The sequence below is a fragment of the Martes martes genome (assembly GCF_963455335.1).
Source record: "Martes martes genome assembly, chromosome: 1".
Classification (NCBI taxonomy): domain Eukaryota; kingdom Metazoa; phylum Chordata; class Mammalia; order Carnivora; family Mustelidae; genus Martes; species Martes martes.
In genome coordinates, this window is record NC_137888.1 from 190,487,401 (window position 1) to 190,596,540 (window position 109,140).

At 47.2% G+C, this 109,140-nt stretch overlaps 3 protein-coding genes across 15 annotated transcripts; 2 read left to right on the plus strand and 1 right to left on the minus strand.

The window, feature by feature from the left end:
• The first annotated feature begins 9,645 nt into the window (after positions 1–9,645).
• On the plus strand, positions 9,646–29,418 carry FAM107A (family with sequence similarity 107 member A). Of its 4 annotated transcripts, XR_013968316.1 has the most exons (5): positions 9,646–9,708; positions 24,919–25,093; positions 26,819–26,975; positions 27,475–27,705; positions 27,944–28,701. XR_013968316.1 is itself a non-coding variant. In XM_080828653.1 (4 exons), the coding sequence occupies exons 1-4, from the start codon at positions 9,687–9,689 to the stop codon at positions 27,580–27,582; spliced, it is 462 nt and encodes a 153-aa protein (XP_080684779.1). In that variant the 5' UTR covers positions 9,646–9,686; the 3' UTR covers positions 27,583–28,734. The 4 variants fall into 4 exon arrangements, 3 of the variants coding, with proteins under 3 accessions (XP_080684779.1, XP_080684778.1, XP_080684780.1); XM_080828653.1 differs by having other exon boundaries at positions 27,475–28,734; XM_080828652.1 differs by lacking the exon at positions 9,646–9,708 and adding an exon at positions 9,911–10,106 and having other exon boundaries at positions 27,475–28,776.
• Positions 29,419–37,839: 8,421 nt separating this feature from the next.
• Positions 37,840–69,710, plus strand: ACOX2 (acyl-CoA oxidase 2). 9 transcript variants are annotated; one of them, XM_080811657.1, is made up of 16 exons: positions 37,840–38,164; positions 40,082–40,316; positions 40,738–40,900; positions 41,117–41,268; positions 41,672–41,779; positions 44,006–44,125; positions 44,452–44,567; positions 45,229–45,401; positions 47,723–47,885; positions 49,035–49,225; positions 50,571–50,747; positions 52,967–53,072; positions 57,392–57,609; positions 65,109–65,241; positions 68,405–68,508; positions 69,548–69,710. In XM_080811657.1, the coding sequence occupies exons 2-15, from the start codon at positions 40,157–40,159 to the stop codon at positions 68,465–68,467; spliced, it is 2,043 nt and encodes a 680-aa protein (XP_080667783.1). In that variant the 5' UTR covers positions 37,840–38,164; positions 40,082–40,156; the 3' UTR covers positions 68,468–68,508; positions 69,548–69,710. The 9 variants fall into 9 exon arrangements, with proteins under 9 accessions (XP_080667783.1, XP_080667779.1, XP_080667782.1 ...); XM_080811653.1 differs by having other exon boundaries at positions 37,851–38,155; positions 68,405–68,516; positions 69,545–69,710; XM_080811656.1 differs by having other exon boundaries at positions 37,851–38,155; positions 69,545–69,710.
• Positions 69,711–71,153: 1,443 nt separating this feature from the next.
• KCTD6 (potassium channel tetramerization domain containing 6) lies at positions 71,154–80,906 on the minus strand. 2 transcript variants are annotated; one of them, XM_080811740.1, is made up of 3 exons: positions 80,695–80,906; positions 73,830–73,899; positions 71,154–72,564 (listed from the first exon to the last, which is right to left on the minus strand). In XM_080811740.1, the coding sequence occupies exons 2-3, from the start codon at positions 73,854–73,856 to the stop codon at positions 71,878–71,880; spliced, it is 714 nt and encodes a 237-aa protein (XP_080667866.1). In that variant the 5' UTR covers positions 73,857–73,899; positions 80,695–80,906; the 3' UTR covers positions 71,154–71,877. The 2 variants fall into 2 exon arrangements, with proteins under 2 accessions (XP_080667866.1, XP_080667865.1); XM_080811739.1 differs by lacking the exon at positions 80,695–80,906 and adding an exon at positions 74,230–74,294.
• Between the last annotated feature and the right edge of the window lie 28,234 nt (positions 80,907–109,140).

Sequence of the window (109,140 nt, forward strand, 5' to 3'; positions counted from 1 at the left end):
GTCTGAAAACAAGTCCAATCTGGGAATGCCCGGGTAGTTCAGTCGGTTAAGCGTCTTGTCTTCAGCTCAGCTAATAATCCCAGGGTCCCGGGATCCTGGGATTGAACCCCATGTCAGGATCCAGGCTTGGTGGATCTGCTTGTTCCTCTCCTTCTGCCCCTCCCCCCACTCGTGCTTTCTCCCACTCTCTCAAATAAATAAAATCTTAAAAAAAAAAAAAAAAACTCTACTCTGATACCCATTTTGTAGATGAGGAAACTGAGTCTTAGGTTAAGAGGTATATTTAGGCCACATCTGATTATAATAGTCCCGGCTCCTGCTGCCCAGCATGGTTTCGGTGCCCAAAAAGAGACCGGCTATGTGTGGGCTGTATGAGAACCACTCTGAGTGGGTCCCTCCCAGTGGGCTAGCTGGTTTCCCACTGGGTCAGCTGCTCTGTCACCTGCACCTGGAAACCCTATGGTTTCTCTCCTTCTCATGACCTGACTCCTTAAAGTTGTGCTGTCCAATTAATTAAAATTAAATAAGACTAAAATTTCGGTTCCACGGAAGCACTTGTCACGTTTCAAGTGCCACATGTGGCTAGTGGCTACCATATTGTCAGCACGGAGACCCAACATTTCCATCCCTGCAGAACATTCTGTTGTCTAGAACTGCCTTATCACAGCATGAAAGCCAGGCAGACCTGGGCTCACCCTGCTCTTCCATTTACTAATAGGTGAGCTGCACAAGGTATTTGACCTTGCTGAGCTGCATAAAAGAGGATGACCATATAGCTGCCTCACGGGGCCACTGCAGGCATTATTTGCAATCATGCCTGCTGCATGGTTGGCCCAATGCCCGCCACATGAGCAGCTCCGGGGGGTAACAAGGAGGGTAGGGCTCTGTGGGCAGACAATTTTGTGACCTTGGGCATGTCACCTCACTGCTCTGAGCCCCAGCCTCATGGTGTGAAGGGCGCCTACCCTGAAAGAGTGCTGGGAGCGTGAGAGCATATGGTTGGTGCTCAGGGAGGGTCAAGTGCCTTTTCCCCTTTCTGGAAGGGGTTTCCTCTGTCAGACAAACCATTCTCATAAGACCCAGAAGTAAAATATTCGGGAAAAAGGAACCCAGAAAGCCAATGTACCAACAAAAGAAGGCTCAAGCAGGGCGCCTGGGTGGCTCAGTCGGTTATGTGTCTGCCTTTGGCAGTCATGATCCCAGGGTCCTGGGATCAAGCCCTGCATCGGGCTCTCTGCTCAGTCAGAAGTCTGCTTGTCCTTCTGCCTCTTCCCTGACTTGTGCTCTCTCTATCTCTCTCTCTCTCAAATAAATAAATAAAATCTTTAAAAAAAAAAAAAAAAAGAAGAAGAAGAAGAAGGCTCAACCTTTAAAATAAAATGATGGTAGGATATCATTTGTCACCCATCAGATTGGGGGAGGGAGGAAATGGTTTGAACATTTTATTAAATAACATACACATAGAAAAGTGCACCTATCGTAAGCATACCACTCCATGAATTTTGAGAAACTGAAAATATTTGTGTAGCCACTACTGAGATCAAAAAACAGAAATCGGGACGCCTGGGTGGCTCAGTGAGTTAAGCTGCTGCCTTCGGCTCAGGCCATGATCCCAGAGTCCTGGAATCGAGTCCCGCATCAGGCTCCTTGCTCAGTGGGGAGCCTGCTTCTCTCTCTGCCTCTGCTTGCCACTCTGTCTGCTTGTGCTCTCTCTCTCTCTGACAAATAAATAAACAAAATCTTAAAAAAAAAAAAACAGAAATCAACAGCATCCCAAAAGCCCCCTCATGCCCCTTCCTATCCACTATCACCCCCCACTCTCCTGACTTATAGTACCACAGACGCATTTTCAGTAGACAAACCTAAAGATTCATAACACCCAGAGTTGGTGAGCATATAGACAATCCAGTAATGTCAGACATAGAGGGTGGGCGTGTGAAATGGTACAGTCATTCTGGACGGTAATTTGGTAGCATCTGCTAAAATTTAGCACTGGCCCAGCATTTCCACTGCATAGTGTCTGCCCCAGAGAAACGCCCACATCCACGCACAGACAGGCAAGTGCATGGATGTTTGGAGCAGAATTATTGGTAATAGCAACAGACTGGAAAAAACCTACACGTCCAGCGAAAAGGGTTTGGTTGGAAAAATAAACAACTACAAGCATCACACTCTATTTTATACTGCAGTAGATCAAAATAGTGAAGAGGATCCCCATGTCTTGCATGGAAATATCTAGAAGATATATCATAGAGTTTAGAATGCAAGCTGCAGACAAACGACCACAACGTGTGCACACAGCACCAACGACTGTGGTAACCCTGGGGAAGGGGCGCCATGGGGTTGAGGGGACAGTGAGGAGAAATGTTCCTCTTAAGTTGATAGGCACTTAGGTTGTTCCAAATGTTTAAAGCAGCAGGTTTACATTTATACGTATATTACTTGCGTGAAATACTTTAAAAGCTTTCAAGGATAATTAAACAGCCACAAAGTTCAGGCCAGGAGAGGAAAGCTGCCCCTCTGGCTCCTGGCCCCGGGCCCCAGCTTGGGTTGCAGGAGGGCAGAGTTCCAGTCCCTGAGGCCCAAGGACTGAAATGAATGGAGCAGTCAGAAGACCCTGGAGACCGGAACCACGGAGGCTTCCTTTGATGGAAGACGGTGCCCTGGTTACCACACTCAGTTGAGAACCCAAAGACAGTGTGACCCCTGGAAAGGAGCAAGTCCCGGGGTCTGGCGCTCTCCAAACAGTGCCAAGCACTTTAAAGGAAGGATTGTGGGTTTGATTCCCCCCACCCCCTCACCCCCACAACCACCACTCCACTCCCCAACCCCACACCCCCACACCCCCACATCCCCAGCCCCTGACTAGGGAGGACAGGGAGGCAGCTTTGTGAGTGCTAAGGCAGAGGCTCATAGGGGGTCTTGTGGCCCTGGTGGCCAAGCGTCCCTACTAAAAATATTCCACCTTTAAGAATCAGCTTTGCAGGGGCACCTGGGTGGCTCAGTCGGTTTGGCTGGGGTCCTGGGACCACGACAACCCCCACACCACCACCCTGTTGCCGGGAGTCTGCCTCTCCCACCCCTTCTGCCCTTCCCCCTGCTTGTGCTCTCTCTCTCTCAAATAAATAAGTAAAATCTTAAAAAAATAATAATAATAATTAGCTTTGCCTGGCCCAGCTGACTCCATAGGGAAGGGTTGCTTAATACCTCTGAGCCTCAGCTTTCTCCTCTGGAAAAGGGGGTGTGGACTCTTGCCACCACACACACACACACACACACACACACACACACACTCAGTTTGCGAACATGGCAAAGACCACAGACTCCCGAGTTAGACTGCTTCTGGTCTCACTGGAGAGCCGCTCCTTGCCAGCTGTGTGTCCTAACCTGCTGGGGGGGCGGGGGGGGGGGCAGCTTCCTTCCTTATCCCTACAGCAGGAGGCTCCCTCACCTAAGTTCAGAGGACTGTCCCAAGGCTTAAGTGCAACCATATTGGTAAAGTTATGTTCGGCTCTAGGACATGCTCCACAAATATTTGCAACAATTATTAAACTGGTTTTTCTGTATTAAGCACCTATCTATGTGCCAGGAACCATGCTAGACATTGAAGACATGAGTCTGAATGAGACACAGTGCCTGTGCTCAGGGTGTTTCCCGTTTAATGGTGGGGAGTGGGGGGATAAATGAAGACACCTAGAGACACATTTCCCTCTGATGCACTCTAGGTTACAAGGGTAAATACTCTGAGTTCCTACCCTCATCTCTTCCAAGGTCAGAACTCAGGCCCCTCTCGGTTCATCTAAGATGCAATTTTGTTAATACCTCCTTCCCCCCCACCATCATTCCAAAGGATTGTGCACAGAAGTGACCTCAACATGTTTAAAACAAAGTCTATGTTGTGAAGATGTCAAAAGCACAACACATAAAGTGATACAATGACTGTTGACAGAATTTCCTACCGGTAAACAGTCACCTATCTTCTCTCAATTCTACGACTGGGTATTTTCCCAACAGAAACAAGTACTGTGTGCACCCAAAAAGTCATAGAAAGTTGTTCATAGCAGCTCTATTAGTCATAGTCCAAACTGGAAACCATGCAAATGTCCATCCACAGGGGAACTGCTGATACAGGCAACATCAGTGAATCTCAAACGTACTATTGAGTAAAAGAAGTCAGTCCCCAATGAGTAAATGCTATGATTCCATTCATATGAAGTTTTAGAACAAGAGAAACAAATCTATGATGGTATCATTTCGAATTTGTGCTCACTCTGGGAAATGGTGGCCATTGAGAAGGGGAACAAGGGAGCCTTCTGGGATGCAGGGGATATTTTATATCTCAATCTTGGAGGTCATTGTGTGGGTGAGTACATATGTAAAACTTTGTTGAGATGCACACTGAAAATCAGTGCATTTTATGTATGTGGGTTATACCTCGGTTTTTTAAATGTTCACAAGTAAACAAAGCAAGGTCCCTTAAGTGTAACTTGGTGCATGCATCCTGTGGGAAAGACCAAGAAGGATGTGTGGTGGGTCCATAATCTCCTTGATGCCTGTCATACATGCATTTGTCTCCAGGGGAAGCAGCAGAGCAAAGTGGAGAAGAGGAAACTCTGTGGGATAGGCTCACTCAAGGTCACCAAGGACCAATCCCCAGAAACTTCCTCCACAATCAGGGCATGAAGAAGGAGGAAGTGGTGGCCACAGTAAGGTCAGGAGAAATGCAAATGCAAACACAGGAGCTGTGCTCAGCCATAGGTGGGTACGTTGTACCCTACACAACAGTATTTCCTTATGAGCACAGTCCTGGGAAAAGACTATCAATAACCAATAATGCGTCCGCAAATTCAATTCAGCTTTGCCTTTGCAAGGGGATGCATGCAAGTGGGTTGTTTTTTCACTCGCCAAACTCCAGTCATTGAAGGGAGAGAGGAATCTGTCTCAGTCACTGACGTGTTACTAGACACAGGATGGCCTGATTTTCCAAGTCTTTCAAGCAAGCAGGGCTGGTAAGCATGCAAGGACAATTCTTTAAACTCCAGTTCTGGGAGCTGCTTCTTATGAAATTCTGGCTTTGTAATGATAATCTTGCCCTTGGGCCCTTAGCCCCACTTCCCAGGTCTGTAGGGAGATGTGAGAAGAAGCTCAGATCCCCTTCGAGCCCTCCAAAGCAGGTCATTTTTCTATGTCCTGGAATTTTCTTCCAGAGATGAAGTTACTTGTCTTCTTAATCCCTTTGTCAAAAACCACAAAAGAAGTTTGGCCAAATCCCAAATACCCTCCCTTTCTATGTCCCCCCATGGGTGGCAGAGTTCAAAATGGGAGCACCCTGGGGAAATGCCAGCACCCCAGGCCCTTCTGTGTACCTGAATAATCCCTGGGCAGGCAGCAGGGGTCTTCCCTGGGTTCTGACCCTGGCTTACTCTCTGTGGAATTGCCCACTTTCCCCACACAGTCCAGAGCTCCCTGTGTGGTGCACACACTGATTCACTGCATTCCTTCTTCCAACAAATCATTATCAGACATCCAAGCCAAGCCCAGCTCTGGAGTAGGCCCTGGGGAGACAGCTATGAACCCGATCTCCCCACTCAAGACAAGTACAGTCTCATGGAGGAAATGGGGCTCAAACAATAATAACTCAGTGGTGAAGAGTCATATAAGGGAAGTCTGGGGTGCCAGAGCACATGACTGAGGGGGACCTCCTTGGGGAAGTGGCATCTCAGTTGAGCCTAAATGGATAAGCAGAAGGAGCCAGGCAGAGCTGGGGGATATGTATGGGTCAAGGGACCAGCTTGTGCAAACATAGGAGATGCGAAAGAGCCTGGCTTTTGGGAACCCAAGCAGAACTCTTAGTGGCTAGAGTGTGAGGTGTGAAGGAAGGTGGCCCCCGTTTCCTGCTGAGTTTTCCTCGTGTGACTGATCCTGTGGCCCTTCCACTCCAGCCACCTGGCAGCCTTGTTCTTCCCTGAACCTTCTGGCCTCAGGACTTTTGCTCAAGCTGTTCTCTCTGTCTGCAATACTCTTGCCCAAAATATCTGTCTGGCTAACTCTCTTGCTTCCTGTAAGTTTGTGTTCACATCCCACCTTCTCAATGATACCCCCCGGGGCAGCCACTTATTACTACACACTGCCCCCACTTACCACTAACCCTCTTCCCACTCCTCTAATTTCCCTCTTTTCCACAGTACCGGTCACCTTCTAACATACTATCTGCTTTACTTATTCATTACGCTTATTGTCTAGCTCCCCCACTAGAATGCCAGGTCCACAAGGTCAAGGACTTTTGTTTGTTTTCTTCACTAAGACATCACAAATCCTTGAACATTTGAAGGAACAGATAGGTGGTTTTGAGAGAGAGGCAGGCAGGGTCTGGGTTGCAAGGCCTTAAAAGCCAGGGGAAGGTATGTGAGTTTGATTCCAAGTGCAAAGGGAAGGCACCAAAGTTTTTTCAGTAGGGCAGGACCAGAGTCTGAGTTACATTTTAAAAGCTTGCTCTGGAGTCTCTGTGAGGAACAACTTGAAGGAGGGCAAGCTACTGTAGGCGTCCAAGTACAGTGGTGTCTGGGCTAGGGTTGGGGCACTGGAAGAAATGAATGGATGGAAGAGATGGCAGGAAGTGGACTCATCGTGCCTTGGTGATCTGAGAACTATGGGCTTGTGGGAAGACAGGGCAAAGCAGAGCTCCAGGCTCCTGTCTGAGCCACGGGGCCAGAGTGGAGTCATTTGACAAGATGGGGGGATGGGGAGGAACAGGTTGGGGGCTAGAGTGATAAATAGTTCTGTAGGGGCCATGGTGAGTAGGGCCTAGTGTGGTCTAACTCTCAAGAGTTAGACTCTCGAGTAAACATGTCAAGTAGCTTGTTGGCCAAAGTTTAAGCTCAGAGTAAAAAATCTGAGTTTGGGGACGCCTGGGTGGCTCAGTGGGTTAAGCCGCTGCCTTCGGCTCAGGTCATGATCTCAGGGTCCTGGGATTGAGTCCCGCATCGGGCTCTCCGCTCAGTGGGGAGCCTGCTTCCCTCTCTCTCTCTCTCTGCCTGCCTCTCTGCCTACTTGTGATCTCTCTCTGTCAAATAAATAAATAAAATCTTTAAAAAAAAAAAATCTGAGTTTGAACTATGCATTTAGGGATCTTTGGCTTAGAGTTGTTTTTAAAGTCATAAAAGTGTAGAGAGAGAAGATGTCTAAGAGCTGAACTTGAGGACCAAACCCGGAAGCTTCTGAGTTGGCCCTTGAAGAATGAGGATTTTGCCTGGAAGGTAAGGAGAAGGTAGTTCAGATAGAAGCAACAACATGGATAAAAACTCAACATAAAAGAATATGGATCTCCATGCTCTTTGAAACTGTCAAGGTCATCAAAAACAAAGTCAAAAACTATTACAGCCAAGAGGCACCCAAGGAGACCTGAAAACTAAATGTAACCTGGTGTCTTAGATAGGATTCTAGAACAGAAAAAGGATATTAGGTAAAAACTAAGGAAATCTTAATAAGGTATGGACTTTACTTAATAATAATGCATCAATATTAGCTCATGAATTCTAACAAATGTGCCATACTGTATACATGTACATCTACTTACATATAAGATGCTCACAGAAAACCTGGATGAAGAGCTTAAGGAACTCTCTGCACTATCTTCTCAACATAAAACTTTTCTTAAAAAGTCTCTTTTTTAAAGAGAGCATGTCTCATAAATGGCTACAACATGCACAGGTGAACACACACACATACACACACACCCTAAGGATGATAGTAATTTGTTTCTCTGGAGAAGACTTTGACCTTGATCAGTCTCTCCTGTGGGAACTCAGGGACACTATAAATATCTCTTCAGTCCTCCCCTTCCAAGGAACAGAGGGTCCTCACCTCCCCCTACTTTCTTTCTGTTCACAGAAAGAATACTCTCCTCAGGCCATATTTCATAATGAAAATGAGAAGCAGAAACTAAATGGCTCAGGTAAGTGAGACCCACCTAGAATTCCTCAGGAGTGCAGCCAGAGTTAATCCCTTCCAAATACTCTGTAAAAGCACATTACTTAGTCACAATTTACCTGAAACCCACCCCCCCCACCTTGTTCAACAGCTGGCCTTGTTTCCCCCATGCAGCAAAAGATTTGGCACCATCTGAGTTCCAATTTCAGACCCATTACTAACTAGTTATGTGATTGTGGGCAAGTCACTTGAACCTTATTTTCCTTATCTCTAAAAGGGGCATAATCATACTTGATCAAAGAGTGGATTAAATGAAATTAATAATAAATTATATATAATTTTGTCCTCTAAAGAAAGGATATGAAATAACCAATGTCAGTGATTGTGCCTGGCACTCATGACAGTTGGTTGCTGATGAGATATATGATCAGTCTGACCAATCAGTGATGTCCCCAAAGGTCAAAGTGTGTCACTTGGGTCCTTGGGACCCCAGTGGAGGGGAGAGGAGGGGAGGTGACTGAGGAGCAGAGAAGTACAGAGATCTCTGAATCACAGCAGAAGCTGGGGCTGGAAAGTGGCATAGGACCAACTATAGAGGACTTGGCTGACTGGCCTAAGGGACACCAAGGCTGGAGAGGACTGCAGAGAAAACAGAGGCACAGGGAGACCGTACTGTGTGGCCAAATCTCCAACAGCCAGCTCAAGATTCCCTGACCCATATAGGCGCAGCCTTGAACAGAGGCCATCTAGTACCCTGGACAGCTCCAGGGGTCTCTAGATTTCAGGGGCACTAGTTTTGTGGGTGGAGAACTGGATTGAGTCTTGGTTCCTCCAAAGAGCTACATGAGCATGAGTAAGCCACCTCACCTCCCTGAGTCTCAATGACTTCATCTCTCAACTGGAGATAATACCCATCCTTCAGCACTTTTATGAAGCATAAATGAGATAATGGGGGGCAGCAGAGTAGAGTGGCCCAAGTCTGAGGTCAGACTACCTGAGTGTGTGTCCCAGATCCACACTGTGTGAACCCAGATAAATTACTGACCCCCTTGGAGCTTCAGTTTCCTCATCTGCAGAACTGGAAGGCTAACAGACACTAATTCATAGGGTTGTGAAGTTAAAATGGACTAGGACATAAAGTACACAATGAACAGTAGTTTTTATATTAGAAGAAACTTAGCATAGCACCAGACAGAGTAGATAATCAAAACTGTCAGTTCCTTATATCTTCCAAATCTGCCTGGTTGACTTTGCTTCTCCACCTTTAGACTCTTGGTTGGTCCTCCCATCTCTGGCTATTAATAGGATTGTACAAACTGGGAGAAACCAACCTGGTGAAGCCCCACCACAACTTGTCTCCTACAGTAAACCTCCCTGCTTCTCAGTGCTACTCACCCCAAGACACTTTTTTAAATAATAGTATATGTTTGTTCTGCCCTAGTCACTGTTCTAAGATTATATATAATATATAATATATATACTGACTGTATGTATAGTTGGTACATAAAACATACAGTCAGTATATAGAATACATAAACCACATATACATACATATTACCCTCATGGCCCTGTGGAAATAATAAGTACTTTGGTCATCCCCATTTTACAGATGAGAAAACTGTGGCTCTGAGAGGTTAGGTAATTAAATCGTGGAGTCACATAGTTATTAATTGGTGGCGCTGGGACATGATCCCAGGGATTCCACTTCAGAATCCCACACCTGCGTGTAGCATTCAACGAGGCCAGCGGCCAGGGAAATGGAGAAAAGGAGTGCAGCAGGTAGGAGACCAAGGCTAGAAATCAGGACAGCGGGTTCTCCCTCGGCCCTGGAACCCCGGGACCAGGAGTCCTCTCATGGGACCCTGACCCACGCCCTCGATCCCGCGGGCAGGATACCTGCCCTTGCCCCTGCCCTCTATCCCTCCCCCCGCGGCGCCTCCTCGCCTGGCGCTCTGGCCTCCGGTGGTAACTCGATCCGCAGCAGAGTTTGGGCCCGGGTTGGCACGTCACGGCTGCGGAGGCACTCGGGCTCCAAAGCACTACACTCTGGTGCGCTCCCTGTCCGCAGTGCCGGCTCCACAGTCTGGCGCAGGGGCGCATGGCGCAGAGGCTGGGCGAGCGGGCACGGGACCCCACCGAGGCCTCGGGTCTCTACCGGGCCGTGCTGCTTAGGTCCGGTAAGTGAGGGCAAGGCCTCCCGGCCCCTGCGTCGTGGAGAGCGCGAGAGGGCAGGGCGGGCAGCCCGCCGCCGCCGGGCACCACGGTCCTCCTTCATTGCTCTGCTTTCCTCCCTTTTTTTTTTTTTTTTTTCATTCTTTTAAATTACTTTTCGGAGTTCACGCGTCATTCCTTCTTTCGCTCCTACATTCTTCCTACCATTGGGGTTGGGGACATACCATTAGATATATCGCTTTATTCCAGTGTAGGAGCGCACCCCCCTCCCGCCCCTCCCCAACACAGACACTCACTCGGTTTCTGAACTACGAAAGTGCGGCAAGGTTCCATCTCCTGGCACGTCCCTTACGCGCGCGTAGGCGTTCGTAGGTGTGGGAGAGTGGAAAATGGGTAAGACGGGGGTGCTCGCAGTGGGGCACGTAGGGGCACAGACGCATAGCCACTGGTGATGTCCAGAGAGGTATTACATTAGCGGCAGAAAGGGAAGAGAGCAAGTTACAGGAAGGGGAGAAACCATTTTTCTGTGTATATGCATGTAAAGAGAAAAAGATTTAGAAGGAAACACATGGTGGTTATTTTCAAGAACGAGAGTTGTATGACAAGGTGTTTCTTTTTTTCCTTCCCATTTGTCTTTTTTAAAACTTATTTGCAGTAAGCACATACTACTTTTCTATTCAGAACAATAGGGGATTTTTTTACTTGGGAAAATAAAACAAACATGGCATATAGTCGCTGAAACAATAATTAGGAAAGCCAGAGATGGAGAAAGAAGAAAAGGAATGCCCACAGTAAGGGGTTGGGGCGGTTGCCTCCGGACTTTGTGCTTTGAAAGAGAGGTTTAGGGAAGGTGAAAATCCTTCTCCTGCGTGGTCCCGGTGCGGGTACGTGATTAGAAAGTGTCAGCGGACCTGGGCTCACCCGCAGCTATGATCTGCCGATCTGCCGTGGGCAAGGAGCCCCCCAACACACACACACACCCAGTGGTCCTGCCAGCGGACCCCTGGAGCCAAAGGCGCAAGGGGAACCCTTGGCCGCTTGTCTGCACGGGCCGTGCCTGCCCCCATCCCCTGACCCTCCTCCCTCCTCCCCTCCCTCCCGCATGACCTCGGTTCCGGGACTGACTGCCTCTCTTAGACTGGCTCCGCCCTACGGAGATCCCCACGCGGAGCTACCGCCTGGGAACATGGAGACAACGGTTCTCTTAAGTCCAAAAGCAAGAACTGGCCAAGACTTGGGGACTGCCGGCGCCTTCCTGGGGGAGGGTTTTAAATCTGGCAGAGCTGGGGCAGGCAGAAAGGGAATCCGATTTCAAATCCCAGCTCTGGTGATTTCTCCCCTGCAAAGCACTCCTAAGGGTTCCCACCCAGTTCCTACCCTCTCACAAAGACAAGGAGGGGCTATCTAATCTGAAGACGCTGTGCTCCCTCTGACCTGGAGCTACAGCGATGAGCCTTATGCAAAAAGCAACATTTTTCACAGGCAACGTACTCAGAAGAGCAGACATCAGAGTCGGTCCAGGGACCCCATGCTCTTCCGGTATCTGTACCACAGGCAGCTACAAGCCAGGGAGGGGGCAAAGCCTTTGACCAGGGGCCTCGCTGAGGGAGCATTTACTTTGTGCTAGGCACTGCTGGCTCATTCAGTCTTAAGAACCCTACAAGGTCACTGCTAATTGTCATCCCCATTTAACAGATGGGGAGACTGAGCTTTAAAGAGCTTAGCAGCTTGCCCATGGTCCCGCTAAGAGAAAGCTTCTATCCCACTATGGGGTAGAAAACACTTAGTGCAACCTTAGGCCCATTCATGCCAATGTCTGCACACCTCCTGAGACTAGTAATAATAATGGCCAATAATGCTGATCGCTTGTTATTGCCACTCGCTTTGCCAAATGCTGTGCATGTCATCTTATCGACGTAATTCAGTTATTCCTGCCACCCGTATGTACTGACCACCCCCATGCAAGGCACATGGATATACTCATAAATATAACAGATATGTCCCTCCTCTCAGGGAAGTAAGAAGTACTGACCCGTATTTTAAGCATGAGGAAATTTAGGCTCAGAAGATAACATGACTTATCTGAAGTCACCCAGCCCATCTGGGCGGAGATGAGATTCAAACCCAGGGCCAGGGCAGAAGCGCTACTCTGGTTGTCTCACACATAGAAAAGCAAGAAGAGTCAGGGTGAGGATCCAACTGGGCCATTTAGTGAAGAGTCAAGAGCGCCCCTCCTTTAGAAGCCCCCAAGGACAGGGTGTGGAGTCAAATCCAAGATGGTAGCCATCCATCTTCATTTACAGTGGTCTCGAGCCATGCACCAAGTAATAGAACACGTCTAGAAAATTTTTCACCACAGATTATTTTTTTTAAGATTTTATTTATTTATTTGACACAGGGAGAGATCACAAGTAGGCAGAAAGGCAGGCAGAGGGCGGAGGGAAGCAGGCTCCCCGCTGAGCAGAGAGCAGGATGCGGGGCTCGATCCCAGGACCCTGCGATCATGACTGAGCCGAAGGCAGAGGCTTAACCCACTGAGCCAGCCAGGCACCCCAACCACAGATTATTTTTAAATTTGTAATATTAAAGTATTACATGTTCACCATGAATATTTTGAGAAATTGAGACTAAAGAAGGGGAAGCCTTACCCACAATCCCACTAACCCTAAGCACTGCTGGTAACATTTGGGGGTGTCTCCTTAAAGTCTTTGCAATGCATAGTTTACATGTATGGTTGTGTTTTACGTTGCTGAGGTTGTATCAATACTAGTCTTCAACCCCTCCATCCCTGCCTGCCACGCATTTAAATGTAGGGCAAGAGTCAGCAAACCATGGTTGGCCTGCAACCTATATTTGTAAGCTAGGTTTTCTTGCAATATAACCATGCTCATTCATTTACATATTATCTCTAGTCGCTCTTGTGTAACAATACTAGAGTTGAGTAGATGCAACAGAGAACCCATGACCCAGAAGGCAAAAAATATTTTTTTCTTGGCACCTTTGTTAAAAAAAAGGGGGGGTGCCTGGGTGGCTCAGTGGGTTCGGGCCTCTGCCTTCTGCTCAGGTCATGGTCTTATCGGGGTCTCTGCTCAGCGGGAAGCCTGCTTCCCCTTCTCTCTCTGCCTGCCTCTCTGTCTACTTGTGATCTCTCTGTGTCAAATAAATAAATAGAATCTTTGGGGGAAAAAAAAATACAGGACACCCAGTTAAATTTGAACCTCAGATACACAACAAATAATACTTTAAGTAAAACCCAACTGTTGTACGGCTATGCAGGTACTAAAAACGTATTCATTGCTTATCTGAAATTCAGATTTAAATCGAGCATGCTGCATTTTTATTTGTTACATCTGGCAAATAGTCATGCCAGCAATCATGGAAGTTTGCTTGCCTTGACAAACTATGGTCTGCCCAGGCTCCTCTCTCTCTCTACACACACACACTCCTCTCCCCATCCCTAGCTCCTCTGTCCATCCTTTGCCTGGCTACGAGTTAAAATGTGCTGGGGCTAGGGGGCACCCCACGGCCCCACGGCAGCTAAGAGACCAGATTCACCAGGCCTCATCAGAGCTGAGTGGAGAGCCAGCTATCCGGAAAAAAAAAAACATAATTCTTCCCCACTCCCTGATACTTTCCCATTTGCACACTTGAAATCCCTCCACTGGGTAAATTCTTCCTGGTTCAAATCTGTTGTAAAGGCAACTCTCATTGCTTTTGTAATCTCTCCACGGATCCCATGACAATTTTTTCTGCCAATACAGTTTCTACCCCCTTCCATGTCCTTTCAACTGAGCGTGTTGGGGGTGGGGACAAGGTTGGATCCTACGGCTGTTTTGTGGGTGGCTGCTCGGAAACCTCATTGAGGCCTTGGAAAGGGACCCTGGAGATGGAGACTGAACACAGTGCTGAGGAGGAAGTTTTGAGTTGCCATGGGAACCTCTTGTCTGATGTTTGTGCACCCAGATAAGCTGCTCCAGGCGCCTGTGAGCTTGGAAAAAGGGGAGCAAAAATGAAAGGAAAGATGTTTTTGGAGGTTGTTTTGTTTTGTTTTGTTTTTTAATGCAAGCTGTGGCCCCAGCCCACAGTGGAAGGAGGAAAATTCCCCAGCTCCCACTCCCGCCTGCCTCTCCTGGTCTTCACGAACCCCCTTCCTTTCAGCTCCTCTAAGTTCCCAGGGAAACAAACTTCAGACGGACAAGAAGGGAGTGTAGGAGGGGTGTACTCAACCTCTGGGATTCCCTTTCAGTTCTTATGGGGCTGAGCAAGAATTCTGGTCTCCAGGCCCCTGGTATCCCAGAGCCCTTCCTTTAGGGAGAATGGGGAGGCCTCCAGGGAAAGCTCTACTGACCAAGGCAGGAGGCAGCAACTGGGGCTGAATTCGGCAGTAACCTGGAGTAAACTCCTAAAAGCCTCCTTTGCCCGGAAGGCCTCTATTTTCCAATATGCAAAATGGACATGACTGAACCAGATATGAATCATAACTATCGCTGGGTGGAAAAGGTTGCTCTTTCTCATATTTTTTTATTTTTTAATTTTTTAAAAATATTTTATTTATTTATTTGACAGGCAGAAATCACAAGTAGGCAGAGAGGCAGGCACAGAGCTAGGAGAGGCAGGCTCCCTGCCGAGCAGAGAGCCCGATGTGGGGCTCAATCCCAGGACCCTGGGATCATGACCCGAGCTGAAGGCAGAGGCTTTAACCCACTGAGCCACCCAGGTGCCCCTCTTTCTCATATTTTTAATCTTTATTGTTTCCTGAGAGCAAAAGCCATGTACGCTTGTTCTTGTTCTGTGTTTAAACCACAAATATTACAGAAATTTTGTGACTAAGAAGGGCCTGCAATTTTTTGCCATAGAATAGTGGTTCTCAAACTCCCAGAGATAAACGAAACCCCGGGGGGGGGGGTGTTAAAAATCCAGATTTGTGGGCCCGTCCCTCCTAAATTCTAATATAGCAATCCGGGAGCATGGCCCATTTTAGCTCATCTCACAAATAATGGCTAGTCGTGACATCTGAGACACATTGATCTAGAACTGACTACTCTAGCAGTTCAGTTTATATGCCTCCAGACTGGGCCTCTAGGTTCTGCACATACTAAGTTTTGTATCTTGAAAAAAATAATAATAATAAGACTGTCAATGTCTTTGGTGTCTACAAGTCAATGATAGTTACGGAACTCCTTGGTACCGGGACAGGAATACTAAGAAGGATAAGGTAAGGCCCCAGCCCTCAAAGCCTGGCAGTCTGGTGGGTGACCCTGATGGGTCTGTACACAGGTTGGACTGTGAGAAGAGCTTTCATGGAAGAGGCATAGTGAGTCCCAACTGCCTGGGGAATATGGCACCCAACCTTGGGGGATGCCTGCCCAGCTCTCCTTGGCTCTCCATTGCTCTGGGGCCGAAAACTCTGATGAGTTCTCCAATAAAGAGAATGCAAAATGGAGATGAAGGTCATTGCTAGTATGGGGACTCTCAGAGTCTGCTCCCCTGGAGTAAGCTGGATTAGGGGGTTCTGTCTTCTCTAGGTGGTGAGAAGCTGTCAGTTCCCCAGGATCCCTCCTACTCCCCCACTGTCAGAAGGCACCCGGATTGGTTCAGATCAGCCACTGTGGGCCCTGGGAAATGCCCAGAAGAGCCATTTACACAGCAGGACAACATGTGGCAACAAAGAATGGCTTGACAAGCATTTAAAGGCAGACTTTCACCACCAGAATTTAGTAAAATTAAGCCACAGCAGGACAGGAAGCCTGGGGAGGATACCATTCAAAGTACTTCAAGAGAAGCAGAATTTAGGAAGAAGGAACAAAAAGGAACATGTGCTGTTTCTAGAAAATTGTTCTATATCTAAGAATTTGTGACCCTCTAAGTTTATTTAAGTGGCCCCAGAATGGCCGGCTTGGTCAAGGCTCCCAGGCCATGCACGACCTGCCCCCTGAGTCTGTGTTCAGCCCCGTGCCCCAACCTCCCCCTCATGCCAACACGCCAGCCCCGCTGGACTTCTTCCACCAGATCAAACTCACTCCCATCCTGGGGCCTTTCCGCTGGCTCTGCCCACTATCTGGAATGCCCTCGTGTGGGAACAGACAGCACATTGCTGGCTCCTTCTCACCACCCAGGCCTCCCTTAAAGGTCAGCGTCCCCGTGTCCACCCTTCCTGAGCTCAGCGCCCCTCTCCTCCCCCCACACCCGACCTCACCCAGTCTTACTTTCAGCCCAACATTCATCACGGGTACAAGTTTCCGGTTTGTCTCCCTTCCTATCTGACTCCCCCACCACCCACCCATGAATACAGGTTCCCTGAGCCCAAAGGTGTCATTCACACTATAGCTCCCGCACACGGGACAGGGCCAGGAACACAGTAGGTACTCGAGAAATGTCAGTTAAATTAATGATATAGGCCAAAGGGGGCACACATGGTCTTTTTAATGCCCCGTTCACGGCTGATGTACATCCTGGGCCTCGTGGCTTTCCAGCCAACCTTCGCCAGAGGTGCCGGCGCCTGAGGCCCCCTGGGCGGGCTCTAGGGCCTGCTCCCACCCAGAGCCCGTCAGCCTCCACCTTCCTCACACTCTTAGCTGGGCAACGTTCCCTTGCTCCTCTGCGAAGTTCAGACGAAGTTCAAAGTGTGGAGTAAGTCAGATGGATGACCAGGAACTGAACCCATGGGAGCTCATCCTCCCTTCCCACCTCAGAGCCCGGTTTCCTCCCGAAGCCTTGGGCACCGCCGGCCTGGGCCGGATGCTCGGCTCTCCCTCCCCTAGGGAGGCTCTGGAATGCACTCTCGCTGACCCTCCCGTCGGAAACAAGGGAAATGCCTCTGCGCGAGCCGCCCAGCTCAGACAAAGCTTGGCATGGTTCTTAGTCCTCCACAATCTGACCAAATAGGTATTTACTTGCGCCTCTAAGGCGTGTGGCTTGGACGCGGTGTTCCGCATTGTGGAAGTGGTCGTGCACCAAGTGAAATATCCGTTACTATAGTAACAGTTCCTTTTTATTGATACCAGAATAAACAGGAATGCAGAGCGGCCTCACTCGTTGGCACACGCAGCCGCCTGCCGTCCGCAGGGGTTTAAGAACCGCCCTTCAGAGGCGGCCCTCCTTGCTAGTGTGGGACTTCCCAGCGGAGTGAGGGACCCAGCCACGGCTCCGGCTCCCAAGTTCCCTTCCCAGAGACACAGCTGAGAAGTAAGACCATTTCTATTCTGTTTCCCTTTGCTGGGGAGGGAGTGGCCGTGGGAGGAGGTGTGAGGGCCCCCGGAGCCCTGGGGCAGGCTGTCAGGGGAGCAGAGCTCTTGGAGGCTGGGTTACCCTGGCTCTGTCCCCCACCCAAATCCATTATCACACAGAACAGTGGGCTTAATCCTCATTAGTAGACAGACAACAGGCCGGGCTACTGCAGGGCACAAGTCAGAGAACCAAGGTCCTGGCATCAGACAGAGCTCCCAGCTTTGATTCGAGCTCCTTCCTTTACTGGGTGTGTGATCTGGGGAAGTTAGATGACCCCTCAGAGTCTCAGTATCTTCCTCTGTGGAAAGGAGCCACAACAGTGGCCACCTCCTCAGTCTGTGGTGAGAACTTTCCAAGCTCTGGCTGCAAGTGGCTTCGCACACCAGGCGGCACACGTGCATGCTAACATGGTAACTGCCTGGTCAGTGTGGCTCTAGCACCTGGCAGCAGAGGCAGGCCTGGGACTGAGCTAGAAATCAGGGGTTCGATGGGTCACTTTTGGGAACAGCTGACAAACCCGGCTGGTTTCCCAAGCTGTGAGCAGCCCCAAGAGCTCCGTGTCCAGGGGCTTGGACCCCAAGGGGCTCTTAGCTCCGTTGGTGGTAAGTGCCTGCCAGGATTGTTCCCTGGGAGGCATATCCTGAGTGGAAGGGCTGGCATCATGCCGCCCGTGGGCCAGCAGGAGGATCTGCTGATAATTCCTTATACCCACTGACACTCGTTCCTTGCGCCACACTCCGCGCCAGTGTTGTTAAGGGCCTCCCATGTCCAGCTCTGGGCTCCACTATGACATTGGGTCAAACTCCTGAATGCCCACCCAGACCTTCTCCTCACAAACTGGGAGGTCATGGTGGACCCAAGGCAAAATGTTTAGGACTTTTGAACCATTTTCCCATGGGGTGGGGGTGCTGCATCCAAATGGACAAGGAGCTCTGATTCCAGGCAGGGGCCACCAAAAACAGTCTCCAGTCAGTGCAACACAAAAGGGTACTTTTGGGGCGCCTGGGTGGCTCAGTCGGTGAGGCGGCTACCTTGGGCTCGGGTCATGATTCCAGGGTCCTGGGGTCATGATTCCAGGGTCCTGGGATGGAGCCCTGCATCAGGCTCTCTGCTCAGCAGGGATCCTGCTTCTCTCTCTCTTCCTCTGCCCCTCCTCCAGCTTGTGCTCATTCTCTCTCTCTCTCTCTTTCTCGCTCACTGTCTCTCAAATAAATTAAATCTTAAAAGGGGGGGCACACTCCCTATTGGGAGGAAAAAATGGCATGAAGGGGCTGGGAAATCCAGTGGCCACGCTTGTCATTTTCATTGAACTCCTCACTCTCTTTTGCCAGTAGTTATTTAAAAAGCCTCTCTCCTCCTCTACCCTTCTGCCTCTTGAAACATTGAGCCAAAAAGGTCCCAAGTGCATCCTGAACCTCATCTTGAATGGTACTGAGGATCAAGGGTGCAGAGAGGGAGAGCAGGGAAGACTCTGACCAACACCCCGGGGAGGGAAGGCCACCAGTTGGCGCCCCTCCTAAACAAAGGCCTGCCCCTGGACAGACAGGCTGTAGATTCTGGCTCAAGCCTAAGGCGGTGAGGGCTGGGCAGGGGCTCCCCAGTGAGTCTGTATTTCCCTTGGGATAGAAGTTCTCCAGCTGCCAAGCCTCATCTACAAAACAGGCGCAATAAAACAGCACTGCTGACAGCCTCTGGGGCAATCATGAGATCCAGATGTAGGTGAGTGAGCCTTTGCCAAATGCTGAATGCCTGCCACAGGTCCCCTCAGGAAAGGAGGAAAGTTTGCCTTCTGAGAGCATCCCTGTGCCAGGCACTGAACTAGCCACATCATGCACATTTGATCATGTCACCCTCTAAACAGCCCCATGAGTAGGTATGGCCGTTATTTCCAAACAGAAGCTCAGAGAGGTGAAGCCATTCCCCCAAGTTCACACAGCTAGTAAGGAGTAACCCACCATGATTGAAACCCAGTTCGTCTCCTCCAAAACTTTTGCCTTAACCTTGCGGCTTGACTGGCTCGTGTGTCATGTGTTCTAACTGATGCCACCAAAGACAGAACCAGGGCCACCATGGCAAAGAGGCAGATGAAGGGGACATTAAGCCCTTAGGCAGCTCAGGATCCACTGGGACCTGGGTTCCCGCCACCACCCTAACATCAGCCACGCATGCCCCAGCAGCTGGTGGCCTCATCCTGGGAGCAGTTAGTGACCCTGGCTGAGCCTTAATTGGTGTGGGTCTGGTGTCTGCAGAGCCCCTAAGAAGAAGCTGCGGGACCTCTTGGGTTATCAGCAAAAACAGGGAAGAACCAAGGAAGAGGCTCCCAATCTCTCCCCTGACATTTTACTACCAACCCCACCCTGCCCCCAAAGAGGAAGAAAGTCCCATTGGTGTGCAGAGTAAGTGAGAATTATTTGCCCATCTTGTAGTCAAGCAACACTTCATTTAGCTGTCGCCTACCGGCAGCACCTGCCCCTCTCAGCTCATCCCGTCTTCACAGCATCATAATTTTACAAAGGAGAGTCCTCAAGGTTAAGACCCATCCAAGGTCACCCAGTAGCTAAGAACTATGACCTCAACCACACCTGCCCACTATAACCAGGTCAATCAGTCAGCTGAAATCACTCAGGCTAAAGCAAGGAAGATTGATTTTTTTTTTTTTAATAACTCCATGGTTTACAAAGCTGCCTGACTATTGGAATCTTTCAGGGAGCTTTTTAAAATCCCAAAAGCCAGGCTGCCCTCCCAGGCCAATGACATCAGAATCCCTGGGGTGCCACCCAGGCATTGGTATTTTTAAAACTTCCTCTGCTGATGCCAATATGTAGCCAGGGTTAAGGGGCACTGATTAAATCAGTGCGGTTTTTAAAGAGGGTAAGAAAGCTCCATCCAACCTCTGCCTTCAGCTCAGGTCATGATCCCAGGGTCCTGGGATCGAGCCCTGAATCAGGCTCTCTGCTCAGCATGGAGCCTGCTTCCTCCTCTCTCTCTCTGCCTGCTTCTCTGCCTGCTTGTGATCTATGTCTGTCAAATAAATAAATAAAATCTTAAAAAAAAAAAAAAAGAAACAAAGAAAGCTCCATCCAAGACTAGGGCTGGATTTATTAGTAATTGTTAAAAACAGCTAATTGGGTGACCACACCGTGCAATTCCAGGGGCTCCACTCATCGTTTAATTTACAGGAGTGAGGCCCTAGGGTTGTACAGTGCACAACCTGCCTTGCTATATTTGGCTGCCCAGATATATAGCACCACTGCGTCTTCAACTCTGTGCTAGGCATTTGCCAAGCACCAAGCAAGCATCCCCTTGTTCATTTTGCAACAACCCTCGTGAAGAAGGACGCTGAACAAGAGCAGCTGTTGCACCTTTGCGACTCTGCTGTTCTAGCGGAAAGCAGCCATGTAGACAGTAAGTAATGAGTGGGCATGGCTGCATTCCAAAGCGGTTGAATTTGGTCCAAAGGTTTAGTTTGTGCACTCTTGCTGCGGAGCAGAGGTAAACTTGCCCAAGGCTAAGAAAGGGCACAGCCAACATTCAAATCCAGATCGGGGAGGCTCCCGTGTCTATACACCTAAGCTTCACTCTGCCTTTAACTCCCCCTCCGTTGACCTGTTCCTCTTCTCTGCTGGCTCCTCCTTCAGGCACTCATCTTTGTCTCTTCAGAGGCGACCTCACACTGTGCCCCCATCATGGCCACTTCCCTGAAGGTCTCTGATCTCTCAGGACCCCCCACCTGCCTGAGGGACCTAGCCAGGGCAGTCCCAGGATCGGATTCCCCCGCTCCCGCCTCTGCTCAGGAGGACCACCTGCCCCCAGGCTCCCCACCCTACCCACGGAAGCCCGGGTTTTTTTGGCCTAGCATCTGGGCTGGCCCCTGTCGTTCCAGCACCTACGTGAGGCTCTTCTACACGGGGGGGCCTCTTTTAATTAAACTAAAAGGCAGGAAGGCCGGCTTAGTGGCTAGGCCCTGGAGGACCCCCACACGCGTGTCCACAGATCTCACACGTGTCATTTCTAGAGCTGGCCAAGGCAGCAGTCTTCCCAGCCTGCAGTTTTGGTCTGAAGAACCAGTCACATCGTTCAGGATCCCTGCCTGAACCACCACACCACCCTGGCCTCAGGAGGACCACCTCCCCCTCCCCCACCCCAGCTACATGCTGATTTCTTTTCTTTTCTTTTTTTTTTTTTAAGATTTTATTCATTTATTTGACAGACAGAGATCACAAGTAGGCAGAGAGGAAGGCAGAGAGAGAGGAAGGGAAGCAGGCTCCCTGCTGAGCAGAGAACCTGATGCGGGGCTCGATCCCAGGACCCTGAGATCATGACCTGAGCCGAAGGCAGAGGCTTTAACCCACTGAGCCACCCAGGCGCCCCTCTGATTTCATTTTTAAAACAAAATAAAAAGGCCTGGAGCCAGAGCTGGTCACTGGTCTGGCCTAGGCGCAGTACTGGCTGAATACATACAGGGTCCCTCTTGCAGGCGGGACACCGCGGAAAGGGCCCTGCCGCCGCGGTGGGGCCCGGCCCCCGGCAGGCAACCCATTGGCTGGCTGGTGACCTATGGGGTGAAGAGTCTCCACCTGGCCAATCAGATGTTCTTCCTCTGGAATTTAACAGGCTGGAGAGACGCGTGCCCAGTGGAAGTCAAGGAAACCAAAGTCCTATAAAAATTTCCCCAAACCTGCTGACAGTTTTTCCACACACACCAGAGAGAATGGCCTTTTTAAAAATCGAATGAGACGCACTCTTTCCCCGACTTGAACCCACCCGTCCACCCTCACACCAACCACTCTCCCTGTCCCTCACTCACGCCACTCCAGACACACTATGCTTTTTTGTTCCCTGAACAGACCAAGCTTGTTCAAGGTACATGAGTCACACAGGCTGTTCCTTCCCTCTGCCCCAAACAGCCTCTCTCCTCCTTCTCAGTCCTCAGATCTGAAATGTCACGTCCTCAGAGAGACCCTCCCAGTGCACCTGGCTGAAGACGGGGCCTCCTGTTCTCTATCCCAGACCCCTGGTTCCTTCAGTGGGCTCCCAGCAATTTGCAATCATTTGTTTTGATTGGTGTGTGTCCATGTTTACTGTCTGCCTCCCTAACAGAATTTCAGCTCTGTGAGAGCAGGAACCTTGTTTGCTTAGTTCATCTCTGTGTGTCTAGTGTCTACCACAAAATGTGGCAAACTGCAGGAACTAAAAACATATGGTAGAATGAATGAAAAATTTTATTGTGTATGTTCTGAATGGTCATTCCTGTTATGCAGACACTCTCAGCTTTTGTGTACTTAGTTTGTATCTGGCCACATTATTGAATTCTCTCATTCATTCCAAATGTTTTAATCTTAATCCATTTGGGAATTCTTGGTATGTCGTGGTATCTTAAGCCAATTATTTCTGCCTTTTCCTTTCCTAAACTTATACAATTTGTTTCTTGCCTTGTGGCTTTGGTAATGTACAATACAGTTAGTTATTCCAAAGGTGGTGTGACTGATGATTATGACTTTCTTGAAGGTTTGGGACAGAAAAGGACTATAGGCAGGATCAACAGCCAAGGAACTATGGCAGTTATTTAAGCATGGTGTGGATAGGATGAGTAAAGAGGATGGCTGAAAACCACTTGAAGGTTTGGTGGGACTTGGTCATGAGACAAGGCAGCAAAAGGGAGAAAAAAAATCCCCAAACGCCAGTCTGAATCAGGGATCTAATGCATTGGCTCCCAGACAACATAAGCCCACAGACTAAGAAAATATCCACATTTTAGGGGTGCCTGTCTGGCTCAGTCGGTAGAGCAGGCGACTATCGATCTGGGGGTCATGAGCTCAAGCCCTACGTTAGGTGTAGCGTTTGCTTAGAAAAAAAAAAAAAAGGAAAATGCCCACGTTTTTAAAAGATGAGGGAGCTGTTTTGTCAACTTCCCATTTTCAACTATCAAATACTACCACAATCTTTAAAAACCAAAGAGCTGGGAAGGGTAGAACCTGAAAACAAACAGCCTTATGAAGAAAGTGAAGAAAGGGGATTAATTAGAATTTTCATGTTAGAGACAGTTCTGAGAATGTGAATTCAAGAAAAAAATTAGCAGATATGTTTTTAAGTTCTGACACTTCATCTGGCTACTTCCAAAATATCTTGTAATAATTAACACTCTTTCCAGTTTACACAGCACCTTTACAAATGTGATCTCACTTAATTCTCCAAACAGCACCCAGCAATGCATAATAATAGAAATGCCAAACATGTATCCAGTGGGCCACCATTTGCAAAACATAATCTCCCCTTTGATGCTGACACTCCCTGACATGTCACCTTGCCATTTACACCCTGCCCCCCACCCCGCATTTTCCAGCCCCACTGAGCTATTACCTGCGTCCCGGTGTTCGCACACACCACCATGCCTAGCTAGTTTACTTGGAGAACTCCTGTTTATGCCAGTGCTTGGCATAGAGCAGAAGCTCAACCTCAGAAAGGCAGAATTCACGAAGGGAGAACCAGTGCCCCAATTTTCACTTGAATTCCTAAAAGAAGCTGATGGCCAGGCTGTGTCATCCCCCAGGAGACTTTTTCTGAAGAAGTCTTCCTTTCTCTGTCGGTCTCTGTCATCTCTCTGTCTCTCTCTGTCTCTCTCTCTCTCTCTCACACACACACACACACACAGAAGTTTGCTTTGGGGCACTGCAAGGATACAAAGCCAGCTTGTAGGAGGGAGCCCTTCTGCCTGAATTTCTACTTAAGTAAACTGACAAATTTCGAGCTTCTGTGGTGGAAGTGAGGCCATCAAGAAGCCAGCCATCTGGGGCACCTGGGTGGCTCAGTGGGTTAAGCCGCTGCCTTCGGCTCGGGTCGTGATCTCAGGGTCCTGGGATCGAGCCCCCCATCGGGCTCTCTGCTCAGCGGGGAGCCTGCTTCCCCCTCTCTCTCTCTCTGCCTGCCTTTCTGTCTACTTGTGATCTCTGTCAAATAAATAAATAAAATCTTTAAAAAAAAAAAAAAAAGAAGCCAGCCATCTGCATTACAGATGACAGCCATCACTTTGTAATTAGACACATAGCCATTCCGGGATTTCCTACTCTCCTCTTTGATCTGGAGAAACTGAAAAGCTGGATGCTTCCACAGAGAATTTGGAATGAAGGAGAGGGAAACGGGACAATAGGGGGTGAAGTCTCCTTTTGATCACTATGTTCATCCACATTTAACAAACGCAAACTTGCTCTTTTTTAAGTATCTTTTCTTTTTCTGATTAGAGCTCACTGAAAAACAAAAAACTCAAACATGATTCTTTTTGTAGGAGATTATTTTCTACAAAGTCAGGCCAAAAGCATATGCATGTGTCCACCCCAGTATCATTTCAGCCCCACACCGCGCTTTACAAACAGATCTCCAATCCTTACAACAACCCTGGGCACAGGTTCAATTATTTCCATCTCACAAATGAGGAGACCAGAAGCTCAGAAGGTCAGAGACTCAGCCCAAGGCTTCACAGCGACAGATGGCCAAAGTCCATCTAACGTCAAGAGCCTTCAGCTGTGCCCCACGGGGGTGGGGGAGACTGTGGACCCCGCTCTGACCAACCCCCACCCCTACCTGTCTCTACAGCCTCGATGTACTCGGAGATCCAGAGGGAGCGGGCAGACATCGGAGGCCTGATGGCCCGGCCCGAATACAGAGAATGGAACCCAGAGCTCATCAAGCCCAAGAAGCTGCTGAACCCCGTGAAGGCCTCCCGGAGCCACCAGGAGCTGCACCGAGAGCTGCTCATGAACCACAGAAGGTGGGAACAGAGCTCAGTTGCCTCCTCCTGGCAAACATCTCCTGAGGCCTGCTGGGCCTCGCAGAGGCACCGGAAGGCAGGGCTGATGGTCATGCTGGCTCTCCTGGAGGCTGAGGAGAGCTGAGGGTACCACACATAGTCACCCACAGAAACTGTGAAGGTTTAGTTCCCAGTGGTCCCCAAGAGCTCTGCTCTCCCTCCCAGCTACCTACTCATTCCTGTCCTCCACATACATTTACTGAGCACCTACTATGTGCCAGGCATGGTATCCAGACCTGAGGTACAAGAAGAAACGGGACCCAGTTCCTGCCCTCACAGTGGGGATGTATGCATAACCACAGGCTATGAGGAGGCCCTAAATGGGCCTAGGAGCTCAGAGGACACACCTGGGAGTGGTCCAAGGTGACCTCCTGGGGGAGAGGATGCCTCAGCTGAAGCCTGAGGGTGGGCTGGAGTCAGCCAGACTAGGAGGTGGGCATCAGCTGGTGGAAAGCAAGTATGTTCCCAGCAAATGGAAGAGCATGTGCAAAGAGACAGGAAACACAAGTAGCTCAGGGTGTTGGCTGCATTGACTTTGAGGTTGGCCAGAGAAGTGCTGACCTGGAAAAGGCCTGAAGCAGGGATGTCACAATCACGGGGGGCGGGGGTAGGGGGGATAGGAGGGAGAGGCATAAGGGAAGCAGCGAGGCCAGGGATGCAATGAAAGAGACGGGCTTGAGGTGGCAGGGCTGGGATTCAGTAACGGAGGGAATGTGGAGGCGGCCTTGGGAAATACCTCCCAGCTGGCTAGCACCAGGAGGAAGGCGGCGGCGCCTCTGCAGCTCCCTCTACTGGCATATTCTGGTATTGGCACGGGCTAGGAGTCTCATTCTATTTTCCACTCTGTTCAAGACCTTCCAGCAGGTGTCATTTTCTATCCTCAGTGGGTTCTTTATTTTCTTGCTTAGTATATCATGTGTATTTTCTCCGAATGTGTTTTAGAGTCATCCCTTTTCATGTCAAAAAACACCACCACCGTAGAACAAACAAAAGCCTAAAGACAAATCAGGGAAACACTTGCAATACAAAACACACATAAAAATGTATACCTATCACTTATAAATCCATATGGGAAAAAATGAACAAAGATAGGTATAGTTAGTTCACAAAAGAAGAAATGCAAATGGCGGGTGCACATCTCGAAGGCTGTTGTTCCCATGTAACTAAGAATTAGCGAAACACACATGAATACCAGATATTATTCCTTGCCTAGCAGATTCTCAAATACAAAAAGACTGAACAGTGACGGTGGGGAGAAATAGATGCTCTTGTACACTGATGACAGAGTATAAATTGGAGAACCTTTTCTAAGGAACAGATAGAAATATGTGTCCAAAATCTTTTCAAAGATTTGCAAATCCACCTGACCCAGCAAATCCACCTCTAGAAACTTACCCTGGCACAAAACCAGAAATGACATAAAACCTGGTCTCTGCCGTCAGACAGCCTGGGTACAAATCCTCGCTCAGCCCCTTCGCAGCTGTGACTTGGACTAGTGTCTTCAGTTCTAGCAGCCTAACTTCCTGGCTCCCTATAAGGGGACAGGAATGAGACCCCCTCCTGGAGCTGCCCGCAGCGGGGGGTGGGGGATGTAGGACACAATGGTATAGGTTGGGGTCAGTATGGGGTGCAGCCCTGAGACGGGCGGGGGGACACTGGGCGCTCCTGACGGCTGCCCCCACCCAGGGGCCTGGGCGTGGACAGCAAGCCAGAGCTGCAGCGGGTCCTGGAGCATCGCAGGCGGAACCAGCTCATCAAGAAGAAGAAGGAAGAGCTGGAGGCCAAACGGCTGCAGTGCCCCTTTGAGCAGGAGCTGCTGAGACGGCAGCAGAGGCTGAACCAGGTGGGTGAGAGCGCCCAGCCCTGGCCCCAGCCCCTTCCAGGACTATCTCCCGGCCTGGGTAAGAGGGACAAGATGACGCCAAATGAGGCTTCAACCAGCGCTCCACCACCAGCCTAAGTCCTCATGCTGCCATTCACTCGGCTGTGTGACTTTGAGCTGGTGGCCTCCCCTCTCTGAACCTCAGTTCCCTCATCGGCCCAACCTATCGCATGCTGATCCTGATCTCACTATGGCCCTGAGAGCCAGATGGCGTTCCCATTCTAGAGATGAGGAACCTGAGGCCCCAGCCGAGGCAAGTGATCCGCAGCAGCTTCACAAGGAAAAGTTCTTCGCATGCTGTCACCCCAGCTACCAGGCTGGTGGCAAAGCTGATCTCCCGTTCTGTTTCCCCCAGAGAGGATCCGTGATCCCAACACTGTGGTTTGGGGAAAAGGAGCTCCCCCCAGCCAGCCCCCACCCCCGCACCCCACTTTACACCTCTGCTTTGTCTCTCCTTTAGCTGGAAAAACCACCAGAAAAGGAAGAGGACCATGCCCCCGAGTTTATAAAAGTCAGGGAGAACCTGCGGAGAATCGCGACGCTCACCAGTGAAGAGAGAGCTCTGTAGAGGGGGCTGTTGACGCTCCAGCCCCTACCGCGCGCGCCCGCCTGCAGCCCTTCCGCGCCTGGCAGACCCGGCCCCCAGCCTGGGGCCATCTGCGATGATGTTCACGCTTGCTCTTGTGAAAATGCCCCAGAAGGCCTGGGCCCTCCTTCCCACCCTTAAAAGAAGCTGGGGCCCCTAAGCTCCCTGGCTTTTCCTTCCCAGCACTCACCGCTTCTGCTCCAAAAGGAAGCTGCTGCCGAGAAAACTTTCCCAAGGCACCTCTCCCAGAAGGAGCTTCTGAGCTCTGCTGAGATTCTCCTGGCAGAACTGGGAAGGAGAGAGAGGCCCCTCTTTGGCCTGACCAGCCGTCCATCTTGCCCAGGCCCCACGGGGCCCTGCTTCCCTGGACAGCCCAGCTCCCTGCTCTCCGAAAGCCTCCCTGGCTGTGGTTTCCCCTGCGGTCAGGTGGGGGGCATCGAAGTAGAGCATCTCAGAACACCTGCCCTGAAAGCCAGCTGAGGGGAATATGGTTCAAGTGCAGCTGTCCTTGGGGAGGAAGGGCCGGGCAGCTCCAAAGGTGGCCTCAGTGCTCGAAGCGGCCAGGTTGCAAGGGTACTGACAAGGAAAGCTTCTCAGAGTTTGCCAGCTTCCCCCACACCCAGGCACTTGCTTTCTCCTCTCCGGGGCCTCCCTGTCTGGGCCTTGTAACCACACCTAACCAGGGCTGCGGCCTTCCTGCTCCCCAAAGTCTAGAACAGTGCTTCTCAAGCTTGCTTGTGCCTACAAATCACGGGGGGTCATGTACAGGACAGCTTGTGATTCAGGAGATCTGGGCTGGGGGCTGAGAGTCTGCGTTTCCAGCCAGCTCCTGGGCTGGGGCCCTCACGACCACCCTGTAAGCAGCCAGGGACAGTAAATACTGGAAACGTCATCCCTGAAGCCACCTGTGCCCTGCGGATTCCCTGCCCTGCCTCTGCAGCCCCAAGGGCTCTCGAATATCCACCCCATTCCAGGGTCCCCAGACCTGGGAAGACATTTGCCCAGCAAATTATGTCCGTTTCATAATTGCCATTGTCACTGGAGAGGTCTATCATTGCCAATCTGCATTTTCTTACCCCACCGTTCTGATGCAATTCTAGCAAAAAAAAAAAAAAAAAATTTATTTTCCCTTTTCCTGACGTCTATGGAGAACAAATATACAGTGATTTCAATGGGTCTCTGGAAATGTGAACAGTGCTTCGTAGGCTCCTTTGAGTCCCCATTTCCAGTTCCTGCACCAGCTCCCTGCTTGGTTTCCACCACCTGAGCTCCAGTGACATCACTCATTCTTCCTCAAAACCCTCCCCACGCGAGACCACGTGTGTCCAACCTTCTGCTTCTAGCCCACTGTTAAAGATTTAGAGAATAAACCAGGCCAGTTTCTTCCCTGCCCCGTGAGGGATAAAATCCCTGCCCTCTGGCCTTGCAACCCCTTCATTTAAGGTGACAGGGCAGTGCTAGAAAAGCATTTCCTTCCACCGCCCCTCCCCGCCAAAAACAGCCAGAAAAAGCTGCTGCTGGAACGCTATTTTATTCTCGGACCAAACGTGGGACGTTCAGCAGGAAAGGGGTCCTCCTGGTCTCAACCCCTAACTGAGTGGTTTGAGGATGACCAAGACGGTGCCCTTTTCCTGGGTGGGGTGCCCACCAGTGTAAATAGACATGCTGCCTGCGGGGGTGTGTGTGTGTGTGTGTGCAAGCCAGGCTCTAAAAGGCTTGTGACTCTGTCTTAGTGAGAACGTGGTCATGGTATTTTCATGTCTGCCTGTTGAGAGCAAGTGTAAAGCACAATCCCCTAATAAAGACCACCATTTCACCAAAGACATCTCCCCCTGAGGTCTGTGTGTTGCTCAGATGTATGACAAGAAGCAAGACAGCATCTGGGATGGAGCAAGCGCCTCGGAGAGGATGGCTGGGATTCCACTCAGTGCTCCCCAGAGGTGCTCTGTGGAAACGGCAAGCCACGGAGATGAAACTCCACATCGTCCAGTGGGGCCGTGGCAGCCACCCACATCCACGCCCCTTCTCTCTAGCTGCCTCCCACTGTGGAGGTTATAAATCCCAACTCGCACTGTTCCAGACTCCTTTGCGGCTTGGGGGGACATATGACCAGGTATGGCCAGTGAAATTTAAGAGGAACTCTACAGGGGCTTTTGGGAAAGTTTATGCTTTTCTGCTAAAAGAAGCAGACATGGGTAACACCTCCCTGGCCCTCCATTCTTCCTGCCTTGATGGAAGACGTGATGCCTGGAGCCACAACAGGCATTTTGCCACCATGAGGAAAAGCCAAGAGACTCTCAGAGCACTGACCCTGTCATCATTTGACCAAGGCAATGCCAGCAGCCATCCTCCTCCAGAATTCTTGCAAATAAAAAAGAAAACCCTCTTTATTTAAGCCATTGTTGGTCAGTCTCTGTTACTTGCAGACAGAGTATTCCTGACACAGAAGGCCAGCCCTAATGCCTAGAATAACCACCAGACTGTAGTGAAAATCCAGATTCCTCTTTCCCATTAGAAACCAAGTGGAGAAGCGGGGTCCCCGGGTGGCTCAGTGGGTTAAAGCCTCTGCCTTCGGCTCAGGTCATGATCTCAGGATCCTGGGATCGAGCCCCGCATCAGGCTCTCTGCTCAGCAGGGAGCCTGCTTTCTCCTCTCTCTCTGCCTGCCTCTCTGCCTACTTGTGATCTCTCTCTCTCTCTGTCAAATAAATAAATAAAAATCTTATAAAAAGAAAGAAAGAAAGAAACCAAATGGAGGGGAGGGGCGTCTGCGTGGCTCAGTGGGTTAAGCCTCCACCTTCGGCTCAGGTCATGATCTCAGGATCCTGGGATCGAGCCCCGCATCGGGCTCTCTGCTCAGCAGGGAGCCTGCTAGCCTGCTTCCCCCTCTCTCTCTACCTGCCTCTCCACCTACTTGTGATCTCTCTCTCTCTGTCAAAAAAAATATATATATTAAAAAAAAAAAAACAAGTGGAGGGGCACCTGGGTGGCTTAGTCGGTTAAGTATCATCTAACTTGTGATTTCAGCTCAGGTTATCATCTCAGGGTCATGGGATCAAGCCCCATGCTGGGCTCCACACTCGGTAGGGGGTCTGCTTGAAGATTCTCTCTCTCTCCCTCCGCCCCTCCCAGACCCCTTACACACACACACACGCGCGCGCGCACGCGCATGTGTGCTCTCTCTCAAATAAATACATAAATCTTAAAAATAATTAATTTTTTTTTTTAAATTTTTTTTTTTTTGAATTTATTTATTTGTTAGAGAGAGAGAGAGCGAGCACAGGCAGACAGAGTGGCAGGCAGAGGCAGAGGGAGAAGCAGGCTCCCCGCTGAGCAAGGAGCCCGATGAGGGACTCGATCCCAGGACGCTGGGATCATGACCCGAGCCGAAGGCAGCCGCCCAACCAACTGAGCCACCCAGGCGTCCCTAATTTTTTTTTAAAAAGAAAGAAACTAGTTGGATTCAGATCGCCAGCAGCAATGCCTGAGATCTGTTTCTCCGTCTCTTCTCCACACAGCCCACACACCAGTCTGGTATCTGGGCACCCTTAATTCACACAGCATTTAGTACGGATTTGCTGAGGGCCTGCTCGGTGCCAGGAAGCACGCTGTGTGCTGGGGGCACAGTCGGAAACAAAACGACGAGATCATTGCCATGGCCTCCTCCTCGCTGGTCTCCCTGCTTCTGATCTGCTCCCTATGGCCTATTCTGGAGAGAGCAGCCAAAATGAGCCTGTGGACATGGAAGACAGGTCTTGGTGCTCCTCTGCCCAGAGCCCTCCCTCACCCCGCCACCCCCCATGACAGCCTTCCTGCCACCCGGAGTGCCCTGCCTGTCCAGCTCCCTCTTCACCTCTAGCCTCCTGCCTTCTGCCCTCCACCCTCGCCCAGCTCCAGCTGCCAGCCCAGCCTCCTCATGCCCCACATCCCACGAGGTGCCTTTTCACCTTCTTCCCTCAGAGAGACACACAGTCCTCTCCCCCACAATCTTCAGGACTTTTTTCTATGCGCTTTCTAAAGGAGGCCCTCTGTGGCCGACCCGTCTGACTCCCAGCATCTCGTACACACTTCCTATCCTCCCTTCCCCATCTTATTTTTCCTCCTCACCATTTGCAGCCACCAAACACACATCTTCCTTGTTTACCTTGTGTGTCTCCCCTAGTGAAAATGCCCCCTACTTGAGCGCAGAGATGTTTGTCTGTCTCATTTCCTGCTGAACCCCAAATGGCCGTCCTCCCTCCTCCTTCCCTGCCAGCAGGTGACCTGACTGCCTGCGCCAGTCTCCGGCAGACTGGGCAAACTGGGCCCCAGGAGCAGGAATCCAGTCCCGTCCCACTGGTGGCTTTGAGAAAAGGCAGTAGCCAAATAGGGCTTGGGGCTCCAGGCATGCAAGGTGCTCAATTCCTTTTGTTGAATGAGGAGTAAGTGAGAAGGCGCTTCTCCCGAGGCAGCACCAGCATCACCTACCTGCCTCCTCCCTCCACCATCCCACCTGGGCCCAGAGATGTCAGTTTGGTCCAGAAGCTTTCGTCGGGCCACTTGGGCTGTTGTCAGGACACCTGGGCCCGACGGCCTACGCCAGCACTGGAGCTGTGTGGCTGCTACACGCCATTCTGTGGCCATCCAGAGAGTTAGAACATTCCTGAAGGCAGAGGTCAGGTTATCGCCGAATCCTGGGGACCCTGGAGAAGGAAAGGAGCCCTGACGTCAGACTCTGCCCTACAGGAGAACCAAGGGCAGCAAGCCGTTCTCACTAAGGACCCCTCTCCCCCTACACTGCCAGACCACAAGCCCCAGTCTGGGTTTGGGGTGAACCCTCTTTGATGGCTGATGGGCCCAAATACACAACCTGGGAGACAGACCTCAGGAGGTGAAGGGGTCCTCCCTCCCTGATTCTGCATATGTAGCCCAGGGGAGCCCTCAGAACCCAGGAGCCTTTGCTGGGCAGCCTCACCTCGCTAGGGATTGTAGCACTTCCAAGCTCCTAGAGGGCAGCGACTCTGGCTGATGCGGCTTCCGTTTGCCGGTACCAACCCAGGTGTTCCAAAAGCTGTGACTGGGTGTCAGTTACGGTCACTGCATTTACGGAAGGCCAGCAATGTCACCACCCATGACAACGCGATGTCAGTCTCACTATTCTGCAGACAAATCAACGTTTAGGTAAATTAAAAGACCTGCCCGAAGTCACAAAACCATCCCTGGGGAAAGACAAAATTCCCACAGAGCCGTCTGTCTGCAAAGGGCACATTTTCTCCACTACAGCTAGGCCTTGATCCTAGGAAGGGCGCAGAGGAGGGCCCTGTGCCATTCTGACCTTTGGCCATGAGATTCGACGAGCTGTTTTAACCTTCTCTGTGTCTGAACTTGAGGGACCTGGCCTCTACCCATAAAAACAGACTCAAGCCAACATAGACTGATGTGAGTTCTGGGGTTCTGCGCCGCCCCCCCCAAAGCCAACCAGTCTCTGGAGCCAAACAACAGGTTAGCAACTACCATCGAAGTGGGATTTCTGCCCGCCTTGCAGGACTGGACCTACAGCTGAGGGGTAACCAAAACACTGTGGTGTTTCAGTGCCCCCCACCCCCAGACCCATCAAACCATCAACCCCCAGCCACCCTGCTCCCACCAGGCCCTGCCTCACAAATGCCCTTTGGCCACTTGTCCTCATCTCAGCCATCCAAAGATTACCTCAGTTGATGAAAAGCAGGTGCTCACCTAGGGAGGACCCTTCTCAGAAAGGACTCCTAGAGAGATGAGCAGGATTTCCCAGGGAAGGACCCTGACAACTCCCCTGGGCTGCCCAGCAAGACCGAAATGAGCTGAGGCTCCATCTCCAAGGGACAGGCTGCACAGGGGACCAGGGAGCTGAAGCTGACCCTTTGGGGAACCTGACCTAAGAGGCGCATTCCCCATGTCAAGGCTGACTTTAGGCTTTTGCCCCAAAAAGATGGTTAACCCTGTGCCCAGACCTGTATTCAAGCCCCAGCTCTGACAATCACTACTTGTCACAGGCCTGGAAAACTTGCGGGACCATATTGTCCACATCTGCGACATAGATAATGCTATTTAAACTTATAGAATATTTGGCGTCTGTGGCAGGGACTGGGCTATTTATATTTTCTGTGAATTCTCTCCTTGAATACCCCCCAGGACTGGCATTGCCTCCATTTTACAGGTGAAGAGTCCAAAGTTTAGAGAGGCCAAGCCACTCCCCAAAGGCACGCTGTCAGCAGGTGGAGGCAGCAAGCTGGGAACCCATGAGCCCACGTCTGCCTGACTGGGCCAGCACATTTGTCCTGGCAGCGTCTGCTGGTGGAGGCTGCAGGACTGTTTTTGCAAAGCACCCACATTCAAGCTTTCCCATCTGTCACCGCAAACAACCTGCAAGGACGCTGAGGCCCTGAGGCCTTCCTCCTTCCTTCCCCCCCCCCCCCGACAGCAGGTGGCCCAGCCCGCACCAGTCTGGCAGACTGGGCCCCAGGGACAAGAATCCACACCCATTCCACTCACCACTTTAAGACAAGACCGTGGCCAGTGGGATACCAAGGTTCACAAGCCCGACCTCGGCCCAAGATGTTCAGGGAAGGAGCAGGAAGGAAAGAAACATGCATTGAGTATCTACTGTATGCCTGCCAGGTCTTACCACGTGAGAGACCCGACACAAAATGCCTGATCCCGGGGCCTGGCTCACTTCAAGGGATGGACATTCCTTCTCTCTCTCTCTCTCTCTCTCTCTCTCTACCTTTTAATGGACACCCTAACAGGTGACCCAGCATGACTGTGAGGAGCCCAGGCTACAAAGTCGGACTTCAGACTGGGGTGGGGGGCGGTCCAGCTCTGCCACTCGCCAGGTGGATGGCCTTTGACAAATTATTTATTTTTATTTTTTTTTTATTAAAGATTTTGTTTACTTATTTGACAGAGAGAGATCACAACTAGGCAGAGAGGCAGGCAGAGAGAGCCCGATGTGGGACTTGATCCCATGACCCTGAGACCATGACCTGAGCTGAAGGCAGAGGCTTTAACCCACTGAGCCACCCAGGCGCCCCTCGACAAATTATTTAACATCTCTGAGCTTTTCATCTGTTCGCTGAGGATTCCAATAGTGCCAGCCTCACAAGTAGCTGAGAGGACGGCATTAACAAACATAAGATGTCTGGCGGGGTGCCTGGCAGGCTCCATCAGAAGAGCGTGTGACTCTTGATCTTGGGGTCATGAGTTCGAGCCCCACACTGGGTGCAAAGGTTACTTAAATACTTAGTTTTTTAAAATTTTTTAAAGATTTTTAAGGTGTGACGCTACCACGGAGAGAGACCATGGGGCGGTGTGAGGCCCCTTAGTGAGCAGAAACCTGTCATCATAGATGAGGAGGCCACACCTGAGGGAAGAGGGCACCTGCCCAGAGACCTCAGAAGTCCTTTCAAAACAGGTGCTCTGGCTCTCTTGCCTTCTTTCCCAATCTTATATACACGGGAAAAGAGCCAGAACACCAGGTTCAAATCCCAGTTCTGCACCTTCTGCAAACTGAAGAGAGGCATGTGACTTCCCAGAGTTGTTTGCAGCGGAGGGGAGGGATCCTGTAAACATCCCATCCACTCACAGAGACCTGGTTCCTCTCCAGGTCCCACCCCGAGCCGGGCCCAATCCACCACAGGTGCTCCAAAACATTCACTCCAGAACGGTGGTCAGAGGCATACAGATACTAACGCTAAGCATAAGCCACGCCAAATTTTATTTAATTTTAAGATTTTATTTATTTATTTATTTTAGAGAGAGACAGCGACAGTGAGAGCACCAGCAAGGTGAGGGGCAGAGGGAGAAGCAGACTCCCCGCCAAGCAGGGAGTGGGATGCGGGACTCCCGTCGTTCATGACCTGAGCCGAAGGCTGACATTTAACCAACTGAGCCACCCCGGGTGCCCCAAGGCAAAACAAATTTTAGCACAGAAACATACGGGAAGAGAAAAATCATTCACCTTGCAGATCAAACCTTTCGTAGAAGGACGACCTGTGGGGAGCCTTTTAAGCCCCTTGGGTATTAACAACCTGAGTTCCTGACAGGCACAGGACAAGAAGCCATCAGGAAAGATCGGGAAAGGATGCAGAAAAACCAGGATCACTTTGGAAACCCAGCTGGGTACACAGCTTTTTGGTACAGGTAGTACCAAAGGAATCCCCAGCTTTGAGACTGAAGGTATGGGTCTCGTGTGGAGATATACAAATGTGTGTAAATAGAGTAGACACACAAACCCACCCCCTCCCACCTTTGAAAACAGTGTCAAAGCTCCAAAGTCCTTCACTGTCAACCGTATTTATTCACTCATCTGCCAAATATTTGTTGAGCACCTACCCTGGGCCAGACCCTGGTCTGGGAACGGAACTGTATTGGTGACCAAGAGCGAGAGAGTCCTTGCTTTCGTTGCTGATCTACACAAAAACCAAGAGTTAAAGAAAAAATACCCACACAGTAGTGGGTGTACCAAGGGTGTGGTTTTTCCACACCAACAACCAATTCCCCAACACCAACTGGGTGTTCAACAATTCAGTTCAATTATGACACCAACTCTTGGGGTTTGTGTAGATCCCACAGGATCGAGGATCAGTCCCACAAGACTGCCCCCACCTCAGACCACAGCTGCCCATCCCAAGGGCCACCTGTACCTCCAGAGTACTGGCTATAAATTCAGGGGTTCCCACAGCACCCCCCAATCCTGGGTTCAATAATTTGCTGGAATGACACACAGAACTCCCTTTACTTAGTTTATCGGGTGATTATAAAGGACACAACTTGGGGGCAGCCAATGGGAAGGCACGTGGAGGACAGGGAGTTGAGGAGGGAGGGGCTGGAAATTTCCAAGCCGCCCTCCCAGCACCTCCATGTTCGCCAGCTCTCCCCAAACCCTGCTGTTGAGGGACTTTTCCCAAGGTTTCACTTAGGCATCATTGATTTAATCACTGGCCCCTGGTGATTAGCTCAAAATGCAGCCCCCTCTCCCCTCCCTGGAGGCTGGGTGGGGAGGATGTACCAGGAGAACAGAGAATTCCAAACTCTCTCATTAAGGCTTGGTCTTTCAAGCAAGCAGGCCCCATCCTGAAGCTATCTAAGGCCCCCCTCCCCGTTACCCATAATAAAGGATATGGTCTTGGGGCGCCTGGGCGGCTCAGTGGGTTAAGCCTCTGCCTTCGGCTCAGGTCATGGTCTCAGGGTCCTGGGATCAAGCCCCACATCGGGCTCTCTGCTCAGCAGGGAGCCTGCTTCCCTCTCTCTCTCTTTCTCTCTGCCTGCCTCTCTGCCTACTTGTGATCTCTGTCTGTTAGATAAATAAATAAAATCTTAAAAAAAAAAAAAAAAAGATATGGTCTTATCACTCAGGAGCTTGCAAGGGTTTTCAGGGGGTCTGTGCCAGTAACAGGGGACAAGACCAAATACCCGTGTTTTATATTATACCACAAGGGGCCAAAACTTGGAGCTAAGAAAGCAGGTCCTACGGCTTCCAACCGACTTCCCCAGTGTGGTGAGATGAAAAGATAAAAAGCAGCTGGACCGGTAGGGCCAGGGAGGCCTGGGAACAGCGGGGGCAGGAAGAGAGGGAGAGAAACTTCAAAGTTCCAAAAAGCTAGAAATTCATTAGAAGTGATTGTGAGTATGCCGTCCAGGTTTTCCTGCTCATTCCTCCCGTGGAGACTCCCTCCCCAGCAGCCCCTCAAGCCCAGCCTGGATGCTTCAGGGTCAGAGGCCTCCTAGAGGTTTTCCTTTGGTTTTTGCTTCCCACTGGACCCCAGTGCTTAGATCGTGCTGGGCGCACAACCACAGGGTTGGATAACAAAGCAACAGGGCTGGGTAACAAAGCAAACTAACGCGTCCCTACAACCTAAACCCTCACACATCCGCCCACAAGTACCTCACCAGCAGACTGTCCAGAATCTGAAATTCCACCATTAAACGTCACTTGGGGGAATTAAGAAACTCTGTCATAGGGCACCAAGAAACCGGTCATAATCTCAAGTTACAACTTGAGATAATTAACATAATTTCAAGTTACAACTCGGAGCTTCACAGTTTGCCAAGAGATTTCCTTTATAGCCTGTGATTTACAAAGGAAGGGAAGTTCAGAGAGGTCAAGTGACATCTCCCAGTCACAGCCGCAGGGTCTGAGCCGGGGCCTCTGGACTCCAGGTGGGGGCTGTGGTGTCTGCTGATGCACAGGGAACCGGGTACGCATGTTCCGGGACCTGGCTCTGGAGTGCAGGTGAAGAGAGGAAGAGCCTGGCGAGGGTCAGCAGTTGACACTCCCAGAGCTGTGCCCCCACCACCCCACCACCCCTGCAGAAGAGGGTGGTGGCAGAAGGCAGAACGGGTCATACCACCTGAGGGAGCCAGTGCAGGAGAGGAAAGCAGGGAGCTCAGCCTGGGGACCCTGAGAGCTGAGAGCCTGTCAGGCACTGCCTTCCGGTTTTCCATGTTCCAGCCCATTCCGGAGGAGGAGAAAGGGGCTGAGCCACCCACTGGAAATCTAGGCGTGCAGCTCCAGAGGCCAGGCCTACAGGCAGACACAGGTGAGACAGGTGAGCTGGGTCGGGGGGACAGGGGAGGGAGTGGGAGGCCCCTGAGGGCTGGACCACCTTAGTCATGACCCTCCCTGCGCTCCTAATGACTCTGCACTTGGCTTTCTTTGATTTCATTTCAACCCCTGTTTAGAGACCCTGCCCGTGGGCCAGACCCTGGCTAAGTGTTAGTTTAACTTGACAAAGTCCCCTTCGAAGGGAACTCCAGGGGAGGGGGCTCGGGATTTTAAAGGGGGCAGTCAGGTGGGCCTCACTGAGGAGGTGACATTGAGCAAAGACTTGAAGGAGGTAACGAGGGAGCCAAGAGGACACCTGGGGAAAGAGTGTTCCAGAAGAAGAGTTCGATTCAGAGGATACAACTTGGCAGAGGTGGGGTGCAGGGGAGGCCTGCGGTGTCCAGGCACAGCAAGGTGGCAGCAACAGTAGGGGAGTGGAGCAGGAAGACAGGAGGCCAGCTCGGCAGCCTTGCAGGGATCCAGGGGGCAGATGAGAGGGGCACCTTGAATGTGCCAGGCCCCTTGTCAGCAACCCCATGGCCCTGCCACCCCTCGGGGGTATCGGTTTGGAAGCCTGCATGCAAACCCCACTTGCCGCTTGTGGCTACATGACCTCACAGAGTGTCCTAACTTCCCATCCTGACCTCCCTGTAAAACCGGCTAGTAACAGTAGTGTTTACCTGTAGGGCTGTGGTGGCTGCCTACGGGAAAGACAGACCACGTGTCCTCCGGACAGCTAGTCATGGGATCCAAGGAAGTGCCGGCCACCCAGGCACTTGGGAGGGGAACATTCGGGCAAAAAAGGCATTGTTCCTATTGCCTACTCTAATAGCACCCAGTGGGGCAGCAAAGGGGCACTCAGTTCCTGGGGGGGAAAGGGGGGCGGGGCGGCAGGGCAGGGTGCTGCAGTCAGGAAGGCTCCTTGGAGGAGAGGTCCCTGGAGGTTGGGTCTGACTAGGAACAATGGGGGAAAGCGCCAGAGGCAAAAGGGAGCAGGAGCAGGAGGGGAGCTCCCCAGGTGCTGGAGTAGCTGATCCAGGGCAAGGGGCAGGTTGGGGGGAGGTGGTGGAAGCCTGGGAGCATACACTCTCTCCCACAAAACAGTGTGCACCAAGGGGCAAATTCCAAGGGGGGGGGCGGGCACAATGTCACTGCAGCTGAAGAGCTCCACCTGGCAGCCCGGAGAACTGACAACGGAGAGGCGGAGGTTAGGTGAGAGATGGTGGGGGCGGGGTGGGGGACAGACATGGGGATGAAATAAATGCATTTGAGATACTCAAGAAGCGGACTGGAACCTACCTGACGGTTGCCTTGCTGTGGGGGAACAGGGGCTTCTGAGAGTCAGGGGGTTTGCCGAAGGACACAGGTCCATCCTGACTGCGGGGGGACACACAGGGGTCCCGGGGGGAACACTGCCCAGGCCCGAAGCAAGCTTCCTCCCCCCAGCTCTTTGGTACCTCTCAAGGCTCACAGAAACGGACTGAGGGAGCCCAGGACTCAGGGGACCAGGTGAATGGGACCTCAGTTCCCTCCAGCGAGGCCCCCTGGCTCTGTGGTCAGACCCTGTCCAACTCCTGGCTGCCTCAAGCTGTGCGGCTAGAGGCCACACAGATGCTCAGCGTCACCAAATATCTGTGCATGAGTGACTTGAACTACTGTGCGAGAATTCCCCCAGGTAACCCGTGCAGTACAGGTTGCAGTGGATGGAGCCCCGGCCCTGTGACTGGATCCCATCCAGATCTCGACAAATGGTCCTGCTCTACCATTTACGGAGCGATTACTGCATGCCTGGCCCGCCAGGGCACCCCTGGAAAGGGGATGGGGGTGCGGGGCACTCGCATATTTCAGGGCAGTTGCTTTCCTACCCGGAGGGGCCCCTGGCTGATGTTCAGCTCTGGGCACTTCCTCCTCCTGCACACAGGTACTTAGTACCCCCGGAGCTCGAGCACTAGGCCAGAAGTATCTCTCCTGAGGCACCAGGCAGCTCCAGGCTAGGATGGACAGCCCAGTGCACCGAGTGTCCCTGGGGGATACCTGGAGCAGGCAAGTGCACTCTGACATAGCGAGTGAGAGGTTCATACAGTCCTTCAGCGTGGAACAACTCACCAACATCCTGGATGGAGGTGCCCAGAACACTGCACTCCGGAGGAAAGTTGGTAAGAGGGAGCTGGGGAGTGGAGCCTCTGGTTTGTGCCCATATGCTTGTCTTGGAAGAAGAGTCCTCCACTAGCAGTCCCACCTTCAAATGACAAATTTTGCTCTCAAAATTCCACTGTTAGAGATTCATTCCTTTGGTCTGGAAGGACCTCTCTAGCAAGTCCATATTCCCTGAGCCCAACTAAAGGATAGAAGAGTCTTAGGCAGCAGAAGACCGGGATGCTAGTCCTTATTCTGCCACTGCCTAGCTTTATAACCTCGAGCAAGTCACCTTCCCACTTCTGGTGCTCAGTCATTACATCTGTAAAATGACAATGTCTGACTTCCTTTCCACATTCACAAGGCAAGAGGGTGGAAAGATCTGAAGGTGCCAGGAACCTCACCCTGGTCTCTAAGCCCTCTGTTCTCTGTCTCTGGAAGAGAGTATCATCCACAGTGACCCAGAGTTCAGCGTGAAGGATAATTATTTCATGACCCAGAATGAACGTTATGTGGCCGCCGTCCAGAAGAAATTTCACCTCCAGATAATAGCAAAGCGCCTCGGCTGGTCGGAAAACAGTCCTGAACTCTTTTATGCTTACAGGTACTCACTCCCAGGGCAGCCCCACCAGAGAGGAGGTCACGTGGGTTCACCTGGAAAACCTTAGCACCATTAGCAGTTTTTCCCACCTTTAAAGGCCATGGCTATTGGGAGGCCAGGATGACAGGCGCCCCTTCCCTCCTGCACCCCGCCAAGCTGATGGTACCAGGGCCCCTATCTCCGGTGGGCTACTCCAGCACCGTGTCCTTTCCCCCACAGAGCCCTTTCTGGAGAACTGGCATTAGGCCTACACACCGTGTTCCTGAAATCCCTCCAGAGCCTGGGCTCTGAGGAACAGATTGCCAAATGGACCCCGCTCTGCAATGAGTTCCAGATCATTGCATCATATGCCCAGACAGAACTGGGACACGGTGAGCCTGCGTTTCTGCATGCACAGTTCCAGAAAGCCCACTCACAGCTGAGTAGTCAGAGATTGTGTATTTCCTATGGAAACATTCCAGCAGGTGGCAGTCAAGGGTCTGGAAGGAGGGGGTTCCCTTTCCTAGTTTATAGAAACACACCGCACGAGCTAGCGTGCGTGGGGCAAGTCGTTCCTTCTGGAAATGCCAGCAGGCGTCCCTTGTCACGGGCTGGACACGTCTCCCCCACTCAGCCCACGGGTGAAAGACAAGAAATGCCTGTGAGTACAGCTGGGAGCTCCCCGACTCCAGATGAGGCTGGTGCGTGGCAGTTCTAGACCCACCAGGACGCTGCCCCCCAGGTGGGAATACTATCCTGAACCCTGACTCACAGACTCCCCTCCTTGACTCCCAGGGACGAATCTTCGGGGCCTGGAGACTGAAGCCACCTATGATGCAGCCACCCAGGAGTTTGTGGTGCACAGCCCCACGTTGACAGCCACCAAATGGTGGCCCGGGGACAGTGAGTATCCATCCATACCCCCAGCCCTATCTGTCCCCAAGGAGAACAAAGTTGGACAGCAGAGTAGCACGGCTCTGAGGTCCACCAGACCACAGACGGATTCCCTATTCTAGGCTGGTGAACTTGAATGAATCAGTTCATGTACTTGAACTTCAGGGTCTCACCCTGTCAACGGGGGGATGGGAAGAATTTCATCCGTGAGTGGCTGAGAGGCCCCAACTTTGAAGTAGCTGAGGAAACGCACCTGACCTGTGGGGGAGGAGGGCCAGGGCCTCTCCCACAGGCACCCTGCCCCCACACAGACACATGCGTGCACACACACATCACAAACACACGGCCCAGTCCGGGCACTCTCACCTCCCAAGTTAGTGATTCAGCTTGCCAAGCCATCACCCAGTTCACAGATCGCCCCTGCTCCAGAAAGGCTCAGCCACGGTCTGGGTGCCGGCGCCACACTGCCCCCTGTGGCCACCAGGTGGCGACCGTACCATGCTTCCCCCAGGCTCTGTCATTGCCCCAGAGGGGATCCCAACAAGGTCCTCTCCCCTGGATGTGACACACACCTATGAGGGCCCGTCTGTGGCACTTCAGAACCCATTTGGTGAATGCTTCCATGGGGGAGAAAAAAACAAGGAATCCCAAGAGTACGACTAAGCAGAAAGAAACAGGCCAGAGATAAGCAGAGAGGGAGAAAGCTTGAGAGAGAAGTCTGAGAAATAGGGACAGACAGGAGAGAGCAAAGAGAGAGGAGAGGGAGGGACTAGATGACCACCGTCAGAACTGCAGAAAAAAGGGGCACCTGGGTGGCTCAGTGGGTTAAGCCTCTGCATTCGGCTCAGGTCATGATCTCAGGGTCCTGGGATCGAGCCCCATATCGGGCTCTCTGCTCGGCGGGGAGCCTGCTTCCTCCTCTCTCTCTGCCTGCTTCTCTGCCTACTTGTGATCTCTGTCTCTGTCAAATAAATAAATAAAATCTTAAAAAAAAAAAAAAACAGCGGAAAAAAGAAACCAACCTTGGCAATCAGGCAGGCTTGAAATCCCAGTGCCGCCCCCGTCCAGTCCAGTGACCTTGAGGGCCTCCCTCGCCTCTCTGAGCCTCAGTTTCCTTATCTGGGAAATGGGATTCATCATCCCCGCCCTGCAAGAGCTGGAAAGCACCAGCACAGGGGCCAGCACCACCTGGATTTAGATAAATGGTAATTATCTGTATTCATTATTACTAGGTAGAGGATACAGTGATTCATTTATAGGTTTTTGAGGACAGAAAAAAACAAAAATCTTGCTCATCTCACAGTGCCGTTTGCAAAACACTGCTAGATTTGTTTGGTTCTTTGGAAGCAGGTCTCCCTCTCTGGGATCAATGACTCTTTGAGGCCCCTGGGATGGGGGCGGGTAGCGATGCACACCTTTCCCTGTGATCCAGGACTGGTTTTCTCACCCTGGATCCTAACAGACATACCCCAGCAGCTCTGGCATAAAGATCCTATCTTCCCGATTCCAAAGAAAATGACTCAAGGGCACATACTTTGGCCAGAAGATTGCAGAAGAACCAAATTTTTAAAGAAGCCGAGATTCCCCCAGATCGTTCCATTTAGGCTATTTGCATTAAAATCCATAACCTTTGTGAACTTTGCCTTTGGAAGTGGAGAGCATCTGGAGGGTGTGGAGGGCTCCGCACCCCTCAGGATCTCCAGCAGCCTCCTGCAGCCTCCCCGCCCCATGCCTGTGTATTGTATGTAGGGAGGTTGCTCCACACACGTGACATTTAGACAGGACCCCCTGCACCTCCAGCCACCAAATGAGTGTCCATAAAGTCCACCAAGCCAGTGCGTTCTAGAGTCAGACGCTCGTATTAAAGCTCTCAAGACTGTTCCAGCCATTTCCAAGGATGGGTCAAGGCCATGTGAGTCAAGGGATATCCTGAAAAAGCATCGCTTTGTTGCCCCAGATGCTACCTCGTCCTCTGCCTGGCCCTCCCTACCCTGTGTGACCCCCCGAGAAGGCCCTGTACCCTTCAGGCTCCTCATGCACCCTCCCCTGACCTCACCATTTGAGGCTGATCAAACAAAGCCCATCCTGGCTTCCCATGGTGCCCTGTCCTTCCCCAGGCCACCACACTGGTCCTCCTGGCCCATTACAGACAGGGCCCACACCCAGGCTCCTGATAGGGAGAGTTAGCCTCCTACACCAGAGGTCATGCTGGGCCTCTCTCCTCTCTGCCTTCAGTGGGACGGTCAGCCACCCACACTTTGGTCCAGGCCCAGCTGATCTGCTCAGGAACCCGGCAGGGCATGCACGCCTTCATTGTGCCCATCCGAAGCCTCTGGGACCACACCCCACTGCCAGGTAAGCCCACATGGCTCCCAGGAGCACTGCCAGGGAGAGACCCCACCAGGCCTCCCTATCCCGAGGCCCCGGAGCTCATGGGAGAAGCTGGGGCATGTTCCCTTTGGGCAGGTATGGGTCCCTGGATAGACCTGGTGCTAACCAGCTGGGTGAACTTGAGCAACATTCAGGACCTGTCTGACCTCAGCTTAGTCACCTGCAAAACAGGTGTAATAACCCCATGTGACAGGCTGCTGTGAGGCTCAGGGGAGGTGGAAGGAATGGGGGGGGGTACCCAGCACACAGAAAGCACTTGGCTGACAGATGTTCCCATCTCCATCTCCTAGGAGTCACTGTTGGAGACATCGGGCCCAAGATGGACTATGACCACACAGACCATGGCTTCCTACGACTGGACCACGTGCGGATCCCTAGAGAGAACATGCTGAGTCGCTTTGCACAGGTGGGAGTCTCGCATGCCTACACTGCCTGAAGAAGGGACAGTGGCCCCCTGCAGAATGCTGCTGGCCCTGGGTCTTCCTCCAAAGAGCAGAGTTTGGGGCACCCCACCCCACTCTAGAGGGGCTCTGGCATCCCACAGATCTGGGGAAAGCCCCAGCTTAGGAGCTGTGTGATCTTGGGCAAGTCGCTTGACCTCTCTAAGCCTCAGAGTTCTCATGGATCAATGCTCAGAGCTCCATGTGGTGGTAGAGCAGTCATAGGGCAGGGTGGCAAGACAGGAGAAGAGGGAAGGGCTGAGGGTAACTGGCATATCTACCTACAGTAAGGCCTGAACAACCAGTCACTGACCAGACACGAGCCAAGTGCTGGAGGAAGTTCTGGAGGTCCCCGTGTTGCCAGGCATTCCCTTTAGCTGTGGATTTGGGGGAGGTCCTGGGTGTCCCAGGAGAGGAGCCATGAACCCAGGCACTTGAGGCAGGGACAGATCAGCAGAAAGCACAGGTGTGTTTCACAACCAGCGCACCCGGCTGGCGGTCAGCCACCTGCTCCCGGTGAGCAGTCTGAGGACTGTGTGCCTGGAGGGGACGGAAGCCCATGGTAATGGGTGTAGGACAGGCTCGGGGGCCTTGGCTCAGACCCGGCGCCTGTCTCTGGTCCCCCAGGTCTTGCCAGACGGCACCTACGTCAAGCTGGGAACACTGCAGACCAACTACTTTTCCATGGTGGTGGTGCGGGTGGAGGTGCTCCTGGGCGAGATCATCCCTCTGCTGCAGAAGGCCTGTGTGATCGCCATCCGCTACTCGGTCATCCGCCGCCAATCCAGCATCCAGCCCAGGCAAGGGGCACCCACACGCTGACCACGACAGACAGGGCTAGCTCTCCATCTCACAGCGCCTGCCCCCTGATGGTGCCCCTCTGTCCGAGAGGGGTGCTGGGAATACATGCGACCCTCACAACACACGCACAACCTCTGGCCAGACCCGGCCCGTCTGGCCCTGCCTGCGGGGTCTCCATCGGGCTCTCTCTGTCCCTGGCTGATCTACCGCCAGAGATCACAGTCTGGGTGTCTGTGTGATCCTCTACCTTCAGATCTGACTCAGATCTGTCTGTCCAGGTTCAGCATGGCTATGACTGGCTGACTGTGCCTGGGTTGTCAGCTGGTTGCCAAAAGGTGGGGGACTGTGGCTCCTGAGTTCTGTCGGGGTGTGAGTGAGCGTGTCTGGGAAAGGCCAGCTGTCACGTCGGGCGGTGTGTGGCTGAAGTGGGTTCTGTCCAGCTGTGGCTGTCCACACCCACGTGTGGCACATCCAAATCTGGATCCATTCTGTTGCCTGTAGCTGTGTCCAGTGGGTACCCACTCTGCCCCATGGGACTGAATAGCGGACTGTACTCTCTGTCGTTATTTGAATATTTATTTAAGCAATCTTCAACCCAACATGGAGCTTGAACTCACGACCCTGCGATCAAGTTCCACAGGCTCTTCCCACTGAGCCCTCCAGGCATGCCAGGACTCTCTCTTTTTCACCGTGTGTTACGTTCCCCGTGCTCATGTGGGCCTGTGGAAATATGCGCGGTTGCCAGCAAATGAAAATACAGGACTGCCAGTTAAATTTGAATTTTAGGTAAACAGTAAATAATTTTTTAGAATAAATATACTCCCAATGGGGACATGCAGCCAAGATGTGGCAGCGAGGAGCTGAGCATATGGTACCAGAGTGGGAAGACAGGTACAGTCCCGGCTGACTGAACTCGTGGTGCTGAGGGATGGACTTCAGCCTGGCAGTTTCTTGTCCCAACTCAGCTAAGTGACCCTGGGCGAGTCCTTTGCCCATTCCGGGCCTCGGTTTTCTTACCTGGAATGTGAAGAGTGGGAGAACCTCCAGTCTAAGGACCCAGTATTGTTTCATGCCATGGGCTCGAGGATCCAGGAGACTAAAGCAAAATGGACTGAGGGTCAGAGGCCAGACAGACCTGGGGGACACACAGCTGGGCCGCTTGCCGGCTGTGGGAGCTGGGGCAAGTCATGCCACTTCTTTGTCCCTCAGTATCCTCACCTACAACACGGGGCATGACAGGAGCACTCCTTTAGGGCACTGCAGAGAGTGAAATGCAAAAAAGCAAGCCAGGCCTGTAGCCCAGGGTCCTTTTCCTCTGGCAAACCCAAGATACTGGGACTGGCCTGGGTATCAAACTCCCCCTTGCTGAGGGAGTCTTCTCTGGAGGACAGGGGTGCTGGGGGAAAAGGTGCTGCTGCTGAAGTCCTCTCCAGAGCCCAGTTTTCTGGGTTCCACAAGTGTCCCAAGGATAGTTATAAAAGTATGTGTCTGAGGAACCTGGGTGGCTCAGTCAGTTAAGCATCTGAATCTTGGTCTCGGCTCAGGTCATGATCTCAGGGTTGTAGGGCTGAGCCCCGAGTTGGGCCCTGTGCTCAGTGGGGAGTCTGTTTGAGATTCTCTCTCTCTCTCCTTCTGCCCCTCCCCCCCATAATAAATAAATAAAATCTTTTTTTTTTTTTTTAAGTGTCCAAATGAGGAGTTGCTAACCTAAGATTCTCCCCAACAGCCATGGGAGGCTTCTCACATTCACACTTTCTTTTAATCCACAAAGAGTTATCCTGTCCCCTTCATGCTGGGCACAGTCTCAGGCACTACAGACAGAGCAATGGACAAGGCAGATGTAGTCCCTGCCTTGGGATTCCATCAGGCCCACGTTCACATCCTCAGAGATACCGATTAGACTTGATCTACCCCCCAGCACATACTATGTGCACCTGGACAGTGAAAGGTCAAGTTTCACATCATGAGGGGTACAAGACCGCAAGCCCTCACTTGAAGTCCTTGGGACCAAATGCATTGGAATTCAGAACTTTCCAGATTTCGGCAAGATAATACGGTGCATATGCTATAATTCTGTACACATCCCCCCATAAGGGGCAGAACCCATATGCAAACCTGTCAATATTTCTACAGAGAAATGTGTGGATAACTCAGGTTAGATGGCATTTTAAGATTATTACTAACCTCATGCCAGTTCAGGTCAAGCTTTGCAGTGAGTTATAAAAAATTATCAGTTTTTACACCTCTTATGGCCCTGGGGATATAGGAAGTTGAGGGAACTGTAGTGATCTTCTAAACCTTCTGCTTTTCCTCCCCTCAGTGACCCAGAGGCAAAAATCCTGGACTACCAGACGCAGCAGCAGAAACTCCTCCCTCAGCTGGCCACAGCCTATGCATTACATTTCCTGGCAAGCAACCTCTTGGAATTCTTGCACAGCTCCTACGATGCCATTCGGAACAAAGACTTCAGCCGCCTGCCGGAGGTACCTGCTCTCTGCTGGGGGGGTGGGCGGGGGGCCAGGAGCTGGGAAGATGGCTGAAATTGTTCCTCCCACTGGGAAGCAGCCCCACTCTTGTTCCCATGAACTCCTTTTACTCCCTCCCCCCAGCCTCCCAATATTCCAGGGCACCCAGGGCAAACTGTACCCCAACATATAAATCCACCTACATCTGGCCTCCAGAAATGCTAGAAGGAATAATCACACATAAAACATAGAACACAGGAGCACAATCCCTGCTGTGAATTTGAAACCTAAAAAGCTCCGAAAAATTACGGTCATTGAGAAAATATTTTGTGGCATGGTATGACCTGAATTGATCTGATGTATCTCACTGGATATGTATACATTTTGCAGCCAAAATACTAATGAGTATGATCACTAAGGCTGCCCCAGACTTTTCTGGGTATTATATATAATCTACCTTCAGTGCTCTGCCTTAGCTTTCTAAAATCCAAAAAATAGCAATTCCAAAACCCATCTAGTGCCAGGGGTCTCAGATGAAGGATTATGGACTTAGATATACACTGAGGTTCTGTCCACCAGGCCGTGGGCTTCATAAGCATTGGTTCATTAATCCTTCCAGTTGTGCCACTGGCCCCATTTGTAGTTCCATTTTACAGATTGGGAAAGTGAAGCACAGAGAGATTGAGGGTTATGACCTTCCTCCCAAGGACTTGGAAGTCTGAAAGATGGGTAAGAGCTTTCAAGAACCAAAAGCTCAAACAGGTCTGCTCAAACAGGCTGCACCTCCTACAACTCAGACCACTGGGGTTGATGGTGGACCTCCAGGGTCCCAGGCCTGCTCTCCAAAAATTCCACTTGCCAGCAAAATCCATAACTCCTAGATGATGGTGAGCCCACTCCAGGAAGCCCTGTCTTCCCGAGATCCTGGAGACGCTGGCATGGACAGGTTCCCTTTGTTTTTACTGCCCCTACAGCTACATTGCCTCATCGCAGGACCTTGGGCAAGTCACATAACATCTCTGGGCCTCAGCCTCCTCCATAAAGTTGCGAGGGAAATCTTTCTTACTTCACAGGGTTGTCATGGGCATACAGCAGGTGCTCAGTGAATGGGAAGCGTGGTTGCTCCTGGAGGGCCCCCTGACTCACCGCAATCCCCTGTTCTCGCAGCTTCACGCCCTGAGCGCAGGCATCAAGGCCATGACGTCAGACTTGTGCCGCCAGGGTTCTGAGCTGTGCCGCCAAGCCTGCGGCGGCCACGGCTACTCGAAGCTGAGCGGCCTGCCCTCTCTGGTCACCAGAGTGACAGCCTCCTGCACCTACGAGGGTGACAACACGGTACTCTACCTGCAGACGGCCAGGTAAGGCCCCTGCGTGGGCTGAAGCCGCGCCCTAGGCCCCCGGTGGGGGCGGGCACCGGACGGCGCCGAGCGGAGGCCGACCGTGCACGGTCTCCAGTCCACCCCGAGCTTTCGGTAGGCGGGACAGGAGCACAGCTTTCCCTTGCTTCACAGCCTTCAAGGGCTCCCCACAGCTCACGGGAAAACGCCAGCTGCACCGCCCCAGGGGGTCCCTGTGGCCGTGCCCCACCCCTGGCCCCGCCTCCCCTCCCACGTGCTCTCCCTCCAGCTCTTGCCTCCACTGCCTCACGTGCTCCCGCTTCCGCTCGTGCTCTCCCTTCCCCAGCTGGACGGGGTTCCTGTTTCCCATCACCGGCTCCTGGAGCTTCCCTCCCCCGAGGGCTCTGCCCCAGCCTGCTGGACCTGCTGCTCCTCTGAGCCCTCAGGTCCCGGCTTAGCTGCCCGCCCCGACTGAACACAGTCCGAGGGGCTGTTCTCTGTGAGCCAGAGTTTTGAGGGACTTGCTCACCGCGGGTCCCCGGGCTTAGCACCAGGCCTGCCCGCAGAGCCTCCCACGTGAGAGGCAGGAAGGGAGGCAGCATTTGCTTTCCTGCAAAGTGGAGGATTCTGTTCATTCTCTTCTGCGTGTGGGGGCTCGGACTGACAAGGCCTTTCCCGTCCCTAGAGTATTATGGGAGGTTTTCTCAACTGATAAGGGGGCTACGGTACCCTATATTAGACACACAGTGCCCCACCATTATGGGAGCATTACAAATATTTCCAGTTTTCACAAACCTTCTATCAGGTGACTGTTATTATCCCCATCTAGAGATGGAGAAACTGAGGCCAAGGGAGATGAGGTAACTTGGACCAGCCAGAGGTCTCCGTAGAGCTGCCCTGGAAATCCAGGGTTGGCTGAGGCCAGAGCCTTTAACCACTGAGTCGTCAGAGGAAAGAAGCTGAGAGTTACCTGTAACTCTCCACTCATGTTAGCATTCTTACCCCTGTCCTTTCTCAAGCAAGAAAATTTGATTTCTGCTGTCACTGTACAGTCGAGCACGAATCCCCAAATCCCAAGATCCTAACCAGGAGAAAGGATTCTGTTTGCTCAGATACCAAAAGGGTTTACATTCTGGATCTGAGCGTCTGCGCAGCTCCGCAGCTCCAGCCTCCTTTCCCTACGGAAGAGACTACAGCCTCGGGGTGCATTTTCCTGAGGGCCTCACAGCAGGCGGGCTCAGGGGGCTCTGGAGTGAGCATGCCCATGGGAGGGGCAGGAGCCTGCATGGCCCCTGTTCTCCTGTAGGGAGTATAAGACTGCGTGTTTTCCCCACTGCTTACCTGCTTCCCCCGCCCCCACCCCCAGGTTTCTAGTGAAAAACTACCTGCAAGCTCAGGCAGCCCCAGGCTCCACACAGAAGTCTCTCCCTCCGTCTGTTGCATACCTGACTGCACCTTACCTGGCCAGGTGCCCAGCCCAGAAAGCAGCTGACTTCCTCCACCCAAAACTCTACACCACGGCCTGGGCACACGTGGCAGCCAGGTGAGCAAGAAATTGGCCATTCCACCTGGGGGCAGGCTCCTTCCCACACCAGGGCCTTTGGAGTGGGCTGGGTGAGCATTCGTGGATACTCCTCTGAGAAGAACCCCCCGTCCCCAACCTCAGTCCTCTCGGTTCCTGCCACCATGGGCAGAGAAGGGGAAGCCACATCCATGAGCCACCATCACTTCCCCATCCTGGCCGAGCTGGTAGAAGGACATCACCCCTCTGGCCAGTGCAAGGAAATTCTTTTTTTTTTTTTTTAAGTTTTTTTTTTTTTTTTTTAAATTTATTTAAGAGTGAGAGAGCGAGAGCATGAGCAGGGCAGGGGCAGAGAGAGAAGCAGACTCCCCACTGAGCAGTGGCTTGCTCCTAGGACCCAGACCATGACCTGAGCTGAAGTCAGCAGCTCAACCAACTGAGCCACCCAGGTGCCCTGAACTTTTTCTATCTTTAGGCTCTTACTGTGATTTGCAGTGCAATGAATGTGCCCATTTGTAAATACCACAAATGTATCAGTATGTAAATACTGATAAATAATAAATACCAATACTGTATTTAAAATATTCCACAAACTGGGGCGCCTGGGTGGCTCAGTGGGTTAAAGCCTCTGCCTTCGGCTCAGGTCATGTCTCAGGGTCCTGGGATCGAGCCCCGAGTTGGGCTCTCTGCTCGGCAGGGAGCCTGCTCCCCCCCCACCCCCGCCTGCCTCTCTGCCTACTTGTGATCTCTGTCTCTGTCAAATAAATAAATAAAATCTTAAAAAAAAAAAAGAGGTCCTGCCAAACACAAACACCACAGAAAAGATAGAGAGATTGAAGTACCTAAGAAGTGAAACTTCTGAAACTCTCTCCAACTATAACACCAAAACAGGGGCGCCTGGGTGGCTCAGGTCATGATCCCATGGTATGGGATGGAGCCCCGCATCGCAGCAAGCCTGCTTCTCCCTCTCCCTCTGCTGCTCCCCTACTTGTGTGCTCTCTCTCTGTCAAGTAAATAAAACCTTAAAAAATTTTTAAAAATAGGGGCGCCTGGGTGGCTCAGAGGGTTAAGCCTCTGCCTTCAGCTCCTGTCATGATCTTAGGGTCCTGGGATTGGGCTCTCTGCTCAGCAGAGACCCTGACCCTGATTCCTCTCTCTCTCTGCCTGTCTCTCTGCCTACTTGTGATCTCTGTCTGTCAAGTAAATAAATAAATAAATAAAATCTTAAAAAACAAAAAATAAAACACCAAAACAAGCTGGAAGAAATATTATCAGCATATGAAAAGAGGTCTTATACCCCTACCTGTGGTCGAAGGGATGGCTAATAATTATTTCACGATCACAAGCAACTTTGGACATCCATTTATTTATTCCACAAATACTAAGTGCCTACAGGGCACCAGGCACTATTCCAGGCATTTCGGATCTATCAGGAAACCAGTTGCAAAAAGCCCAGGCCTCACAGAACTAACGTTTTAGTTGGGGGAGGTTGGTGAGTGCCCGGTAAGGCTTCTCAGGGTAGTTAAAATGCCATTATATTGATTTTTGCTTGGAATTCGATGTGACATCTGTTTATCTACTCCCTGACAAGTAAGAAAAGATAAATATTGCTTAATAAACAGTGTGTTTTGCGTAGAAATTCCAAGGGTCATGAGGGGATGGGCAGGGAATAGAAAATAAAAGAACAAAGGTTACGTGCGTGGCAAATGACCGATTTAGTGGTTTGGGGGACAAGAGTTTGTTTTCTTTTCTAGCCTTTTAAGGTCCCTTAGGTAGAACCTGGAACAGGCCGGGTGACTGACAGGCGTGGTAGCCTTTACAGGAAAACCATTGTCCTTGCACGGCCACAGAAGGCAGTCAAGGGATGGCGTGGAAACACTGGCATAAGGTGGAGTCTGCATTAGAAAGGAGGGTCAGTGCCCGCCCCAGAGCCCTGAGGCTTTCCAGCTCTGAGGTCAGGACAGCTCTACCCCTTACTAACTGTGTCACCCCAGACCAGTTAAGTCAGCCAGTCTGGGACTCAGCTTTCCCCGTTGTAAATTGGGAATGCCTAGCCTTACAAGGGTAAGGGAGATAATGTATAGTCACCATTTAGCTTTGCAACACAAACCAATGGTCAATCAATGGGAATGACTGCATTTCTACTTCTGAGGGATCCCCAGGTAGCCAGAGACCAGACTCCATCAGTGTCCTTCCCACTCAGTCAGGAAGTGGAACATTTTTTTTTCTTTGGCCTTCAGGCTCATAAAGAACTCAGCGCATCACTTAGAGACGCTGATACAATCCGGGGATGACTGGAATGAGGCATGGAACAAGACCACGGTCATACACCTCCAGACTGCTAAGGTGAGCTGCCCGTCAGCTGAAGCGCCAGCTGAAAGGGACCTGTTTGTTTCCCCAGCAGACCACCATGCTGAGAAAATCTGAGCTCTGCCATTATTCCCCAGCCCTGCTCCGTGGCTGCCCTCGTTTCACTTCCAAGGCTTTCGTCCAGGGTATTTTAATTAAAGGACTTAACTCCAAAGCAATCTTGCTGACAGCTCTTAGGGAAAAATGTAATGAGGCAGTGTTATTGGATTTGCTTCAGGTTGTTCAAATATTTCCTCCCAGATAGAAAAGCAGGTCAAGTCTCCCTTTAGCCCCACAGGCAAGCCTTAGATGTCTGATTCAATTTCTACTCTGTTTTGTGTTTGTGCATAATTCACATTCAGTCAGCAAATATTCGAGCACCCGCTCAACACCAGGAATGGGTTGGGGGCTGGGGCCTCCGTGGTGCCCTTATACCCAGTGCCATCAAGGCAGCACGGTGATGGGGAGACACAGGCTGCCGTGGGATCCCAGAGAGGTGCAGCTCTTACCCGGCGTGAGGATCTGAAAAGCTTCCCAGAAGGGACGTAGAGGCCAGGACTTCAAGGATGAGCTGAAATTAGCCAGGCAAAGGGTAGAGGCTGTGGTTTGGGAAACAAATGTTTCCCGGCAAAGGGAACAGCAGGTGGAAAAGGAAGAGGCAAGAAAAGGCACGGTCCGTGCTTGAGGAAATGCAGATCCTCCCAAGGAGGAGCTCAAGGAGGAAGACTGAACCCAGGAGAGGAAGGCAGTTAGGGGATGGGGAAAGATAGGCAAGGCCTGGGACCTTCTGCCTCACTGTGAGCAGTTTGGCTTTGTTCTCATTGCCATGGGAAGCCTTGGCCGACTGTATCATGGGAGTGAGGTGATCAGAGTTTCACTGTGGAAGAATCATGCAGGCTGCCTGGGGAGAAATGGACTGGAGGCTGGAAGCCAGTTAGGAGCAAGCAGCGGCAGTCGGGCCAAGGGCTGAGGATGGTCCGGACCATGACCTTGGCAGAGGGCATGGAGAAGAGTGGGTGGATACAGACATATTAAGGGGGTAGGAGATCGCGACAGGCTTCTTAGAGTAGTGGGCTGGGAAAGAGGTTGGGTCCTGAGCTCTAGCTTAGGCAGCTGAGACTCTGGCCCTACCTACAGCTGGAAAACCAAGATGAACGCTCAGATCCCAGAGCCCATGATGCATCCGTTTTCCAAACCTGTGCTCTTCCAGTGGAGTGGACACTGCATGCCAGGGTTCCCTCATTTAGTACATACCACCCTGAGGGGGAGAGCAGCATAATCTCCATTTTAAGGATGAGGAACTAGAACTCGAAAGAATTAAGTCCCAGAAGTAGAAAATAGTTAAGATGCTTTGCTTTCCTTTCCCTCACAGAGGCAAGCTGTGTCCTCAGGGAGCCACTATGTGTAAGGGAGGGAGGTGATCCCCGAGTTCGAGGGTTACCGAGGGTGGAGAGTTCCACCAGCCTAGAGGAGAAGAGCAAGTCCCTTCTCCTCCGGCCACTGTAAGCTGAAGAAGAGTGGCTTCCTGGGGAGATGGTGCCCAAGGTGACTCTCCGAAGTCAGAAGGGGCAGGGAAATCTGCAATTTCTGAGCTTCATGCTTTGGAAGAACCATCTACTCTACAGAACTCTTAAGTACCCACCAAGTCTAGAAACCATAAATATGCAGGTAGAGAGTGACAGTAACACAAGGGGAGTGGGGAACAGTGGCAGAGTGGTGGCCTAAGTTCTGTTCCCAGCTCTATGCATGACTGGTCTCTCTGTGTGACCTCCAGTGTCCTTCCTTCTCTGGGCTGTAACTTCCTAGTCTGTGAAACAAAGGGGTATGAAAAAGACCTTTAGGTTCTGATAAGCTCTGGTCCTATTATCTGAGACCCTGCTCAGGAGAGAGGTCCATCTCTCATGGCTTTGGCGATGCAGGGGAATGGTGAAGAGTACAGGCACTTAACCAGAAGATGGACTATTTTGGTGTGGATCTTGTTACTACCACTTACTAGCCAGGTGACCTTGGGCAAGGAACTTAATCCCTCAATGCCTCAGTCTCCTCATCTACAAGATGGAGCCAATCATAGTACCTACCTTTTAAGATTATTACAGAGATTAAGTGAGTTAATACATGTAAAACTTAAAATGCACTTAGCATATAAACGCTACACATCCCACCCCGCACACCAAATTAGTCAGGAGGCAAGGTTTAAACCAACACACACAAAAAGTAGATAGAGTTCATTGCTTTTGGAGCATGGTACTGGAGTTCAGCTCACCCTGTCACTGAAACAGAGGCCACGGAGGCCAGGGCCCTTGAGCAGCTTTTTCTCACTCCACTCCACAGCCCAGGGCCCTGAGAGTTTAAGGATGTGGCCCTCAGATGAGAAAAGGGAAGCCGGGTCTGTCTGACTCAGCGGGGGCAGCAGCGCACATCTGCCCCCCTTCTGCACCCAACTGCTGCGAACCCAGTGTGGCTGTGAGCACACCAGGTCCAGGCGGCAGAGTGTGTCGTTAGCCCCCGTGTGAGGCCTCCATGGGAAAAGCAGATCCTTTCCAAGTGAGAAACCTGATGGGCTCACTTTCCTGTTGAAGGCTTTGGTGGCTCTCCGACCCGCACGGAAAGAAATCCCGACTGATGTGATCTGATGTGGGTCTCGGGAGTGAATGGTCAAGAAAGAATTCTTGAGCCATTTTTGGTGCAAAAAAGGTGGTTTTATTAAAGCCCAGGGGAAGGACCAGCGAGCAGAAAGAGCTGCCCTGGGAGTATGAGGAGCAATTGATTATATACATTTAAATTGGGAGGGGTAGAGACAAAGGGAGTTTCCAAAAGGATTTTCATACGTTCGAGAAGACTTACTGGATCCTGGAGGCCCAGTTATTGTCAAGCTAAGGTGTTTTTTTCCCTCTAGCAAGGCATTAACAAGAAGACAGTTGTGCAGCTCCTGGAGGAGTGTCATACTCGGTCTGTCTCAAGTATTTGCCAGTGGGCTGCAAGTTAGAGGAAAATTTCATCTTAGCTACATTTCTTTTGCATTTCTTCCCCACTTCCCCAGCCATGTGGATCACGGCCCTTCACTGGCGCAGGGCTATGTGGGGGAGGGGGCAGCCTCACCACTGCAGGTCTGTCATTGCCTCACTGTGCCCCAGGGGGCAGCCCCAGCAGACTGGGGCAACCTCCTGCAAGCACAGTCCAGTGTGCACGCAATAAGCCCAGCCCTGTCCCTGCCCCTTGTCAGACTTCTTTGACTGCTCCAGACAGTCTAAGCCTTGCTACTTAAGGCATTACTGGGAAGCTACCTGGAAATTTGCATTTTCACAAGATGCACAGCTGATCTGTATGCACATAAACATTTGAGATGAGTTTTGTTTGCTTGCCTTTTCTCCCTCCCATGGAATTCATATACCTAGCCTGATAACAATAATGTGCATTTGTCTTGGGGAGAAGGGGAATATTCAAAAATATTCAACAACCAGCAGGGGGGCACAGACTAATCAGAAAGCACTTCAGGCCTAACGGAAGCAGGGGCCTGAAAGCCTCCTGCTGGGTCAGGCATTCATCCTTTATTTGCAGAGCTGTGGGGAGGAGGGGGGTCCCAGGGAAGGATCCCGGCTTGACAGAGAGGGGAGTCTCACTAGGTTGAGGGCTGTGGTCACTTACCAAGTGGTACCAACAGTTTTATAATTCTTTTTTTTAAGTAAGCTCTGTGCCCAGTGTGGGGTTTGAACTCATGACCTGGATATCAAGAACCAAATGCTTCACTGACTGAGCCAACCAGGTGCCCAAAAGTTTTATTTTAACTAGTGACAAAGCCAGACTGTTGGGTATGGGTTAACTAACAGCCCTGCTTACCTTGCAGTGATTACTTTCTAGCTGGGATACATTTTATGTCCATCATGTACCTCTACTTTCTCACCCCAAGACACACACAAGCGCGCGCGCACACACACACACACACACACACACACACACACCCCTGCCTTGAACACAGCAAACAACAAACAGCTGTTTTCTTCAGAAATGTGGTGTTGTCCTCCACTGTCTCCAGGCCAGCATCCAACACCCTTGTATTCTTTCTACTTTCAAACCTCCTTGAAATTTCCCCAAACAAAATGAGGAAGCTACCAAGTCCCAGAGCCCACAAGCCCCCAACCGGAGCACATGTGCGAACACTCACTCACACACACACACACACACACACACCATGGAGACCCGCGGTGAGCTCGGGGAAACACGTGGCCACAGCGGCCTCACCCCAGCAGTCTTGCCGAGCTTCCAAGATGACTTCTGGAGTCAGAAATCAGAAGCTGATGGATCTTCGTGTCTTTTAGGCACACTGCTACTATACCAGTGTAAAGAGCTTTACAGAAACTCTGGAGAAACTGGGAAACAAACCGGCGGTTTGGCAGGTGCTCAAACACCTCTGTGACCTCTATGCTCTGCACAGCATCCTGACTAATGCCGCTGACTTTCTCCACGATGGCTTCCTGTCTGGGGCCCAAGTAGATGCGGTGAGAACCAGCTACCTGGAGCTGCTCCGCCTCCTCCGGTGAGTGGCTGGCTCCCAGACCCTCAGACCATGCTCATCTTCAGAGAGAAGCCCCACACCCTTATTTCCCTTCCCACTCCAAAACTTGGCGCTCCAGGACCTTGCTCAACGGGGTCCGGCAGAAGCAGCAACTACCCTGGAGAGGCTGACCTGGTAGCACGGTTACCTCAACGTAAAGCGTGATAGATTAATGAAAGGAAAAAAACGGAAAAACAAGTAGAAATAAAAATGCTTAAAAACAAATAATCACCACCAAATACTCTTCAACACTGTAAAGGAAATAAGGAGAGTATCTAAATGAAGCATCCCACCGTATTCATAGTGTGCACGGTAATATTAATGAGTCTTCATCATAGCTCATATTTAAGGAACACATATATGTGCCAGGCATTATGCCAAAAGCTTTCACATGCATCATCTCACTTAATCCTTACAGCCTTCTGAAATGAACACTATTAATCTCCCCATTTTACTGGGGAGGAAATTCAGGCTGAGAGGAGGAAGTACCTTGCCCAGGTCTCAGAATCAGCCAGGGGAGGAGCAGAGGGCACTCTGGGGCCTGTCTGACCTGAGCATATGCTCTTTGCCTGTGTTAAAGTTAAGGTGGGGCGATTGTTTCAAATATATCCTTATCTTTTTGTTTTTGTTTTGTTTTGTTTTTAAAGATTTATTTATTTATTTATTTATTTATTTATTTGACAGACAGAGATCACAAGCAGGCAGAGAGGCAGGCAGAGAAAGAGGAAGGGAAGCAGGCTCCCTGCTGAGCAGAGAGCCGGATGCGGGGCTCAATCCCAGGACCCTGGGATAATGACCTGAGCTGAAGGCAGAGGCTTTAACCCACTGAGCCACCCAGGCGCCCCTATCCTTGTCTTTTTGAATGGGCTCAGGCAAACCCTTACTAAGTGGGCTAAACTTACTTTAATCCTCCCTCAGCTTCATGATGATTTTTTTTTTAAAAACCCGGTCATTCATACACAGATTCATAAAGCAATAATGCAAACAGTTCTAAAATGCACCATAAAGCAGCTCAGTTTAGGGTCATGACATAACTAATGCGGCCCTTCCATTCTGTTACATTGTATATAATCTAGATGATCACTTTAAAAACGTTGAAACCAAAGCCCCAAGCTGAACAGGGCACTGGAAGAAACAAAGCAGGGGAGGCACTGTTGTTGCTAGGATAAAAATGGGCTACTTGAGCAAGCAACCTTTTCTGAGAAAATAGGATGACTGTTTCATGTGGGGTGGTATCGTGTGTGTGTGTGTGTGTGTGTGTGTGTGTGTGTGACTTTTCCCCTAGAACGTCCAATAGTTCAGACTATCTATAAGACTAAGATGATAAAAAAGGCCAATAAGCTACTTATGACAAAGTTTTTTAAAAAAATCTAGATCAAATTATTTTTATTTCTTTTTTTTTAAGATTTTATTTATTTATTTGACAGACAGAGATCACAGGTAGGCAGAGAGGCAGGCAGAGAGAAAGGAAGGGAAGCAGGCTCCCCACTGAGCAGAGAGCCCAATGTGGGGCTCGATCCCAGAACCTTGGGATCATGACCTGAGCCGAAGGCAGAGGCCTAACCCACTGAGCCACCCAGGCACCCCAAATGATTTTTATTTCTAACAACATGCAACATGTTACAGACAAGTTATGAGTCCATATAAGCACCTAACAGATATTCAGTGGTCAGCAAATGTTCAATTAATCCACCAAAAACTGTCAAAAATACATTTTTTACAAGTATGGCCCAGGTATTAAACTTTTCCTAATAGAGAGAATCCAGTGGTGAGAACCATTAATAGCAGAACTGAGTATTACACAGGTCAAGCTCAAGTGTACCTAATTCTGAAATGCTTGGCATTTTATTATTTTTTTTAAGATTTACTTATTTATCTGAGAGAGAGAGAGTCTGAGTAGGGCATGGGCACTGAGGGAGAAGGAAAGAGAGAGAATCTTCAAGTAGACTCCTGCTGAGCACAGAGCCCAAGGCACAGGGCTCTGAGATCATGATCTGAGCCACAATTAAAGAGTCAGGGGCTTAACCCTCCAAGCCACCAGGCACCCCTGAAATGCTCTGCATTTTAAAGTGCATGAAGTCAGTAAGATTCTAGCCTGATTGACAGAGATGAAACACAAAAGATTACCCTAACACCTCAGAAGCATGATTTTTTAAATCTGCAACAGCATTTCTAGGTGCTTGCCTTGGTGCCGGAGACTTATAACTTAAGACCAACAGCACTGACACAAACAGGCAACTTATGCATGCATCTAACCCACAAACTGATTTACTCATGTTATGGTGGGTTTTTTTTAAAGATTTTATTGATTATTTGACAAAGAGAGAGAGAGATCATAAGTAGGCAGAGAGGCAGGCGGTGGGGGGGGGGGAAGCAGGCTCCCCGCTGAGCAGAGAGCCCAATATGGGGCTCGACCCCTGAACACTGAGACGATGACCCAAGCCGAAGGCAGATGCTTAACCCACTGAGCCACCCAGGCGCCCCCATGTTATGTTATGGTTCTTAGGTAACCTTCCTATCACTGCAAGGGAGTTAGGTATGTAACAGACATCGTGCGTGTAACAGTTCTGTGTCACAGTTCCCTCCCTTGATTACTTAGTATCACCCTCTGATTTGAGATGACAAATGAAGGATGGCACACTATTTCATGTGACACTAAGAAACAGCTCTCTGTGTAACAGTAATTAACTGACCCACAGTTTATAGTTGTTTAAGGGGTCGTAAAATCTCAGGTGGAGGACAGACAGGTGAAGCCAGCAGACTGACCATATGCATTTACTTTTGTTCCCTCCTGAAACCCCATGAAAACACCAGCAAATGGATTAAAAAGATTTTAAAGGTATAAATTGACAAAAAGAAAAAAAAAGGGATGGGCGCCTGGGTGGCTCAGTTGGTTCAGTGACTGCTTTCGGCTCAGGTCATGATCCTGGAGTCCCAGTATTGGGTCCCACATTGGGCTCCCTGCTCAGCAGGGAGTCTGCTTCTCCCTTTGACCCTCCCCCTTCTCATGCTCTCTTTCAGTCTCTCTCTCAAATAAATAACTAAACAAAATTTTTAAAAAGAGAAAAAAAGAACAGGGGAGGAAACATGAAAGTAAGAAAGTAGATGGACAGTGACTTAGCAGATCTGAGAAAAACTGGATCATAAACCAGGAGTGGGAAACAAGTTATACCAAAGAACCCCAAGAAATAACAGCACTGTGTACGTCTGGCAATCGGGGTGTAGGTAAGACCCACAGGAGGGGCTGAAAGTCTGTTTTAGAAGGAGCTGAACTCCCAGCTCCCCTCCTCTGCAAGTAGTTTTGAGATTCTCTGACTGCACCCTGGCAGAAGGGCACACAGATGGTCTGTGGGCCAGGGAACATCGAGCATAGTTGAGGATGAGGCTACCCCCAGAAAACAGGTGCCTGGATAAATGTTTATAGGCTAAGTGCTAACCTAAGCCCCCTCCCTCCGCCCTCTTTCCTCTGGGTCCCAGAAAACTGGCAGCCAGGCCAGTAGCTATAGGAAGCCGATAGCATGCTCCTTCTCTGGAGAATCTGAAACAGCCCAAAGGAGGCAAAACTGAAGATACTGACACACGGTTCCCCCCAGTTCACCCCATAGTGAATCCCACACATTGACAAGCATGCCCAGACTTGTAATCAGCTAGTAGTGCCCCACTCTTAGCTATGATTAGACACTCAGGATCCCCAGACACCTGGGGGGAACCCCTGACATAAAAGAGACCCCAACAAGCAAGAATGAAACAAACTGGACTGCACAAGAGAATCTTCAGGGAAAAGGAATCTTTTTAAAAAGATGAGTAGTATCCTTAAAGAGTTAGGAGGAGATACAGCAATCACAAAATAAGAATGTTATTTCTTAAAAAGTAATATTCAGAAAGAAAAAAAAAGTAATATTCAGGGGGGAAAAAAAAGACCTCTGTGAAACCAGAAAACGCTAGTGGAAATGAAAAACTCAGTGGAAGGACCGGAAGAGAAAGTTACATAAATCTCACAGAAAAGAAAGCAAAAAGACAAAAAGATAAAAATTAGAAAAGATAAAAATAGTAAGAAGACTGATCTCAACTGTCCATCATCTGAAAAAGAGGTCTAGAAAGGGCAGACAGAGAAAATAGAAGGGAACAAACCATTAACAGAATAATTCAAGAAAATACTCTTCCGATGAAGAGCACAAGTTTCAGACTGAAAAGGCCATAGATGTTTACAGACTAGAGGAGACAAACACACATGGAAAAAATAAGTCAAGCATACAGTGTGCAAAATGGTAAGTAAATGCTATGAAGAAAAGGAAAGCAGGGAAAGGGATCAGGAATGCTGGGAGTGCAAAGCAGGGTGGGGGGTGGGGGACTGTAGTTTTATTTTGTTTTTTAAGGATTTTACTTTTACTCTCTATGCTGAAGGCAGGGCCCGAACTCACAACCCCAAGATTAAGAGTCACCCTCTACTGACTGAGCCAGCCAGGTGCCCCAGGGACTGTAGTTTTTTGGGTTTTGTTTTTTGGGGTTTTTTTTAAAGATTTTATTTATTTATTTGACAGACAGAGATTACAAGTAGGCAGAGAGGCAGGCAGAGAGAGAGAGGGAGAGAGGAGGAAGCAGGCTCCCTGCTGAGCAGAGAGCCTGATGTGGAGCTCAATCCCAGGACCCTGGGATCATGACCTGAGCCGAATGCAGAGTCTTTAACCCACTGAGCCACCCAGGTGCCCCAGGACTGTAGTTTTAAATAAGTCAGAGAAGGCCTCTCAGGAAGGGTGATGTTTGAGGAAAGATCTCAAGGGGTGGGGACAGGAGAGAAGCCATGGGGTTGGCTCGGAAAGGATCACCCCAAGCAGAGAAGTAAAACGCTGGAGGCGAGAGCATGCTTGGCGTGTCCATCCAGAGAACAGACAACAGTGACTGGGGTGGGGAGGGACAGCAGAGGTCAGAGAGTTTAGGGTGTACTGGGGCAGGGGCAAAAGGGGATGGAGATCATCGCAAAGACTTAAGATGTTGGCTTTTACTTTGTGTGAGAGTGGGAGGGTTTTCAGTATTTCAATCATCTGATGAATTCTTCTAAAGGATTGTTCCAGCTGCCATATTAAGAAGTGACTGGGCAAGGGGGGGTGAATAAAAAGTGGGGAGCCCAGCTAGGAGGTTACCTCAGTAACCCACGGGAAAGATGATGTTGGGTTAGACTAGGTGATAGCACTGGAGGTAGTGGGAAATGGCTGAAGTTTTGGGTGTATTTTGAAGGTAGAACAGGTTTTGCTGACAGATCAGATGTGGGGTGTAAGCGACAGAGAGCAGCACAGGTTTTTGGCCAGGACAAAGTTGCCATTCGCTATAAATGCACCAGGTTTGGGCAGGATGTGCAGAAGGTGTAGAAGATCAGGAGTTTGGCTTTGAACATGTTCACTTTGAAGAGCCTGTTAGAAATCAAGTAAGATGTTAATAAGCAGGTAAGTGAGACGGGAGAGATAAATTTGGAAGTCATTAGCATATCGCTGGTATTTAAAGCCCTCAGAAGGATATCACATGGAGTGACTGTAAAAGACAAGATGCCCCAGTACTGAGTCTTGGGACCCTCCAAAGAGGAGGAGAGGAGGTGGCCCTGACAAGGGCTATTTCAGTGGAGTGGTGGAAGTGAAAACCTGAACGGATCTAGTCTAGGAGAACAGGTGGAGAAGAAAAAATAGCAAAGCATAAACAAGCACAACACTTTTAAGGAGTTTTATCACAAAGAGGAGCCAAGATCTGGAATAGATGATGGAGAGGGAAAAATAGACTCAAAAGTTTGTTTTCAAGATGGGAAATAGGAAAGCACGTGTGTATCTGAAAATGATCCAGTGGAGAAAGATTTTGACATTGTAGAGGAAAGGCAGGAGAATTTCTAGAATGTTCTCTAGTAGGCAAGAGGGGAAGGCATCTAATGGATGAGGAAGGACTGGCGTGAGCTGGGCGCTTGGAAAGCATACCTGTACTAAAAACAGAGAAAGCACACAGAAATATATGGGCGAGAACTTGTGGCTAGGCTCTTACTGAGTCTATTTTATCAGTGAAATGGAACCAAAAGTCATCTAAGTAAGAGAGATGGGGAGGCGGGTAGTGTGGATTTAAGATTCAGAGAGAAGGTGTGAAATAATCATCTAAGAGAATGGGAGTGTAAAGGAATTAGAGCAATGTCGTATGATCGCTAGGCAGCAGGAAGGGAGTTACATACACCACTTGGCAGTGGTTTCCCGGCCACCTAAGCTATGAAGGCACAGAGTCGTTGAAAAACTGCTGAATCTGTTTTTGAATCTGTTACATTTACAGACCAGGCATTTCAGCTGAATAAGGAAGGAAGGGAGGCCACCAGGAGGATGAGGGACATGAAGTAAGTGGTGGGTGTGGATAGGGTCAAAGAAGTGTGAACAGCCTGAAATGGAAATGCTCTCACAGTGATGGTGAAGGGTCACCCAGAGAAGATGACAACAGGTAGGTACAGTATCCCAGGCGGCTCAACTGCTTTTAGATCCTTTGCTTAAAAAAGGAAGAGAAGCATGTGAACGTTTGTTTAAAATACTTCATTCAATAGGCTAAAATAAAACATATTTCGTTGATTGAAAAAGAAAAAGAAAGGGGGGCTGCTATCAGAGTCAGAACTCTAGAGGGAGTAAGCTGAAAGGGCCGGAGCCAGCAACAGGAAGACGCCCCACATCGCCATCCCAGAAAAGGTGCCCATGTGGAGGACCAAGTCCTGGGGAGGGCTCCTGCCGGGGAATGACAGCGGAACAGGATCAGCTGAGAAGATCCCAGAACGTTGAGGCCACATTTTAGAAGAACATTCATGTAAGCAATGAAATCTCTAAGGATGATGACAGAGGAAATGGGGGAGAGAAGCAGCAGACCAGGAGGTACATCATGAATGGAGAGACCTGGTAGGGACACAGCTCAGCTGTGAGCAGGATACATAAAGTCACCATCACACACACACATACAGCCATCACAGTGGAAGCCCCCACTGCGAGTCTGACTCATTCATAACTATACTGGGAGCAGGAAGGCCGAGGAGAAGCAGCGCCAGAGCTGGGGGGGGGGGGGGAGGGGATGACATATAGGGGTGAGGGTAGGGAACCAAAAACATATCCTTATCTTTTTGTAATGGAGAGTTGACAGATAATATCTAAAACAGAACAATCCAGAAGTGGCAATCCGAACAAGATAGAGACATTCAAAATATATCAGCTTGAAGACTGAAACGGATTCCGGGGGTGGGGGAAGTAGAAGGGAGACAGGGAGGTGCTGATTTTAAGTAACAGGCCTTGAAGGCTGCTGGACTCTATACTTGTAGAGAGAACAGATCAAAAGTCAAAACTTCTAAAAAAAATTTAAAGCTGAGTTGTTAAAGAGTGAATAATGATGAAGTCTCTAATTAGGTGTTGTTATTCACCATCCCTGATTAATTAGATTCATAAGAGCAATCTAAAATACTCACAGACTCTTGTTTTCTCTCACAGGAAGGATGCCATCTTGTTAACCGATGCCTTTGACTTCACGGATCCCAGTTTAAATTCAGCCCTAGGCTGTTACGATGGAAATGTCTATGAACGTCTGTTCCACTGGGCTCAAAAGTCACCGACCAATACTCAGGTAGTTGAGTAGAACACATTATAAATTATGTAAGAGAGCAGAGAACAAGCAGTGAATACACCTCCATGTTTTCTCATTTTAATTGATCCCCGTTAGGTTGGAAATTGCTTGGCATAGCCTGTCTGTTGAAAATATTTTGAGAATACATGAAAGAAACCAGGAGTGGGGATGTGGCCTGGCAGGAACAGAGTCTGGACTGTAATCAGCAAAAGGCATTGCTCAGAATTTGGTAAAGGGAACTAGGAGGAAGGTCCAGGCTCTGAATCATGGCTTGATATACCCAAGGGCACATACACATAGTGGCAGACTGGCTTTTAAATAACAAAAATAAGATAAATCATTGCAGTGATTTAACCATCTTATTTTCAGCCTTTTAACTCTCAGTTTTGTGTTGATAAAAATGGGTACTCAGAGGGGATAGGAAGCTTGGGATGTGGGGGAGCACTCTCAGATCGGACCGTCTGCTGGAGACGCCTCCAGCCCCAGGAACAAAGGCTGCTGCAGGACCATTGGCAGCCCAGGAGAGCCGTATAAATGACCATTACGAGGGTTATGGCAAAAAGACCCCCAGCTGTCCCAAGAGAGAATACCAGAACTCTATGTCATTGACAGGAGAGGGGAGGACTCCTAAAATCCTAATAATCGGGGGCCCGCATCGCAGACCCTCTGCTGTAAGCCTCACTGGAAAAGGTTATGAATGTCAATGACTCTAATTACTGGAGTAAGGAAATAAACCCTATTTTTAGAATGTGGTAACCCATATTTAATAGCAGATTTGATACAGATGATTAAAACAAAGATAATCTATAGATATGCAACAGATTATTTTAAGCTCTATAGTGCAAATATGTTACTCAGATAGGGAAGCCTACTTTTTTACCCCTTAGGTCAAATTTCAGAAAAGGTGTCTTAACGCCTCATAAAATTGGCAACTCTCAGACTTTCATTCACACTTAGCGTGATGTTAGACTTGATCTTCACATTTTGCATCCTGTCATACCTCATAGCTTAATCTACCACGATTATCTAAAATTAGAACACAACTGGTCACCTCCAAGATGCTTGTCAGAAGGCCAATCCATTTTGGCCACTCCCCATCTCCAGGGAGGCATCCTTTTAACCTGACAAGAAAATAGAAAGAACTCACCTGGAGAAAGGTTGATTCATTTACCGCTTCATACAGCTAAGCTACTTCTGGCATGTTACTTTTTCTAATAATTAGATCTCCCTGCTTCCTACTGTTTAAATCCTGGTGTAAAACAGCAGTCCTCCTACTCCAGGTGAGCTCCTGTGGTCTAAGGATAACTGTATTATGCCCTTTGATGCTCCGGTGAGAAACCGAGCCTGCCGTACACCTGCCAGCAAATGCTGATCTATCTAGCTCAGACCTGCTTAACTAGCAATACGAGGAGGAAACATGCCAGTTCTGATTCCTCATCTTCGCTAAAGAACATGGGGAGTGCCTTGGTTTGTTGTTGTTTTTTACTTTGTGTCTCCTCTTTACTTAAAAAGCACTGAATCTGGATACTGTATGAGGGCAGGTTTATGGAAACTGAGGGGCATGACTGGTCCGTGGCATCAACAGATCTGGTAAAATGTTGATGTATTTCATCCCATTCACTTCTGTTTGTCCTTTTCTCCTGCTACTTGACTGTGAACAAGGAGGGAGTCTTCCTCTTCCTAAGTCCAGGATCTGTCTCAGAGTAGACACTGCATTTATGGAATAAATGAACACAGTTTTATGATCCCCACAGCGGGCCGGAGAACCTGCTGTAGACACTGTAGGCGCTGTAGACTTCCTGCCCATTGTGGTTTACGTCACTTAGCTAAAAGGGGGCCAGGTATAGCGGTGTGGCTCTTCCACACACAGTAACTTGGGCATGTGAGGTTATCAGTGACCTTGGGGAATTGTTGCCAGTTAGTTAAAATGGCAGTCGATTGACCACTGACATAGAGCCACATAATCTTCTATCACTGGCTCCTTGAGAGTCTACCGAATAGCACTTTTAAGGTACGTATTTCTAATCTGCTATAGATAATTCTGAAGCTGCAATAAGAGACATTTTTCCCCTTCATTTGCACTAGTAGAAAAAGGCACGTGACAGGTATTTCAAATAAATTAAAACAACAGCTACGTTAAAACACGCCTTGGAGACACAACATTACAAACGGGAATATACTTCATCAACATTTTCTACCAAAAGAAAAGTGCTATGCTAAGTTAAATGTCTTAGAACCCTAAGACAGTCTCTGCTCTGTCTGGGGCAGGTTGAGTGTTGAGCTCTATCCCTAGATAGGATGATCCACTTTCCCATAGTTTCCTCTAGCCATGGTGTGTTTTCTGGCCTTTTTCCTGAGCTGGGTGCTATTTCAAGCCAGATTCTCCAAAGGAATCGCAAAAGGCTGTTCCTGCTCCCGACGTGAATTCAAATTTAAGCGATTACCTATAGATGCAAACAGCACAAGAATCACTGGGGATTTCAAAACAAGAATCCTATATCCCCTAAGTATGCTACTGTAAAAATTTGTCCAAGTAGCTGCTAGAAGCATTAAACATACCTACTGATTCATTCAGTCAGTCGGTCATTCAGTAAATATGTATTGAGCATATGCTATATGCCAGAAACTACTCTAGGTACTAAGGCTACAGTGGAAAACAAAAGAATCATAGATCCTGTCTTCAATGGGGAGCTTCAAGTTTTAGCCAAGACAGGCAAAAAATTTAATAAACAAGTTAACATAAAAGATGAAGCTAGAACTGTAAAGGAAAGAATCAAGACATACAGTAATGAACAATGGGGAATAACCTACTCTGACATAGAATCTTGATTACCTTAGGCCACCTTCTGATTCCTTGCTTTGTGGTTAATGTTCAATTTCAAAGAACCTCAAAAAGTCAAGCATTTTATTTGTATTAAATTCCAAAAGCAAATGATAAGCTGTTTCTTAGTTGGCCACCTGCATCCACAATTTAAAATCTGCATGAGAAAAGGAAGGATGCCCTTTGGAAAAAATGTTTCTCCATATGTTCACACAATAATTTTTAAAATTAAGAATCTTATGTAATGTTACTTTTTTGAAACTAAAAACTTAATTTGAAGGTAGAAGTCATTAATCCCAGCAGAAATAATGTCCTAACAATGCACTTTTTTTCTACAAATAGGGGAACCCTGCCTATGAGAAATACTTAAGACCGCTATTACAAAGCTGGAAATCCAAGCTGTGAAGTCATCAACGGCATTCAAGAGGCACCACCGTGTGATAACGGTACTATGGTATATACAGCATTAAATTTTAAAGTATGCTTCACATACACATTATATATTTCAAAGTGCATATATATATTGTTTTTAAAGTAAGCTCTAGGGACACCTGGCTGGCTCAGTCAGTTAAGCATCTGCCTTTGGCTAAGGTCATGATTTTGGGAGTCCTGGGGTCCTGGGCTGGAGTCCTGCACTGGGCTCCCAGCTCAGTGGGGAGTCTGCCTCTCCCTTTGTCCCCCACTCCTGCTGTCGCTCTAACGAATAAGTAAAATCTTTAAGGAAAAAAAAACAAAACAATAAAGTAAGCCAATACCCAATGTGGGGCTGGAATTTACAATCCCACGATCAAGAATTGCATACTCTACCAACTCAGCCAGCCAGGCACCCCCTAAAGTATTTATTTTTTAAAGAGTGGGTCATTATCTGCATGGACTGATAAAACATCTATGATTTACTTCAAGACAATCCATGAAAGGAAAAGAGGAGAGCCAAAAGCTGAAGACAGTCAGTGGGTCCAGAGGTGTTTGCACTATTTGACTTCTGAGTAGGTCTGAAATTCCCCACGTTAAAAAAACAGTAGTGCTATCCATTTGTTGCATCTATTTAGTAAAACTGAAGAATTTTACTTTAGATCTAAAGTCAATAGATTCATCAGTTATCACTTATGTCTAATTTAGCACACATTTATCCAAGGGTTTTAAAGAACATACACAACTCTCCAAATGTGCTTGTACTTGGAGTAATCTAAATAAAATGCAGAGCCCTGAGAATAACACTGAGTATCAATTTTTGAAAATCAACTATTTCGCAGTGAAAATGATTTAAAATTTTCTTAAAAAGACATAATTGTTTCAAATTACCCAAATATAATCAAACTACATTTTTCATATTGCACAAGTGAATAAAACACTCAAAATTAAATGCCACCAGACAAATTAAATTGCAAAAAATCTCAGCTGGCTACTTTTCCTAATTTACTCATAAAAATAACCATTTAGCTGTTAATAATTTTTTCCTTTTTTTTTTTTTTTTTTTTAAAGTAGCCTTCACACCCAGCATGGAACCCAACTCAGGGCTCAAACCCATGACCCTGAAATCAAGATGTGACCTGAAATCAAAAGCCAGATGCTCAACAACCGACTGAGCCACCACGGGACCCCTCAGTTGTTAATAATTAATAAATCTGAGAAAATTTACCAAAACAAACTTCTCTCCAGTAAATCGGGCAAGGAACAGACCCCATAAGATTTTAACTTTTAAAACCCTAGAACAGCTATTATACCCATTTCCACATCAATTTTCAACCCAAATCACTCTGTCTTACATCTACTTCTGCCAACTCAAAACATAAGTGGCTGGATATTTTTTGGTGGGGCAGGGGGGCTCTAATCAATTTGAAGTATGAGACGATTTTCTAAAAAGATAACCTCACACTAGCACATTTCCTGAACCCACGGCAACCTGCCAAGAGAATGAAGGGATTTTAGTTTGAAGATGGCTAAAGATGGTTTAGTTGAAGATGGTGAAAACGGGGAAATTACAGGTTTCTAGATGCTGGTCATTTATCAAATCTTTTTCTTTTTTAAGATTTTATTTATTTGACAGAGAGAGAGACAGTGAGAGAGGGAACACAGCAGGGGGAGTGGGAGAGGGAGAAGCAGGCTTCCCGCAGAGCAGGGAGCCCAATGTGGGGCTCCATCCCAGGACCCTGGGATCATGACCTGAGCCAAAGGCAGAGGCTTAACAACTGAGCCGCCCAGGCACGCCGGTCATTTGTCAAATCTTAAAATAAATTTTCAGAGAAAAAATAAATAAATAAAATAAATTTTCAGAGACATGGGCAAAAGTGGATGTAGGTAAGTGTTCTCATCCTCCTTTCAGAGCAAGAATCTCAGAATCTTCTCTGAAGCGGAGAAAAGGAGTGACCTGCCTGAGGGCACACAGCCTCAGAACTCTAGTCTTCCCTTAGAAAACAGGGAAGAAATTACATGACTTCCCTTTATAAGGTGTTCTCGAAAACTAGGAAGTCTCACTATAGCTACATAATCCTTCCTGTAACTTCCAAGAAAGATAACCAAATCAACTATTCAAAATAAGACCACAGTGAAATAAAGTACATCCATACATCTCCTGTTCCAGAGCCTACAGTCACTGCAGTTTAGTTTTTCTCCTCAGAAAGACTTAACCATAATAATAAAATATATTTGTGGGCCACCATAATATTGTGAGAAAAAAAGTGGCTGAAGAGGCATTTTGTCCCTGTGCTCAGTACAAAGCTAGAGTAAGGGTGACATTCAGTGCTGACCGTTGGTGGCTTACTGAAGAAAAATCCGTAATCTTCAACGCAAGTCCTATTTGAAAAAAGTTTACCAACTCTATGTTCACTATTCAAATGTGCACTCTTTTAGACAAAACAATTAATTCCACCCATTCCTGTTCCAGTAACACGGGAGATTTTATAAACTGCATCCTAAAGTTCTGCTGAGTCCTCGAGTCAAACACAAAGGCTCTACAGGCAGTATATAGTTGGACATAAACTGAACAATGCAAACTTGAGGCAAGAATTATGATTTCCCCCCTTAAGTAACAATACTCAACAAATACAAACCTAATTTTCATATTTCGTTTTTTATTAGTTTTTTTTTTCTTCTGGTAGACAGTACACTTGGGAATTATACTGCACCAGGCATAAGAAGTAAGAGTTCTACCACAGGGACATTTTGTATTCAGAATCCAATATAAATATTTCTAGTCAGACATTTCCATGGCTACAGATATTTGGTTGCTTGATTTATATGCATAGAAAGAAACAGTTGTCATAACTGTAAAAAGCAGTACTTAACAAGTACTTTTAAATGATTGGAACAGTTTTCCTTTAATATTACAATACTGCTTATTGGTTTGGAAACTAGGTCACCCTACATGATGTTTTGATTTTTCTCAAAGGCATCATGAGTACTCTGTTTATTCTTTCATTCCTGCATTTTTAACCTTCTAGTTGAGTTAGGGACCATTTAATCAGAAATCATTGTAGCACTGTAATAAAAAAAGCTCTGTTAAGAGTAGATTATATACCATAATGATTTTCATACTTCTTTTTATAAAAAAGGTATCTGGAGGCTCCGAACAGGCACATGCATACTCAAGGTAAAGGGAACAAAACATAGAGGAGTCTGCTAAAGCACAAAACTTCCTTCTGGTCCTCACTGCCTTCAAATAAATACAAATATTTAAAAAACAAAAACAAAACAAAAAAGAAAAACAAACAAACAAAAAAACACCCACACTGTAATTTAAAAAAAAAAAAAAAAAAAAAAAGTCTCTTCCATGTCCTGGAAAGTCAGTTTCCAGGAACTTCTCCCGGGCTTTGAGATCAGTCATCGGTCTTCCGGGCCAGCCTACAGAAAGTCCAGTTGTGCTCCACTGTGTTCTCGTTGGCCCGCTCACTCATGTGATGCACTCGGGTGTTGCGGATCGTGAAACCCTGTTTTGTAATGTATTCCATCAGGTGGACCCTGAGAGAAACTTCCTGGTGATAATCACAGGGTCCAAAAGTGAAGGAAACCTGGCAATCTCTGGTGTCCATCATGTGCTTATTCCACTTCGTGAAATAGTTTGAGATACCTTCTAGTAAGGAATGGACCTTGGTGGTGATGGTTAACTGCGTTATGATGACAGCTACTGGATTAGAGTACTTAGAAAGCTTCCGAGTACTAGATAACTCCACAACTTCTTCAAAAGTATCCATAGGATACAGAGGCTTAGGGTCATTGAGACATTGAATCAAGGGCTCAATCTGATAAAAATCTGCTTCCTTCCGAAGCAGATCAAATTCCTTAAAATCCAGGGGTAAGGTCAACTCTGAAGTTCTTAAGAAGTTGAGGACATAACGGAAAAGAGGTCCATCTCGATCAATGAAGTAATTGCCTTGAGGGTCTCGAGCTGTGGGGAAGTCCCCCCCAAACATAGCTCCAAGCATGGAATCCGGGTAACGCGTCAATGTGGTGAGAGACGTTGTATACAAGTGTCCACCTACATTTAACGTGACTGGGTCAGTCATCTGAAATTTTTAAAAAATGATCAGTCATCTGAAATTTCTTAAATCCTAACTTTGACAAATTAAGAAAGTTAACAGTAACAAGCAGCAAGGCAAAAGATTCCTTCAGTCTATAATGTATTCAGCAATCCTATAATGCAAAATAGCTTTACTGTCAATGATAAACCTACCCAGATGAAGGGATCTAACATTTTCTTTCAATAGGAAAAGGATAAATCTAATTCATTAAAGCCTTACACTAAAAAAGAAGAGCATGTCTTCCAAAGCCACTTAATTTCAGGCCTAGTATCTACAGAGAAGTTTTTAGGGCAGAGTACACCATGGGAAGAGAAAAGCCAAGCTACGTTATGCTCACATAAGTTTTTTCTGATTACGTTCCTTTTTCTTAAGTCAATTTAACACGAAATAGAATAAAAATGATCTGATAGTATCAAGACATCTACTTTCAATATTTCTTTCGTTTTTCCCACTCAAAAAAGGGGAACAAATCGTAAAAATTTATTTTAAAAATAAAAATTTGTGCAGACCTAATCTTTATAACTTCTCCATGGAAATAAAAGTGCTAAATTCTAAGTTAGAATACACAGTTAGTCAACACCATCTTATATACTCAAAGGCTAATAGCAGCTTTCAAATTTTATAATCCAATCATGTGTTCACTTTTGTAATAATGCTGCAATTTGGCCTTTAATTTTGAAAAGCAAGTTCCTCTAAATAATACATACTTTATCTTTTAGACATTATACGTAAGGAAAAAAAATAAAAATAAAGACAAAAAGACTTCAGGTACTAGACAAGTGGAATATTTTCTTTCTTTCTTTCTTTTTTTTTTTTTGGAATATTTCTTACCAAAGGAAAATAGGAAGACATTCACACTCAAAAAAAGTACAAGTGGGAGAAGTGGCAGCTTCTCAACCTTTCACTTCCCTAACACAAGAAAATATCCTCTGTACCATTACCTACTAGACCATTTTAATAGTCACGACTCTTTGAAGGAAGAGTTTTAAGAGCAACATACTTTAAAGACCAAAAAAAATAGTATGCTCTCAAGTAAGTCATTAGAGAAACTTACTTAGTTCATATTGACTTTGCTTACATAAAAACATCACATTAGACCCCAAAACATAAACTAAGAGGGGATGGGATGATGTGCCAATTTATAAATTTCATTCTTATAAGATATATTATACCTAAGAACACAGAAGAAGGGGGGAAAGACATACAAATTATCTGCCAGCCTTCAAAATGCATCTGCAAAAACATCTCACCATATAGCCCCAGTCTCCATTATCCATCTGCTCCAGCGCTGCGTCTTGGGGAGCCCAGGTTCCAGGGAAACTTGGGGAGAAAAAAAAGACATATAACTATATATTAACTATGAAAAAAGAAGGATTTTCCCACCCAACAGAGCAGACAGCTACTCATCTCTGCTCAGTCAAAACGAGCTACAGGGCAAAGATCTGGAGAAGAAAGCATTCCTCTGCGACCGTCCACACATAACTAAAAGATTAACAATCTTTAGAGAAAAAAAATTATCCTATGCTTAGGGAAGGAAGAGCCTAGTAAGTACACCAGTCATTCAAAATCTATCTGCTCTGAAAATTCAATTTTTACAATTTATACAGGAGAACATTACAATTAACTGTTTAACCCTAACCTCATACAAACCTACAATGATCCTTATATCAAAAAGGTGGTTTAAGGGGGCGCCTGGGTGGCTCAGTGGGTTAAAGCCTCTGTCTTCGGCTCAGGTCAGGATCCCAGGGTCCTGGGATCGAGCCCCACATTGGGCTCTCTGCTTGGCAGGGAGCCTGCTTCCTCTTCTCTCTCTCTGCCTGCCTCTCTGCCTACTTGTGATCTCTGTCTGTCAAATAAATAAATAAAATCTTTAAAAAAAAAAAAAAAAGTGGTTTAAGGAAAGGGAGAAAGAGAAAACTCTTTTTCATCGATTTCAGCCACAGAAGCTAAACATCTCAGTAAAAGCCTCAAAAGCCATAAACCTCCACGACACCAGTATCACTTTCCAAGAGAAAGATATCAGAATGGTATTTCTTTTATAACATAAAAAACACTAATGATACTTTTAATAATGTCATATTTCATTTTGTACAATAATCAAAACAAACAGAAAACAATTTAAATGCCAAATCATCAGAGCACAATTTGGGACAACCTTACCAATCTGGTTGCAAGTCACTCAGCCGGCACTTAGGGAGAACCAGCCTGAAGACATTGATAAACACCCAGATACTAATGATGCCAGTTTGAATTTATTTTTATCTACAATTCAAAAGCACTTAAAACACTTTCCCAGCTACAGAAATGCTTTAGTCAGTCCCCTCTCACACATATCACTCTCCAAATCAACCGGCAAAGCAAACTGCAGAGCAAATTTCAAAAGCTCTGGCAAGAGACAGTAAGAAACATGAACTTATCGGTATTTATCCAGGAAAAGCACTGGCTTTTTTATATGGTCTTTGAACAGATTCACTTTTCCCACTTTTAGAGAAATCTGGCACACTATTCCCAGAACAGGCCCTGGCTACAGAAGATCACAAAGGCTCTTTCTCAAAAAGGTCACTCAGGCATGTAGAGAACATTTGCATAGCACAGCAGGGGCTGAAATCAGAGCCTGAAGCATCTATTTTTCCACCTTGCACATTCTTCAAAGAAAACAAGCTAAAATGTGGACCAGACAACGTGCAGTCAGGTTTAATTCTCCATACTCAGCAGCTGGATATAGATAGATCTCCACATGCTATAGGGTGAGAAATGGAACAAATGTTATATTCAGGGGGGTTGTGACAACCCTGCATTCCTCTGACTTGCTTGGCAATATCTGAAGTAAACAGAACCAAGGAAACAGGTTTTATCAATTTACATTATGAGCATCTGATTCAGTTACTGATACAACAGACAGATAAATGACTGAGTGATTTAAAAGGCCAGTCATCCAAAAGTTCTGGTAATAGACTTATCTTTGGCATCTTCCCATCACTCAAAGTTTTCATTCCTGACAGCCTCAAAAATTATTCAGTCAACCAACATTTATTATAGGTGAACTTGGTTGCAGGGGTGGGGGGGGGCGATGTGCAATGTAAAGACACAGAAATAGGAAAGATACAATCCTTGCCCTCAGGGAGCTTCTCACCTGTGAAGAAAGGCAACATGCAACAACTGTACAGAAAAGTGCTACATAATGGATGGACTAGCAGAGGCCTTCAGGAAGAAAAAGCAAGAACATTTCTAAATGGGCCAACTTCAGGAAGAGCTCACTCAGGAGGACTCTGCAGGAATATCTGGACAACCCAAGAGGAGAAGGGATTCCAAAATGAAGAAATAATTTAAATAAAAAGAGATGGGCCTTTTTCTCCCACAATATTCCTGTTACATAAGCCATGCATGAGGGCGCCTGGGTGGCTCAGTCATTAAGCCTCCGCCTGCAGCTCCGGTCACGGTGCCGGAGCCCTGGGGGCCCTGGGATTGAGTCCCGGGGCCCTGGGATTGAGTCCTGTATCAGCCTCCCTGCTCGGCGGGAAGCCTGCTTCTCCCTCTCCCACTCCCCCTGCTTGTGTTCCCTCTCTCGCTGTCTCTATCAAATAAATAAATAAAATCTTTAAAAAAAAAAAAGGCAATGCATGAATTGCTATCCCCATTTTAGAGATGCAAAAATAGAGAAAAAGCAGATTAAATGACTTGCTCAAGTTCCCAAAGCTGGAAAGTAACTGATTAAGAAGGTGGACTTTCTGGGGCACCCGCGTGGCTCAGTTATTAAGCGTCTGCCTTCAGCTCGGGTCACAATCCCAGGGTCCTGGGATGGAGTCCCACATTGAGTCTCACATGAGGCTCCCTGCTCAGTGGGAAGCCTGCTTCTCCCTCTTCCACTCCCCCTGCTTGTGGTCCCTCTCTAGCTGTCTCTCTCTCGCTGTCAAATAAATAAAATCTTAAAAAAAAAAAAAAAAACACTTGGATTTTCTGACTCCTAGTCTAAATCTTTCTATAAAACCCCTCTATGGGTAGAAACTGAAAGAACAGAACCCAAGAAATAAGAAACTGAAAGGATTAACTTTAGACCCCCCCCCCAGCAGGTGGATTTTATTTACAAATTTAACAGTAACTCAGTCTAAGTGAGCAGTCACAATGGGTTTGTAAAAATTCCCCTGAGGCAAAATAGCAAGAACCTACTCACTAGTGTGACTGAAGGCTGGTGTCCTCTGCCTTAAGTGAAGCAAAGAACTCCAATCCAGTAATATACGAACGATTACATGAGAAATGGGAGACCAAAGACAACAGAAAAAATCAGATAACATCAATGTTACTACAGCTGTTAGGCAAGGTCTGTCCACTATTAATCCTTTTCCCCCTTTTTTACTGCTAAACCAAAACAATATAACTTCTTAAACAATCATAAAAAGAAAATTAGATGATGCCTTTGAATCTGTTCCACGGCAAAAGCCCAGGTTCTGTTCTGATACAAAGATGTAATGAAACCTCAAGCTTAATAATTCAAGAAAGCAATTACGGGAATCTATATAAGCCCATGTTTCTTAAAAGGCACCCATAAGCCTCCCTACATTTGTGTATAAGATACAGATACTCAAAATAAAATGAAGTCACTATAAGTCACTTCCAATAACAATAACTAAACTGTCCAAAAAAATCAAATTGTTCACTAAGAGCTCTAAGGGGGAAAAAATAGTATTGATCAGTTTAAATGTTATCCCTACTCCTTACTTCTAGACATCCTCTGTGGAGATGCTTAATGCTTAGATACAGCAAGAAACAAATAAAAAAAAAGCAGTTAGATTCCTGGTCATCCAACAGCTGGATAATCAGCCTCTAAATTGATGACTATTAGGAACATCTCAGAGACAATACAGATGAATGAAATAAAACATAATCCGAAAGAATTTCTGGGATAGTGTCAATCTCTCCTACAAATCATTTTTCAGAGCTGCTAACAATTAGAAAATGATTCGTTTGCTTTTCATCTTCTCTCTCTTCTGGCACAGTCTCCAGTGGAGGGCTTAATGAGAAGTTAAATGACCACAAGACAGGCAGCAGAAGGACGATCTTGAAATGGGCATCAAATGGACCTGTTTTACTTAATGAAGACAAAGAAAAATCGAATATTCTGGAAAATTTGCCAGGAATAAAGATTATGAAGGTAACAATGAAAAAATATTTTCTTTAAAGTGACTCTCCTTATTAAAGATCATTTTAAACGGCAGTGAATGCAACCAAGCACAATTATAAAGTTCAAAGAAAGGCTTCCGGCCCCTGAAAATCAGTCCTACCTGAAAATATCTGACCTTCAGTGCAAATAAAATCCTTGTGGAAACTACTGGCTGACCATTCGCAAAGAACATAAAGAGTACTGAAAATTCACCCACAGTTAAGCTTCAAAGGTTAATTATGACTAGTGTGTAAATTCTGACAGTGTAATTTCAGCAGATAATTAAGCCAAGGAAAACACATACTAAAGAATTTATAAAAGCCTTAAAAGAAATTGCCAACAATTTTCTCAAGTAGCAAATCTGAAAAATGCACAACCCAACAAGTTAATAATCTAAAGAATAACCGAAGAACTCAGGGCCATTCTCCTCATCATTGCAAAGCCGCAATCAATCTTTTGGTTATTAAGTAGCTAATTCTACATAAATATTCTGGGTTTACCATTTCTGCTACAGACTAAAACTGAGTTTTCTCTCCAGCAAAAGTCCTACTCCTATATAACAGCCTATCCATCAGAAATCACACCACCAAACTCAGATAAATTAAAAAAAAACTCTAACTACTGCCTTCCCAAAGTTTCCAGGTAGCCCCTGTAAAATGCTTTTCTCCTGAAATCTTTGTGTCTGGCACTCAGAAGACTCGATAAATTCTACTATACATATCTTCAAAATAACTTTTTGTATGGAATTCCTCAGTTCTTGAAACATGGGAGTTTGAAAATGAAAACTTTTTATAGTAACTGAAGGACACTAAAGGAATCTTTTGGGTTAACATTCACATACAGGCTGGTACTAGTAGCCAGGCACACAAAGAGAACATGTTAGGGTATCATTAACCATACCAATGCAGAAACAGATTGTTTTTCCTATGATTAATTATTTTTTTCTCTCTCCAGTCTCCATGTAGTCTAGAGGAAAGGAGGTCTAAATTGAAAAAATGACCTTATTGCTGAAGAGCTGTCACAAACAGTCACAAAATTAGAAGATTCCTCTTACTGTCAGTTTCTACAAAATGAAATAGGATAATACCACCTTCCCCAAAATAATGATACCATTTAGGCATAGCACAAAGGCAACAACTGACCTACAGGGTAACAGATCAGGACTAGGGTTCTGAAGTCACACGCAGGTCAGTGGAGAGGAAAGAGAACTGGTTACTGGTGAGGATCTCTATCCCCCTTCTGCTCCTTTACTAATTATGAGACCCTGAGGAAATCTCTCCTTAAGCCCAGCTTCTTTGCAGAAAACGAGAAAATAAGCAAGATCATGAATAGAAAACACTGGCGAGTATTAAACAAACGTGAAAATACTAATGGCAGTAGCATAAACAAAATTTCTGTGGTAAATTGAGAAACTTGAGAGTGTGAACACAAGTAATTTAGAGCCCTGGCATGGAAACAAGACAAATATGGAAGAAAAAGCCTCTTAATTTGCTTCCAGTCTTTCCAGGTCCTCCTTTCTTCAGAACTCCACAAGGCAGAATTACAGGTAAAGGGGAGCAAGATGGCTTGTATAGAGACCACCAGACATCTGAGTTCTTGATCACAGAAGGAACTTCCCTAAAGCATGACTCAGGATTATCTCCAAGGTAAAGCCAAATCCAAATACGTGTGTTCTGTTTTAAACAGACTCTAAATATCAAAATTCAAGACACACTGAGGGATCCACAGAAGGATTCACCCTAGGATTCCTTTATGTAGGAATACTTTGGGTGAAATAGGATTTATGAACATTTCAATCATACAAATCTTAGGAATGGCATCTGTGGCAGTCCTCACCACTCAATCCTTAATATCTATGGCATTACATTAAATGAAAATTAGTATGGACCGATAGTTCTCAACTGAAGAGCAAGTTCTCTCCAACTACCAACGCTGCAGATAAGAAGATTTTCCTTTTCCCAGCCACACATTTGTTCATTTGAAAATATCAGTCTTGGGCTCAGGCCTGTGCTAAATGCTGTCCTCTAGCTTTCTTCCTATTCTGAGATCACACTTGGACATTTGTGAGAGGAAGGAAATAAGTATGTCAAGGGGAAATAGTAAGAGATACCTGGGCTACCCCAAACATTATTGGCCAAACCAGGTCACCCCGGGTCTGCCTGCCACTCAAACCTCTTCTATCACAAAGTCCTAAAATTGGATTTATCAACTTGTTCCAGAACAGCTATACTTGAACAGAAACATGATAACTTCAGCAGAATATCCAAAGAGGATCTGTTTCGTTTCTCCGGTCCCACCCTCAGACACAACCTCCACCACTGTCAGCCCAGCAGGTGCTTCAGGGGCTCCCCATTACCACGGTCATTTATCACCTCTGACATCAACCATTAAAAATGCCAAGATACACAAATCCGGGCATAAAGAACTCAGCTGCACTCAGAGTATCTTTGAGGGCAGGAAATGCCCTAAAGCAGTGCTCAGAAGCCCTGCCACAGCCTTTAAATTAGGGCAAACGGTGGCTAATAAGCGCCACCCCCAAGACAATCATTTTCGGGCAAAACTCGAGGTGTCCCCGTCCGGGCCGTGCTTCCCTGTTGCCTGTAGCCAAAGTGCCCCCCCCAACCCCCAATCCGGCCCGGCGTGGGACACAAGATGCTCTGGGCCCGGGCGGGGGGCGCGCCCCGGTGTCGCGAGCTCAGGTCAGCCGAAGCCGCACGTCCCCGCGGGGCGGGCCCCGGAACCCGCCCCAGCCCGGCCGCTCCGCCGCGGGCAGCCCGCCGCGGGCTCGTGCCAGCCCCGGAGCGCGCCGCGCCGGCTCCCCACGGTCCCCTCCGCGCGGCCCGCCACCGCCCGGATTCTCCTTAACCCCGCTGCCCCGGCCGCTCCGCGCGGGCTTCTCCTTGTGCCTGGCCCTCCCGAGCCCCAGGCCCCCAAGCCCTGGGCCCGCCCCCACTCACTGCGCGGTGGCGGCAGCGGCCCGGCCGGGAGACGCCGGCGGCCGGAGAGCAGGAGCGCGAGGACGAGCGAGCCTGCGCCCAGCGGCGGCGACGGCGGCGGCGGCGGTGGCAGAGCGGACGACTGAGCCCGCGCCCGGAGTTGCGGCTCCTGCCGCCCGGCGCGGGCGGTGCCTTCCCAGCAGAGCAGCAGCGCCGCGAGTGCGGGCGCCCCCTAACGGCGGCTCGAGCGGGAGGCCAGAGGGCCAGGAGGCCGAAGGAGCTCAGCTGGGCGCAGCCTGGGCCGAGCGGTCAAGCCGGCTCCGCCGCAGTCCCGAAGGCCTGCCCCGAAGCCGAAGCCTCCGCCCCCGAAACGCGGAGGCGGTGTCCAGAAACCCGCCCCTTCGTCCCGCCCCCGACCGCAGTTTGGAATCAGACCAGCCCATGGCAGTTTTCCCTGCGTCCTCGCACTCGGGTGCTCACAGCTGTTTCTCTGTTTCACGAACACGCATGGGGCTCCGACCGTGTACAGCGGCCACCGAGACGGAAGGGGGTCCTAATGAAAGAAGAAAAGAGACAAGACCCAAGGAAATAGCAAAATAACGACAAGTTGTGATTCTAGGTCTTGGGAAGTACAAGGTTGTAGGAATCGGAGTATAAGGGGAGGGGCCTCTGCCTCACACTCAGTGGTGGTCAAGAAGACCTGGACGCCCTGCCTGTGACCCTAGGGGGAAGCCACCCTGTGATAAGGTCACCCATCCGGCCTGGTGGGCATGGTAGAGAAGGGCAGCCAGCCCCGAAGGGTCGCCATGGGCAGCCAGGTGGGGTGAAGGGAGAGCTGACTTCAGCAGAGAAAATGACCAGTGCAAAGGTCCTGAGGCCTAAAGAAGCTGGCCCTAGTTGAGCTGGTGCGGGTACACTGCTACGGAAGCCAAGGCTGCAGAGGCTAGGGAATTACCTAAAGTCTCAGAGCGAACTGGTCGGCAAGCATAGACTCCTTCCATATTCCGTTCTCTTCCTGCTAACCCGATCTCTGTCCCGGTTCAGGCGGGACCAGGTAAATGATGTCGGTTTTGTCCTTTCCCCGTCTACACCAGGATAACCCCTGGCCTTAGAAACACCTGTTTTTCATGACCGCATGCGCCTGATTGGCTCTGGGGTTTAACTTTTATTCGCATGATCATCACAGCCAAATCTGATAATTTGGTTTTTCTCCAAAAACTCAAATCGATAGGTTGAATGAATGGCATATGTTTCATCAACATGATTGAGTGCTGTTTATCATATACAAAAAGTCTAGATGAGGATACAGGGAAATGTGTATGAAAATAAGACATGCACAAAACCGTATGTGTGGTATAGTTCTAATCTTATGTTTAAAAAACACAAATATACATAGACAAAGATTTTGAAGAAAATATGTCAAGTCATTGATCATAGTTCTCTAGGATGGGTATGTTAGTGGATTATTCTTAATGCATTTCTGAATTTTCTGTATTTTATAGAATGCATAGATATTGAATTTATAATCAGAAAATATAATGGGTTTTAATTTTTACAAAAGAAAAACACTACCAAAATTACCCAACACTCAGATCTTCAGGATTTGATGCCACTGAAAATCCAGAACTGCCCCCTGCTTGCTGGTATCCTTTAAAGAGTTACTTCCCTTTTCCTCAACTAAAAACAGAGGAATTAATTTTGTCAGTTGTTTTCTCAGAACCATTCCTATATATCTCTTGAAATGTTTATTACTATTATAAATTATATTTTCAAATATACATCTTATAATATATTGATGATTACTGAAATGTTTGGTTTTTATATAATATATCCAGCAAACTTGGACTCTTTTTTAGCTCTAATAAGCTTATAGCCTCTCTTGAATTCTCTGTTAAATAATCATAGAGTCTGGAAGCAATTACATTTGGTATCTCCCTGTCCAGCCTTTATTTCCTGTTCCTTGTTTTATGGCACTGACTAAAATCTTCAGCACAATGTTGAATAGCAATGATGACACTGGGCATTTCCATCTTGTTATTGACTGTTTCTAATATGTTACCTTTAAAAAGAGTCATAGATTTTTGATAGATACCTTTTATGAGGGTAAGGAAGCACTATTCTGCTTTATTAGGAATAGGTGCTGAATTTTATCAAGCGTGAGATTTTTTTTTCCCCCTTATCCAGTGGTGGATTTTATTATATTAAACCGTCCATGCATTCGTGGAATTAACATACCTTTAATGATGTGTTATTTTTTCAAGATAGTGCTGGATTGCATTTGTCAATATTTTATTTAGGGTTTTTGCATCCATATCTACAATGAGATATGCCTGCTAATTTCCTTCCCTCTTCTCTCCTTGTCTGGTTTTGCTATCAAAGCTACATGAGCTCATAAAATCAATTAAGGATGAGTGTCTGTTCACTATACAGCTTATATAAGAGTGTGATTTTCTGTAGTTTGGATTTTCTATAGGATTCTCCTGCAAACCATCTTGGTTTGGGAGTTGGGGGTGGAAAGTGTTTATACTGACACCCCAACCCACAATATTCAATCTGGCCTCAGTCTCTCCACCTAAATAGCTCTTGTGGGGCCACCAGGAATCTCCTTGTTGCTGAATCCAAAAGAACCTCCTTAGCTCTCCCCAACTCAGCTCCCCCCACCCCACAGGTAGGGATGCTGTTGACCACACCCTCCAGGAGTCAGCCTCTTCCCAGGCCCTGTTCTAGTTTCCCTCCTTCCTCTGCAGCTCCTCCTCTCAGACTCATGGCAATGCTCCTCCTCTTGCTTTACCTGACCCTTCTGCCCAGGTTTCTGGCCAAGGCCATCCTCTTCTGTCTACCCATCTCTGTGGACTGGCTGAGCCACCTCCATGGATTCCATTATTGTCTCTAAGCCAAAAGATTCCCAGATCCATACCTCCAGCCCAAAGTCTCTCTCCTGAGCTCAACCCACAGATGCTACGTATTCTGTGGCCCCTACCCTGCACCAGGCACTGTGCTAAGTTTTTTGCCCTCTGGGTCAGTTCTCTATTGCCACGTAATAAGTCATCCCCAAATTTAGGGGCTCAAAACATAAAGCATTTCTTATCTCACAGTTTCTATGGGTCAAGAATTGAGAAGCAGATTAGGTGGAGAGCAGACCTTACAGTCTAGATATCAGCTGGGGCTGTCGGCCGAAGGCTGGGCTGGGGCCAGAAGCCACTTCTGAGATCACTCAGGTAGTTTTTAGCAGGAAGCAGTGGCTCTTCTTCACCTGAGCCTCTCCCAACAACATGGCAGCTGGGGTGTCCTCCAGTGCCAGTGATCTAAGAAAGAAAAGACAGAAGCCACTATGTCTTTTTTTTTTTTTTTAAGATTTTATTTATTTATTTGAGAGAGAGCAAGCGCAAGCAGGGGGAGGGAGAGAGGGGAAGGGAGAGGCAGACTCTCCGCTGGGCAAGGAGCCTGACCTGGGACTTGATCCCAGGACCCTGAGATCATGACCTGAGCCGGAGGCAGACACTTAACTGACTGAGCCACCCAGGCGCCCCAGAAGCCACAGTGTCTCTCGTAACGTAGCCTTCAAAGTGGCACACATGTAGTCCCTCGGTCTCACAATGTGGGAGGGCGCCACACAAGCACATGAGTCCCAGGAGGCCGGGATGACTGGAGTATCTTGGAGGTTGCTCACCACACCCTGACAACTCCGAGGACAGACTACCCACGTCATCCCAGGGTACAGATGAGAAAACTAAGGCAAGGTGAGGAGAAGTCATTGACCAAGGCCACACAGCCAAGTGTGGGAAGAAAGCTTTGAACACCAACTCTGCTGGGCGTCCCCTGGTTCTCTCCTCCTGTACACCCTCCTCCGATGGCCCACCACCAGCTTCTTCACCTTCTTCATGTGCAAACCTGAACCCAGTCAGTTTGCCACCCCCAAACCTCTCAAGTCCCCAGCTCAGCTCAGCAAGTGGTGCCACCATCCTCCCATCTGTCCAAACCAGAAGCTTTGAGTCACGTCTGCTCCTCCCGCCCCCTCACTTCCCAGTGCCGGGTAACCCAGCCCTGCCAAGTCTTCCTCCTCAGCGCAGCCTGGATCCATCTCTCCTCCTCTCTTCAGCTCCAAGCCACTGACTTGTCTGCCCTGGACATCTGCAGGAGCCCCCTCCCTCATCACCCTCATTCTCTCTGCTCCCACACTACCCATCCGTCCTCTTCTCTCCTGCGTGAGTCACCTTTAAGAACACAAAGCTGGTTGTGTCTCCCTGCCTGCTTTAAACTCCTTCAGTGGCTCCCATTGCTTTCGGGATCCAGCCCAGATTCCCTCCAATGTGATCTGGCCCCTGCTCACATCTCCAGACTCTTCCTCTGCCCCTCTTCTCCTCAGCGCCCCAGCCCCTTAGGCCATATTTCAGCATCCAGGACCCACTGTGAATTTTTTTACTTTAGGCCCTCCGTTATGCTACTCCCTTAGTCTAGAACATTCTTCCCGCAGCCCTCAGCATGCCTGTCTCCTCATCCTTCAGCGTATCGTCATCTCCTGACCTCCCAGCCAAGCTGATGTCCCCCAGCTGTAACTTCCACGGTGCCTGTCCTCTCTCCCCACCTCACTGCCTCTCAGCTGAACCGTGAGCTCCCTGAGAGCAGAAGCTGTGTCCATGTGGCTCAGAAGAGCACCCTGTGTGAGCAGAGTATGCCTGGCACTTAGTACCCACTCAGCAACTATGGGCCAGTGTGGTGCATTCTCTCCACTCCCTCCCTCCCCGCCCCTTGCACTCCATATTCCAGCCCCTAGATAACGTTGGTTTCTCCAGGGAAGCATGGGATCCCTCACCTCCAAGTCTTGGCACATGCTGTTCCCTCTGCAGGAATGCTCTTCCCTCCTGTCCCTCTATTTACTCAGCTAACTCCTATATCTTCATCAGGAAACTAGGGATGAAAATACACTATGAGCAGTTGAATCTGGATCTCAGATAAATAACAAATAATTGTTTTAGGAAAATTATGTCATTAATATTGCATTAAATACAAGGGTCCTTCCTGTATTTCATCTGACAACCTCCTCAAGCAGGAACCAGCATGAATTCCCTCCTCCTTTGGGAGAGTTCCCTGATCTCCACCCCTACCACCTTAGGTCCATGCACTCCCCAAAACCTGGGCTCCCAAACCACACCCCTGCCTGCCCCCACTGAGTATAAAGCTCACTCCGTTTTGAAACTGACCTACAATGTGACCTCCTTTGACAGAGAAGACCTGTCTCAGTCTTCAAAGTAAGTTTTCACCTGGGACTGACCCTGGCCACGGAAATGGTCAGTTAGGTTTACTGAGCGAAGGAATGAAAGAGCACAGAAGAGATGAAAGTAAACAAGATGGAAAAAGGAACCAGCAAACGAAACTCGGCCCAAAACACAGGATGAATCTCTGGGGTGCTGACTGCAGTCAGAGCTCCTCTTCCCACTCCACCTCTACCCCCTGCCTTATCCCTGTCAAGGGGGTGTCTACCCACCCCCACCCCCAGCTTCAGGAGGCCTTAGGATTGGTGGAGCAGAAATGCAAAAAGAAACAGTCTTTCCCTTCAGGGGTTTTTCCAAAACAGTCTCTTGAGCATTCAAATGGGAGGGCCTACAGGGTACAGTAAAGGGGTGGGGTGGGGTGGGGGTGGGGGGCTGTATGCCTCAGCCTTAAATTAGAAAGACTCTGTGAGGATCCCCTGGGTGGGGAGATGCCCCCCAAAGTTGTGGGGTGCTGCTCCACTGCTCAGAGAGCTACTGAAGTCCAGCCAGACCACCTGGGGGGCTAAACCTCCATTCAGCCCACATGTGGCATTCCAATGACCTTCCATACTGCTCCTAGGGATCCCAGAAGGTAAGGGACCCTAGAGCAACCAATTGCATAGATTATCTGACCCAAAACATTGCTGAGCTCTTTCCAACTACCCCTCCTGGAGAATTCTGAATAGCCAAGGAACTGGCCAGTGGAGAAGTCCACCTGTCTTGTTGGTGGGCTCCTTCTCTTCTGTGTGTGTGTCTCTCCCTTTCTTGCCGTCAGTCCGTTTTGGTCCTTGTACCACTGGTTTCACTAGCTGACGTTCTCCTGGGGCAGCTGAAAGGCATTCCTTAGCCTTTTGCTCAGTGGCTGCCCCAGTTGAGAAATACATTTCTAAACCACCTCCTGACTCCACCCCTGGGGACCAGTCCCAGTCCCTCTGCACACATACCCCCCAGCCTCCAGGCCAGGCCTTTGACACAAGTGAGCCTTGCAGCCAGTACTTTTCAATGCTTCCCCCACTCCCAGCCATGGAGACGCTTTGGTAAGTTTGATGAGAGCATTTTTCCTTTTTATAAGGTTCCTAATTACCTATTATTTCTGATCTTCTCTTTAATCAGCTTCCAGAACTCTGCTGGGAGCTACAGAACCAGGGGGAGGAATCTTGTTCTCACCAGTGTTGAGAGAGAGGCCCTGTGGTTGTCCTTGGATGTCACCATCCTCTTCACCATTATGACACTGTAATTAGAGAGAATGGATCTGCCATTAGACCAGGAATCCGAAGCTCTGGCTTCTGTCTTTAGTCCCATGGGTGTCTCAGCGTGCCCCATCTGAGAATGTCAGGGACCTTGAGAGTCCAAAGGGAATAAAGCTGCCTGACCATTGCTTGGGCAGCTGGCAAGAGAACCCCCGATTCTGAGTTCTCATACTCCCCGACAGCTCAGTGCTCTAAATGCCCGTCAATAACACATTTCAGGCCTTGGTTGTCTTCCCACCTCATTCCTAATCCAAACCACTTCCTCTGCATATGTTTGTTTATCCACTTGCAAAGCACAGCTCCTGCCTCTTCTGCTGGATCTCTCCAGGTCCTACAGCCTCTCCTTCGCACCCTAACTAAGGCCCCTCTTTCCCTACATCTTCCTGCTCTGATGCCCACCCCCCCCCACCCTCAACCTACTGAGGGGGCATCCATGCACCCACCCCCCCGCCACCGGTCCAAATGCATTGCTTTTGTCAAGGAGTTTTTTGGGTCTCTCTCTGAAATAGGGCTGTATTACCTTTAGAGAGCTCCTATGTTTTACACAAAGTGCAAAAAACAATATTGGTAAAGCTGCCACAGAGTGGGATCTGTTAACGTTCCAGGAGCTTCTGAAATAAAAGGTCTGATTAAATGGCAGGAATGTTATTTTAAACCTATTAAAATGTCCCTCGGGTTTCATGAGGAAGGTAGGGGTTCAAACACCTCAACGGCTAACAGTGGATCCATTGTTATCCCAGCAAAAATGTGAGCATCATGGAGAGAAGTAACTATAGTAACCGCGTGAAGAGCCATGATTCGGGCTTCGGAATTCTGTTACACATGTCACTTATCTCCTGTCACTGACGTCAGATCCCGAGACCCAGCAAGCACACTGGGTGGGACCCCAGCTTGCTTTCTGGCTGTCACTCAGCAGAAGTGGGGGGTTGGACCCACTCAGGAGCCCCCCAGCCTCAGTTTCCTCAACTGTAAAGTGGTGTAAGACAACATCTTGGCAGGGTTGTGGGGACAATGAAATTAAAGGATGAAAAGCTCGGGTAACGCAGTGCCTTGCGTGAAGTCGGCACACAATAAATTGGTAGCTCCTATTATAATAACTAATTGCTATACTGCTGATTCGGGAAGATAAATATAGAACTGAAACTCTGGCAGGCAGCAGGACTGGGCTGCGAGAGGGGACATTTTAAGACTGATGATTTGACTGGTCCACCAAGGCCTCTTCAAACATCCATTTATTTTGGTTGCAAGTTGAATATTGTCCACATTGATAATTGCTATGAATAATTAAGAAACAATAGCTTCCGCTGACATTCTTATAGCACTTGTGTGATTAGCTAAATGTCTTTTTATAACCCTTTCTGTCCTAAGACACATAAAACCCAAACCCCTCACATCATAAAACTAAGTTGGCAGAATGAGGTCATTACACAAAATAATAGACAGAAAAGTACTCTTTATTGGGAAGTTATGGTGTCCCTCCCCAAAATCTTGGTTTTTTTTTTCTTTTCTCTCTCTTTCTCTCTCTTTTTTTAGAAAATTTTGTTACTGAGGTATAATGTTCATATAGGAATGTACACAAAGCATAATTGAATGGCTTGATGAATTTTCACAAAGTGAATACACACCTGTGAGCAATACCAGATCAAGAAACAAAATTTCACCAGGACTCCAGAAGCCTCCCTCAGGTACCCTCCTGCTTGGTCATTTCTTTTCTTTTTCTCCTCCTCCTCTTCCTTCTTTGAGATATAATTTACAAACCATAGAATGTATCTGTTTGAAACACACAGGTTGATGAATTTGACTAAATTCACACTGATGTACAACCATTACCACCATCCAGTCTTAGAATTCTTCCAGCATTCCCCAAACTTCCCTGATTCCTGTCCAAGGTCGGTCCCCACTTTGGTCCTGAGCCACAGGCAACCACTGATCTGCTTCCTGTCTCTAGTTTTGTCTTTGTTAAATGTTCATTTAAGTAGAAGAATGCAATAGTAAACATACCAGAGTAGTTTTTTGCATTATGACTGGTTTTTTTAGTCCTAAAATATATTGATGTAAATATGCCAAGATTAGTGTTTCCCAAGTGTGCCCCATGAAATAACATTAGGCAGCACATAGACAACTGTCTGATATCTTACTTGTGTATTTTTTCTAAGATGTATGAAAATAACTAGTACATCAAGCCACTGGTGTCACGGACACTCTTCCTTAGATCTAGAACAGCTTTAAAAACTAATCAGGGGCGCCTGGATGGCTCAGTTGGTTCAGCATCTGCCTTCAGCTTGGGTCATGATCTCAGGGTCCTGGGATCAAGTTTCGCATTAGGGTTCTTGCTCAGCAGGGAGCCTGCTTCTCCCTCTGCCTCTTCTGCCTTTCATTCCCCATTTGTGTGCACACTCTCTCTCTCACAAATAAATAAAATCTTTAAAAAAAATAAAAATAAAAATAAAAAATAATCAATTTAAGGAACCATGTTAGTAATAACACAGACAGTAAATAGATAACATAGAAATTGTAAAGGTATATGCAAATGATTGAAGCCAGTAAAATAGAGACCTACATTAAGAAAGAAAAATCGTTTCTGTGAGCCCTGAAATCCTCTGCACGTTAACCAGTACATAGCTGTTTAAAAATACTATTCAGAATTTTAAGAGCATTCAAGTGTTTTATCGACCATTCCAACATTTTTTTAAAGTAATCTCTATGTCTAACATGGGGCTTGAACTCACCACCCAGAGACCAAAAGTCACATACTCTCCCCACTGAGCCAGCCAGGAACAGCTCTTCTGACACTTTTCATTGCATGCCTTCCATGTGCTAGATGCTAGATAAATGTTCATTTAGAGATTCTAGCCAAGCTGCTTTTTGTATTTACATCATAAATAATTTTAAAGGAATCTGATGATTTAAACCCAGTAACACACAGGAGGGTATGGCTATGTGCTTGCCCACAGGAGTTGCCCCAAAGGTTCTGGGCTGACAACCAGAATTCAGAAAAGGGAGAGAAGGCGTGTTTGGATGATGAGGGATTTGGCCACGTGAGGGAAGAATTTAGATAGGCAGAGAAGGTGGGAGGATGGTTCTAGCAAAAGCTGAAGCAGAGCAGAGGCTGAGAAACAGCTGGAAAACCTACATCCTTACTACCACCAGCCACTGAACCAACCCTCACACCTTTGGATACATTTTCTTACTATTTGTGCCAGTTTGGGTCAGCATTTTCCTTGCAACTGAAAATATCCTATTGATACATTGTCATTAAGCTGCATTGTAAACATGAATTCTTAAATCCAGCTAAAGAGTTGGGGCACCCTACTGGCTCAGTCAGTAGAGCATGCTAACTCTGGATCTCCAGGTCATGAGTTCAAGCCCCCTGTTGGGTATAGAGCTTACTTTGAAAATAACAGTAAGTAAACCAAATAAAGGGATGACATCCTCAAAGAGTTTTCAGAAGGCTCTTAAGTTTAAGTATAAATGGATTAGAATGTTCTGCTGCAGCTGATTTAATTAACAAAGATAGGAACTAGAAGAGGTTTTTTTGTTTGTTTTTTTAAAGATTTTATTTATTGGAGAGTCAGAGACGACAAGTAGGCAGAGAGGAGGAAGCAGGCTCCCTGCTGAGCAGAGAGCGGATGATGATGCGGGGCTAGGTCCCAGGACCCTGGGACCATGACCTGAACTGAAGGCAGAGGCTTTAACCCACTGAGCCACCCAGGCGCCCCAGGAACTAGAAGTTGAGTGCCTATAAGTATTATGTACACTTTCAATATCCCAGAGGTAGTTTCATTATTACTCTTTTTTTATGGGCATTTTGTGGAGACTCAGAGAGGTATGCAAACCAGCTCAGGTCACACAAATAGCAAGTGTCTGAGCCAGGATTTAAAAGCCAGGTCTGACTTGCCAAAACCCTACAGGGCATCCCATGCTGAGTGAGTTTGGATGGGAGCTAGGAAGTCAAAACAAAGGAGGAGTTGAAGGAGTCTCAGTAAGCAAACAAACAGAAATTTAAGCAGAACTAGATGGGGTTTCTCTCTCTCTCTCTCCTTTTTCTCTTTCTTTCTCTCTTTTTTTATTTTTATTTTTTAAAATATTTTATTTATTTATTTGGCAGACAGAGATCACAAGTAGGCAGAGAGGCAGGCAGAGAGAGAGGAAGGGAAGCAGGCTCCCCGCTGAGCAGAGAGCCCAGGACCCTGGGACCACTACCCGAGAAGGCAGAGGCTTTTACCCACTGAGCCACCCAGGCGCCCCTTTTTTCTTTTTTTAAAGTAAACTCTACCCCCAGCATGGGGCTCGAACTCACAACCCCAAGATCAGGAGTAACATGTTCTACCAACTGAGCCAGCCAGGTGCCTCTGAAAGGTTTTCATATCTTTTAGATAATACAGGGCTGCCAGCAACCTCTCACTTTTTCTGCCACATCTGAACCAGACACAAAAGTATTTGAAAATGCAAAATTGCTTATGAGATGTATAATTCAAACAAGTGTTACTGAGCTGGAGTAACTGCTAGGTGCTGTTTTATAGTCCTACTGAGAAAAGAACTGGAATATGGTACAAACTCTATGAAAAGAGTTTTCAAATGGCACACTGGACTTACAGGTCTGACATTTTTTTCGAAGGCATCTAAGATGCACTGCTTATAAATAAGGATTTGGACTCCAGTGTCAGAAGACCCAGATTCAAATCCCAGGTTTTTTGTTGTTGTTGTTGTTGTTTAAAGATTTTATTTATTTATTTGACACGGAGAGAGAGACAGTGAAGGAGGGAACACAAGCAGGGTGAGTGGGAGAGGGAGAAGCAGGCTTTCTGCTGAACAGGGAATCTGACGTGGAGCTCGATCCCAGGGACCCTGGGATCATGACCTGAGCTGAAGGCAGACACCTAACGACTGAACCACCCAGGCACCTCTCAAATACCAGTTTTCCTACTTGCCATGTAACCTTGAGCAAATTTCTTTTGCTTTTCGCTGAGCTTCAGTTTTCTCATCTTCAAAATGGAAATAATAATAGTACTTAGTTCAGGGGCAGCTGGTGGCTCAGTGGGTTAAGTGTCTGCCTTTGGCTTAGGTCATGATCTCAAGGTCCTGGGATGGAGCACCGGCTGCCCCCCAATGGAGCTCTCTTCTCAGCTTCTCTCTCTACCTCTGCCCCTCTCCCTCCCCACTCATGTGCACTCTCCTCTTCTAAATAAATAAATTTTTAAAATAGTACTTAGTTCAAAAGGCAAGTATGCTGATTAAATCAGATAATGCTGGGTTCAGAACTTACTCCATAGAGGTTAGAGAATATTACTTTTTGTCATTTTACTACTCCTCTTGAAAAAATAAATGCCTATAATCTCTCCTGTACAAACACAGAGCTGGAGCAAAGGGAGAGCTGGCTACCTGCCTGGATTATGCAGGAGGGTGTTAATCCACACTGTTGGTTCTTCCTGTATCTTCCTTTCTCCCTTCCTCCTATTCAAGAAGGGAGCTGATTCCAGGAATACAGACTGAAGTCTGGAAGCCTGTGGAAGGCGGTGCAGCCAGCCACAGCCTCAGAAGGATTCCTGGGGCCCAATAATGTCAAGAAGGGAGCAGAGGACCCTGGAGCCACAGGGGCCAGGTGGTCAGGGCAACAGATCCCTCGACCCACCATGGGACTGAAGACCCAGAGCCAGAGTCATCCCAGTCCCTCACCTTAGCCTCCCTCAAACCCTCAGCACAGTGTGACACTTAGTATGTGTTGCAGAGGAATGGGGAGGAAATGCCCAGGGAAGACTGCAGTCAGAGGTTTTATACCAGCTAAGAAAGGGGGAGGCCTGCCCTGAGGGGAGTTCTAGGAAAGAAAGCCTTATTGCTTGTCCACCTCAGCTGTAGACTGAGAGTCACATGAGCTACAGCAAGAAGCATTCGGAGTTGCTTCTTCCTAGGACTTTGGGGTAGATACAAGGTCCACAGATTCCAGCAAAGAATAGAAAAGAAGGCAAACCTGTAATCGCCACTACCAACCCATCATCTGTTGGCCGGCCTGGTGGTGGCAGCTGTCCAAAGGCCTTTGGTCTGGGTTTGAGCACAAACAAGGAAGCAAATGAGGGAGGGGAGGAACAAATAAACACACCTGGCAGAAAACTACCATTATTCACAGCCTTTCCCACCCAGTTCTTACCAAATCCCGAGATTGGGTTTGCAGCTTGGGTTTAGCAATTAAAGCTGTTATGTTGCAACACCTTTCTGGTTTAAAGTGGTGAAGGCATAAGGCCTGTGAATTTGTGGATTTGATACCACAGTCTTCGGTGCAAACAGGTGACTCACTCTGCCCCTCCAAGGCAGGAGGGGCGGGGTGGGGGGGGCGGAGAAGCCAGCTCTGGTTTCACTATTAGCCCCCCAAGCCCCGCTGTGAATGTCAGTTCTTCCCCAGAAGCAAACTGAACCACCAAATCTCTTTAAATCAGTGCTGACAGCCTAACCTGAGTTTATGAAGCTGCAGGCCACAGAGGAGGCCCGCAGCTCCAGAGCTGCACCATGTGGGGTGAGCGCCTCCGACTCAAATGAACCAGAGCCTAGTTTCCCCTGTTTTCATCACCTTAACATTTACATTCGGAGAGCCTGGGGAAATGGATCTTTGAGACAGAACATTAACCTTTGCTATAGCAAAGTCTTGGCTGTCTTTAAGCCTCTAACAAAAAATGGTACTCCTCATATCCATTCTAGCCTCGAGTCTACTGGAAAGGTCAAAACATGGGAGGACCTCGGAGAGCAGGGAAATCTCAGGAAAGCTTAGAGCTTACAGGGACTGTAGTGACCATCTAAAGTCCACTTCGGCACCTTATGCATGAGCAATCTCAAGCTGGGGAGAGGGGCGCGGTTTACAGAACTTTTTGCAAAGTCACATTACCGGATGGTCAATGAACCATGACTGGAAATCATGTTACCTGACTATTCATTCACTATAATGAACATCTGTTGGTTACTACACTTGACCCTTGAGCGGTGCATGGGTTAGGGGCACTGCTTCCCATGCAGTGGACAATCTGAGTGTGACTTTTGACTCCCCCCAAATTTAACTACTAATAGCCTACTGTTGACAGAAGCCTTACTGGTAACAGAAAGCCAATCAACACACTATGTTATATAAATACATATATATATATAGAACATATATATACTGTATTCTTATAATAAAGTAGGCTACAGAAAAGAAAATGTTAAGAAACTCATAAGAGAAGATACATTTATAATATTGTGCTCTTTTTACAGAAAAAAAATCCATGTATAAGTGAAATTGAACCTGCACGTGCCGTTCATGTTGTTCAAGGGTCAACTGTATTTGTTGTGTGAGTCACAGATGGAACAGGCCTCGACTTCCCCTATGGAAGTCAGAGAGGCCACAAATCCCTCTCCCACTTCCTGGAAGCAGGAAGATAACCTAAGCTCACTCTCACCCAGCCCTATGATAATGTCCAACTTGCCTATGGCCACCATTTTGGTTCTGCCCTAAGAACAGACTACTCTGAGCAGAGCCATATGCCCTAATGATAAATTTACCTGGTGATCAGTTCACTTATTGACCAATTTGCATTATGAACAGTTTATCTAAAATTCAAGCCTCTTTTGAGTATTTTTGCATTCATCTGGCTGCCATGTTTTGGGTTGTTGTGGGGGGGCACCTTTTTTGGCATTTTTACAGATTTAAAAACTTAATTTCCTCTAAGGGTTTTTTCCCCTGCTAAATTTCACATTTGTGTGTGTGTGTGTGTGTGTGTGTGTAAGCTCTACACCCAATCTGGGGCTTGAACTCATGACCCAAAGATCAAGAGTCGCATACTCTACCAACTGAGCCAGCCAGGCACCTTGTAAATCTTGTATTTCTGATTAAGTATTAAAGAAACGTGTCACCTTTTATAAACAATAAAATTGTTTACTGTTGTGGGAGTCTTTTAATAGTATATGAACCTTTCAACAACTGTTAGGGACCTATTTACAAGTAGGTATAGACTCTTCAAAGTTGTGTGCTCACAGCAAGAGACCCTTACTGAATCTGATATTCAAGGTATTAAATTCAGAATAATCTTAAGTTGTTGTTGTTGTTGTTTTTTAAAGATTTTATTTATTTGACACAGAGAGAGAGAAATCACAAGGAGGCAGAGTGGCAGGCAGAGGCAGAGAGAGAAGCAGGCTCCCCGCTGAGCTAGAAGCCTGATGTGGGACTCAATCCCAGGACCCGGGATCATGACCAGAGCCTAAGGCAGCAGCTTAACTGACTGAGCCACGCAGGAATCCCCTGCATGTGCCTTCTTTCTTGGTTCAGCCACAGCAAACTTAGAGAAAGCTGCAACCCCCAGGGATACAGCGAACACTCCAACACAATGAAACTGCAGAGGCTTGGCCAGAAGCCCTTGCATTGGAGGTTTTGTCCAAACACCGGCAGTCATAGTGGTCATTCTCAACACCAGCCACAGACCCAATGTCCTTCCTAACTGATACCTGAACACTGTACTTACGTTTTCTCTTAGTCATGCTCCCTGAGGGCACGGCTTCCTTCGTTCACTACTGTATACTCAGCCAGCCTAGTGCAGACACCCAATGGCCCTGTTGGCTGGTATTGTTTATTATTTATGATTTCAAATGTAAAGGTGAGGAGATTCAGGCTCAAGAGCTGTTATTTGTACAAGGACATCAGGAAGGGCTAACCCTGGGGCCTGGACTCCTTACACAGAGGAATGTGACCTCACCTGTGTACGCTAACAACACAAGCCTGAAGGCTGGGACGAGGGTGGATAAAGTTTTAATGCTGTCTAGTGCTGGGGAACTGGGGACAAGGTATATAGGTACAGAGGTCCCTGGGAGGGTATGGTTCTGACATGACTCTCCAAAGTCTCTACAGGAATGTTACTGAGGGTAGAACATTCCAGAATAAACCCAAGCTTCCTGGGGCACCTTGGGGAAGAATACAAGCAGGGGTCAGAGGTCAGGGGTATACCCAGGTGGCCGGTGCAGAGTGTTGTAGCTTTCCAACAAAAGGTTAGCTTGATGGCAAAGGAAGAGTCATTCTGGTTTTGTTTGCTTGTTTGTTTGTTTAAATTTTTTTTTAAAGATTTTATTTATTTATTTGACAGACAGAGATCACAAGTAGGCAAAGAGGCAGGCAGAGACAGAGAGAGGGGGAAGCAGGCTCCCTGATGAGCAGAGAGCCTGATGCGGGGCTCAATCTCAGGATCCTGGGATCATGACCTGAGCCGAAGGCAGAGGCTTTAACCCACTGAGCCACCCAAGAGCCCCAGGAAGAGTCATTCTGAAAACCTAACAAAATAAACATGGGACTTTACGGGCCTTTTTTTCTTCACCTAATTATTTTCTCTAGAAATTAAAAGTGTCTCAGATTCTCCTGTACCTCTGGCCTAGTCCCATGTACTAACAGTAGTCAACAACATTTTGTTTTTGTTTTTTGGTGTTTTTTTTTTTAAAGAATTTATTTATTTATTTGGCAGACAGAGGACACAAGTAGGCAGAGAGGCAGGCAGAGAGAGAGAGGGAAGCAGGCTTCCTGTTGAGCAGAGAGCCTGATGTGGGGCTCCATCCCAGGACCCTGGGATCATGACCTGAGCCGAAGGCAGAGGCTTAACCCACTGAGCCACCCAGGTGCCCCTCAATAACATTTTGCATAACAAAACTGTGGTTGGGAATGTAAAATGGTACAGTGCTCTGGGAAATGATTTGGCAGTTTCTAGAAAACTAAGCACACACTTATCCTACAACCCAGCAGTTGCAGTCCTGGGCATTTATCCCAGAGGAATGAAAACTTATGTTCACACAAAAACCTGTTCATGATTGTACATAGTAGCTTTATTTGTAATAACCCCAAACTGGAAACAGCTAAAATGTCCTACAGTAGGTGAATGATTAAACCAACTATGGTACACCCATACTGCATGCAATAACATTTAACTGCAAAAAGAACAAACTACAGATACAGGCAATAACTCGAATGGATCTTAGGGGCATTGTGCTTAAGTAAAACAAAAAACCAAAAAAACAAAACTTCTAATCTACTGCTGTATGATTCCATTTATATAAAATTCTCAAAATGACAAAACTTTAGAAAAGGAGACCCGATTAGTAGTTACCAGGGGCAGGGAAGGGTGGGTGTGACTATAACAGGGTAGTACCAGGGAGATCTCTGCAGTGACACAACAGTTCTGGTGGTTACTCAACTCTACACACTTGATAAAACAGCATATGCACACATCTTACCAATGTCAGGTCCTGGGTTTGATACTGTGCTATAGTTCCCAGAGCCGTAAACATTGAGCAAAACTAGATGAAGCGTTCAAGGATCTCTCTGTACTATCTTTGCAACTTCCTGTGAATATATAATTATTTCAAAATAGAAAGTTTTAAAAAAGAAAAGAAAATTATGGTTGAAAGCATCACCTGATTTCTCAAATTTCCCTTCGACACTGGTCTGAAAAAAATTCTAGTCAAGTGGAAGGATGCTTATGCCTCTCATGTGGAGAAGTCTTCTTTATGCCTTTTACAGCTTTATAATATTCCGTTTCATGTCTGTACCATATATATTTTCTCATCTAAGCCCTGAATGTTTATTTCCATCTTTTGCCATTGTAAATTGTCATTATTCTAAATATCCACGTATCACCTTATACATAAATTTCATCCATTTCTTTTATGACTATGTTTGTAATACAAAGTCTTTGAAGTGGCAAAACTGGTTTTCTTTTCTTTTCTTTTTTTAAAGATTTTGTTTATTTACTTAGAGACTGAGAGAGACAGCATGAGAGGGGAGAGGATCAGAGGGAGAAGCAGACTCCCTGCTGAGAAGGGAGCCCGATGTGGGATTCGATCTTGGGATTCCGGGATCATGACCTGAGCAGAAGGCAGTCGCTTAACCAACTGAGCCACCCAGGTGCCCCCAAAACTGGTTTTCTTAACAACTATGCTGTATTGCTATATTTATTCTGTTTATTAAGCAACATATAAATTGTTTTCAAGAAGCCTCATTTCTGAAAATAGATCTTTATGCACACATTCTTAATGGCAAAAGTTTTTAGTCTACTTCAAGTTGCACATATTGAACATTAAAAAAAGAAAAAAGCCTGTGAAATGTGTAAACCTGGCGATTCACAGACCTGTACCCCTGGGGATAAAAATACATTATATGTTTATTAAAATAAATAAATAAATAAATAAATAAAAAGATAAAAGCAGGGGTGCCTGGGTGGCTCAATGGGTTAAGCCTCTGCCTTTGGCTCTGGTCATGATCTCAGGGTCCTGAGATCAAGCCCCGCATCGGGCTCTCTCCTCAGCAGGGAGCCTGCTTCCCCCCCCCCTCTGCCTGTTGCTCTGCCTGCTTGCGATCTCTCTCTATCAAATAAATAAATAAAGTCTTTTTTTTTTAAAGATAAAAGCAGTAACAGCTAAAAATTAAAAACAAAATAACAAACAAACAAAAAAAGGAAAGACTTACATTCACTCCTTTACCACGAGGGAGTACTATAGCACTTTTTAAATCAAAGCAACAATTAGAATAGAGCCAGGATAATACTACTGTAAATACCTAGAAAGACATTGCAACTAATAATTGTTCTTTCATTACCTGGAACTGAGCTGTCACATTAAGTCAGTAAACCTTTCTGAGCAGGAAAAAATATTTATAAGTAAATAAAACATTTCTATTTTATTAACTTAAGCTCGTTATTTATCTATTGGTGTTGTTGATTTAACACATTTTTTAATTTTTTAAAAATAGTCATTTATTAGGCATAGAGAGAGCACGAGAGAGTGAGAAAGAGCGAGCACAAGTGGGAGTAAGGGCAGAGGGAGAAGGCAAAGCAGGCTCTCTCTGAGCAAGGAGCCCTCCGTGTCTGGAAGGACCAGATCCCAGCACCCAGGGATCACAACCTAAGGCAAAGGCAGATGCTTAACTGACAGAGCCACCCAGGCCCCTTAAATATATTTTTAAAACGATTTTAAGTAATCTCTACACCAATGCGTGGCTTGACCCAACAACCTCCAGATCAAGAGTCTCATGCTCTAGGGACTGAGCCAGTCAAGCACCCCAACTTAAATGCATTTTTAAAGTTATACACTCACTATTATAATACAGTTCATTTTTACACAGACCCAGAGAAAATGTGAAATTCTGTCTACCTAAATATAACAACCACACATAGAATAAGACTGGTGTTATTAATTCAGAGACATCTTCCAACACAGTATTATAAATAGGTGCTAACGTATTAAACAAAATGGCTTTCCTTCAGCCAAAAAAAATTTTTTTTTTTTAAATCTAGTCAAGTAATCAGCATCAAAATGTTTAGGATGCTATGCAGCGCCTGGAAATGGGGCGCTGTACCCATCTTTTAGAAGTTCACGGTACAGCGTGTGGGTGAAGCTTTCTGGGCAACCTTTCCCTCTTTCAGCCTTTGCTGCGGCGAAGCCAAAATGTGGGCTCATAGTCTGAGTTTTGCAACCCACAGAAAATGTGGCTAAGGCCGGAAAACAGACGTATTTACACTTTTGGAGGCCCCACGTTTCACGAGTCACATGGCGGGCCTGACACTGTGGCTTCCGCGCCTTCTGCGGCTTACTGCCGCCACTCAAGGAGAGCGGGCGCCCTCTAGGGCTGAGCCTGGGTACTGAAATAGTCACCACAACCTGGGGAAGGACTGGGGGAATTCACCTGGATGGCTTTTCCTCAACAGCTCCACTTCTAGAACTTCCAGAAACTAAATTCTATCATTGCGGTACCAGAAATAATCCTATGGACCGATACGTGTGCGTACGAGCGCGTGCATGTGTACACAACCATAATATCCCCTTTAAGACCTCTAAAAAGAAGCAGGAAACCAGTAAGGGTGCTTGCCTCTGGGTTGGGGGGTGGGGGAAGACATCACAAGAGAGACAGGGATGGGTGGGACACTCACTTTCCCTTCCCCCCAAATTTATCATGAAAAACTTTCAAACATACAGAACAGGTGAAAGAATACTGCAATGAATTTCCACATACTCACCACTTAGATGCCACGGCTCTTGTCATTTGTCACATTTGCTTTAGCTCTATATTTATTTGCCTGAAATATATGATTAAAGACCCACATATATGATTAAAGACCCACATGTCTCTTTCACAGACAACATAATTGCCTATGTGGACAATCCTACGGAACCTACAAAAAAGCTTCCAGAAATAATAAGTGAATTTAGCAAGGTTGCAGACTTAATGTCAAACTCTGAAAACCACTATATTTTGATATATTAGCAGTAAAAAACTGGAAACTGAAAAAATTTTACATATCATTTACAATAGCCTAAAAAGAACAGAGGGGCGCCTGGGTGGCTCAGTGGGTTAAGCCTCTGCCTTCGGCTCAGGTAATGATCCCAGGGTCCTAGGATCGAGCCCTGCATCGGGCTCTCTGCTTGGCGAGGAGCCTGCTTCCCCTCTCTCTCTGCCAGCCTCTCTGTCTACTTGTGATCTCTGTCTGTCAAATAAATAAATAAAATCTTAAAAAAAAAATACAAATTAACTCAAAATGGATTATAGATCTAAATGTAAAACTATAAAACTTTAGAAGGAAACATCAAAGAAAACCTTTGCAATCTGGTGTTAGGCAAAGAGTTCTGGGATAAGATACCAAAATGTGACCCATAAAAGACAAATTTGGGGAATTGAATTTCATAAAAATTAAAGCCTTTTTCTCTACAAAAGACACTGTTAAGAAAATGAAAAGATATGCCACAGACTGTGAGAAAATATCTGAAAGTTAGATATTCAACAAAGAACTTGTATCCAGAATATATATATATATATATGTATATACATACATATATATAACTCAACTGTGAGAAAATTTCAAATGACCTAATAAAAAATGGGCAAGGGATTTAAACAGGTATTTCACCAAAGATGACATATAAGTGGCCCATGAGTCATTGAAGAGATGTTCAACATCATTTGCCATTAGGAAATGCAAATTAATACCACAGTGATAATGGGGCGCTGGGTGGCTCAGTCGGTTAAGCAACTGCCTTTGGCTCAGGTCATGATCCCAGAGTCCCGGGATTGAGTCCCGCATCAGGCTCCCAGCTCCAATGGGAGTCTGCTTCTCCCTCTGACCTTCTCCCCTCTCATGCTCTCTCTCACTGTCTCTCTCTCAAATAAGTAAATAAAATCTTGGGGCACCTGGATGGCTCAGTGGGTTAAGCCTCTACCTTTGGTCCAGGTCATGATCTCAGGGTCCTGGGATCAAGCCCCACGTCGGGCTCTCTGCTCAGGGGGGAGCCTGCTTCCCCCTCCCTCTCTCTCCCTGCCTCTCTGCCTACCTGTGATCTCTGCCTGTCAAATAAATAAATAAAATCTTAAAATAAATAAATAAATAAATAAATAAAATCTTTAAAAAAAAAAGCACCATGATGATATTACTACAAACCTAACAGAATGGCAAAAAAGCAAAAAGAACAAATGATACTACCAAATGTTGGGGAGGATATGGAGCAGCTGGAACTCTCATACACTAGTGGTGAGAATAAAAAATGGTACAGCCACTCTAGAAAGCAGTTTGACAGTTTCTTAGAAGTTAAATACATGCGGGGCACCTGGGTGCCTCAGTGGGTTAAAGCCTCTGCCTTCAACTCAGGTCATGATCTCAGGGTCCTGGGATCGAGCCCCACATTGGGCTCTCTGCCTCCCCCCACCCCCTGCCTGCCTCTCTGCCTACTTGTGATCTCTGTCAAAAAAAAAAAAAGAGGGACGCCTGGGTGGCTCAGTTGGTTGAGCGGCTGCCTTCGGCTCAGGTCATGATCCCAGCGTCCTGGGATCGAGTCCCACATCGGGCTCCTTGCTCCACAGGGAGCCTGCTTCTCCCTCTGCCACTCTGTCTGCCTGTGCTCACTCTCTCTCTCTCTCTCTCTCTCTCTCTCTCTGACAAATAAATAAATAAAATATTAAAAAAAAATATTTAAAAAAAAAAATAAAAAAATAAAAAAAAAAAAAAAAGAAAAAGAAAAAGCTAAATACATGCACCATATGACCCAGCAATCCCAATCCCACATCATAGAGAAATACAAACATACGTTTACATAAAACTCTGTAAAAAAATTTTTTGCATTTGCTCTATTCAGCATTGCCAAAAACTGGGAACAACTCAAATGTCCCTCAACAAGTAAATGGATAAACCAATTGTGGTACATGCATACAGTTGAGTACTACTCAGTAAGAACAAACAATGAACTACTGATATACATGACAACTTGGATGAATCTCAAAGGTGTTACGTGAGTGAAAGAAGTCAGTCTCAAAAAGTTATATACTGTATGATTTCATTTATATAACATTCTGGAAAAGGCAGTAGTATGGCAATAAACACAGACTAGTGGTTATCAGGGATGGGAGCAAGGAGTGGGCTTCGTGAGAATAGTAGAAGGGAGTTTTGGGGATCATAGGACTGTTCTGTATCCTCACTGTGGTTGTCAGCTTCAAAACTCTTCAAGCTGGAGACACACACACACACACACACACAAACACACACTCATAGAACTTTACTGTATGCTCACTTAAAAATATATTTTTAAAAAGCTAATCTTCATGTAAACAAAGAGCGATCCAGACATACATGCTTATACACAAATGGTCCTTCTTGTAAATACACAGAAGAAATGAGTCATAGTGGCTGGTGAAGTGGGGAGAGGAAGCAAGGTAACCAAGGTTGGGGAAGGGGAGGGCAATTACTTTTTAACTTTTTTTTTTAATATATTTTTTAAAGATTTTATTTATTCATTTGACAGACAGAGATCATAAGTAGGCAGAGAGGCAGGCAGAGACAGAGAGGGAGGTAGGCTTCCTGCTGAGCAGGGAGCCCACTGTTGGGCTCAATCCCAGGACCCTGAGATCATGACCCAAGCCTAAGGCAGAGGCTTAACCCACTGAGCCACCCAGGCGCTCCACTTTTTAACTTTCTGTATTTGAATTTTTTTTCCTATAATGAAAAATATTTCCTACTCAAAAATATTTTTGGAATTCAAAATAAAATATAAAACATAAAAGCAAATGAATATATGAGAAAGAAATACGTAAAAATAATAAGTCATATTTTGATCACAATTAAAAATCTTCCTTTTATTTTTAAATCTGTTAAGCTATTACATATTATCCCTTCCAAGCATTTTTCTATGCATACATACTTCCAGATAAAATTGGGATTATATTTCAAACTATTTTTATTCTGCTTTTTTTCCTTTAATATTAATTTATAAATACTTTTGCATATTAATTAATTCTTTAAAAATAGAATTTCAGGTATTATGTAATATTTCAACATCTGGATATACCCTAATTTATCTAAGTATTTTCCCAGATATTTAAATAGTTGAAAAATTGTCCTACTATATGAATATTTTCACATAAATTAATCAGAAGCAACCAAGATTCAAGAGGATAAATCCTTACAAGTAGAATACCTAGGCCAAAGGAATATGTATATATTATAATATATAAACACATTTATTTATATGGATGAACATATTTATTTGAAGGTTCTTAAGGATCGATTAACAAACTGCTTTCCAGAAACATTGGAACAATTAATACTGTGTATGAGTGTCCATTTCCCTGAGCCCTCATAAATACTGATAAACTCTGTCAAATCTTTAATAATTTGAAGGAATAAAAAAATGGTGTCTCATTGATGTTTTAATTTCTATCCCTTTGGGTATGAGTGAAGTCAGACATAATTCATGTGGGGTTTTTTTTACATAATTCATGTTTGCTATTGTTTCTACTACTTTGTGAAAGTGTCTCTTCATGTTCTTTGCCCATTTTCTATTGGGATTTTAGTGTTTTCTCCTTACTCCTTAGGAATTCTTTATGTATTAGGTATTTATGTAAATATATTGCCATGTCTGTGACAAAGATTTCCCAGTATATTATTTGGCCTGTAATTTTATGAATTGTGTATGTTAATTAACAATAAATTAAAGAAAAATATTCTCACTATTAAAAAAATACTATATAAAAGGTATAAAAAGAAAAGTAAGCGGTGCCTGGGTGGCTCAGTGGATTAAGCCTCTGCCTTCGGCTCAGGTCATGATCTCAGGGTCCTGGGATCAAGCCTCACATCGGGCTCTCTGCTCATCAGGGAGCCTGCTTCCCCCCTCTCTCTGCCTGCCTCTCTGCCTACTTGTGATCTCTCTCTGTCAAATAAATAAATAAAATATCTTTTTTTAAAAGGGGCGCCTGGGTGGCTCAGTGGGTTAAAGCCTCTGCCTTTGGCTCAGGTCATGATCCCGGCGGCGTCCTGGGATCGAGCCCCAAGTTGGGCTCTCGGCTCAGCGGGGATCCTGCTTCCTTCTCTCTCTCTGCCTGCCTCTCTGTCTACTTATGATCTCTGACTGTCAAATAAATAAAATCTTTAAAAAAATAAATAAAAAACAAATAAATTTTAAAAATTAAAAAAAAAAAAGAAAAGTAAGACATTCCTTGATCTCTATTAGTCAAATTCTACCCCTCAACCGTTTAGCCTCTCTTCACAATTTCTTATGAATTCTTTCAAAACACTTTTTTATGAGTAAATATTTTTATTCCTGTATTTTATTACACAAATGGGATTCCATTTTTCTATTTATTTGACATAGAGAGAGAGCCTAAGCAGGAGGAGAGGCAGGCAATGGGAGAGGAAGAAACAGGCACCCAGCAGAGCAGGGGAAGCCCAATGTGGGACTCCCTCCCAGGACCCGGGGATCATGACCTGAGCCTAAGGCAGTCACTTAACCAACTGAGACATCAAGTGCCCGGGATTCCATTTTTTTCAGTTCATATCTCACCTTGTTTGGAGATTATTTCCAATAAGTACATATGGTATATATGTATAGATCTGTACATGTAGGTCTGCTTCATTCTTCCATTTTTATTCTTTTAACAGAAGAGTGATATTCCATGGAAGGGATGTAACATGCTTCATTAAACCAGTTCCCAACTGATGGATATGTGAATGCTTCTAGTTTTTCCCTATTTCTACTTTTTAAAAATTTCCTTATCCAATATTCATTTGTATGAATTTGGTACAGGGTTTCCCACTTTTTTAACCTGTGAGGGAAGATCACTTTCATAAAAATGTATTTATAAGGTATCATAGAAACCAGAGGCATTGGGTGCCTGGGTGGCTCAGTTGGTTGGGCAGCTGCCTTCAGCTCAGGTCATGATCCTGGAGTCCCAGGATCAAGTCCCACATTGGGCTCCCTGCTGAGCAGGAAATCTGCTTCTCCCGATGACCTCTCCCCTCTCATGCTCTCTCTCTTTCTCTCATTCTCTCTCTCTCAAATAAATAAATAAAATCTTAAAAAAAAAAAAAAAAAGAAACCAGAGGCATTGTTGTTGATAAAATAAGAATAATCACTAAAATGCCACCTGTCCCTGGATACAAAGCATGTCTTCTCTGCTTCGTCCTGAGGGAACAAAAGGAGACATTCATTCACTGAGGCTTTACATGTGAAGTTTAAATTCTGTTGTGGTCACTTTCTTTTTTTTTTTTTTTTTTTTAAAGATTTTATTTATTTATTTGTCAGAGAGAGAGAGAGTGAGTACAGGCAGACAGAGAGGCAGAGGGAGAAGCAGGCTCCCTGCGGAGCAAGGAGCCCGATGTGGGACTCGATCCCAGGACGCCGGGATCATGACCCGAGCCGAAGGCAGCGGCTTAACCAACTGAGCCACCCAGGCATCCCGTGGTCACTTTCTTAAAAGAGGTTGACAGACATTAAGCACATGGAAAGGTGCTCAACATTGTTGATAATCAAGGAAACAAAAATTAAAACAACATGAGATATAAACCAAACAGGATAGCAAAATCTTAAAAACTGGTATCATCAAATGTTGGTAAAGATTTGGAGCAACTTAGTTAAGAGGCTGCCTTAGGCTCTAGTCATGATCCTGGACTCCCAAGATCAAGCCCTGAATCGTGCTCACTGCTCAGTGGGGAGTCTGCTTCTCTCTATACCCCTCAGCCCACTCTCCTGCTCTCTCTCAAATAAATAAACACAAATCGTTAAAAAAATATATATATTTGTAGTAACTGAAACGTGTTCATCTTGGTGGAAGGAATATAAAATAGTACCACCACTTTGGAGAATTATTTGGCATTTCTTTCTTTTTTTAAAAGATTTTATTTATTTGACAGAGAGAGATCACAAGTAGGCAGAGAGGCAGGCAGAGGGGGAGGGGGAAGCAGGCTCCCTGCAGAGCCGAGAGCCCGATGTGGGGCTCAATCCCAGGACCCTGAGATCATGACCTGAGCCGAAGGCAGAGGCCTAACCCACTGAGCCACCCAGGCGCCCCATTATTTGGCATTTCTTGTAAAACTGAACGTATACCTGCTCTATCTATGACCCAGAATTTCACTCTAAGAGAAACAGAAACATAGGCCTCATAATGACTTTAATATGTATATTCATAGCAGCTTTATCTATAACAGCCTCAAACTGGAAAGAGCCTAGGTGTCCATCAATGAAATGGGTAAGCAACAACAAAAAGGAGTGAACTGTAGTCAAGCTGATTCTAAAATTTATATTGTAGGGTAAAAGAACTAAAATAACCAAAATGATTTTGAAAAAGAAAAATGTAATAGAAATCACACTACCTGATTTTAGGAATTACAATATAGCTACAGCTATCAAGACAGTATGGTATTGGAGGAGGAGGGACAGAGATACAGATCAATGGCACAGGATAGACTCCAGAAATACACCTACACAAGTTTGGCCAAATGATTTTTGACAAATATGCAAAAACAATTCAATCGAAAAAGTAGTTCTCTCAACAAATGGTATTGGAATAATTGGACATACTTGAGAAAAAAAAAACAAAGATGTCAACCTAAACCTAAATATTATACAAAAATTAACTCAAAATAGATCATAGATCTAAATGGAAAACATAAAACCATAACACTTTTATAAAAAAGAAGAAAAATCTTTGTATGCTAGTGTTAGATAAAAATTTCTCATATATGGGGGCGCCTGGGTGGCTCAGTGGGTTAAGCCACTGCCTTCGGCTCGGGTCGTGATCCCAGGGTCCTGGGATCGAGCCCCACATCAGGCTCTCTGCTCAGCAGGGAGCCTGCTTCCCCCTCTCTCTCTGCCTGCCTCTCTGCCTACTTGTGATCTCTGTCAAATAAATAAATAAAATCTTAAAAAAATAAAAATAAAATACTACTAGACAAACAAAAGTTCAAAAAAATTTCTCATATATGATACCAATAAAAGCATAATCCATAAAAGAAAAAAGTTGAAAAATTGGACTTCATCAAAATTAAAAACTCTTGCCTGTGAAGTATCTTTACAGGATGAAAAGACAACCCATAAACTGAAGAACATGTTTGCATATCACATATCTGACAAAAGACTTGTATATGGAATCCATAAACAGTGCTCTGAAGACAACGTTAAGAAAATAATCTCATTATGCAAAAATCAATCAATGAAATAGATCATATAAACAGAATGAAGGGGGGAAAACTTCCTGGATACAGAAAAAGTATATGCCAAAATTCAACACCCTTTCATGTTAAAAACATTTGTCGGGCTAGAAACAGAAAGAAACCACCTCAACATAATAAAGCCCATATATGAAAAACCTATAGTTAACATCAGCTAGCTCAATGGTGAAAAACTGAAAAATTTTCCTTTAAGATCAGGAAGCAGACAAAGATGCCTGCTTTTGATACTTCTACTCAATATAGTATTGGAAGCTCTAGTCAGAGCAATTAGGCAAGAAAAATAAAATAAAATTAACCCAAACTGGAAAGGAAGACACAAAATTATTTCTTTTTACAGATGGCATGATCTTATACATAGAAAATCCCAAAGGGGTGCCTGGGTGGCTCAGTGGGTTAAGCTTCTGCCTTCGGCTCAGGTCATGATCTCAGGGTCCTAGGATCGAGTCCCACATCGGGCTCTCTGCTCAGAGGGGAGCTTGATCCCAAAGATTACACACACACACACACACACACACACACACACACACATATCTGTTAGAATAAACAAATTCAGCAAATTTGCAGGACATGAAATCAGCACTCAAAAATCAGGTGCATTTCTATACACTGACAATGGACAAGATGAAAAGGAGATTAAGAAAAGCATTCCATGGGGTGCCTGGGTGGCTCAGTGGGTTAAGCCTCTGCCTTCGGCTCAGGTCATGATCCCAGGGTCCTGAGATCGAGTCCCGCATCGGGCTCTCTGCTCGGCGGGGAGCCTGCTTCCTCCTGTCTCTCTGCCTGCATCTCTCCCTACTTTTGATCTCTCTCTCTCTCTCTGTCAAATAAATAAATAAATAAAAATCTTTAAAAGAAAGAAAAGCATTCCACTCATAATAGCATCCAAAAGAACAGAATTAGGAATTAACTTAACCAAGGAGGCTAAAGACTTAAACACTGAAAACTATAAGACACTGCTAAAGGAAATTGAAGAAGACACAAATAAATAAAAGATATCCTGTGTTCATAGACTGAAAGGCTTAATATTGTTAAGATGTCAATACCACCCAAAGCAATCTACAGATCTAGAGCAGTCCCTATCAAAATCCTAATGACAGTGTTTACAGAAATAGTAAAACCCATCCTAAAGTTCACATGGAATCTCAAGGAACCTCAAGTAGACAAAACAATCTTGAAAAAGAATAACAAAGCCGGAGGACTCAACTTCTGATTTCAAAACTTACTACCAAGCTACAGTAATCAAAACAGTGTGGTACTGGGGCGCCTGGGTTGATCAGTCAGTGGGGCGTCCAACTCTTGGTCTTGGCTCCAGTTGTGATCTCAGGATCCTGGGATTGAGCCCTGCTACGGGCTCCCCACTTAGCAGGGAATCTGCTTGTTCTTTTCCCTTTGATGCTCCTCCTCCTCTCTCTCTCTCTGTCAAATAAATATATAAAATCTTAAAAAAACAAAACAAAACCTGTGTGGTACTGGCATAAATACAGACAT

Excerpts from the sequence above, each read along its gene's own strand:
- FAM107A (XM_080828652.1), top strand. The coding sequence starts at position 10,028 with ATGGCGCAGAGGCTGGGCGAGCGGGCACGGGACCCCACCGAGGCCTCG. Across the intron at positions 25,094-26,818 it reads CTGCTCATGAACCACAGAAG|GGGCCTGGGCGTGGACAGCA; the intron begins GTGGGAACAGAG and ends GCCCCCACCCAG. Across the intron at positions 26,976-27,474 it reads GGCAGCAGAGGCTGAACCAG|CTGGAAAAACCACCAGAAAA; the intron begins GTGGGTGAGAGC and ends TCTCTCCTTTAG.
- ACOX2 (XM_080811657.1), top strand. The coding sequence starts at position 40,157 with ATGGACAGCCCAGTGCACCGAGTGTCCCTGGGGGATACCTGGAGCAGG. Across the intron at positions 41,780-44,005 it reads CAAATGGTGGCCCGGGGACA|TGGGACGGTCAGCCACCCAC; the intron begins GTGAGTATCCAT and ends CTCTGCCTTCAG. Across the intron at positions 44,568-45,228 it reads TGCTGAGTCGCTTTGCACAG|GTCTTGCCAGACGGCACCTA; the intron begins GTGGGAGTCTCG and ends CTGGTCCCCCAG.
- KCTD6 (XM_080811740.1), bottom strand. The coding sequence starts at position 73,856 with ATGGATAATGGAGACTGGGGCTATATG. Across the intron at positions 72,565-73,829 it reads ATGGAGACTGGGGCTATATG|ATGACTGACCCAGTCACGTT; the intron begins GTGAGATGTTTT and ends TAAAAATTTCAG.